Source organism: Xiphophorus couchianus, chromosome 13 (assembly GCF_001444195.1).
Source record: "Xiphophorus couchianus chromosome 13, X_couchianus-1.0, whole genome shotgun sequence".
Taxonomy (NCBI): domain Eukaryota; kingdom Metazoa; phylum Chordata; class Actinopteri; order Cyprinodontiformes; family Poeciliidae; genus Xiphophorus; species Xiphophorus couchianus.
Genome location: NC_040240.1, coordinates 9,283,008 through 9,419,325, shown reverse-complemented (window position 1 = coordinate 9,419,325; position 136,318 = coordinate 9,283,008). Strand labels below are relative to the sequence as shown.

The 136,318-nt window shown below is 39.9% G+C and overlaps 4 protein-coding genes across 14 annotated transcripts; 3 read left to right on the top strand and 1 right to left on the bottom strand.

Annotated features, from left to right (window-relative positions):
* Positions 1-32,129: 32,129 nt before the first annotated feature.
* col1a2 (collagen, type I, alpha 2) lies at positions 32,130-51,355 on the top strand. 2 transcript variants are annotated; one of them, XM_028035618.1, is made up of 50 exons: positions 32,130-32,332; positions 33,918-33,919; positions 35,087-35,122; positions 35,525-35,608; positions 36,071-36,127; positions 36,306-36,350; positions 36,520-36,573; positions 36,659-36,712; positions 36,834-36,887; positions 36,980-37,033; positions 37,450-37,503; positions 37,662-37,706; positions 37,807-37,905; positions 38,007-38,060; positions 38,311-38,409; positions 39,092-39,136; positions 39,566-39,664; positions 40,090-40,143; positions 40,222-40,329; positions 40,413-40,466; positions 40,552-40,650; positions 40,861-40,914; positions 41,010-41,108; positions 41,210-41,263; positions 41,366-41,419; positions 41,515-41,568; positions 41,983-42,036; positions 42,128-42,172; positions 42,249-42,347; positions 42,443-42,550; positions 42,648-42,701; positions 42,797-42,850; positions 43,835-43,888; positions 43,992-44,045; positions 44,168-44,275; positions 44,402-44,455; positions 44,804-44,857; positions 44,953-45,114; positions 45,247-45,354; positions 45,596-45,703; positions 47,341-47,394; positions 47,488-47,595; positions 47,685-47,738; positions 47,849-47,956; positions 48,045-48,098; positions 48,714-48,821; positions 48,955-49,198; positions 49,299-49,483; positions 49,575-49,817; positions 49,916-51,242. In XM_028035618.1, exons 1-50 carry the CDS (start codon positions 32,263-32,265, stop codon positions 50,060-50,062), a joined length of 4,056 nt encoding a protein of 1,351 aa, XP_027891419.1. In that variant the 5' UTR covers positions 32,130-32,262; the 3' UTR covers positions 50,063-51,242. The 2 variants fall into 2 exon arrangements, with proteins under 2 accessions (XP_027891419.1, XP_027891420.1); XM_028035619.1 differs by lacking the exon at positions 42,249-42,347 and having other exon boundaries at positions 49,916-51,355.
* A 3,185-nt stretch (positions 51,356-54,540) lies between these two features.
* Positions 54,541-68,268, top strand: casd1 (CAS1 domain sialic acid O acetyltransferase 1). Its single transcript, XM_028036614.1, has 18 exons — positions 54,541-55,118; positions 56,226-56,322; positions 57,105-57,225; positions 57,676-57,720; positions 57,820-57,882; positions 58,892-58,936; positions 59,053-59,176; positions 60,629-60,843; positions 60,944-61,363; positions 62,267-62,356; positions 62,457-62,576; positions 62,683-62,839; positions 63,195-63,274; positions 63,408-63,509; positions 63,595-63,735; positions 63,814-63,891; positions 65,313-65,405; positions 66,105-68,268. Exons 1-18 carry the CDS (start codon positions 54,878-54,880, stop codon positions 66,363-66,365), a joined length of 2,493 nt encoding a protein of 830 aa, XP_027892415.1. The 5' UTR covers positions 54,541-54,877; the 3' UTR covers positions 66,366-68,268.
* Positions 68,269-68,359: 91 nt separating this feature from the next.
* sgce (sarcoglycan, epsilon) lies at positions 68,360-88,215 on the bottom strand. Of its 4 annotated transcripts, XM_028036615.1 has the most exons (13): positions 87,914-88,214; positions 85,558-85,668; positions 75,515-75,637; positions 74,671-74,828; positions 74,350-74,422; positions 73,007-73,205; positions 72,406-72,568; positions 71,512-71,726; positions 71,032-71,058; positions 70,451-70,639; positions 70,096-70,139; positions 69,385-69,422; positions 68,360-68,961 (listed from the first exon to the last, which is right to left on the bottom strand). In XM_028036615.1, exons 1-13 carry the CDS (start codon positions 88,062-88,064, stop codon positions 68,911-68,913), a joined length of 1,542 nt encoding a protein of 513 aa, XP_027892416.1. In that variant the 5' UTR covers positions 88,065-88,214; the 3' UTR covers positions 68,360-68,910. The 4 variants fall into 4 exon arrangements, with proteins under 4 accessions (XP_027892416.1, XP_027892417.1, XP_027892418.1 ...); XM_028036616.1 differs by lacking the exon at positions 71,032-71,058 and having other exon boundaries at positions 87,914-88,215; XM_028036617.1 differs by lacking the exon at positions 69,385-69,422 and having other exon boundaries at positions 87,914-88,211.
* Positions 84,770-135,878, top strand: ppp1r9a (protein phosphatase 1, regulatory subunit 9A). Of its 7 annotated transcripts, none has more exons than XM_028036607.1 (20): positions 84,770-85,291; positions 94,416-95,909; positions 110,657-110,789; positions 111,399-111,519; positions 115,959-116,063; positions 120,205-120,340; positions 123,034-123,183; positions 124,271-124,324; positions 124,988-125,217; positions 126,305-126,401; positions 127,429-127,564; positions 129,110-129,189; positions 129,785-129,875; positions 129,966-130,023; positions 130,446-130,494; positions 130,737-130,781; positions 132,444-132,566; positions 132,746-132,769; positions 133,099-133,281; positions 134,475-135,878. In XM_028036607.1, the coding sequence occupies exons 2-20, from the start codon at positions 94,518-94,520 to the stop codon at positions 134,655-134,657; spliced, it is 3,390 nt and encodes a 1,129-aa protein (XP_027892408.1). In that variant the 5' UTR covers positions 84,770-85,291; positions 94,416-94,517; the 3' UTR covers positions 134,658-135,878. The 7 variants fall into 7 exon arrangements, with proteins under 7 accessions (XP_027892408.1, XP_027892412.1, XP_027892411.1 ...); XM_028036610.1 differs by lacking the exon at positions 84,770-85,291 and adding an exon at positions 92,162-92,732 and having other exon boundaries at positions 123,037-123,183; XM_028036606.1 differs by lacking the exon at positions 84,770-85,291 and adding an exon at positions 92,162-92,732.
* Positions 135,879-136,318: the final 440 nt, after the last annotated feature.

The window sequence follows — 136,318 nt, the reverse complement described above, 5'->3', positions numbered from 1 at the left end:
AAGCCTTGAACCAAATTTGTCTACCTAACTCCTTTGTTTTTGACGTCAGGCATGTGTAATCCTCCAACCAGCTATTTTTGTTTCTCATTCAGAAGCAACAAGTTCATAAGCTATGACTTTAATAAGCGGTGCCAGCAGAACATACAACTCCATGTGTCACACACAGACCGTGTCTGCTTCTTCTGCCGAAACCACGTATTTCATTTGGAGCTGTGGCATGAAGCACAATATGTAACTCACGGCTGCACGGCCACAGTGTGCCATCAGTAATATCAATTAGTTTGCTCTGGCTGTTGGTTCTCACATTGTGTTTGCACAGCCACAGGGAGCAGCCAAGGCCAACCGAAGAGAAGGAGTTATGGGGGAATTTGGCAATTAATATGATTCTTGTAACTCCGAAGTAACGACACTGACACGGCTTCCTTTAGACGGGCTGTTTATCGAATGCCGTGAAAACTAAAAAATAAAATACAAAGCTTTAGATATTTTACAGAGTGACGGGTAACATGTGCTTTAACAAAACGTTACCTCATGTCCACCTGCCACTTCGGAGGTCCTTAACAGATACTCCTTGTCCTGTCCACTCTAAATTAAAATTTGAAATAATTAAAACACCATAACTGATGAGTTTACAAAATAGTACAAACATAATTACAAAATACCTTTACAGCTACAGAAGTCTTGAGGCTGCTGCACGTAGCTTGGTTCCAGGCTTCTGTTCATTCTAAGTGTATTCAAGTCTCGCAGTATTTTATATTCACTCAAATCCGCGATAACTTACAACAAAAATAGTTCTCTGTGATGAAATAAAATACATTCATTTTACACAAAACTCAAAACGTGAACCAAACAACTTCAATCACAATATCTTAATTATTAGAAATAAACATAATTTTTTTTTTTGAAAAACATACATTTTTCGAAATCATTTTGGTGACACAATTCTTTTTGTTGTTTACAGAAACCTTTTTTGTCATTTAGCACATAACCACAAGATGGTGTGATGTTCTTACATTAACGTTTTAGAGATTTTAGTCAGGCCTGGACATTGTCTTTTAAAGAAAATAATTCTGCTGCAGGTTGTTGTCGCATATAAAACACAACCGGCACTTGTTGAAAAACTCCTGTTGGCACTAATAGAATCCCATATTTGTCAGCTTCTTGGCATCGATCTTGAGCAGTTAAGGTCTTGCCTTTTCCTTTTTAGGAGAAATTCCCAGTTCTTTTTTTTTCAGCATAATTGTTGTCCCATACTTTCTCTAATTCTTGTTGAGTACTTTTAGCGACATAATGGCAGAGTAATTGATGACACCTTTGTGTAATTAGGTGCTTTTCATCTTCTCTTCTCCATCATCTTATGTCCCATTGGACTACAGTCATTGAAAAGGATCCTGTCTTGCTAAAACTTCCTATACATGCATAGGGAGAATGTAGGAGACTGCTCTCACATGCACTTCACAGCTTGAAATTCCTGCAGCTCCATTAATGTTGCTGTAGGAATCTTAACGGATTTCCCCACCAGTTTTCTTCTCATCTCTCTATCAGTTTCAGAGGGGTATCCAGTTTTTGGTAATCTCACTGTTGAACCTTGTTCTCTCCACTTCATCATGGAAAATATTCCTTCGATATTCTTTGGTGCCCTTCTCCTGACGGATGCTTTTCCACAATCAGATTGCTCTGTTGCTTTGTAAATTCTTGACAGACTTTGGCTTTTCTGTAATATCTGGCTAAGGAAATATTAGGGAAAGCCTGCTACAAGAGCTGAACATTGCTTAAGACTCATCAAACAGACTTTTAATGATTGCAACTCTAATACTGACTAAAACTTAGAGTTTGAATGTGGTGGCTAATTTTGAGGTTATTTTCAGCTGCATCAGGTCATAAGTCATTTTAAAAATGTTTTGACATGATCTTTCATTGCCATAGTCTCATTTGAATGAAAAACTCCCTGCAGTAACAGTAACTTGGCCTAATTAGGCATTACTGTGTCACCACTTGAAGGAGAAACGTTCGCAAGTCAGGAAGACGCAATTTGGCTGAGTGAGTCATAAACCAACTGGGAGCGGATTGAACATGCTGCCTTTGATCACACACATAAAACATGTCTGTCGCCTCTTTGAATTCCTGCAGTCAACCAGGATACGTTCATATCAAGGTAGTCAGACTGGAGCATTTTCAAGTGCAAGCTGGTTTTCACTCTGTTCTCATTTTGTTTGGAGCCTCGCACTTTGAAATTTGACACCCTGCTCAATTATTTTCAGATTTAACAGGCCTGACAGCTCCATTAGCTGCCATGAGGGGAACCCGTTATTGATTCTAGCAAAATGGAGTAAACAAGAACAAGTTTGATGTGAATTCCAATCGAATTGCTTCAATAAACTGGGTCGCCATGTTAAGCACCGCTGTGGCATTTAAAATAAAGATTCGGTCCACTGCACATTTGTCCTCTGATTTCACTGCAGTTCATGACTGTTTCTCACTATAATTTGGTGTCACATGGGCTCATATACATGATGAGCTTTGATGAGTAATTCATAGTTTGCTGACTTGTATGATGACTTGTGTTACAATGACACCCTGAGGGACGGTGTAATGTCAAACATCCTGCCTTGTTGTGTGTGTGCGTGCGTGTGCACGTGTGTGTGTTGAATACTCATTGTGAATAAAGCGTTGTCTGTATTCTTGTCCAGCCAGGACAGATTTTGGGTGATATTTGGAGATTGAATTCCCACTGAAGCGGTGCAGTGTCAGACACTTTCTGTGTGACATAAAAAAAAGACAATTTCGTGGACACACGGAGGGTTGTTTCACTATTTCATTCTGAAATATTCTAGGTTTTCTTCTTTCAGTGGAGTGAGATTCTGCTCCATATACCAGAATACTTCCCTGAACATTGCTCTTGCTTTCCTGCTTTACAATGCAGGCGATCTTACTCCTTACCTTCAACAAACTCTTTGCGTTATTCTGGTTGGAATATTTGTTGATACTTTGTGTGTGGTTGTTTGTCCTGTGTGACTTTGTTGTCCAGTCTCGCTTTCCTGTCCAGAGTGAATCCCACCTCTGGCCCCAATGTCTGTTGGAGATAAGCACCACTGAAACCCCCCAAGATCCACATGATGGATCTGTTTGTTGGGCAGTCAGTGCACCTTAGCACAAACAAAAAAAACCCAAAAAAACAATACACATACTTTTTTTATTCTGCCTGAATACACACCAGCTTTTTCTGCATTTTATGTCTTTACCAAAACAAAGCTGCAGCTTTTCTTCTTGCCAGTTTTCTGAAGTTTCTCAGACATGACACTGCAATCCATCTTCTTTTAAAAATACAATTTTGCTGAACAAAGGCACAAACTCATGTGAGATGAGCAGTCAACTCCAGTTCAGCTTTTATTATTCTATATGCCGTCGTGACCCACTTTTCAGTCTTGGAAAGTAAAGTTTGACTGTGTGGATCACAATCATATTACAAAGACCCGCACAAGTCAAATTTCTGATGTATTTTCCACAGTAAATGGGAGCGAATAACTGACATTTACCAGGGCTTTCATATAGAAAGAAGCAGACCTGCAAATGGTATAAGTGAATCCTGATTATAGCACAACTCTTATTAAGCAGTACTGTACAGGATATTTCTTTTTGTTGCTTGTTGTTTACTGTGAAAATGGGATGATATACATTTTGTAGCCCTATTAGAGCTTCAACAATGTTTCCATATTAACATCTTAATCACTCTGGCATTGTTGGCATTTTGTTCTTGCTATTTAGATCCATTAAATCTGAAAGATGATTGATGCAAGCCTTTTTTTTCCGAACATCAGTGTAAAAGTTGGAAGCAGATCAACAGTGCCACCTAGTTTAGTGAACAAGAACACTCCTCTGTCTCTCTGGGAGAGAGAGCAACCATCTGCGTCTCAGGGAACATTTAGTCTTAGTGGGAAGCCTTTTGATCTAATAGTCTGTCTATTCAGACTGATTGGCATAATCAAAGTGATTGACAGAGTCAGGCTCTTTCTGGTGTGTTAGTATAATTAGAAAACAAACACAAAGTCCTGACAGGAATGTACAATAATACATGTAGAAGTAAGCACAATATTTTTGGTTTAATTTGACCAATTTTTTTTTTTTTTTTTTTGGCTTTTTGCTCAGTTCTGTATAATTAACTTTTTTTTCTTTTTTATCATGCAAATTATGTTTCCACAACTCCTGGTATTACTCACAGCCCATAAAGAAAACTATAACCTTTTAAAATACTGTACAGACAAATAAAAACTGATCTTTTTTTACCATTTCCTTTAGAAAGTCTCTAAGTCCATTCCGTGTTAGTTTACTTGAGTTCCAACTGTTTCGTAAAGTTTAGATCAGATGACTAAGTCCTGAATTAAAGTCACACACTTGGGATAGAGGATCAGGAATACAAAGTCCAGTCCAGAATCAAAACCAACAATTCTGGAGACAAATCCTGAATAAAAGAACATTGTGAAATACCCAATTCAAAAGCCTCAAATATCTGGTTTCTCAGTAATCCAAGACATGACAACCCAAACGGTTTAAACTGAAGACAAACAGACATTGTCTCTCGTTTTTTAAGATGTTATCTAAAGACTGGTTAGAAACACATGAGGCTTATAACACTGTAGTCAGAACAGCCACATTAATAGCAGAGTTAGGGTCACTAATGGGGAAAAGTCATATGAGTTACAGGCTCTACCCTCCATTCAGTTCAATCTAACAACGATGACGAGAGCCATTTCAGTCATGTTTTAATGTTAACATATTATATCTTAGCACTGTTAAAAACAAATTCACTTCACGGGATGTTTAAGGCAGAATCAGTCCTATTTAAAACCTTCACTGGCAGAGAAAAGTCTCTTTCATTTTCTTGCAAAAAATTCTCCAGAGAGGTTTTTAAAGTGGATCTGGGAGAATGAATAAAAAGATAAGAAGATCTCAAATTCACTTGTATGACACCCACTCACTGTGTTGGAAGGCTTTTACAAATGCCAGGAAGGACATTTTTCTGATGTGTTGTTTTAGCTAAGGACCATCATCTTTTATCATTATGCTTGATGTTTTTTTTGTCCTTTGTAACTTTACATTCACTTTCTTCTGCCTGTCTCGAGAAATGTTATGTATGCAGATTGGAGAGCTCTCACTGCTTACCTAGATAAAAGAAAAACCCAAAGGTAGATACACACGTCTCTTTTGGACTTCAGTCAGTATTGTAACTTTTCCTCAGTATGAGACTTAACAAATCCACTCTGATCTTTTCAGTTAAATTATTAATGTCATCTGTAGTTTTGAACCTCTTGTTTTGCTCTTCAGAAAATCATCTGTAAGAATATTTAGAGTAACTCAAGAAAAGCTGCGCTATAAAACTTTTTTTTTTTAAAGCTGTTAAATGGAGCAGTTTCATTTGAACACTAATCCAAACACATGATTAGTTGTTTTTCTGCTTCTTTTTCAATTGTTGGAATCAGTGCAGTTACTCAGGGCAGAATTAGATGGAGAGACATAAGCACCATGTAACTTTATGCTAGTGGTGCTGTAAACAAATTGTTTTATTTTTGTATTAAAAATGTTTTATTTTGTTGGTCTGAAGCGATGTCAAGTTTTCATTACTTGTAAGCGGAAAATAATCACAATTAACATACCTAAAGGTTTGAAAACACCGGTCTTTGTGTAATTAAGCTACATAATTTTGATTCATTTTATGAATTGAGTTACTGAAATCAACAAAAGGGAAAATTCACATTCAATTCTCATTTGTGGCGCTAATTATTACTTCTTGTATATTATGCCTCTCCTGCAAAAAGGTCGCGCAACGAGTTTTCAAAAAAAACATTAATTAGGGTATGAAGGACCACTAGAAATGGATTTCTGTGTTGAATGATTCTAAATTCTGATAAAGTGTCAGCAAGAAGTGGTGGCCTGCTGTGTCGCTGCTTGAAATTATACAATCCAATCTGACCATTATCCAGCACTTTAAATCAAATCTTTAGAGTCCTAAAAAAACACTTAAGTTCTCCAGAAGGGCATAGTTCAGGTTACGAAGCCAATTACCTCATGAATAATTATCTACGTGTCCTAGTGGTCCATCTGCTTTCGGTCCGCTGATCTGCGCATGTCTCCTCCCAGGAGCTTCACTGCGTAGCTCTGACACTTAAAAAAAAACTCATCTTTATGGATGGCTGCTCTGTCGTGAGCATCTGAAGCGATTTACAATTCTAATCTATGCAGATCAAGCTTTCCTTTTTTTTTTTTCTCCTCACCGAGACTCTCTGTGACTCTCAAGCGACTCAACAGGACCTCTAGTAAACACAGCCGAGCGGAGAGGGGAGAAGAAAACATCGCATTAAATGTTAAAACTACTCAGGGGAGGATCAGTTCAAGAGAAATGAATGAAAATGGGATTATCTGACATGGCTGGGCTTGGTTTTGAGAAGGATGTAACATCAAATCACATGTGACATCTTTTGTATATCAGCATCACTAAAGGAAATGCCTTTGCTCTTGCGCTTAGTCATGTTTTCAGAGCCAAAAGGAGATTAGAAAGATTCTGGGAGTTTGCTGGAGAAAAAAAAAAAAACGGCAGACGAATGTTGTAACTGTTAATGGAAAAAGCTATTAGAGACAGTAAAGCGCTTTTAGAGAAGACGCTCATGTATTGCTATGGTGAAAATGCCATTATGAGTTAATCAGTGTCATGTCACGCTGCAGAGGAGAAGAAAAGACGTGCAGTGTTCTAAGAAAAAGATTGAGACGACGAGTTAAGGTATGAATGAATATAACCCATCTGATTATGGATACCTTTTTTTAAATAACTTTTTTTGCAAAAGTGAATATACTTACAAAAAAATAATGTAAGCTGAAAACACCATCATGTTGCATGTTTCATCTATAAGGCATAACTCACACTTTCCAGAAAATCATGCTATGGTCTCGACACCTGAAGATAATCAGAGACCACCATTCAAACACACCTTTATATTTATGGAGATGCCTCTGCTTTGTGCATAGCCAAGTATGATAAAGACATAGAGGCTCTTTTTCTCACATGGTCCATGAATAATAGAAACCAATTTCAACTACGGTTAAAAACAAAAAAACATTGTGTTGGTTTATTAGTTATGCGCTCAGCTTAGCTCACTGTTCAGTACATTTGTTAGTTCCCAATTCAGTGAGCTCAAAATGCTGCTGCAAGGTTCCTAATGAGAAATAAAAGGAGAGAGCACATTTCACAAAGCAACATTTATTATCACCCTACAGAGAATGTACCCTACCCTGCGTTCAGTTATTCCTCCATAAACAGATCCTAACCCTAAAACATCTGGTTTACAAAGAAATATTAAGTAGAGTGTGATATTTATAGTTGTTTCCTGAAGCAGATGCGTGAAATCTTTCTAAATGACACTATGATGTTAGCCTTGGCAGATTTGGTTTTGAAAATGCTATGAAGAACTTTAAGGTCTTTGGTGGCTCCTACAGAGTGGGAGTAGAAGGGAGAAGATAAACCAACAAATGATAAAATATTAACTGTGATTAACCAGTAAAATGATTGGTTCGGTTTCACTACTTGATTTGGCTGTTTGTTGCCATACCAGTATGATCTTTGCTATCAACTATATAATATGACATTAAATAGGCCAAAACATCTCATATCTAGAGATAAATAAAACCAATAACAGATGAGAAACAAACACATTGATCCCTATTAGCCTGGAAAAGGATACAAAACTATTTTCAAGGTTTTGAGATTCCGCCATAGCACTACGAGTGTCAGTACCCACAAACAGAGAAGAAATGGAATAGTGGTGAACACTATACCCCAGTTTTAGCCAGTGTACCAAAATTAACACAAGAACACCTCATCCAGGAAGTAACCAACGGTCACCCTTGGCTCTGTTAAGGTCAGGTTCATGATTCAGGAATATTCAATAACTCCAAAGCTGGATCAAACCCATCACATGTGACTGACTCAAACAAAATACAGAATAGAATCAAATAAATTTTTGTTTTTGTTTTCAGGAGGAAAAACTTTGCAGTCACCGTGACCCGGAAAACTTGTATTTATCAAATTGAGTGCTTTTAAGAGCCCTTGATGCCATTAGAGGAGTATTTGGAAAGGATGTTAAATGGGCACTAAAAGCAAACATTGTCCATTAATCTGATAAATACAGGAAAAAGAGAACAGATACCTGTCAACACACCATTGACCAAAGAGGGAGAAATGTTTCTCTAGCAAAGGAGGTTTTTAAGACTTGTTTGGTTTAGGTTGTCCCCTGAGCAACTCAAAGCAGAGCCAGGAATACGCAAGAAGCATGAATGAATGCTTTAAATTCTAAACAATGAAGTTAGATGCAAAGACGACATCATCAATTTGCTCGGCAGCAGGCTGTAATTGTATCCTTTGGGGGAGAAGGGGAGATAATACTGCCCAAGAGGACATTGGATCTAAAAACCTCAGAGACAAGATTAAGTGAGCTGCTCTGTGTGAGAGCTTTCAATGTATTATGCATTGCAAAAATAAAAAAATAAAAAAAATGCAGCATGCAAGTGGATCCTGCTAATGGCATAAGTGGGTTCATTTAATTTAAGTCAAATTAAAGCAATTTTTCTGTTTAGGAAACACATTAACTAAAACAGACTTTGCTAAGATGCTAAAGGTACTTAATTTCTGTCTGGCCGTGAGAAGTCACTCTGAATAAATGCACTGCGTGCTTAAAGCAAAACTACCAAATTAGTTGAGATGCACATTTATTTGATGTAATAAGCTTTTAGAAACCAGCTTTTACTGGGGCATTTGCTGCTCCTCGCACACTGTGGTGCAGTGGCTCCCCCTGCTGGACAACGCAGTTATCTTAAAAGTTTTCAGCAAAAGTTTGGCTTAACTGTTCCTGACTGAGGATATACATTTCTTGGAAAAATGAAAAACAAAATGAGTGTAATGTTGAGTAAAAAGCATTAATTCCACAACATGTTAAGACCCCTGATAGCAGGATCTTTGAGAGTCTCACTACTGCAAAAAAAACAAGACTGGAAACTGGAGTTGAAAAGAGGATGTCCCTTCTCTTCAGAGTTGCTCGCTGAGCAGTTTAACCAGAAGAGGTTGCTGCTCTCTCACACATGAGAGAGCAGCAACAGAGCAAACTAGACCTGGTCTCAAGTGAAAACCAAAAAAAATAAAAGGATGGACAGTATATTTGGATGGAAACATTGGGAGAATAGCGGTGAATAACTCTTCTCTCACATCAAATACGTGATAATTCATATTCCTTTTAATACACTTCTGTAGGATAGTATTTAAAATGAATAATCCAAAATATATATATTTTTTATTTTACAGTAAGTTGAGCACCTTGTGTTTTTCTCAGTTTTCTTTCGACTGTGTTCTTGCGCTTATTTAGTGAGAAACCGTTAGCTGTTTTCCTCTGTTCTTCGCAGCAGATGGTCGGGGCGGGCGCTGGAAAAGGGTCTGTGGGAGGTGTTTTGACCCATCACGTTTTTCTCTTTGTAGCCAGAGGAACTTCTGCTGAAATGCTGCATTTGTATGACTATTTAAGACTGGAACATACGTTGCATTAAAAAGGCTGAAAGTGTTACTTCTGCAATACATTGTTAAGGACAGTCTGCACGCAGGAAGAAGGGTAGATGTGTGGTGGTAGAAGTGTTGTGACTGAGCAAACATGGCAGAAAACACAGAGGTTAAGAAAGCTTTTAAATGTTCATACGACAAAAATTTGAAATTTGAAACAAAAATGTTGGTTTTGTTTCCTGACAAACTGGAACACATGGAGCTCGATCCTAAAGGACATACAGTATATGTGATATATTAAATCATTCATTTAGTTTTGTCTTATTGTTTTTATGAATGCACTCATTTCTATGTTTACTTTTTGATCAAACAGTAAAATTTACGTTTTCATCTCAAAAACAGAGGAAAACTTTGTGTAATTTGTCCATTTCATTGTGCTGAGATGTCAGCCATATCTAAAAGTCAAATTTATTTTCTTTTGTCTTTCAAATTGTAAGGTACACTTTTCAGGAGACTCATGTTGTAATACTAGTTAAGTTTGATATTTGTTTAATCACAAAGGAGCATTTATTTAAATCTAATATTTGCATCATACTGTCTGAACTTTAATATTTCTACAGAACAATCTTCTACATGAACTAATCTACTGACCAAATCAAAGATTAAGAATTCCCACACTTTTCAACTTGAATGCATCAATCAGCAAGTTCTTTGCAGCACTTTTTGTTTTAAGGTTTTTTTGTTTAAAATTGGTTCAAATTTTAATTTAATTTTCACACAAAATTGCAATTCCTTCACCTTTTTGCCTGATTCAAAACATTCACCTTTATCAATGAACTTATAGAATGTTTTCACTTTTTTTACATGGTATTGCGATAAAAGTACAAGAAAATAAAACAGGTTAAAAATCAAAACCTGGAAGTCAGAACCTCAAAGAAACCATGAAATCAGAGTCACTCCAGAAACAACCTGATCTGCATCTGGACAGTCTTTAATGTGGTTCCGGATGTAATGACAAGACATTGAATAGTTTCATGCATTCACACCTTTGCTTATACAAACATCTTATTGGAGATTGCAAATGAAAAACAAACTGGATCATTTATGTCATCTGCTCAAAACAATAAAGCATTAGAGTTTTAGTAAACAGGTCCGATGTTGTTCAGAAGTCACTAATGTCTTGCCACATGATTTTTTTTTTGCAGTTATATAAAAAGATTAGTTGTCTGTCTGCTGTTAAACTGATAGTTCATTTCGACGTAGCACATATAATACATTCAGGTGTATAGCATGAAAATATCTATGTTAGGCATAAGCATTACATAAGCATTACTCTAGAGGGCAGCCAAGTTATTCCAATACTGTCTTTGTTGTGTGTTAAATATGCAACACCAGGGATTAATGGTAAGCACACACCACCTTGACTTTGTAGTGACAGGAGTCAAATTCTCAACAATATTTTTGCAAGGAGCTAAGTCCATTTTATTCTACTGATTTGTCACTGTTGTCACCTCTCCCCGACTCACCACTTCCCTTCCTCACCAACCCAAACCTTTCGTTTGTGCCTCTTTATCCTCGTCGTATTTGCCTCTTTATAATTGTTGTCTAATTTTCTGCCTAAACCAGACAAAAGGTTCATGCTTTAATAAAGTCAACTGTGCAACAAGGGGAATTTCCCCATTTTCTCTCTCTTTTGTGGAGCAAATCTGCCAGTGACACTGCTCAGCATTCATTCCCACCTTGCTGTTTGTACGAGTTGCCAGGACAGGACATAGACTAAAACAATAAGCAGAAAAGGGACTTTTGAATTTCCCAACTAATAATAATAATAACAATTTCCTTGCATTAAGCAATCAAGACTGTTCATGTGCAAACTGTACGTGACTTAACTCATCGTTATCAAGATTCGTTTGTCAAAACGCCACGATACTTGCGGGGCTGTGTCTCTGTCTCAGAGTTTAGATAAAATGAGAGACCTGAGCTCAGTGTAAAAGGGCCTCAGAAGAGCAGCTGAACCAACTCTGAGCTCTTTACGCACCGCTGTGTGGTCAGCAAGGTGGCATTTAGGGAGCGCAGGAAGCAAGCTGACTGCACTGAACCTCCCTTCTTCAGTGCTGCAACCACATCACACTACGAGAGAAAATGAAGAAGGAAAGCAAGAAAGAAAAAAGACAGAAAGAAGTAAGAAAATCTCAAGTAAGGAATTGAAAGGAAAAGTGGGAAAAGCACAGCGAGGGAATAAGGACAAGTCAAAGAGTTTGACAGAGATGAGAAGGGGGGCTGAACGCTAGCTAGAGACAACGTGGCAGGAGGTTTGCTCTGATGGGAGGCTGGGTTCATTTGAGGATGATCCCTGTGCCGCTCTTCATGAAGGTGCAGCAACTAAACACTCATTAACTTTTAAACCTCTAACTGGTGTTTGCGCTGAATCTGGTGCGATAATTATCAGTCTTTTAATGTAAATTTCACTGTCCAAATAAACTCTAATAACATGCATTTCAAGTAAATAAATTCTCCAACAAACGCAGACCTCGTCTCTTATTGAATGCTTGTACATAATGTGTCTCCCAAGTCTTCCTCTATATTTCTTTCCTCCCTGCAGACCTGAATCACAATAATGTGGTTGTCCTTTTAAAAGTGAGCATCCTGTTTACCTCCGAATAAAGACTGTTTGACTTGAATAAATCAGAGGCCTGTTTAAGGTCAGAGAAAATTGCTATACACATCAAACCCAGCAAAACAGTGGAGAACAGCTTGAATTAAGCAGCTTGACCTTTGTTCTACGACTTGCTTAGGAGCTTCTTCTTGTTCTTAATCCATACTGACCTTATGTCAAGCAGAAAACTCACACAGTGGATTTAAAAGGCCAGCAGGGATAAAATAGTACATGCTTAAGGTGAAGGATTCAAAAAATTTTTAAGTGTTATGTAAATTATGTGGTGATATTGCCACACATTTCAACAAAATGAACTCCGTATTTTTCACATCTGAACTGCAGAGCAGACAGCACATAATTGTAGGCTGCACTTCTCCCAGGCCCACCTTTCATTTTTCTCATTATTGCCTTGGAAATAAGGAGGGATTCACTCAACGTGCAATCATGGGCAATGTGTCGGTAACAAGCAGGTACTGTATAAGTGGCTCCCACGCACACTTTTTTACAGAGCAGACGTCGGATCTACAGCTTTAATTCTATGAACCACTGAAATCTTTGTTCTTTGTGCATTTGTAACATAGCTAAGCTTTTGTTTTATCCGTGGTGCATTGTTGCTTAACGGATAAAGAAATACAGAGTAAAAACATGTCTGTGAGCTTCAAGTTTCAGATTTGAATTGTGATTTCAAAGTTTTTCTCTTAACACTGAACATTATTCAATAATGTTCAAACATTTCATGGGTCTTACTGTAAAACATTTTGTATAATTCATGAGTATTGAGTTGAAGGATGAAACATTTACAGCATGCTTTTACATCAGGACACAAAAAGATTTTGCTGTTCAGTTTGTGGTTTTCTATCCATACATAATTACTGCCAAGCCATCTTTAACCGAAAGTACAATGTTCTATTTACAATGTACCACCGCCCCCAGTTGGTTGGATAATTATTAGCACAATTAATAAGAAAATAGGTTGGACAGCCCTGCTGTAGGAGCCACTTCAAACACTTAGCATGTCTAGGAGAGTGAATTTTCATCAGCGCAGACAGAGAACATGCATGGTGTAGTATGAGATCAATCAATGCTATTATTTCATCAACGTCTTCTATTGGTCAATGTTTCACAACATTGATCAATGTTGTGAAACATTGGTCAACATTGACCAATAGATTGATGTCTATTGCATGTAGTGTAAAGCTACATGCAGTGTAGCTTTACATTACACATGTAGTGTAATGTAAAGCTAGTGTAATGTAGTGTAGACATGTAGTGTAAAGCTACATGCAGTGTAATGCTACAAAATTTATTTGAAGTTGTTCCAAAATTTCATGGCAGGTTGGAGAATCACAGAAGTTGCTCTGCTGCTTTTGCTTTACTTTTCTTGGATAGTTGGGAATAGGTCCATGTTAAAATATACAACGTTAGGATGATTTAACTAAACAGTTAGCAAAAAATGTTAAACTCTAACAGCTCTGTGTGACAACTTAATAAATATCTTTGCAAGCGTAAAAGTATTTTATTTAAACAAACTCTCTAGTTGGTTTAGCAAGAACAAATTAACATAGTTGTAAACAATGTTATTAATAGCTCTTAATAAGAATGACAAACTTTAGTGCTTCAACACCCAGACGACGATGCGAACTGGTAAGCCAGTCAGAATCCAGAGAGAAAATGAGAAAATGACTCAGAAAAAACTGGTAGTGATGTTAGCACTGGAAGACGAGGCACGGGGAAGGGTGAGAATATGGCGGCGGCAAAGCAAAAGGTTCAACGAGGGAGGAGGATGAGGAGTGGCTGTAAATGCAGGTTTCTTTGTCTCCTCCTCATCTCCCCTCCCTTCAGTGAAAGTAATGGAGTCCACAAGAGAAGCCACCTGTCTTTTCCTCTGCCTGAAGGTGGGTTGTCATCTCTTCCACCAGTACCCAAGATCCACCTGAGAAGGTTGTTCCCACCTCCCACCCTTTGACCCCCAGATGAGCAGAGACAGACAGTAATGATCCGTCAGCTCTTTGACTATGCAGGATCCGACACCAGCTTCATGCCTTCTAAGTGTTTTGTTCCACTCTTCCTGACCAAACTGCAGGCTGAGACAATCCAGCAGTAGGAGCCTGAGCACAAGAAACCGGGTGGAAAGAGAGAGGGAAAAATAGAAAGGAGGGGGGGAAGGGAGACGTTTGGACCTTTTAAGTGTCTGTGGAAAATGAATCACGGGGGCCGGCATAAGGGGAGATCCAGAGAAGAAACACATCTGGCCAGGAAGAAAAAAACTAAATGAGAATAGGTCTGAGAATCCAGGAAAAGAAAGACTTGTTTTTTCATGACCTAAATATGACATTTGTGACTTTTAGACATCACAATGGCTCTTTAACGAAACAATTAATAAGAAGAAATCAGGGTGAAGATGAAGAAAGGAGACAAAAAGACATAAAGATTATAAAGGAAGCAGACAGTTTACAGAGTAAGACGGGATGAAGATGACAAAATGGAGACTTTGAATTGCCGACTTTGAGGTTAATTCCATGTTATTCTAAAGGGGAGATGCCCCGCCCTAAACACAGACCTGTCTCCATCATAGACGGGCAGAGGCAGGGAAATACGAGTCAAAGCTGCCAGCTCTCTGCTCTCTCTGGCCGCGAGGGCTTGTCATTATGATTTTTTTCTCCCGTTCCCTTTTAGACGAGGGTAAACGCCAAAAGTAGCAGAAAGTCTGAGTCAGCCACGTCACCTAAACAAAAGAGAAAAAAAGAAAGATCAATGTGCATGATATTGTTAATACTAAAAAAATCTCCATGTGAATTTTAAGCTAGTTGCATGCTTTTGTAACGTAGTTGTTTTTCTTTCTCTTAAAGGAACCTTAAGAAAATTTTTTCTACAACCCCACTCTGAAAAAAGATGCATCCTAGAATATAATCAAAGTTACTATTGTGTGTCTTTAGATTTGTCATCCAACAACATTTGTAATACATATTGACCCATTTGGCATTCAACAGGAAATGCATGTGGTTCTTTTCAAAGTTCAGAAGTAATTATTGCCACAAAGGGCGTGATCAAAAGACCTGGAAGAGGAAAGAAGAAGAGAAGATCCTGTTGGATTCCAGACATGTTGGAAAAAGTCCAGATCTCTGAGGCTGCAGGCAGCAGACTGCAATGCAACCAGTAGTCCAAGTCCTCTTTAAGGTTTTTAACCGGTATAAAATACAAATCTGAAACATAAGCTCTTAAAATACGAGAATCAGAAAGAAATTGTGTTTGTGAATATTTGCTCTACCTTCTTTCGTTCTCTTGTTTATTTTTTTTCAGGATTTCTATTTGAAAGTCGAAAGGAAAACAAAATGATTGATTTTAACTCTGCATTTCTACAGCACAACATAACACAGCTGAAACTTTCATGAAGCTTAGAGGTTACTCTGCCAAACCCACCAGGTCTTTTCTGCAGCTTTTCCAGAACTTACCGATTACTTTTTTTCTGAACTTACCTCGTACTTTTCCAGGAAGTTCACTAGCCCTAAGTAGCTAGTGAGTACCATGACAGTTCTAGTACTTAAAGATCACGTTCTAGAATTTACAAAGTACTTTCCAGAGCTCACCGGCTACTTTGATGAAACCTTTAATGAACTACGTGGTTATTTTTTTGAAAAGTACCACTTACTGTTCAAAATCTTGCCAGGTGCTTATCTGGGACTAACTGACCACTTTCCCAAAAGTTGCTGTGTATTTTTTGTTAGCACTTAATAGGTATTTTCTAAAACTTATCAAACACTTTATTGGGACTTTTATGTAACTTATATTACTTATTATTTCCCAGAACTTATCTCGTATTTCCTGGAACTCAGTTGTTGCTTTCTGTAACTTCCCAAATGCTAAATGGATTGTAGAGGTTACTTTCCAGAACTTTCATGATTTTTACCAATACAGTAAGCACGGTAAGACACAGTATGGATCTAACTAAATCCAATGTCCAAAAAAAAAAAAAAAAAAAACACAACTCTAACAAAATCAATAATGAGTTGAAAAAATAATCAAAAATGAAAATGTTTGCGATTTTGAAATTTGATTGGTATCGTTTCAGAAATACTTGCAAATATTTTACAATTCTTCGGCCTCACTGCTGCAATAACAGTCTCGGGGGTGCGAACTCCTCCCCCGCAGCCAAAAGGGGTGAGTTTGTATGTGTACATGTGCGAATCAGAGCATGTGCATTAACAGAACCAACCTCATGGGAGCAGTGAGAGGAAACACCAATGAGTCCTGCTCCCTGTGGTCTCCCTGTCTGACACAGACTGAGAAAACACAGTAACATGACCGCCTGAGGGGCAGACATGCTCACCTGTGAGTGTGTGTGTGTGTGTATTAGTAGGTATGTGAGCAGATATTCTTGTGTGAAAAGAAGAAAACCGAGCTTAGTTTAGCTTGAAGGTTCTGATAATGAATGCCTCTGCAGTTTCAAATGGTTTCTTAATTTCTGCAGTTCTTATGAAGCTCCTCGACAGACTGAACGTCTACAGACCACCCCTCAGTGTAAATGTGTTGACTGTATTTCACAATTTATTGGACAGTGCCGTCCTTTCTGGGGTTCTTCTCTTCTGTTTAAAACCGCGACAGCTTCAAAGTGACGACAAGAACAGACTAAATCAGAGCCTCGGGAGATTTGTGATTACAGACAGGCAGTGCTTCACTGAATCAAAAGGGGGGAAACGGGCTCGTTTTCAGAGGTTAATTCAGTCTTCTGTTTTCAATCTTACCCTTGAAGCTCAAAGTGGGGACTTCCTCAATGCAGCTCCATGTCCTTAAAATAGGGTGCAAATATTAAATTACACCGTCCAACAGTTTACGATAAACCATCTTTTTAATACATGTATCTTGATCTTGTACTAAAGGCGCAATCAGCTGTCCTGGCCCTGCTGAAGAAAAAAACGTCCCTCAGCATGAGGATGCCACTAATATATTTACAGTGGAGATGGCGTGTTGCTGTTAATTTGGAGTGTTTTGCTTAAATGCTGGGATTGACGTGACATCTGAGGCCAGGTGATTACAAAGGATTTTATTTAGGAGTTTTAAATTAAAGGGGACTGAGCGCAACACAACTTTCAGATTTTTTATCTGTTGAAAAGTATGAAAACAACTGAGCAATTTCTTAATTTATTTATTTTTTCATAATTCCATTGATACATTAATGATACTACATGTATTCTAGGCCTTGGGCTAGTGAAGACAGAACTTGGTAAAGTGAATGTTTATTCACTTTATTCTTTAAAAAATGTACACTGCCCTGAAGTGGAATATAAATGATTACTAAATTATTGAAAGCTGGAGAAAAAAATGATGTTTATTTTCTGCTTTGTCTGGTTCTCTTTCTCTTCATTTGAGTGTTCAGACACAAATGAAAGCAAAGTGAAAGACAAACAACATGTTAGGTTATAATTTCTAGAAATGAAAATCAAAATGAGAAGTTTGGTTTTGATTTTAACCTCCCAGGAAAAAAATGGGGGGTTAAATTTAGGCACAAGAAGAGCTTGAATTAAAAAAAAACAGACTTGTTTCTTCCTTTCTTTCTTCCCTCCTCCATCGTCCAGTTCCTGCAGAGGACACGTGGAAGAATTGTTGGGTCGTCATAAAGTTTTTGAGTCCAGCAGGGAGGGTGAAAAAAAAAAAAGAAAAAGACAAAAAGCAGAAATGAAAAAAAGCCAGACTCCGCCTCAGCATTATGACTGGCTGCAAGAGATCGTCTGGTCAACAAACTGAGCAGCAACTAGAGCAGACACTCCCTGAAGCAAAGAGAAAAACACCTATATGTGTGTTTATGCTGTGAGGAAAGATGGTAGGAATCCAGACAGACAGACAAGTTCTGAATATTTTTTACTATACAAAGTGCTGAATTTGAAGTTTATTCTGAAAATGTTTTAATTGAACTTCATTCTTGGTTGTGAAAGTTAGAACCCACTTAAGTCACATATGAAAGTGCTGGTGAGTCAGATTACAGGTGAATAAACCCTGAAAAAGAAGTGCTTTAATAATGTGGAACCATCACTATTGCAGCACATTGACTAAACTGCTCAACAAAATTGTTTTGGTGATTTGCCACAGGTGCAGGATGAAGCCTGATTTAGCATAATCAGACACTGGGAAATATGATTCACCTGCAGCACTCTGTGATTATTTGCATTTCTTTTGGTCACCATCTGGAGGCTGCAGCAAATATTTCTTCCAAGCTGTGCCGAAATGGTTCCGTGTTGTGTGTTGGGATAACTTTAGGGCTTAAATTTGATGAAACTTTGTAATACTGACATCGCTGCAAAGCTAACTCACTAAAATGCCAAACTGGAGCTAAGTGTGCGTTTCTGAAGGAAATAAAACTCCAACAGAATTAAAAATCAGTGTTTAGGCAATCTGACAATTATAATTTATGTCTTTAAAAATACCACCATCAAAAAGATTTTTAATCTCATAGTCAAACGAGGGGTTCTCTTGTTTGTACTGGAGAGCTATCAGACATTATAAAGCAATAATAGCAAAAATACTGGAAACCCCAGGATAAATATGTAAAAATTCTTATATTAAATTACTTTTTTATGGGAGTATCCTTATTTAACTGAAAACAATGTACAAACATCCAGCCTTTAATATGAGTACATCTAGTCAAAGGAGGAAAAACTCACACTTGTAAAAAACTTCTTACTATTTTTACAAAATTAGACTTACATTTCTTTGCTCAAATTAACTCTGGGAATGTGTCCATGATGTGACACAGAGGCACATTCATTTTTAATATTTCCATGAGTAAGTGTTCAAAATGGGGAAGACAAGTGAACATAACATTCGTGGAAGTCAGATGTGTTATACTGTTCTTAAATCGGGTCACGTGAAGTGAAGAACAAAAAGGCGTTTTGATCACAATCATTGTTATTTTTGAGAATTTATTTTTCCTGTTGATTTGAATTAATTTAAGTGTGACGTGGAGACAAAGTAGCACTAAATTCAGTCCAAAGTTAATGAAAGCATTTATTCAGGATTTTCTCCAAACTGAATGACTGAATATTGTGTGAAGCACTTTGTGGTCGTCTGAACTTGATAAAGCACTATACAAGCGCTTTACCAAGCTAGCTGGTCATTTACCAGTTAGCATGACGGTTCTGTGCAGAAAGCCTTGAACAACCTAAAATCTCTTTATAATTTGTCTCTTGGGAGCAAATATCTCTGATAAATGCATAATGTTCCTGAATAATAGTCTATTCAACCATTTTATTACATTTTTTTATTTGATAAAAAAAAAAAGGATAAACATCAGATATAAACCCAAGGACCCTGCAAAGTTGAATCAGCACATATTTCCTCTACCCTTTATCTGCTATCTTCTTTGAAACAGGTCATGTACACCACAGTTTGACAAAGTAGAGCAACACCAACACTTGAAATTCAAACCCAACTCTAAATTTCTTGCTCTCAATAAAACATCTTTAGCCTCCACTTTGCATTACGAGTGTAACTGATGTGTAATATAAACAGCACCGACCCTGTTATGGAGCCTTACGGGCTCTCACGGGATATTTTTTTTTAAAGGTTTTGTTGGCTCAAGTGGCCTTTATTTGAAAGTATTTTGACAGGAAATAAGGTATTGAGAGAGAGGGAAGACATGCGGCAAATGTCTCCAGGCCAGGAATCGAACCTGCGACCACCGCCACGATGACTAAAGCCTCAATACGTTTGAACACTTACTCATGGAAATATTAAATCATTCAAATGATTTTGAATGTATTAGTTGCACACGCAGGAATAAATTGATAATGTCGAAACAAGTTTTCTGATTGGGTACTGAAGTTTTTCCTCTGTTTCTGACATTGCGTTAGTTCATTTTCTTCCTCATGTCATTTATCTCTGAGCCTTGAATCATACAAGCAAAAACAAAATGTGTGCTCCTCTTTAAATCTGATTCAAACATTACAGAGAAAACTTTCTTGTCCCACCTGTTTGTCATTGTGAACTGAGAACAAAGACAACCACAAAGTTCAGTGAAGCAAAACATTAGAGATCAGTAATGAAACTGGTCTCAAAATGAAAAGATGCTAAGGTAAGTTGCAGTAAAGGTTGGCTGACAATGCAACACGAAGAGGAGGAATCAGAGAAGGGATCTGAAGGAAAGCAGAGGCAGTAACCAGACACAGAAATCTCTCAGTGGACGTCAGCCAACAGGCATGTACTAATGCTTTAGCTATGTCATGGGCTGCCTCCTCTACCTCCTCCCTTCTCTTTCTACCCTTTCTTTTTTCAACCTTCCTCTCTGACTTACCCACCCCCTCTCTGAGCTGAATCGTGCCCTGATTTCCATCACTTTCTTACTTTGCAGTCCCCCGGCAGCTCCTGACTCACACGGTCGAAACCGACGTCTGGCACACGCCTTGTACGTCATCACAAACAAAAGTTGGTTACATGTAAAGCTTCTCTCTAAGAGCTTCAGGATAAAATTACTGTTCTGGGATCATCCAACTTCTGCAAGGTGCCTCCAACGTTCGTCGAAGTCTCGGCAGAAAAACAGGCTAGCAAAAGCCATGATGGTGATTTTCCGTTAAAGCCCTGAGAAGCCAGTGGGAGAGTGGGAGGGGCCAGACAAAAGAAGCTGGAAAAAAATAATACAAGCATCTGTAATTCTCTGTAGGAATTTCTTCCATCACCAGCCAGACCTCTAAATGCAGGAAGCAGATGAGGGTAGCGCTTGCTACTAACTGGCCTTCAAACACAAGACAAACCTTACTTATGGGGGATTTAGAAGAGAAATATTTTAAAAATTACATTAGTAACACTCTGAAGATTAGTTTTATTCATGCAAACTGCAAGACCAACCCGAGCGATGCTGTAAATTAAATAGCTTTACTTTTAAAGTACATTTTTGCAGTCGAAATCAACTGTTTTTGGTTGCAGTGGCTACAGTTAAAAACTTTCATGTACTAGAAAAAACACATTTTTGTCACCCTTCTCACGCAGTGTGGGATGATATCATGGGGTCGCCGAAAAGCGACCAGGTTGGTAAGGGGTGCAGACTTTACTAATGAGTGTAATGTGGGAACGGCAGCCCCTGCCACTTTAAGACTCATGTGCCTACCACATGGCTCCACCGGGATGTAATCTGTTCCAGGTGCTCATTGAGACCGTTTTTTTTTTTTTTTTTTCAGAAATGTTGGGAACCTATAAACAAATGGTGATTGTCTTTCACATGCACAAAAGCACACATTTGCACATCTACGTGTGATGTGGGGACACAGAAATTTGATCAAGGATTTGTGCAAAGATGAAACCTTCCTACCACGGCAACGCATATCGTTGGTTTTCATGGACTATGCAGGAAACATAAAGCACTTCACGCTGAGCTACAAGCTCATGAGGGAACTAACTCTGAGAAAAAATATTCTGTCAGCAAGTTGCATTTATTTAACATTGCTGTTATTGTTACACTGGGAAATTACTATCTCCAGTAACAATTACTAAATTATAACAAAAAAATATATATTTTTTTTTTTCTTTTTTGGATCCTTGGATTACCAGTATCTGGTCCCGGCCTTCTCCACACAGCAGCAGCTCCAACCACACGCCACCCTCAGGCCTGAGTAGCTTTTAGGACTCTTATTAACACACTAACTCCCAAACAAACTACATGCATGTGGTTATTGTTGCTCAACAGGAACTCACCTGGGGTTTTCCTCCAGTAAACTGTACATTTACCTATTAGTGTACTTGACACTGCTAATTAAGTACCTAATCCCATTGCTCTAAATCTAATTGCTACCCAAGAACACTCATCTGTTACAGATTATATCCTCCTAATTAGAAGTTGAAGGTTTGAAATAACCATTAATCTTATAATTGAAAACCATTTGTTGTGGTAATGGATGTGCTTATGCAGACGTGGACACATTTGTTACCCCCGAGGTAGAGTTGTCTCAACAGAATAAAAATTAATTCATCCTTTATTGCGGTTGCATGATGATAAATTTAGGGGGGGAAAAATCAACAGATCACCTCAGAACATCAGAGGAGAGAAATCTACATGTTCAAAAATAACTGGCTTTAGTTAAGTCACAATTATTGCTACCTCTAAAAGTTATATTTTTCTAAGAAAAAGAGGCATATTTATGCTTTACCTTTTAAGTTGATCTGACTGTCTAAGAGCTTCAAGTAAGTGACTTTTGCTGGGCTATCAATATGATGTGACACAGAGGCAAGTTTTGCTCTTCAAAATGTAAAAGACATTCTCTGGATAATTTGAAACAAATCTCAGTTTGAATCTCAAGACCAGAATGTGCAACACTGCAATTAAAAGGAACTGCTTGGATACAATTTTTAGCACATTTCAAAGGCAACAACTTCATGCTTACACTCTAATATTTGATCTGTGGGATGGATTCTCACTGATGCCCACACATAATATAAATTTTAGGGTCTAAATATTACATGTTGATGAAAAAAAGGAAAGAAAAGTTTGAGAAAAATGTTGGTTAATTGTAATCAATATTGTCATCTCCATCTTCAACACATATATCTAAATTGCGTCTTTTCCCAATATGAGGCAATCCATGTTTCTTTTGCCACCATGTTTATAAGGAGGATGGTAAGAGGGGTAAATAAAAAAAAATCTCCTTAGCTCATTGTTGGATGCTGTGTAAATGGTTCTTTTTCAAAGACATGGAAAACTTATACAAGAAAGTTTTTAAAAAATACGGTATATGTATGAAAATAAGTAATTACTTTGTCTTAGAGAAGTTTGATGATCCAAAGCACATACCCAAGTCTCACCACCATCTCAGCCCTGGGACAGAGATCCCATAGAAAACCTAAGATATGCACTAAATTTATTAAATTTTGAATGTTTGAGATCTAATTTGTGTGTAATTTCGCATTCAAGTATTGTTATGTATGTAAGTATCCTTATCACTTACCAGAATATAAGTGTACAGTAGGTGTTTGGTTGGAGAACAATGCTGTCGTTATTTCATTTCAGTGTTGGTTAAAGACAAAGCAGATATTTTGAACCAGGTACTCAGTCATACATTAACACTCCAATAACAAAACAACAAAAATAAAACTCATTTCATTTAGTTCAAGTTCAGAAATAAAGCTTTTAGGAAGTGCCACAGGACATGACTGCTTCACGAATGAGCTTAAATGTCCCTTTTTGGGATCTCTGCATGTGTTTTCTCTGGATAGCAACCCTAACATTTGGATGCAGACAAACTGCAGTGCAGGCAGAAAGGAAAAGACAAATTGAAAAGAAGAACTGCTCAGAGAAACAGGAGGAAGAACAGGAGATTTGGTGAAGTAGATTTTGATGTGAAGAAAGTAGAACATAATCTGAGCAACCTTTAGGGATAGAGAAAAACTTCTATTTTCATTAATCACAGAAAGGAAAAGACCAAGTAAAAAAAAGTATTTATGCTTCATTTGATATTAATTTTATTATTGTAACACTCAAGATACCTTAGATATACCAAAGCGAGTCTGTTGACAATTGCTTTATCTCGCATTGGTCTTCCTTCGGTTGTGACGGTGTCTGTTTCTCTCAGCTGAGGCTTTCCCTTGCAGCTGCCTCCCAACCCCCTTTCATAGGTATGCGGGTGGAAAAAATGACACTGCTGCAGACTGAAATGAAAAAGATAACGGCGCTCCCAGACAGAGCAATCAAGTGCAGACAAAAGAGAAGATTTCCAAATCTGAGCTACATGCTACATAAAATACAGCACTGCTGCATTTGTTCCCTCATCAAACAAAATAAAATATTAGAAAAAGACACACAGATTGACCTGGTCTGTGTGTCGAATCAGTCTGGACTGTGTGTAAAAGGAACTGTCCCTCCAGCAACAAGTAATTCATTTGGTGGTAAGTGCTTTTTGGGGTTTTTTTCAGGCTGGTGTTTTAAGATGTTGCTTCATATTTCCACATAATGTTCTTTGTTCACGGTGCCATGCATTTTGTGAAATGCACCAGTCCTTCTTACACCAACGCACCCACACAACATGATTCTGCAACATATACATCACAGTTGGGATGATGCTCTCAGGGTTGCTATCTAACCCGTTTTTTCAGGAAATGAAATAATGGTAATTATGACCAAGACTTTGTTTTACTTTCATTGGACCACTGGATATATCTTTGGTGTTAATTCATAAAATGCAATCAAGCTTTTGTATGTTTGTCTTGAAACAATGACTTCTTCCTTGCTCAGTGGCCCTTCAACCTTTTTTGGTACAGAATCAGCCTCTGTTTTTGAGGTTAGATCTTCAACACAGGACCCGTCTTCTTTTTGAACTGTTTGACAACAGGACATCCCTGTGTGGTTTAAAATTGTTCAAACAAATAATTGTGGCACCTTCAGGCTTCTGGAAATTGCACCCAAGGACGAACCATCTGTGGACGACCACAATTATCTTCCCGTTTGATGTAGCACAAGGAAATAGTGTTTGAAGTGAACAGTTAATCCAAAGCTGTGCTTCAAACCAACCATTTTTTTTTATTAGTCTTTCAGCAGCTAACATGGCCATGCCATCATCATCTGGGGCTTTCACAAATTGTTTAAATGCACAGTAATCCTAATGCATGTGAACTTTAAGTTTGGAAAAAAGAACAAAAATCTTGCTTAATCTTTACATGCTTAACGAACAAAAATACATTTATTCTTTGCTTCAGTTTCTAGAAAAAAAAAATCTCAGCACCAGTTCACCATAACTGGGAATGGGTTTCAAAGGAAGAGGCCTGGCCTGGTTGTCTAGCTGCAGGTCATAGTTCGGATTTAGGTTTAAATTGTACATCATTTGTTTGAGGCCTGCCTCAAGGGCTCAAGTTTCAAACTGACCAAATTTCAGTGTTGACTTCCCATGTTCTGCCTCCTTCTGCATAGGTGGGGCCTGCTTTGGTTAAAAACCTAAGAAACAGAAATCATTGATGCAAAAAAAATATAATGAATTGTAATAAGTTAGTCATACAGCAGCGTGACATAGGTGGAAACCTCCACCACCCCACTTCTGCCCCTTGGTCTAGCTGTTTTCTTTTCTCCCATCTGTGAGGTCCTTCAGGTCTGGAGGAGTCATTTTACTTCCTTGATGTCAGACCAGCTGCAGCAGCCATAAAGTGAAACCAGGCGCTGAGATCCTCCTTGACAAAAAACCCACATATCTGAAGCACAGCATTAACACTGAAGCATATTTTTATCCAAAAACTTTCTATTAGACATTTTTCCAATCAGTTGTCTTAGTCATTGTTGAAGCTCATAGATTTTAGAAGACGTAGCAGCCATTGAGATGTTGACTCAGAAGAAACTATGGGAAACCTGTGAAAGATGGGGAGGACATTTGTTTCCTTGTCAGCATTTATTTAAATACCTCCCATTCTTTTGGAGAAGGTAAACATGAAGTCTGGCATGAAGGGGCTGTCATATGCTAATCTTCAAGAGCTCACAGAAAGTTTGTATCCCCTCCCCTCTAACTTTGACCTCTATTCTGCAGCTCATAGGAGTCATCCATCATTCTTCCTGCAGGAACCCCTCTGCTTTTCTGTGTCGCTATTGGGACAGAATCAGAGAGCAAGATAACTTAGAAAAAAAGATTTCAAACTCATTTCTTGGTGTCTATTAGAGCTGGCAAGCATCATAGAGACTGTAATACTGTGGTACGTAGAGGTAGAACTAAATGGAAAAAACACTCTTCATACTGAAAAACAAAAATAAAAAAAGGTTTTTTCCTCTCTTGGAAGCTCCACCTCTCGACATCCATTAAGCTAATATAAAAGAGCAGAAACCAGAGTAATCTGGAAGAGGTGGAGCTAAAGGAGCAAAGTAATAGGAGGAGCCATAAAACTCACAGCTGTAGCCTACTTATTAACGTATTTTATTCCCTTACTTGCCGCACTTTTACAATCCGTCGTTTGCTTTGCTGTACGTCTTGGTGAATTAAAAGGAGCATGTATGTTTTATTTTGGTTATGGGCGAAGTCTATTGTCTCCTCTCACTCTTGTGTGTCATCCTGTGCTTTTCCCCTCCAGATGTGTAATGATATACAGCTGTGTTGAACTTACCCCAAAACAACCAGTGAGAGAGAGAAAGAGAGAGAGACAGAGAAAGGTTGTTCAGACAGCTGAACTCATTTCATATGTGCTGTAATGTGGAAACGATTTCAGTCTTCTCCCCTCTCACCGTAACAGAGCTCAGCTTTAACTCCTGAAGAACCAGACCACAGTAAACTCACAGAACATGATCAAGGATGCTTGTTGGTTCCCTCCCGTCACAGCTGAACATATTTACATCGTAACACAATCTAAATAAGCATCTGTAATTCCCCTTTGACATTTTGTTTAAATGTGGGCAACCATTAGAACTAGTATGGTGTCGCACTCTCACATATTAATCAACATAAAAGGTTAAATATGTAGAATCACGATTCTTGTAATAGGAAGGCACAATTTTTAAAAGTTGGTGAAATGACATAGCATTTCAACCACAAACTTCAATGTATTTTATTCTAACTACACATGAATATTACAAAAAAAGCCTGTACCTAAGCAGACCAGTCTGTAAAACTCCTGAAGTTTGTAGATGACACCACTGTATTGGTTTGATCCAGGACAAGGAAGAGTCTGCATACAGATGAGAGGTAAATCTGCTGAAGTTCAACCTGCCACAGGAGCTGTTGGTCATCTTCCACAATAAAAGTACAAAGTAGGTTTACCTCTTTGTACTTTTACTTGAGCAGTACTATTAGGAAGTATCATTATTCATAGTTCAGTAAAATTTCTGGATCCTCTAACCACTGCGAGCAACTTCACTGAATGAATCAGATGCAAACACAGACCTACAGTTCATGTTCAAGTGAAAGTTCTTTGTGAAAATGCTTTGTTGTTCTACGACCAACTGTGAAGTCGGACAAGTGGCTGATCAGAGAAACTTTACGTTAGCTAATAAAGGTTAGCTAACTTCTGGCTAACTAACACATGCTTTACCTTTTGCTTAAAGCTACAACAAAGTCCATTACACAAATTTTAAAGGGAAAGTTAAGAAAGATTTCCACAGTCCAAACTTATTTTGTCACCTGGGGCTAATATTTTTACAAAATTGGACTTGTGTTCTTAAGACAGCCTGCAAGAATTGCCCTGTGCTATGAGTATCGCTCTTACACATTCATACAGTTTCAGACAGAAGAAACACTACACATACGAACGTTCACTCGTTTCCCAGTCTCACTGGATTTTTTTCCTTCTTTCTCAAACCACGGCCCAGCTCTACCTAGCAATTAACTGCCTGCCGTGGACTCTGGTGACATTGTGTGGGGATATTTCTGTCACGTTTATTATGCGTTTGCTGACCAGACTGTGAGTCATTTAGACATAGAAGCAAATCTACCAAGGAGCTGTTTCCCTTTAAGGGAGGTGCCTTGCTCTCATTTTTGTCCTCTTCCTTTCCTTTTTTTGAGAGAGGATTTTGCTTCTTCCCATGTCTTCAGTTCGCAAAATCCAGACTTTTAAAAATGTGCCTTTCATGTGAAAAGTAATTCAGTCAGATTCATGGGGTTTCAAAACTCCAGCTTGTCTTCACTGATACATATTTACACACCTCTCGCCATCCACTCCCTGCCTACAAGAAAATCCTATCAAGGAAGTAGCATGCAGACATTTACACGTCACAATCTTGGCCAAGATGTTGTATAATTTCAGGTACTTAGGCTGAATGACTCCTTCCTAAAATCCAAGCCTGTTTTTAACTGATTCCCCTTCATTTCTTCCAGTGTTGTGCAGACAGACAGCAGGGTGAACGTCACCAAAGGCCTCAGCATGCAGATATGCGCTCAGGCCTGTCTAGCCAACCAGTTATCCAAATTCTTTAACCCAGCCTGCGTTTTCCACATTAAGAGTGCCTGGAGTCCTATATAGAGCAGAGACGAAAGTTGCTGCACAACATGAATAAGATCAAAATGAAAAGTTACATTTCCAACAGAATCAGTTTGACGTACTAATGGTGTTTAAAAAAAAACAAACATGTACACTAAAACAAATTTCCTAAATAAATGTCATCTGTAGATACGATTACATCCTGGTAACTGAAAGATAATATTAGCACACTTAAGAAAATTTTACATTTTTTAGTACCTTCATCGGAAGCAGAAAGATATATTTTGTCTCTTCATAACATTAGAATCCAGATAGCAGTCAGATAGACGAAAATCCCCATCCCTGTTTTTGCTGATTTTAGCCAGCAAAATAACTCAAACTAAAATATTCAAATGGGCCACATTAGTTTTATAGAATTTAACCTTAAAACACCTGAACAATATTTAAGATGCCATTGAGATCATCAGACATAAACCAAGTCTGGAGATTTAACGATAACTGTCATTCTTCATCACTATCTTGTCACGTCCCATGCTGTGAAGGACCCAAATCTAGGGCAGCCAGGTGACTGCCTGAAAGATAATGCAGTGAAGGTAATTAACAGAGAATTAACTTTTTTAGGTGAGGAGATAAAACTATAGAATAAAAAAACATATCATAAAAGTTTAAAATAAGTATTTGTCTCCTTACAACAAGCCCAAATTCTGCCTCTCAAAGTTTGTCTCAACCTTTTAGATTTTCTTCTCTTTTCAATCCAGATTATTTTTAGGTAACGAGTCAATGTTATTTTAAATTTCACCTCGGCAATATGCAAGCTATGGGGTAAATGGGGCTTCAATATAAACTCGTGAAAGAATGTGAAAAATGGCTTATTTTAAACAAGAAATACCAGAATAAATTCCAGTTTCACTTTATCAAAGCCACTTTCTAAAACAGAGTGTTGCATTTTCTTTCCTATAAAGAAAGTCGATTTAAGGTTTTCATGGAGCAGCCTGAATTGAAAGAAGCGTTTGGAACATAGGCTGTAATTTGAAAACCTCATCCGCCCCTGCATGTCTGCCACTATGTGCACATGCAATGCCCTGTTTAATTAGGGCCTACCTCTGTATGAGAGCTTTTTATCTCACAATGTAAACACTGTGCATTTCTTTAAAGTTATCTTTCCTCCTCTACATAATGTTTTTTCTTTGCTTTTGTCCATTTTTCTCTTCCTGCTTCAGTTTTAAACAAAAACATGAGTTTTTCAACCCAGTGGAAGAAAGAGAACAGTTTCTGCTCTTTCAGACTCCTGTGAATAATTAATTTATTATTAAAACTTTCACAAAAGAAACTGAACAGAGGGGTTTGAATTTGCCTCCGCCCTCTTTCATAACCGACATTCACCAAATAAAACTTTTTAAGGACATCTAATTAGTAAATGGAGTCCATTTGTGTGCTTTAAGCTCAGAATAACTACAGATAATCTGAGGAGGCTCTTTGTTGGTGCACAAAAAGCATCAACATGACCAAGAAAGAACTCCGGTCCAATCAGACTTAAATACATTTCTTGACCTCTTCCTGACTTTATAATCTAAATGTAAAATGTCATGAATGGCGGAAAGCAAATTTATAGCAGCACCTCCACAGTGAAACAAGGTGGTGGCTGAATCATGCTGTGGGAGACCTTTTTCTTCTGGACAGGGAGGTTGAACAGTTGAAGGATGGAGCTAAGTGCAGGGCAATCCTGGATGTAAAGGATTGAAACTGCAAACAAGGTGAGACTGGGACCACTTTTCAGCCACTTTTTAAATGGAAGTGTTTTAGAACAAAGTAACTTAATTCCAGTTGACTTCTTTGACTTCAAAATGATGTTGGCAGTTACTGTCTCTTCAATTCAACTGGTGTTGAGCTACTTGCAAAGAATGGTTAGACGTTGTTTGTCTCCAAGTGTAACAGCGATGGAAGGAGGTTTGGCTAGATGAGTGCGTACAAATGGATACAGTTTTCAGATCATTAATAGCAAAGCATTTTGAAATCCAATAATGCATTACTTTGCATTACTCTATTGCTAATAAAACACATAAACGTCTGTAGTAGTGACGTGATAATTATCACGATTTACTTAAACTCTCTTGTCAATGTGGAAAACAAATATGAATACCTAAGCAGAAAACACAGGTAATATTTATTATATAATCTTTTATCTGTGGAAATGTGGCTCATTTTCAAAAGTGACTACCTAATATTGTATCTTCCCAAAGATAACAAGATAACATCGGACATTTTTTTTTTATGTCAGGGATGAAACTGCAATTGATGTTAACACTCCATGTATGATGGAAAGTTCTCAAACTTACTGATTTTAACATGTTGTATTGAAGCTGAATTATGGGACACACAGAGAGATTAAAGTGAGCGAGGGTGGAGTTTAAACAGTGAATCCTTAGCGATCTGCATGCAGGCTCAGCTTGCAGCACTGTGAAAGACAGCAGTGGTGAAGAGCTGAACATCTTAAGATTGAAAAGTTTATCATTTCTGGTGGGAGGTTGCATGTCAAAACTCGACTAAATCAAATTCTGTGTCCATATCTACAGATTTTTACACATTGCTACTTAAAACAATTTTAAGAGCAAATAGCCTCCTGTGATTATTTGAAAGTTACAGTGAAGCAGCGTTTTCCGACTGTAATCACACGGTAAAGAGCTCTTAAGGCTGATGATGTGGAGCTTTTCAGCCATCTTTAATTCCTTGCGCTGCCTGTCTGGTCTCTTCCACCCACTTCAGGGCTTCAGAGTAGCTCTGCAGCCAGTGGGAGCGCTGCCATCTTTAAATCACATTTCATCTCAATTGCTCCTCCTCTTCTTTTTTTACTGTGCTGTATCTCTCAGGGTTGACTCAGGTATGAGATTTGGGTGGAAATCTTGTAGACCGGTGTCCCTCAATGACTTTCCGTGGGTGCAAAAGTTGCAGGTAAATTTTAGTCAGCGAAAGGCTCTCTGTAAGGAGGAGGAGGGGATGTAAAAAAAAAAAAAAAGACCACAATCACGAGTTGTTTCTACATTTTAGGGCTGCATAAACAACACCACAGCACCGAAAGAGCACCCAAATCGTGCATCATCTAAGGAAAGGGTGTTTATTCTCATAAATATATAAATAAGCATTAGTCTATGGGATGGAATGAGTTGTGTCTATGTGATAAAATGCTGGATGTGGCCCTGGATGAATATTGTTGGAGTTGTGGTGGAGCAGATGACATGTCTGGTCATGTGGGCAGGTAAGAGCTGCACAAAGAGAGAGAGAGCAAAGGGAGGCGGAAAGTTAGATCTTCTCTCACACCTGCCTTTTTGACAGTCTGAAGGTTCCCCTAGTATTGTGCGTGAAACACTGCATTCCTCCGGTGGAGTTTTCCCAGAGAGAACGCTGCTGTGGTTCTGACTATCCTCTGAAACAGTAAAAGTTAAAGCTTGTACATAGGGACTTTATTAAAAATGCTTAGTGGATGAGTTCTGCATAATGTGTTAATGTGGGGGAGAAGTGAAGCTTTAATTTCAATCAAATCAACGCGAAAAATGAGAGATTCGCCAAATCCGCGCGCAAAGCTTTGACGCAAACGTCCAGTCCAAAATTATTTAACGCAGAATCTCAACATAAGTTGCAAAAATCCGAGTAGAGGTGAACTCAGATCTTCTCGGTGGTAAAATATCCCCACTGACGCTCATCTTCTTGTGCGCATTATACGCACAAATGTATCAGCGCGCAGGGCCAGACGCCCATCGCCCTGCGTGCTGACCTGATCTGCACCGACGCTCTGTAAAAAGACTCGAGTTAGGCCTTCATCTGCCTTATAAACCTCGACGCTGTCCACGTCCTCAAAAAGAATGGATCTAATTAAAACGTTGCACTCGTCATCATCGCCAGAGCCTCTGCCAAACTGTTGCTGGTGGAGAGGAAAAAGGCAGGGAGATGCCGGACCACATGACTGCCTCCAAGCTGCAGAGGGATGGGAGTCAGATTGGGTTTCTCCTCTCCCATTGGCTGACGGGCCGACTTTTGACACGCAGACCAGGGACCCTCCTGCCGTATAAATAGGCCTGATAGATCTTTATTATTCTAGCATCACGGCAGCAGGCATCTGCTAAGTTTGGAGTTATTCGTGTCACCACAACTGTATGCCTGCTTAAAGGTGGTTTAAAGACAGGGGCTCTGCGGCACAAGGAGTCTGCATGTCTGCTTAGACATGCTCAGCTTTGTGGATACTCGGATTCTGTTGCTGCTTGCAGTAACGTTATATCTAACATCATGCCAATGTAAGTTTTGATTGTCTACTCTTTCTCTGTGATGGATCTATACTTTTTCCCCCTTTGGGTCCCTACTTCTTGAGGATGTTTTCGCTTGGCTTTTGTTTGGGACCTACATGATGATGGTCAACCTGAACTCAACCGGACTGAGCTCATGCAGAGGATTCTTCACTTTATCAAAGGATACAATTATTATGTGATTAGTTTTCTTTTGCTTTTGTCTCTTTTTTAAGGGATAAGTAAGAAAAACATTTACGTGGGTGAGACCATCATAACAAGTCTCCCCCCATCGTTTAATGCATGTTGAATTAACATTGGCACTATCCTTTAGAAAAGTTGGATGGAAAGCTTTTGTGGGGCGTTGGACACATTGTTCCATCCACACAGCCAAGAAAGGCAGCTTTGCGTTTCACGTTGCAGTGTCTCCCCCTGGTGGCCATGGAGGCTAGTACCAATTTGGCAAGAATTTAGGCATTCTTTTGAATTAAATCAACAAGGTACAATTTGCCTAGTAAGAAATAGTACTAAATTAATAGAAAATTAAAATAAAAAACATTTTAGTCTTTAATTATTTTTTAAAAGTTGTCTCTCTCTCTTTAAAGTTCCTGTTTTTAAGGCTAAAAATAGCCCCCAAATAACAGAGAATTTCAAAGAAAATACCTCAAACAATTCACTTAACTTTGGTTTGAGGTGTGACCCTTTGAGGCTGAAAGGGATATGAGGCGACCAGTCTCACATTAACGCTCTAGTATGCCACCTGCTGGATCAATGTGGACATGACATGCCAGAGTTCACAGGGAGGTCCCAGCAGCTCCAATCCCAGCCATGACCACCTGATCCCAAAGCCATCCAGGGAGGAACTGGCGTTCACCTGCTTCAGAGAATGAACAAGAGAAGCAAAATGTCATCAAGACAAACTAAATACCACCTTTGTCTTTTTCAAGGACCTCAGCAACAGAATCAAAGCACATTGCAGTATACTGGAAGTATACAGATGTCATAGGAAATTACCTACATTTGGCCTTTCAGTGGCAGGCAAAAAATATTCTAGTCCCGAAGGCATACCCTGCTAGTTCGGACCTGTTAGCAATTTGCAGCTTTAATATCTGGAATGCTGCAGGTTCCCAAGAGATGAACTTCCATTACACGGTTAAAACATCTCAGAGTGGTTACAGTGAATCACTGAGTTTGTTGAGCCTGCAGCTCCTAGTTTTGTCTGAGCTGAGACGTGTTAGGCCGCACACAATTTGAGAGGAGACTTGCTTGTTTTATTATATACTTTATATTCTTTAAATGTCAAGGAGGGCATGAGTGAAGGAAAAGCAATCCTACTACATTCAGGCAACACAGAAAGCCAGGTTTTATGTTTCACCAGGCACAAAATATAACCAGTATATCTTTATTTTAATATCTTCAATCAGTACATCATGTTTTTTTAATAGATAATGTATTATCTAATTAAAATAAGGATGAATACATCAAGATTGTTTGCTCTGTACATTATGAAATTTTCTAACAGAGTATTCCCTTTTCTCCCCCTGCCCTCTCCTTTTCCTCCCTCCTCGCCCGCATCATCATCTCTACAATGCCACAGCGGTTAGTATGCATGCATGCTACCATCATAACAACATATCTAAAACATAGCTTTACCTCATCTAGTCCACCTTGTCATGTCTTCCGAATCCCTTGAAGCAAGTCAGGAAAAAGCCACTGTCAGCTACTGCTGACCTGTGTGAGCTGTCTCAGTCATGACAAGAGGATTTCTTTTAGACTGAGCTGAGCTGTTTCTCTCAGCAGTTTCTCTTTCTTCCTGTCCATCGTTAGGTAAGGGTCCTATTGGCTCTAGATCGTGTCAGTGAAAGCTAAAACCGTGGTGCAGAGGCACCCATGAGAGCCTGGCACAAAGGATCCTTTCTGAGGACAGCAGAGAAGGGGCCAGAGGGAGGTTTTTCACGACTAGCTGACTTTGAGTCAGTTTGGAGTCTATATTTGCCTCTCGTTTCAGATAGATGCAAAGACCAAGGTCTGATCTCAGGCCTGTGAGCTGGAGAATAGAAAGAAAAGGCCATTTCTGTCTGATGCGCTCTGCTTTGATGGAGATTGCCTAGCCTGAGGTTTGGCAGTTGGAGCTTTAGCAGCAGTAGCATCTTAAAGTGTACACTGCATGGTTTTGGTAGCATTTTAGAATATTACTTGCCTTTAGAGCAAGAAATAATGTGAATTGTTTCTTTATTCTCAAGAAACGATTGAGATCAACTTTGTTGTGCACTATGTTGAACACTTATATTATATACGCGTTACACTGTTGAGGCCTTATCTTATTCTGATATTTTTGAAAGCAGTATTCAGAGTTTGTCTTTCATTGACTGAGAATAATCACAGGTTCCCACAAAGTAAGACAACAGCATGCTGAAATATCAATACATGTATTTATTTCCATTATATACAAGATTGTGTTTAGATAACTGCATGGTATAGGACGGATCTATTGGCCTAGAACTTGGAATGTTAGACCCACAAAGCACAAGGTTGACTAGAATATAGATTTGCCATTTCCAGTAAGATCATTTAAGATGGCCTTTAGCTTGTGTCTACCCCCAACTAATGAATCAGATTGTTCAGTGCATGTTTAGCGTTTTGACAATATAGCTCTCACTCATGCAATGAGGCCTAAGTCTTCTACTTGATTCCTGGTAGGAATACTTGCATCTTAAAGCTGTCTAATCTGTGTTGTGGTCTAACCAAGTGATTTCTGCGCTCCAGGGTCCCAGAGGAGACAAAGGACCTCGAGGTGACAGGGTAAGCTGAATTAAAACTCTGCTAACTTTGATCTGCCAAGTGAATTCATATATGCATTATTTGATGTGCGCGTTCTTTATGAAGCGTGATTGGTGAAGTTTCTTGGTGCTGTCTGACCTGTCAGGCCCAGTTTGACACTCCCCTTTGTTTATCGTGCATATGATCCCCTTGATGGGAATTTTAATATAAAGGCTTACAGGACAAAAATTTTGGGTTTTTGCTTGTATCAGGCGTGTTTTGCTATGTTACAGTCACTGCAAATGTTTCACAATGACAATCATTTGGTTTTTTTTACAACAAATTTGCAGCATGTAATTTTGTAGTAGTTTTGTCCGATGGCAAACATGCTTTGTTTGTTAAATCCGTAACACGTCATCACTCGGATTGTCTTCTTTTCTCCAGGGTTTTCCTGGCCCTAATGGAAAAGATGGCAAACCCGGACTGCCTGGCCCCGCTGGCCCTCCAGGCCCCCCTGGACTCGGAGGAGTACGTCTCCCTTTTACACTCAAGAAATACGCAGTTTTTCGAAAAACTTTCATGTATCTTCGAAAATAGTCTCAAGAAACGTTGATGTCACAAAATCGTGTCTTCATTTGAGTTGTATGACAGACGCATGTATGATTTTAGTCATTGACTCCTGACCGTTGCCCTTTTGAACTTTTCTAAGACAAGACATGCATGCTGCCAAATTAGGTCACTGGTGGGCAACTGGAATGTAAAGTAGGTTTACAAATGCTAAAAAATGTCTTAGTCAGTAATATTTTAGGTAAAAACTAGTATTATTATTTTGTCAGAGAATTTCTTTATAATATTAGATTGTCTTTTATGTAAAGACTGAAATGACTGTGGCCCTGGTGAGGCCAATGTTAACCCTGGCAGTAGCATCGTAAGGTTTACTCATGAATTAAATTGAATTAATTATTGTTCTGTTTTTTACCTACTCAACAGAACTTTGCTGCTCAATATGATGGTTCGAAAGCCCCCGATCCTGGACCCGGACCCCCAGTAAGTTTCCTACTCTACCTCAATAAGTCCTATTTTGTCTCAAATCAATAATGCCAAATATTAATTTGTATAAATATCTAAAAGCAATCCAGATAAGCACAATTTATCTACATTGCTTTCAGATTAAATCCATCACAGCGTGACTTGAAATTAATAATTTCATATTTCTTCTTATCAGGGACTGATGGGACCCAGAGGTTCCCCTGGAATGCCTGGACCCCAGGTAAGGGCATAGTTCAAAATTTACCTTGAAATTCAAAATCTATTCAAATCCATAAAGACTTTAATAATCCGAAAAGACAATTAAAAAGACACATCGTTGAAAGAGCCCAGAGAGGCAAAGCAGAAATGTTCTTACATCAATTCTTAGCGATGTGTGTGTTATTCAACAGGGACCTCAAGGACAGACTGGACACGCTGGTGAACCCGGACAGCCTGGAAACGACGTAAGTGTACTCCCTCAAATCTTCCTACTAGCTTGAGTTGCCATTGCAATCTTTAAGTATTTAATGCTTGATTTCTGTTTTCCAGGGCCCTGTTGGAGCCCGTGGACCCCCTGGACCACCTGGCAAATCTGGAGAAGATGTATGTTTGTGACCTTTTTTCACCACTTCTTTCGATTTAATTTGAGTAGCTTCAGCAGTTGTTTTTTGGTTTTTTTTATCCATAAGCAGCTAATGGTGAGTTCTCTTCTATTGATTTATAGGGAAACAATGGCAGACCTGGCAAGCCCGGAGACAGAGGTGCCGCCGGCCCTCAGGTAAGTGGTTCTTACCGGGACACAGAGCTGTGACTTAAATTGAGATTCAGTATCTTTATTCCTTCTTAACCTTCTTTGCTATGGAATTGTAGGGTGCTCGTGGATTCCCAGGAACTCCTGGACTTCCAGGGATGAAGGGACACAGAGTGAGTGATTTACCTTCTTTTAACCTTTTCACCCTCGGCCTGTTTGCCGGAACTTGAACTTGGAATAGAAATTTATTGTGGCTCATCATTCATTATCTGACCCTTCTCTTTTTACCCCCCAAAAATTCCTGGATAATTTGAACATTTAAATTTTAATAGTGGTGCCTTTCATACTGACGCCTAGTGAAGGCCTCCTGTTAAAATTAATTGAGTTAAGTCTTCACTTGAACTTTGGCCATTGGGACAGAGAAATAAAGACACATTTTCACTTCACTCCATCTCCCTTCGAGGACTTTCCTATAACAGATCCTTAAAAAAATAACACCTACTATATTAGATTTTTTTTTCTTAAGTGTTGACCTTAAGTTTGTCCTCTTAGTAACAGCTTTAATCATCTCTACTCTTCTGTGTTGTAGGGTTACACTGGTATTGATGGACGTAAGGGAGAACCCGGTTCTGCTGGCGCCAAGGTACGGCACCATTCAACACGTAGATCGCTTTCTCACTTTCTGCTCATCTTTTTATTTTTATTTTAAGCCTGTCTCTTTATTTGTGCTTATCTACTTCATATGTTAGCATATAATTACATATATAATGGGGATTTTCTTTTTTCCTAACTCTCCCATAGGGTGAGTCTGGTGCCTCTGGATCTCCTGGAAGTTCTGGACTGGCTGTAAGTTCACAATAAAACTAAATGTTCTTCATCTTATATTCCTGTAAGTGTTTCCATCAGCTGTGGTCTTGACTAACTCTGTTGGATGTTCTGTCTTCAGGGACAACGTGGTCAGCCCGGTGAGAGAGGTCGCCCCGGCCCTGCTGGTCCTGCTGGTTCTCGTGGTTCTGATGGCAATGTTGGACCTTCTGGCCCAGCTGTGAGTAAACCCTCTTTATTTCCAATCAAAGGAACAAACGAGAGACACTGTGGATGTCAGAAAACTCCTTACACCATGATCCTTCTTCCTCTTTTATCCAGGGTCCTTTGGGTGCTGCTGGCCCCCCAGGCTTCCCAGGCGGTCCTGGACCCAAGGTGCATGTCTTGTCACTTCCTGTTAAACAGCCAAAAATCTTGTCACAAAAAAGTTAGAAAACAACATAGTCACACATATACCTTGCAGTCTTTTACTTTTTTTTTACTAAATCTCCAAATGAAAAGCACAAATATTGTATATTTTTAGCAATATATACATTTTTGAACACACACTTTTACACACACTAACATTTAATTCTTCTCTCTATCACTAATAAATGAAAAATAATTCAAATGTTGTCATTAACAGGGAGAACTTGGAGCAGCTGGAGGCACTGGCCCATCTGGACCTCAGGGATCTAGAGGAGAGCCCGGATCCAACGGTGTTGTTGGCCCAATTGGCCCCCCTGTAAGTAAAAAAAAAAAGAAATAGTCAACTGGCATATTTTTTAAAACTATTATTTGTCTGGGAGATGACTCCAAGTCCTTGATATACTATTGAACACTGGAAAGAGGCTTGTTTTGTAGTTTCTCTTTGAAAATAAGGGGTAACTTCTATTATATTTCAAAAAAAAAATTCTTGTTTTGGCATGTACATGTTCTAACATGTACTTCTGTGTACTGATTTTTATGATTCACTTGATATACAGAAATAATATTTAATATAATTTTTAAAACCGAGAGAGGAATAGTGTATCTATGTTATGTGATTATATTGTACTGTTAGGGGATTCAGGCACTTGTGTAAACATTTCATTTGAAAATATTCAAACATCATAAAGATTTATTAGACTTTTTAGATAATCTTCATGTGCTAATTAGGTTTTCATAGCACTGTATGTAATTAGACTGAAATCAACTGTATGACCACATTGTAGTAGAATTAAATTTGAAACTCACTGCATTCTATAGAGCTGTATTTTAACTGAGATTGCTTGTAAATTGCCTTTCGATAAGTTAGATTAGTTGTACAGTACAGACCAAAAGTTTGGACACACAGGTGTGTCCAAACTTTTGGTCTGTACTGTAATTTGGGGCTATATAAACATAAATAATTAAATGAAATTAAATTTTCTCTACTTTTCCCATAGGGCAACCCTGGTGCTAATGGTCTGAATGGAGCCAAGGGAGCTGCTGTGAGTATCCACTCTCTTACTGAATCAGTTTTTGGTGTGTTCTATGATTTGCATACATGGAAATCATTTTGCAGTAGGTTCTCACGCCTACCTTAAGAATGTAGAAAGGTTTATACACCAAATACACTCAGTCTATACAGTCCCTAAAAGAAAAGTGTGTACTTCCTTTAGTTGTTGAGCTGGACTGCACCCTATATAAGAGATTTTAGTTGCATACCTGTCAGCTTCTGTCTATGTATACCCAATAAGTTGGATGCATTAAAAAATAATCTCGCTTTGTAACACCTGACACACACAAACTCAACCGTTTTTGTATTCCTGTTGATGATCAGTTGGACGTCAAAACCAACAGAGGGCATTATGTTGAACTCTGGCTCTGAAAGATTTATCAAACGCCAATGCTGACCTGTCACCCTTCCTACTGTAAAGGGAACCCCCGGTTCTGGTGGAGCTCCTGGTTTCCCCGGACCAAGAGGAGGACCTGGACCTCAGGGACCTCAGGGTGCTGCTGGACCAAGAGGACTTTCTGTGAGTATAAAACTCTCTGGAAAGATGAATCCACTGGATCAACTGTTCCTTCATAACATCCATGTACATCAGCCTCGCACATCTCAGCTTTCGCTGATTCTGACTTCTTATTTCGACTGGTCTTAAGTTCCAACATGTTATCTCTTAACTTTTTTTTATTAATATAGGTATATATATTAATACACCTTTATAGCACTTTCCGTATGCACTACTACGATAATAATGGAGTAGAAGCAGTGCTTGTACTGCACAAGTTTTACAAAAGAAAGCCTTTTGCTTTGCAGGTCCAAATGCAGACACAATGCTACTGTTTAGCAATGCACACTAATCACAAAAGATGCTTTACTTGTAAATGTTAAGAAAACACTTATAACATATAATTTCTCTTTGGTTGAATTGCATTTCTATTTCTCTGTATGTTTTAGGGTGATCCTGGTCCTCAGGGTGTCAAGGGAGACACTGGTGGCAAAGGAGAGCCTGTAAGTTTAAAAGATGATTTATTCAAAATGCAAAGCAAATCTGTTCAAGACGCTAAACTTCATTACTGCCTCCCTCAGGGTAACGCTGGCCCTCAGGGACCTCCTGGAACTCAAGGTGAGGAGGGCAAGAGAGGACCCACTGGTGAGATTGGTGCTAATGGGCCTGCTGGCAGCCGTGGTGCTAGAGTAAGTGTCCTACCATAATCTGTTATGGTAATGTTTGACCTCTGACCTAGCTTCAGTAGCTGATAGCCATGTGTCACCCTCAGGGTGCTCCCGGAAGCCGTGGTCTGCCTGGTTCCGATGGAAGAACTGGCCCAATTGTGAGCATTACGCGAAAGACACTCAAACATCTGTCCATTCAGTGAGCTACTATTTCTAATTTTGACCACGTTTTGACCACAACAGGGTATGCCTGGTGCCCGTGGTGCTTCTGGTGCTGCTGGACCTCGTGGACCCCCTGGAGATGCCGGTCGTGCTGGCGAGCCTGGCCCTGCCGGTCTCAGAGTGAGTGTTTTTAATCATTTCTTCATGTAGAGGAGGAATAGACCATCCTAGAGTGACAATGAACTTGATTTATAAAGGGACAATGCACAACTCAAACATAAATGTCATCAACTGATGCACTGTACCAGATTATAGCAAAAGCTAATTCGCTTCTGCGGTCCCCCTGAAAATGTGGACTCTTCATAACTTCTCCATGTTTGTTTTCTAAAGGGTCTCCCAGGAAGCCCTGGAAGCTCTGGACCCCCAGGAAAGGAGGGACCTTCTGTGAGTAAACCTTAGTTCTACTCTCTCTAGAGAGTTGCTGCTGGTCTCATGACTGTTTCTCCAATGGATTGAGGTGACACTTCTTCATCTTCCAGGGTCCTGCTGGACAAGATGGCCGTTCTGGACCTCCCGGCCCAACTGGACCTAGAGGCCAGCCAGGAAACATTGGTTTCCCTGGACCCAAAGGACCCTCTGTGAGTGGGCATTATGCAGGACCTGAAGAAAAAAAAGAGCAGTTCAAATTGTACGCGTTTGTTTCAGCTCCGTCTTACCTATAAATCCTGTTTTCCCTCAGGGAGAGCCGGGCAAACCTGGAGAGAAGGGACCTAGTGGCCCCACTGGTCTGAGAGTATGTCAGAGAATATAATGTTATGAAAGCATAAACATTTGCATAATTTCTGTTTCAGCTGTTCAGTGTTGCTGTATGCTTAGTTGCTATCTCTGTTATCAGGGACCCCCTGGACCTGACGGCAACAACGGAGCCACTGGCCCCATGGGAGCTGCTGTAAGTGTCTCTGCATAAAAGGCTTACTGTAATATCCGTTCTTGCAAAATAGGATTTTAGCATCCATTTTCAAGAATGTTTTCTCCTTGATGTAGGGCGGTGCTGGTGAGAAGGGAGAGCAGGGACCAGCTGGAGCTCCTGGCTTCCAGGTTTGAACATTTCTCTTCTCTGATTACCAAAATGGAGGCAATACAAGGAGATAAAAGCATTTCTGATGGCTACATATTGTCTTAGCACTGAATGTTTATGGACATCTTTCTTCACGGCCACTTAAGACTGGCCTGTCCTGATCTTAATAGCTTCAATAATCTATAAGTTCCATCCAGATTTAGCAAGTTAACCTTTAGCATTTTCATGTTGTTTACACTGAGGGCAACATCACCATTTTTGTCTGGTTAGTGAGAAATATTCTGAGGGTTTGAGTTTTAGGTAATAATTTGACAGTAAAGAGCACTTTGATATTAATTTCTGTATTGTTTTTTGTTTTGTTTTTAAATTATACTCAATTTACTATTTTCTTGTTTGACGCTGTTGGATCTTGTGTTGACACTTGGTGTTTGTAGGGTCTGCCTGGACCTGCTGGATCTGTCGGTGAGGCTGGCAAGCCTGGAGAAAGAGTAAGTAAATGAACTCAAAACAAGTTTCGCGGATGAAACACAAATATTGGTGCAGTCTAACTAAATCTAACCAAACGATGTGGTGCTCTAGGGTATCCCAGGAGAGCAGGGAGCCGCTGGACCAGCTGGTGGCAAGGTGAGGTCACTTTGCTTTCACGTGCATGTACAAGAACCAGGAGATCAGAAATTAAATAAGCGTCTATACTCTGCAGGGAGAGCGTGGTAACCCAGGTGCTGCTGGCGCTTCTGGAGCTCAGGGACCAATTGGACCCCGTGGACCAGCTGGAGCCCCTGGACCTGATGGTGGCAAGGTAATCCAAAGGAAGAAAAAATTGTCAAAAACCTATTATGATTTTTAAAAAAATGTAAGGAAGATAAACAGATTTTTTTCCTTTTCTGCTGCTAGGGAGAGCCAGGAGCTGCTGGAGCTGCTGGGGCTGCCGGACATCAAGGATCTGCTGGCATCCCCGGTGAGCGTGGTGTAGCTGGTGGTCCAGGAGGCAAGGGAGAGAAGGTAAATTTAAGAGAAAAAAAAAATCTACCACATCCACATATTTTACTATATTCTGTTTGAAAGTTACAGCCCGTCTAACTACTGCTTTCATTCTCAGGGAGAGACCGGACACAGAGGCCCTGATGGAAATTCTGGCAGAGATGGCTCTCGTGTAGGTTAAACTCTCCTGTTCTTTTGAGATACACCTAAAAACAAAATATTGGAGCCTGTACCCCTTATTGACTATCCCCTTTAATCTCCTACCAGGGCCCTGCTGGACCTCCTGGCCCTCCTGGACCCACTGGAGCCAACGGTGATAAGGTCAGTTGGTGTATTAGTTGTGAGAAATAGATAACTGACAAATCTTGGCAAATGTCACCAGCGCAGGACTATTCCTGCCAAACAAACAAATATCAACAAAAATAAATGTAAGCTATGAATGACTCCTGCCAACACTTACCTGCCAACACTCAAGGTAGACTTCTTAAACCAAAGCTTTGCAACAATAAGCTATCAGGAGAAGCCGTTGGGATTACAGAAGTGTAAAAATATGAATTCTGAACAAATCTGTACTTCGTTTTCAAATCTTTTGCTTTTCTCTGCGGTAAAATCCAAATTAAACCTGTAGCAAATTGCTATATTTAAAGCAACAGTCGCACTGCTGCCATCTGGTGGCTGTTTTATAAACTGCAGCAACATTCCAGCTGCTAACCTAGCAAAAGATGGCAGTGGATATGATTCAATAAAACAACGTCCATACATATTTTTTTTTCTTCTTCCATTTCTGTAATTATTTTTAATTCGTTTTGTTAATTAAAAAAAAAAAACAACGTGGATATTTTAATATTCTCATACAGCATTTACATATATTACAGAACATATGCAAGGAACATATTTTCTGCTTGGTATCTATTCATATAAAAAGATTGTATAATTCAGGACTGTCAGACTCATTTTCACTTTGGGCCACATCAAGATCAGGAATATTCCCAGAGGGCCAGTTTTGACCAAATATACTGCTAAAAATCCATTAATAAGCTTTAAAAATATTATTGCAAAAGCTGTGTCTGCATTCGACAATACTTTTTCTTTTCACATTAATGTTATTTGGCAGAATATGGATAAAAAGTGCTTTGACTTTATTGATTAAAATAATATCTAAGCACACACCTGTTATCTTGAAGACTCTATTTATGTGGCCCTGTAGAGTTCAGACGGCCACATTAACAGGCATTGAGTCTAATGCATATGTTGTAGTTGATTAAGCGTTAGAGTAATTCTTATTCTGTCTTTTGTCTCTTCTAGGGTGAGGTTGGTTCCTTTGGACCCTCTGGCCCTGCTGGACCTCGTGGACCCTCTGTAAGATAGATTTCCTATTATTTACATACCTTAACTACATCATATGTCATCATAAAACAAGGTTTTAGGGAGCCTTTTTTGACAAAGTTCTTCTTATCTACAGGGTGAGCGTGGAGAGGTTGGACCTGCCGGATCCCCCGGATTTGCTGGACCCCCTGTAAGCCTGATTCTTTAATAGGTTAAAATTACAAAGAGATTTGGGTTAACGCATATACTGAAGATTTGCTTAACAAGCACAAAAGCTTGTCCGGACGTTTACATCCTTTGGTTCTCCCACAGGGTCTTGATGGTCAGGCCGGAGCCAGAGGAGAGCGTGGACCTGCCGGGGGAAAGGGAGAGTCTGGATCCGCTGGCCCTGCTGGACCCGCTGGACAGTCTGGACCTGCTGTAAGCACACTCACAATCTCGCTTTCTCACTCTTGTTACGATTGCAGTTCAAATAGTGTCATAGGGTATGGCGAGATTTGAAGAGATGAAGAGATTTTTCTTATTTCTTTTTTTTTTGCTATCTAGGGCCCAGCTGGCTCTGCTGGACCTCCTGGCGCTCGTGGAGAAACTGGTCCTCCAGTGAGTACTCGATTAAAAGCTCAAATGCAGTACCATATGTTGTATATCCACCTGCCACACACATGCTTTCTATCATCGCTTTTCAGTTCAGTTTTGTGGCGTACCTCCTTATTCCAAATAATAATTGTAATACAGCATCGATATCTGCTAAATTGAGGGATATAACACACGTTTAGCTTTTATAAATATCACACTCTTCTTCAAAAAATACACATAAAGCTTAAAGACTCTTACTGGATAAGATATATTGTATTAATTCCTTGAGTTTGGTTCAGTTTTTTTTATTTAAAAAGCACACGCACACCTATAAGACCTCTGTTTCTAACCTCTGTATGTGTTTTTGTTCAGGGTCTGACTGGTTTGCCTGGTGCTGCTGGCAGAGTTGGTGCTCCTGGCCCTGCTGTGAGTACTTTCATTGTGCAATTCTCCATAAAACCAAACACACACACAAATAAGCCACACATTACACAATGTACTCCTCTCTCCTTTTTCCCCAGGGTATTGTGGGACCTCCTGGCCCCTCCGGTAACGCTGGAAAAGACGGACCTCGTGGTCTCCGTGGTGACTCTGGTCCTGCTGGTCCTTCTGGTGAGCAAGGAATGGTTGGACCACCTGGTCCTCCTGGAGAGAAGGGACCCTCCGGAGAGTCTGGCCCCGCTGTAAGTACTACAAAATCACATAAAAGAAATATGGAGAGGGAAGAAAAAATGATGAGAATTTAATGAAATGTCTCTACACATCACCTCAAATTGTTATGGTGATTAATCATGAGTGTTTGTGCATATTGTCAGGGACTTTCTGGTGCTCCTGGACCCACTGGCCCTCTGGGAATTACAGGATTCGTTGGTCTGCCTGGTGCTAGAGGAGATCGTGGTACACCTGGTGGTGCTGGTGCTGTGGTAAGTGCAAGTTAGTACCTAGACACCCCCCTGCCTAAGGACAGTGTAAAAAGCCATCTTATCAATCCCATGTTATATCTCAGTAGCACAGAAATGTAATAAAACTGTTCAAACAAAGGATCACGGATCTTTAAACAGCCCCAGTGATAAACTGGAATATACTTCAATTGATAATTAGCATCATATCTGCTTCAACATGTGTTTTGGTCCATGTCTCATTTTCTGTTTTATAATATTCCAGGGAGAGCCTGGTAGACCTGGACCCGCTGGTCCATCTGGAGCCCGTGGTCCCCCTGGTAACATTGGCATGCCTGGTATGACCGGACCTCAAGGAGAGGCTGGACGCGAGGTAACACTTAGTCAGAAATTTAGCCAGTTAGCTAGTTAGTTCTTGTTCAAAATGTTGAAAGGAATGATTGCTTAAAAGAAAGAGCTGATAGCTCCTAGTGTAGTTATTTTGAAATATATTTAAACTCTATCAACTTATTTCTCAACCAATGCAGACTCATTTTACACAGAACAAGCAACACAACTAGCCTAAATGAAACAGAAAGTCAAGTAACTGTAACCAAACCAAATGGAAAAAAGTATGGAAAGTCGCTGGTATAAGGGAGCATCCTCTAATTTCCAGGTTCCACACAGCACCATTTTTGCTTTACCTGATGACATGTATTCATATTTTTAATAAAAACTACATTATTTGATCAACTAACAAGACAATGCAGACAAAAGTTTAAGAAGTCCATCATTCACAATAGTTCAAGCCCAGATTATCAATGGAAGCCGCAACATTCAACTCATCATTATAATTTTTCGTGTGTACTATGAGGCAGATTGATTTCTTCGTCAATAATTAAGTATGAATCCACTTTTAGAAGCAGCAGACTGACTAGTTCACCTCCTTAAGGGGTAGGTGAAATGTTTTCCCGTTTCCTGACAACTTCAACAAAGCTGCATGGTTAGCCTGGATATGTTACTAGGCTATTTCCTTGTCCTTAATCTCTGTATGCATTCCTGTCTCATAGGCAGATAAAACCTTGTTTTGCTTCTCCCAGATAAATCAGATTATGAGCACATTTTAGCAATGAGAATTTGAGTCTAACTATGATTTTTAAAAAGTCTGAATACAATCTAAAAGCACAAGACTTATGTTATTTAAAGATAGAAAATAGTTAAAAAGATTTCAGAATTGTAGAAAAAATATTTTCAACCCTACTTGCCAAATGTGGGTCATCTGTAAAAAAATCATTTTTAATGTAGGCTATTTGATTGGCTGAGCTAATGACAGATAACATCTTTGGTAACTTTTATTGTGGTTTGTGCTTAAATGTGTAACTATGCTGCAGTTTCTTCATTGTATCAAACACCAGCAGGAATATTCTGAATGAGAAATTTTAGAAGGCAAATTTCAGCTTTTAAAAGTTTACTTTGAGGTTTGAGACAGTCATATTACAGCTACTGTAAGATGAAGAAAAGTGGATAAAACTCTCAATGCTTCAATAAATTTCAAGTTAATACATCATTTATTGAATTGGCATACTTATTCACAAAATAGTTGTAGAAAGAAATGGGTTATATGTTGACCTAGATGCTACTTTTCTTCATTAGTCCATGACTTAACAAGTATAAATTATGTCCAAAATGCAGATAGTAAGCCTACCTGCCTATGGTCAAAATTAAGGAGATTATAAACTTCAAGCTTCCTTCAAATGATGCTATTGCATGTTTTGTCTCTGTATATACCGAATCAATATATTGGATATACTGATTTAATTCCTTTTTCTAACATGAAAAACAGAAATAATTACATTAGTAGTGGGTTTCATTATTGTAAAGTAGACCACTATAACTGTATACACAGAGAAACTGGAGCTAATCAAGAAGAGTTAAGGACAACATCACTTGCTTTAGCATCTCATATGTATATTTCACAAAGTTTGTTAATGAATGTTTTTTGCCTTTATACCCACTCTTTGTCCGAAACAGGGTAGCCCCGGTAACGACGGACCCCCTGGTCGTCCCGGTGCCTCTGGATTCAAGGTAACGTCCTGAGGGTACATTTAAACATGATTGTTCTCAGGAGAAAAACACAGTACGCTCTGAGCTGCCTGTTCTCTTGTTTGTCATGCTTAGGGAGATCGTGGTGAGCCTGGATCTCCTGGTGCCTTGGGACTTGCTGGTGCTCCCGGACCTGCCGGACCAACTGGAGCTGCTGGTAGACCTGGAAACCGTGGAGAGGCTGTAATTATTGTTCTTCCTTGTCTATTCAAATTGTTTACCTTTAAATATATCAGCTTGTCTCATTCATATATTTGTTGATGTGTCCCTAGGGCCCATCAGGTCCTTCTGGACCCGCTGGACCTGCTGGAGCCAGAGGCGCTCCAGTAAGTACAATAAATATGCCACACAATTTGGTTCCATGAAACATGACTTCAACACATTTCTATGACCTTGTGTGACGACTGAAATAAAGGCTGATATCTGTGTGTTGTAGGGACCTTCTGGACCCCGTGGTGAGAAGGGAGTTGCTGGAGAGAAGGGAGACAGAGGCATGAAGGGTCTTCGTGGACATCCTGGTCTCCAGGGAATGCCCGGACCTTCAGTGAGTATCATTTTATTGACTGGTGTTAATTTTGGAAGATGGAGGGCATAAAGAATGTGTATGATTTGGGACTTTTCTTTTCCCACAGGGACCTCCTGGTGAGAGCGGTCCTGCTGGAGCCCTTGGACATGCTGGACCCAGAGTGAGTTTAATCCTGAATTAGAGACTATTCTTTATTTGTTCTTGAGGTGATCATAAGTGTGAAGCCACTGTCTTACACAAAACGTAGTTCAAAGTTGTCCAACATAGTGGTGTGTTTTAATTAAAGGTGGATTTTTTAACTTCCCATTCATAAATGCAGCAATAATCTCCTTGAAACTCTTAGAGGGAAAGTCTCAAAGAACCCCCCACGTTAATGCAGGACAACCTCTATTTGCAATCATGGTGCTTTAGAAATAAAATGTTGCTATTAGCGTGCACTGCTGCTTGAGCTTAGCATCACAACAAGCAGCAACTACTACAGATTTTCTGGCTTGCAACTTGAAGGAGCTTATCTGGGGTATTGACTTCACTCCCAGGACTTTAGCTCTGGGAGTGAGCTACTGACTTTCTTGATAAATCAAATGCAGCATTTCTTCACATTAGCAGATTTCTTTCACACAACATTGCAAAAAAGAAAAAAGAAGAAATGAAGAAAAAAAGAAAGAAAAAAGAAATGAAAAGACTTCTTTGACACTGGGGCTCCAAGTTCTATGCATGCTGTAATTGTTAGCTGTACATTATTTTAAATGGCTGTAAACAATTATCTCTTCTTTAGGGACCTTCTGGACCCAATGGACCCCCTGGTAAAGATGGTAGAGCTGGCACACATGGTCCTATGGGTCCTCCTGGCTCCCGTGGACCTCCTGGATATGTTGGACCAGTTGTAAGTTTGACTTTCCTTCACCTATGTATCAGTATTTTAGACAGATTTGTGTGCTACGATTTGTGTTCTATGTCTAAAGTAGAAGATTCAGATAGGTTTGCAGCCTATTGATCAACTGTCATATCCATTGTAGGGCCCTGCTGGATCTCCTGGTCTGCCCGGACCTCCTGGCCCATCTGGTGGCGGATACGACGTCTCCGGATACGATGAATACAGAGCTGATCAGCCAGCTCTCAGAGCCAAGGACTACGAAGTTGATGCCACCATCAAGTCTCTCAACACTCAGATTGACAACCTGCTTACCCCCGAGGGATCCAGAAAGAACCCTGCCCGCACCTGCCGCGACATCAAGCTCAGTCACCCCGACTGGAGCAGCGGTAAGCAGCTTATAGGCCCTGATTTAGTATGATGCATTTATATTAGCTTTCCACCCTCCTCCAAACCCAAAACATTCGACTGATGCCTTCTCCTCCTCAGGATTCTACTGGATTGACCCCAACCAGGGCTGCATCAATGATGCCATCAAGGTCTTCTGCGACTTTACCACCCGCGAGACCTGCATCTATGCCCATCCAGAGAGCATTGCACGCAAGAACTGGTACAGAAGCACAGACAACAGGAAGCACGTGTGGTTCGGAGAGACCATCAACGGCGGTACCGAGGTGCAAGGGGGACGCAGTCAAATAAGAATGCCTACCCTGAATTTGGCAGTCCTTTGAAATCCTAACTTTTCTGCTTGGTTCTGTCCTGTAGTTTACCTACAACGACGAGACCCTCAGCCCACAGAGCATGGCCACGCAGCTGGCTTTCATGCGCCTGCTTTCCAACCAGGCTAGCCAGAACATCACCTACCACTGCAAGAACAGCGTTGCCTACATGGATGGTGAGAGCGGCAACCTGAAGAAGGCCGTTGTGCTCCAGGGCTCCAATGACGTGGAGCTCAGGGCCGAGGGCAACAGCCGCTTCACCTTCTCCGTGCTGGAGGATGGCTGCACTGTAAGTACAGTTTTTGCTTTTTTAGGCTCTTTGTAGACATTGAACTACACCGTTTTTCAATGTCTAATCTCCATTTTCCTTTCCTTCACCTTTTGCAGACACACACTGGTGAGTGGAGCAAGACAGTGATTGAGTACAGAACAAATAAACCAACTCGCCTCCCCATCCTCGACATTGCACCTTTGGACATTGGTGGACCTGATCAGGAGTTTGGTTTGGACATTGGCCCAGTCTGTTTCAAATAAATAGACTCATGATAAATTAACACCAAAAAGAGAGAAAGAACAAAAAAAAAGAAATCTCTGCCCTTCTCTGTTTTTTTTTTTTTGTACTGAATGCTGACTTCTCTGCACATCCACTTGCTTAAGATGGGCAACTATCGGAGAGGACCGAACGGACTGAACGGAGATTTTGTGCAATGCAAATTAATACAGCCAAACCCAAAGGGACGCGGGATAACACCTTGTTGTGGAACATCATGGCATCTTTTTTTGTAAAAAATAAAAGAAGTGTAATAAAAATGCTGAAAGTATGCATCACATTTTGTGGTCTTTGTATATCTTCCAAAGAAGAGGTTTAAAACCACAATTTCCAAGAACAAAAAAGGTTTGAACTACCTCATGCCTGTACTCAAAGAAAATAGTATTGACAAAAACCTGAGTCCACAACCGAGATGTTAAGACTTCTAATGCTTCAAGCTTTGTCCTGCTTGGAAGGTGCTCAGTTACTTGAAGCAGAGACCTATGGTGCTAAAATGCAGCTGTGGAACGAACCACTTTTTACTGTATTACTTTGTATTGACCTATGAGGAGTCTAACATCAATCCCGCTGATACTCCCCCACTTTAAGCAGGTGGAATGTTCCTAAACTCTTATGTCTAATGTCTGTTTTCTGTTTTTTTTTTTTTTTAATTTTCTGACTTTTCTTGTCCTTCTAAGTTTTTTCAGGCTTTTCTTTTGTACTGCCCCAGTTCCACTCGCAGTGTTCACATTGACAGCACACTTTTCCTCCAGTCCCAAATGGTTTTCAGGCGGCCTTTCTCTCTCTCTCTCAAACAATGACACCACAAAGTCTATTGTACCTATTTTGTATATGTGAGATGTTTAAATAAATTGTGAAAAGTTCTGAAATAAAGCATGTCCAATGTTCCAAAACCCACAAACCATGCAGTGACTTTTATGTTTTAATGACATCATTGAAGGTGTGTCACTGTAATGTATTATTATTATTTTTTATTTTTTAGTTTCTTTTATATATATATAATTTCATCTGGTCTTAGTTGTGCTGACGATTTATGTATCAGCATTGACTTAAACATCTTCCTATTGTGGAAGCAGAACACTATCATGAGTCACATCCCCCTTTATGTTGCCTCTCATCAGAACATCCAACTTTAATGTATAGTAAACTTCTGTTTACACTCTCCATGTCATTGTGTGATTTCTAATGTGCATTTTCTTGTAAATATGCATTCTCCAATGTAGCTTTTTTTCTTGCATAAAACAGCTTTTGCATCCAAATAAACCTCTGAGTTTGGATCAAGGCTTAAACTGTATTGATGCATGACTATAGACATTAGCTTCTTTATATGACCCAGCACTGCAGACATTTTAGTTGTTTAATTGACTTAGAAGCACTGGCGACAGGTATTTAATGACCCTTTGGAGACTTATTAGTGGTGCCAATACTGCTGAGATAGGCTTCAGTACCACAAACGGTACAGGAAATAGGCGGGGAAATGCCTTGAAAGAAGGGCGCGACGGATTTGTAAAAGCTGCAACTCACGTCACTGCTATATGTAGACAGCTGCAATACCAATTATAACCACAAGATGGAGGTGAGGTATAAATGTTTCTTACACTGCAAGCGCTGCCAAAAAGAAACGTTGAGCACTTAATTTTAATACAACTGGCATTAGATTTATAAGTGTCAGTAAGTCGGAGTAAAAGCTAATTTATATTTAGAAATGTAAAAAAATAGCAGTTGATGCAAAAACACAGACAATTATTGATAATACAAACATTGAAGGAAACATATGACAACAAATATCTGGGTGCAATGGTACCGCAGAATCTGCTTGAAAATTCAAGGAAGACATGCAAAAATGAAAATAATGCTACAGCTTTGGGGAAAATTCAGATAATAGATTAATGAATATTCTATATAATTCACTTGAAGTGTCATGTATTACTCAGTGTGTGGAGGTCTGGGGTAACACCTATTCAAAAATCTACGACCCTTACACATACCACAAAAATGAGAAATCACAAATTAACTGTATTTAATGTTACACGTGTTAAAACGTGCCAGTTTGATCAAATCCAAAGTTACAATAATTATGTCCAATTTACTGAAAAGCATAAAAAAGCATTACTTAAAAGCATTCATAGAAGTGTTTACAGAAAAGGCAGTTTATAATTTAAGGTGCAAAGAGAATGTGTGGGTACAACAAAAAGGAGTTTGTGCATTTCAATTTGGGTAATGGCTTAGAACAAAGTCAAAATATGAATGAATTTTAAAAAAATTACAATAAAAAGATATTTAGGAGAGACATAAAGCTGAGGATGGATGAGTTTTAGTCATCACTAAAACCCTTCAAATGTTGTACTTTGCAAAACCTTTTCATACAGAAATTGGATGTTTTAGATTTTATGTTTTGTTGGTATATGCAAAATATTTAGGCAGCTTGCAAAACTAGTTTGTGCAATTTTATGCACAACTAAATTGACCCTTGTATCTTCATCAAAATGGATGGCACACCCCAATGAATTTAGAACATATCACAGTTTCTATGGCAGTCTATATCCATAAAAAAGTCAGCCACACCTGTACAAAGTAACCATTGGAATCCTATTCCTGTAGGGCAGATTGCACAGTGACACTTGTATTGTGCGTTGTGCTGCCGACCATGAGTGTTTTGTTCTGTTCTAGTGGGGATTAGTGTTGATTTTGTCAAGGGTTTGTACAACCTTAGCCTTTTTTCTTTAGAGTATGACTATGTGGTCAGACCAGTATTTTCTGGGTTTTTTTGCAGGCATATGGGTGCAGTTGTTTTCCAGATTTTCTGGCTTTTTTAACATTGCCTCAGAAAAAAAAGAAACAGGCCAATTATTTTTCAATCTAATAGTACTAGTTTGCTTTTTCCTTACTATATCCTGAGCAACGATACAATGTAATTAGTTTAGCTTCTCTAAACTTTACTTTAATATGGATCTTAGTAGAGATCTATACAAAAATCTTTGTTAAGATCTTTGTATGATCTTAGTAGAGTATTTTCACTAGATGACCAATGGTTTTATTGCATATGGACATAGTGGTCAGGAGTTTACACACTGATCGTGGATACAGAAGGTTAAACATTACACTTTAACAAGATTTGAGTGCTGTTTGTTTGTTTAATGTATAAATACATCCACACTAATGTGCTTAATAAAAAATATCTTTAAGACACTTTTTGTAAATTCTTATTTTAAAGACCCTATCCTCCCTTGTTGACAGAAATTTTGTTAATCTAATCTGTTTGGTTTCACTGCTCTGGCTTGTAAGCATATGTAATGCATTGGTAACAGTGCTGAGGTTTGGATTTTGTATAAAAATGAACCAGTTAAAGCTTAGGACAATTTGTGGCAAACACCGCCTTGTTTGAGAACATCTGCCACGATGAGCTAAATCGATAAATAGCCAAGTAGAGGTCTGTTTGGCCAAATGAGCAGCAACACGGCCAAATGGCCCACACCCATGTTTTCACATTGGTTTTTAGCCCTTCCTCCAGGAGTGAAGGTGTGTGAGCGAACCAGCTGAAAAAGCAGAGTCAATGTTTGTCCTATTAAAATCACATGATCGTCAATGTGTTTGGTTAAGGTGGTTACAGCACACGGCACACAGAACTTGTAAAATACTGAGGCGTGTTCTTCTGTTCTCATCCAACCATAATGTTAATAGTGTTTCACTGGTAAAACCTCAGACTGTGTGCTATAATTTTACATGTGAGGAAAACAAGTAACTTATCAAAGAACTACAGACTGACAGAAAAGTCATACAGTCACCCACTTTAAAGTATGAAGCACTCAGAGGAAATATTCAAGTAGTGGAGTCCTAGCAGAGAAGCTGGGCTGTAGGGCGAGCAGATAGACTCTATCTGATAGAGCATCCATGGGAGCAGCCAAGAGTCTCATGGTAACTCTGGAGGAGACCCAGGTCACAGAATCTGTCAACGTGATTTTTGTGCTTTCCACTTATTTGCTGCCCATTGAACATTGGCATAAAGAAAGAAACAGAATGGACAAAAATATCAGCCTCTAGACATAATCCAAAACACTTGCAGCTGCAATTGCACTGAAAGATGGTTATTAATTTACTTGACATTACCTGACTATAACTCAAATTATTAAGTGTAAAAATAACATTTTAGCACTTTGTATAATTTTTCTTCCGTTTCAGAATGATCGACTACTTTGAGTTGGACTATTGTATGAAACTTATATAAAACACAGTAAAGTTTGTTTTTCTGAATCATTAAAATGTAAGGCTGAAGGGGGACAGAAACCTTTGCGAGGCAAATTTACCCAGACTTCACCTCTCAAGGTTTTAGTATTGGACTTTGCCCAGTAGGTTGTACGTGGTTTATAACAGACAAAAAGGTATGCTCCGCCCAACATAGCGTTTTCAAAAACTCTGAACAATCCTTTCTAGTACTATTAATAACAAGAACAACAATGTTTAGCCCTAGTCGTTACTAGCTCCAATCCCTATATTTTTGAAACCTAAAGATAGAAGGTATGCAAGACTCTGCACATTGTTCAGGACAATCCGGTCTATCCAGCTCGAACGCTAAAAAAGATTTATAGTATTTTTAAATGCCACTGTCCCCAAAAGGAGAAGGCGCGCTATGTTTACGTGAGACACAGGAGTTTTAAAAATTGCACTCGAGGCATTTGAAAACTTTTCTTGTTTTCAAGACTGAAAGAGGGCACGGTTTTACAGAAGCTTGGGAAAAAGTTAAATTGTTAGAAATATAAACAGCCATCCTGAACAGTCGCAGCGACTCTGCTGAGGCGGTGATGGAGACCGAAGAGGAGGCAGTGCTGCATGAGCCGAAGCGGACAGGTGGTGTTGCGCCGCCGCCGCTGCTGGACGACACAGCTGCCTGTTGTCATGGAGGAGCAAAGATGGCGGTCCTGGCCTATAGCCGGGGCAAACACGAAATAAATCAATATTTTACAATCAAGAATGCTAAATTGATATCACTGGCGGCGGTGCTTTTGCTGCTCTTGTTCCACACGGCTTTGCGGCATTACCGAGGTAAGTGGAGCGCCGCTATTTGAACTGACTGTTGATGCTCCCCACACTTGACACATGCTAACAGCAGCTAGCTCACTGTTTGGGTCTGGGAGCGCTTCGGCTCGCCGGTACAGCGCAGTGTTAGTTTCATGGTAGGTGGGTAAAAAGATTGGAAATGGCATAAAATGCATGTAATGTTGAAACTAAACCAGGCAAGGCTCGCAGCGGAAGCGTGGATGCTAGTTAAACGTGCTAGCTAAATATGAAGCTAGCATGCTATAAACTCTACTGACTTGTGTCAAAACCCGCTTTAACATTCGTAAGATTGAAATGTTCATGAAGCAAACGCCGGATAAATAGAACCAGCAAACTAGTTACTCGTAGTTTCGTGTTTTTCTTGTTGGCTTAGTGTTGGGCAAAGTCTTGTAAAACGCATAGAAAACTTGAGAAATGACCCTTAAATATTGTCATTACAAATGTAGAATTCTAAAGGTGCATTTCTTTTTCTGAATATTAATAATAATAAGAGGAATAAGAATAGTAAACAATTATTATTATTTAATTTTGTTAGTAAAGTGACTATTTAAAAAAATCTGAAACGACCAAGTGTAGTGTTTTTTTAATCATTGTCTTTAGCTAAGCTTTTTTTTCTCTTTTTTTTTAAATATAGATTTTTGAACCGGAACACAGCCTCTAAAATGTATTTGAATTACGTAATAGGTCGTGGGGAAATGTAAAACTATAAAGTGTAGTCATAGTGTAAAAAAATCCTTTTTAATATTTGTGTCCTGCTACCAGTCTAAAGAGACTTATACGCTAAGCAGCTGCTCTGAATAGGTGGTGACAGCAAAGCCTGTGTCAGTCACCAGCTTCTGTCAGTCTTTCATGTTTTGTCAGTTTCAGCAGACAGGGTCAGTTGCAGCTGCATTCATTTTGCACATAAATGAATAGCCAGAGTAAATTACACTCAAGCCAAATTGCTCATGGCTTTGTTTTGTACAAAGCCACCCAACCGGAGCTGTGTATTGTATTGTCCTGTGCTGAATGAAATGAGACAGTACTGTTTGCACATCAGTGAAAAGTGAGTTATTTGCTGTTCACACTTAGATTCTGTGTGTGTGTCTCTAGGTGGAGACTCATGTGAATGGCTGCTGTCCAAAGGACGCTACTTGGGGGAGAATGCATGGCAGCCTTATGGCTGTATGATGCACAAATACAAAAGCATGTGAGTAATACAAATAGCTGTTCCTCTGTGTGTTTGTTTGTCTGCAAGAATGGATGGGCAATAGTTACATTTAGTGAATTAAATGGAAATGTTTGCGTCGTTCCTACCTCAAAGGTTTGCACAATATGCAAAGATGAATGAAACATACAGTAAAATGTTCCGACATAATTGGAATCAACATGCAAGTGAATGAAATATTTCAAGCAACTGCGAATATGATCTATTTGTTTTAAATCAGATTTTTATCGTTGTGAAACAAAAACAAAAAAAAGCTTTGACTTCAACTTATTAAATGAAATTGACTAAATGTTTTGCACCACATTCTGTTTAGTTTCCTTCAGATTTCTTTGATATGAGTGCATGATGTTTAGGCCTGAATGCTGAAAATATGAGGATGATACTACCACTACCTTATTTCTCATTAGGATTACAGCCGCTACCATAATTTGGCTTTTTGCTCATCATTATTACATTTTTTTTATGGCTTTTAAGCTGATAAGACTATAATTTTCCACATTACCTCAATTTTTTCTGGTTGAAACATGTTGCATAGATCAGACTTTGGTGGAGATTCTTTACATAAACCCGGACGTTCAGTCACTCCTGATTGTCAAAGCAAAATATTAGCTCTGATTTAATCTTTTAAATTGAACTGATGTTCTTAAAATATTCACACAGTGTTGCCACTTACTGCTAATTTGGTAACATCCAGTTGCTACTAAGAGGTTTTCACATTTATACTTCTGATTTACACGTTCCTCACCGATGTTTTTGTCTTGCAGTGAAGCCAAAACATGCCTTTCCAAGAAACGGGTGGTCTTTGCCGGTGACTCACGAATCAGGCAGCTATTTTACTCCTTTGTCAAAATTATCGAACCTGAGAGGACAGAAGATGGAAACAAGGTATAATCGCTAGACATGGCATGTTTCACGCTCAGGGGCTATTAGAAATCTTTCCATTCCGGTTTAACAGGATATATTCTACCTGAATCCCCCTCGGCAAATATATGTTGGTTGTTTAGCTCTAAAGCCCTATAATTAGATCTCAGACTCTTCCTGAAAGATAAAAGGATTGTTTTCCCATACCCTACGAAGTTGAGCCGTTTCTGCTAGAAACTTAAAGCCTTCCTGCTTGCTTAAAAACGAGATTTCTATGATCTCTTGGAGCCTAAATGTTGATAAATTACTGTGCTTGTTCCATTTTTGGTAAATGACTCAAACTCCTGATATGTGCAGCAGAGTGACAGACTAGTTTTATTCTGAGCTGAAGCAAGCTGGTGAGAGGAGAGTGTGAAAGGAGAGGTCATTTTCCAACAGACCCTCTCTTTGTCTGCTTGCATGTAACGCCTGCAGCATGAGGACATCTTCTTTCAAGATGAGAAGTCCTCTCTTAATGTGGTGAGCTTTCTATAGAGTCACTGTTATCTTTCCTGTTAAGAAGAACCTTTGATAAAAAAAAAAAACAAAAACAACTTCTTTTCTTGTTTTTATTTCTAGAACTTCCTTTGGTATCCAGAGGCAAATAACTCGATGAAGGACCGCGTGGTGTCATGGACGCATGTGAGCACTGACAGCATCAAGTTCTATTTTTCAGCACCAATTGAACGATTTTATGATAGATCCATTTTCTATCCTCAAAGCAGATCACTTTGTCTCTGTCTTGATTGCTTGGAGCAGATTTTCCTCGATCCTCTTTATATGTCACGCAACACCATGCTGTGTCATATCTGACTGTAGATATTACTCAATCTTTACATCTGTATTTTCGTGTCATGAGCACAGCAGGCTGGTCAAGGAGGAAGTTGTTGAAATGTTTAAAACAGTGTTAAGTTATGAAGCAGTATTGCAAGTTTTGGATGTCTCATGGATGAGTTTTTCTTTTTGTTTGTTTTCTAAATACTACAAAGACATGGCCGTTCTCCTGAACTGACAAGCCGGAAAACAAGAAAAAGTCGCTAAGATGAGAGGATAATGAAACCTTTTGGCCAATGTCTGAAATCCTGTCTAGCAGTAAAGTTATACTGCATATTATCCTGAAAAGTCAATCCATATGGTGAAACAAGGTAGAGACAGGGTTTACAGTGGAAAATCTTTATTTTTTTATTGGGGGCCAGGAAGCTGTTTAGAATTGATAGGAAGATGGATGGAGCTAAGTATATGGCGGAGGAAAATATATTACAGGAACAAACACTTGACACTGTAAATTCAGTCACAGTCCAGGTCTAAAACATACATCTTTGGCAAGACTTGATAACTGTTTCTTGCAGTCATGCATCATTGCATCTGAAATTGAGTCATTTTGCAACAAACACTTGGCAAAAGTCTCTCTGCGGAGTTGGTAAATGTTTGCAGATATGATTGCAGCAACTGGTGGTTCTCCATATTGATTCAGTGGAGCTAAATGCAAATGTCTGAAACAATTTCTGGCTTTTTGTCAAGGAAAAACTCCCAATTAAAACAATGTATAAAACCTTCACATTTCCTTTTTATTGTTGACTTAATATGAAAACAAATGAGGTTGTCTTCCTCTCATGTAAATCTGTCAATACTCTTAACCTTTGTGTTGCAGGAGACCGCTGCGAAACCTGATGTTGTTATCCTCGGAGCGGCAACTGTAAGATGTCTAAAAGAATGCCTGTCAATATTTGCAGATCAAGTAGTGCATAGAGCAGCAAGGTGTTGGCCAAATACCGTCTGTCTTACTCTCACTTGTTTTGTCACTTATCACAGTGGTCCATCAAGTTGCACAGTGGCAGCAGCGAAACCCTGCAGCAGTACAAAGCAAATCTGACAGCAATTGCTGTGCATCTGAATAAACTGGCTGAGCATGCGGAGATCTACTGGGTCCTGCAAGGTGAGCTCCAAGCAGATTACCCGCTTGGAAACATGATGATGATTAACTTTTACGTCAGTCAGCCTGGTCACTATTACTGTCTGATGACTTCGCTGCAGCAATAAATCTCATGTGCATTCTTGTAAAATGAGATTACCGTACTTTAAGTGGGTGTAAACATCTGAACACTATTAGTGTTTCTGTTTTGTCCTTTGCTTTCTACATTGACCAACACTATCATTTGAAACCACATAGATAGCAAAACTAGGAACTAGACTATCAGTATTGTTCCTGGAAATTGCTGTTGAATTTTTTGACAAACCAACAAACAATATGCACTATATCAGTTGTGATTAAATGACATTTTCCTCAATACCTCATTTCCCTTCCAGAATTTGAGTATTCCTGTAGCTATTCAAAAGGAGGAAGAAAATAGTACAAACAACTCTAATGTAAAAGCATGGTTTTTACTTTAGAGTGAAAACTTAAAAACTGAGAGCTGGTTATTCCTGTTTGAATTAATGTAGCTCTACCTAACTTTTATGTTCTTGGTCATAAAGTCCTATATCAGCCAAGAGTTCAACAGTGAAAGTGTTTCTAAGTCCCTGAATTGGCCAGCAGAGTTTTGACGTGTTGCCAGGGGTGTAACTTTGTGTTGCAAGTTGGTGGGAATGTGTTGTGGGCCAGAGGAGGGCGTTGTTGTGCCCACAGTTATGCGATTGGAAGGCTTTCTTTAAATGTGAATGCCATACATTCTTATTCAATAAATGAGGATGTACGTCCTGATGAGGCTTGTCAAATGAATAGTACCTGTTTAAAATAAAAACCTTTTAGCAGCAATTAAACATACTAAAGGATATAAAGATGTTAAAACATTAGTTGTCTTATTAATCTATATAATGTCTTTCACTTGGTAACGGAATTACTAAAAAATTAACTTTTCAGTCATATTCCAAATTATGGAATGAGCCTGTATGCTTGCTCAGTTCTTGCCTACAGTTGAAAAGTTACAAAATTCACTAATATTTTCTGTAAAGAATGATCACAATGATGTAGTTGCGTATATCATTGTAGGCAACTACAATATAGTTGCCTACAATATCAGGCAACTATATTGTAGTTGTACAGGCAACTACAAAATCAGGTGCTGTTTTTGAGCACCTGATTTTATCAAGTGCTCAAAAACAGAAACAAGAGAGGACAGTTGGGGAGTAGAGTGACCATCGATATTACTGGATTGGACGACGTCTACTAGCCGCTACAGCTAGTGACGTTTACCTGCGGATGCCATTGCTATGCATTGAGTGATGTCCACAAAACCATACTGTTCTAATGCAAGAGGAGCAGGGATCTGTCACTTAAAATGGTGGGAGCCCCAATATTTCTTATCCACTTGATCAGTTTTACAACAGAAAGTGGTCAGTAGTCAAATGTGTACCATGTGACGTACTGCCATGCTGTTCTGTTTTGCAGATCCGGTATACGAGGACACGCTGAGTGAGAACAGGAAGATGATCACCAACCAACAGCTTGACCTGTACAATCAAGCGGCGACGGAGGTGCTCAACAGCAGCAAGTACAGCGGGAGGTCTCGGGTCAAGCTGCTGGCGGCGGCCCGTGAAGCTGCTCTGGAAACGATCATAAACTCAGACGATGGTTTACACCTACCAGAGGGCACCAGGAATGTGGTAGGCAGGGCATTTTTTGGGGGGGGTTTATTTTTAATGAGATTTTTTAATATTTCTCCTGTTAGTTTTTTTTTTTTGACGTGTGAAATCATCCCTCCAGGGAGCCATGGTCCTCATGAACTCCCTTTGCAACAAGCTGCTGAGGCCCATCGACGGCTCCTGCTGCCAGCCCATTTCCCCGCCAAACCTCATCCAGAAACTGTCAGCTTGTTTCTTCCTGGGAGCAGCCGTCGTCTTCGTGGTCCTCCACGTCCTCGGCTGCAACCGCCATCGCCGGCATGCCACTCCCGACGTGGAGAGCCTCGAGGAGAAGAAGCCTGCCACTGCAGCCGCGCCCCTCGGACCAAAGGCTCCTTTTCAGGCTCTCTGCAGGATGGGCGTCATAATGTTGTACTTCTACCTGTGCGACCGAGCTGATGTGTTCATGAAGGAGCAGAAGTTCTACACACACTCGGCGTTCTTCATCCCTCTCATCTACATATTTGTGCTGGGAGTGTTTTACAGTGAGAACACCAAGGAGGTGAGGAGACGCTTTACTGCAAAAAACACCCATTTTTAAGTATTTATAGTGCAAATATCTTAGTTTTATCTTATTTCAAGTGTACTAACAAGTAACTTTTCGGAGCTTGTCTTGAATCAATAGTTCCTTAATATCGATGGAGAAAAAAAAGTACTAATTATAGGTGAAATAATGTGCCACAAGACATATTGGCATATAATATGAGGGAAAATGTCTTGTTCCCCAGCCACTATATTTCACTTATAACTAGTACTTTTTCATCAATATTAATAAATTGACCCAAAACAAGCTCCTATGTTAAACTGAAAAGTTGCTTGCAAGTTAGTTTTTGTCTTATTTCAAGTGTACCAAGATATTTGCAATAGAGACTAGACCAAAAATACTTGGTAAGATTTTGTGTTTGCAGTGTTCACTGTAGAGGTTTTTTGTCTTAATTCTTTGAAATGCGTAAACACGGTTCCCACAGTCCGGAAAACTCTGGGGGGGAAAAAAAATCTAGCATAGAAAAATGTTTGTGCTTTCAGGCTTTAGAGTTTTTATAATTAAAAAGAAAAAGCCCACAAATCTATATAGGATGTTTACGAGCCTAAACGGCCTTTCAGACCTATGTTGAAGGGGAGCCTAGAACAGCCACATGGATGTGGTTTAAATGAGTAAATGTGTCAAACTTTACCAAAGACTGCTCCTTTTTCAGTTTGATATTTTTGTACTGATTACGAATCTCGTTAGTTGAAATGTAAACTTGCTCTGCAGCCGTCTGCTGTTGCGTCACTGGCTTAAAAGAAATGCACCCATTCAGGATTGTGATGATTCAGCACTTTTCATTCAAGTTTAGTGCCATATCTGACTGAAAGATCAATTTTTTTTTGTTTGTTTAATCATCTTTTTTTCTTTGGATTACAGGCCAAGTTGCTCAACCGAGAGCAAACGGATGAATGGAAAGGCTGGATGCAGTTGGTTATTCTTATCTACCATGTTTCTGGAGCAAGTGCTGTGAGTCCCAAATGTGTTCCCTTTACATGCATCGGCAACTGTTCTTTGAGTCTGATGTGAATGTTTAATAAATAACAAAAATGTTTGTCTTGTATTACAGTTTGTTCCTGTGTACATGCACGTGCGTGTATTGGTAGCAGCATACCTGTTTCAGACTGGCTATGGACACTTTTCCTTTTTCTGGCTCAAAGGAGACTTTGGACTTTATAGAGTGTGTCAGGTAAGATTACACTCAGTTATTCTTTAACCTTTTTTTTAGGAATCCCCAACTTGAATGACATGTGTGTGCTTATGAGTGTTTTTTCTTTTTATGTGTATGCTTACAGGTGTTGTTCCGGCTAAACTTCCTTGTGGTGGTACTTTGCATTGTAATGGACAGACCATACCAGTTCTACTACTTTGTCCCCTTGGTCACATTCTGGTTTGTTCTCATCTACGCCACAATGGCCATTTGGCCTCAGATCCTTCAAAAGAGGACTAACAGTAGGTGTCAAATATGAGATTATTATTCATTTCACCACCAAATTTGTATACTTTTTTTATCATTTTAAAAATTACAAGTTTTCAATGAAAAGTTTACATATGCCCGTAACCGGCATGACTGTTATTCATTTTGGGATTTCAAAGTAGGGTTTGGACCATTTTTCAACTTCAGTTTGCGTGAGCAAGGTTGAAATGATTTTCTTTAGACCTAAAAGTAATGACAATATTGCCCAAAACGAGTGCATGTAAACATTTCACCAAAACTCTATTTGCATTTGGTTAACAGTACAAATATTGCATTGTGTGTAGTTTTAGAGATGAGAGTCTTTTTAAAGAAATCATGTTGTCTGGACAGGTAGTGGTATCTGGCATCTTGGCATTCTGGCCAAGTTACTGGGCCTGTTGCTGATTATCTGCTTCTTTGCCTTCTCACAGGTGGGTTCATTTACTCAGCTTTACTTAATCTCACTAGTGGTATTTTATAGTTACAAATTGGTACAAGTCTTCTGTATTTTGGCATGATGTGCAGCACTTTTAGTTTGATCTTCATCTCAAATCTTGCCTCCAGAGTCTGTTCATGAGCGTGTTCTCAGTGTGGCCCGTCTCTAAGCTGTTTGAGCTGAACGGAAGTGTCCATGAGTGGTGGTTCAGATGGCAGCTGGACCGATTTGTAAGTCAAATGTGGCGACCAGCTTACTTTTAACCAGTTTCAGTTTTACTGTAATCTGAGACGGCTTCAACTTGTTGGCACGCAGGCTGTGATTCATGGCATGGTGTTTGCCTTCATCTACCTGGTGCTGCAGAAGCGTCAGGTGTTGTCTGAGGGGAAAGGAGAAGCTCTTTTCCCTGCAAAGATTTCCAACTTGCTCCTTTTCTTCTCGGTGGTTTCCTTCATAGTAAGACCTCTTCACATGTTGTTTCTCAGTCGACCTATGTTGCAGAAATGTGTCTAACCCCTCTTCCTCATTTTCAAGACATACTCAATATGGGCGAGCAACTGCAAAACCAAAACGGAGTGCAATGAGATGCACCCTTACATCTCTGTGGTCCAGGTACAGTCTTACATTGTTACATTTGGAATTTTCTTAAGTTACTTGTTGCAGAGGTATCAACTCAACATGGCAACCTTGTTCCCTATAAGAAAAAACGTCTTAAGCTGATGTTAAAAGCATCAGATTAACTTTTCTGGCGTGTGATTAATGCATCTGTGTACATAGGGTTATGTGACTTGGCAGGAGTTGTCTTGCTAACTGTTATAAACTCATTTAGCATTCCCTGTTCAGGCGAGCCACAGCAAACCTGCTCACATACTTGCCGGTAGCTTTGTGTTTCCTTTCAAAATACAAAATGATGAGATAATTTCAGTTGTATGGGGAGTTGTCTGTTTTTCAAGATAAAAGAGTTGCCTAAAACAAATGTAGACATAGAAACATACAAATAGCTACCAGCTGGATCTCATTCCTTTCAAAATGGCTTTCAGGTCTTTACACAATATGACAGTCATAACTTTGTAATGCGATAACTTATGTTTGAACATAATTATTTCAGGATAGAGTGATCAAATGTATTTTTAAAGCTATGAATTTGATGCTCAAGTTTGCTCTAAAACACACTGGGAACAGACTGGGATATGGAGTCAATCTAGCACATTGGAAAAGCCACCCTAAAAACCTGATGTTTGCCCAAACCGGTTATGTAGCAGCTAAACAGACCCATAACATGATATCACCACCACCATGCTTGGTGCAGTAGAGGTCAGGTGTAAAAACCTCATTTTGACTCCTCACAAACACTTCTTGTCAATTCTGTAATACCAGTTGGTTCAGTTCTCGTCTTGCCTGGACATAAATGTTTCCTCCAGGAACATGGGCTTCTCCACGGGGGCAGCTGCACTTTTCAATCGAGCTGTTTTGGAGCAAGGGGGTTTTTTTGGGTCAAGATCCTCTTAATCCACTATAAATGACACAATTTTTCACTTTGAAACAGCTTGTACACCAGTGCTGCAGGTCAATGTCATGGCACCCTTGAGCCTTGGTAGTCTTATCTCCATACCAAAGCAAGACACTTTCTCCAATCTGATTATTTTGAAGTTTCCTTTTTTAGAACCCTCAATGATTTCTTTGAACTTTCTTCTATCAATCAGATCATTTCTTGCTGGCAAGGAGAAACTACTAGAAGCCAAACAATCTTGATCATTGAGCAGTTATCATGCCTTGACCTTATCGACTGAAGACAGTTGTTTTGATTTTGCACCAAGTAACTCCCAGGCCAGCACCATTAGGAGAACTTTTTTTTTAATGTATTCAAATGTTAACTTACATTTGAAATAATGAATGTAATAAATTACATTTATGCCCATGCTGAATGTTTTTACTCTACCTAATACCTACTTCCAAAACTTGAAGTTTCATAAACAACACACCGGTGTTTTCCTGACTTGACTTAGAAATGTTTCCATTTTGTGTGTTAACAGATTTTGGCCTTCATTCTTATCAGGAACATTCCTGGTTATGCTCGCTCTGTTTACAGCTCGTTCTTTTCATGGTTCGGAAAGATCTCCCTGGAGGTAAGATGGTCCTGTCTGCACAGGCAGGTACATGTAATAATTCAGAATTGCATAATACATTGTAAATAGTGCATTAAAACAGTAAGTGATGGCAATCTTTAGGTGAGTCTCAATTCAGTAAGATGTAAATAACTGCAGTAGTTAAATATAAGTGTATCTTGTATAGACTTATAAGGTGCAGTGATGTATTTCAAATATTTTTAACTTTATTTGTTTTACCACTATTGCAAACTCCAAGTTTCTGATTGTCATATTAAAGAGAAAAAAATAAAACATCCAGTGTTTATTTCTTATATTCATACAGAACAATAGAAAGTAGTTTACATTAGGTAAGAGGAGTAGATAACATGACCAGTATAGTCCGTTTCTGGATTTAAACTATTTTTTATTTTCTTGCATAAATTTTACTTTCCAAAAAATATATATTTTGGGGTTTTCATTAGTAATGTCATAGCTGAATAAAATGAGCTGAAATGCTTAATATGTCCCTCTGTGTCTAACAAAACTGAATGTTTCACTTGTTGAATTTAAAATGTTCAGCGCTATTCAAATTTGAGTTTCTTTGTCAACTTGGTAAAAAAAAAAATACATACAGATCTTAACTAATTGAGTTGGACTTAAAGGTCTGCACTGGTTATGAACATGTTGTAAATCTTAAGATGGACCTGAAAATATGTGCTTTGACTTTGTCGCCCCCAGCTGTTCATATGTCAGTACCACATCTGGCTTGCGGCAGACACCAAGGGAATCCTGGTCCTGATCCCGGGCAACCCTTCGCTCAACATCTTGGTGAGCACCTTCATCTTCGTTTGTGTAGCTCATGAGGTTTCTGTCATCACCAACGACCTGGCTCAGGTGGTGATCCCCAAAGACAGCATGGCCCTGCTGAAGAGACTGGGAGCTATGGGGGTCCTGAGTTTATTTGTTCTGATGTCCCAGCTCCTCACACCTGGAACTTAAAGGATACTTTGAGAGGACTGGGTTACAGTCTGGGGGCCTACTATGACTGAAGTGGCAGATAAAAATCAAACTGAATTTTTTTCTTTCATGCTGCTGGTGGACAGATGAGACTGGTCAGAGTACTTCAGTAACGTTATTATTGGCTGCTGTAAAATGAGAAATCTCGGCAAGAGGAATATTTAAAAGGACAGAAACACTGAAATGTTTACATTACCTTCATGTTAGACTTGGAGACCCAAAACCACTTTCTCTGGGCTCAGGACCTCATGCTCGCGGTGAACTTCGCAGCACTTCTTCTGCTTACCCAAACTTGTTTGATATGAAGTTTGTTCCTCGTTTCCTCCGAGGATCTCTCCGTCCACGTGGCAGTAGGACCACCAGCATATTTGGAACTTTTTCTCTTTTTTTCTTTTCCAAATAAGCTGATCTGCATAACGTCTTGTCATTGACCTTCTATATTGCTGGTCTGAGATATTTACACAAGGAACGAAGTGGATCCATGTGGACTGATAACAAACCTGCCGAGTGTATAGTAAAAAAAAATTTCAGTGCAATTGTTAAAATTTTAGGGACTTTTTGTTTTTTTTTCATTTAAAGCAATGTTTGAGTTTATTGCGTTTGCAGAAAGTCGCTGTCACCTGCTGTAGCTCAGAAATGACATGTGACATGTACAGTATTTAATGACTTAAATTAAGCTTATATTTTATACAGTTTTGGCTTTGTTTTGTACTTTGCGTCCATAACTGCTGTTTGTGAAGTATCGCATTAAGAATTTTGTACCCAAAATACCCTTGTAGACAAGGTTGAGCCTTTCAGTCAAGTAGTTGTGTCCTATTAGCACCACATGCTGTGTAAATATATGTATATTTGTATGATACAACAGATTTATTTTGTACAGCTGTTCATGTCCTGTCCTTTAAAACATGCCTCATACTAGCTGTGGTGGAAAATGCACAATATTGCACATATTGTTCTACTATAGAAGAAACAAACGTCCTTCCTCAGACCGACCCGCCCCCCCCCCAAAAAAAGATTTTTTTTTTTTTTTTTAATAATAAGGTGAAGGCTTTTTGATATTTTTTTCTTTTTTAACTCCAGATGGTTCTGTAAGCAGCACATATTCAAGTGTGTTGTTTAAAGCACTTGAAATCAGGGCCACTTCGGCATTATAACCACTTTGTAATGCACTGACAGACCTAAAAGGATACTTTTATGCCGCATAGATGAAAATATTGTTTAATATGTCTGTTGCCAGGTGGATAATTGGTTCTTTGCCTGTTTCTACTCATTTGAGAGGAAGCACTTTTATTTTGAACCTGCTTTTTATTTTCCACTTTCATCTTTAAGATGAAACCCAGATTTTAGTACATTCTTGTTTGGCATATTTATTTCTTTTTTTTGCTTAAAGAAAACGGTTATATTAAACTTGGTGTTTAATTGCATCTACCATTGGGTAGTAAAACATTGCGTGTCAATCATTTTGTATTTGTTTGTTTTGGGGGTTTTTTTCCCAGGAAAATTAGGGGACACATTTCTGTTTTTGTTACAATCTGCAACTTTTGAGGTTGTTCACACTCTCAAAGTGAAACAAAGCCAAGTTGACCTCAAAATTTCTACTAATAATCAGAACCTTGTATAATTATCAATAATATGGTATTTACCTGCTATCATTTTCCTTTGATATATGTATAAAGTTACTGACCTCTTTTATTGATCAACAGCAAAGCAGTACATTTGGCAGTTGTTTCATGCCTTAATTGATCTGTGTGATCACGTAAAAGCAACAAATATTACACCCGTTTTTGGGGCCTAGTCAAATATTTACATGTTTGTTTGTGGTGTCTGACAATGTGTGGACTTGTCTTCATATTTATAAATGCCTTTATCCTGTTGTACATTGTTTAAAAAAAAAAAAAAAACCCTTGATTAAAAAAAATGTTTTGGGGTTTGTTTTTCTTTTTTTTTGGACATGTGTATTGGTCAAAACCATAAAATATTTTATAAAGAATTTATTACCAACTTATACATTACATAAAATTGACACATTACAAACTTCTTTTTCTCTGAGGTCCATGTTTAACATATACACATCTTATGGATCTGCTACTCCTCTGTTACAGATTCTCACCAACCAGGAATGATATGTGACTGAAACCTTCCATGTGAGACATGCAGGTTGATGACCGGGAATGCAAAATAGTTCAAATATTGTGTGCGATGTTCTCACAATGCCCATGTGTCATGAATTAACACTTTGCATGCCAGTAACCCACTCATCTGTTGGATGGAGTGTCGCTGAAGTAGACATCGACACCTGACATAGAGGCTCGTGCCTAAGATGCTAAAGGTTACACAGTTGGAAGCATCATGAGTGGAAAAAGAGATGCATTAACCGCCACTGACATCATTGTTGCAGTATTCGGCAATAATATGGCAGATACATGACTTGTTAATATCATGCAGCCCTAGTTTGGCACAAATGTTAGAAAACACACACAAAAAAAACCAGACAGATTGAAGGCAGTTCCTACACTGGCGGTTCTGGTCATAGGTTAAGGGCTTCAGCCACCTTCCTTTCCTCAGGGATACCATTTACCTGGGATAGATATCAGAAAAATGTTGTTACATCCTGCTGCACTCTTAAGAGATCAATCAGATTATGTATGAGTGGGTTATCACAGTATGGCCCAGGTTAAACAGTTTTTAAAAATGCTAAAATTCACATTTCTGTAATTTTAAATCCTTTCAGTGAAATGTCAGAAAAAGTATAAATTTTCTCTTAATTAAAAGCATACTGTTCCACTTCTCTAAAGAGAAGAACAGCTCAATTCTGCATTATAGGTAAACTATCTACGACTATAAAATTTGGTACATTTTGTGCAAAATCTTACCGGTGATATATCAGGTTATCATACCATGACAATTTCATACTGGCCCATAACTAGGTGGAAAAAAAATCCTGTACAATCCAAGGAAAACTATTAAAATGACACAATCATCTCAACATAATTGCACCTACCTCCAGTCTTCGAAATGTTGACATGACATAATTATCTCCTTTGTTAGCAGTAAACAGAGAGCAGTTGGTTAGTGCATCATGCAGCTGATTGTCATGCTCACTAGAGGGCGCTCACACACCGTCATCATAAGGGTGACAAACAGGATTCTTCTCCAAAATGCGTTTTGTTTCTTTGTTTAGGAAATATTCTAAGTACATCCACTGACCCAGACGTATCTAGGAAGCAGATATAACGTGATTATTTAAATAATCTTAAGGAAATCAAATGAAGTGGCTTTTATTTGCTGCTAAAGAGAAACACTGTGGCAGTGTGTGTGTAAGATTAAATTTGAATGCTTAGATTTGTCTAGTCAGAATTCAGAAAAATCTTTTACTGTTTCAGTTTTCCTCATTTTATTTTTAGCTACTTTTTACACCTTAAACATTTGATGTCTTACTCGATATAAGTACATTCAAAAAGTGCCACTTTTGCTAGAGATGTTTGGTAAAACCCTCAATTTGGGACATTAGTTATTTGTAAAGTTTCTGGTAGAGTGTTGTCACTTCTGTTACATTTTCAAATAAGGTTGACGAGTTTTGACATGGTGTGATTAGGGAAGCTCAAACAGCACAACAAACATGCAGTTGCACGCAGAATGAGCCGTGTGTAGTTTGCTGTTATGTCTGTCTGAGTAACAGACAGCATTTTATGACGCCTATGAGCATACTAACCTGATGGCCTCTGCTGTGGTATTGTAATCTGATTCTGCAGATTTCTGAAGACAAAAACAGACAATAGGGTAAATCATGCAATTTTTTCCGGTAATTATGTTTTTTTGTTTTTTTTTCACACTTTATACTATTGTCTACAAAATGCATCACAGCCTTTTCTCTTTTTGTAAGATTACAAAGACAAATTTAAGTAGTGCATAATTATGAATTGGAAAGAAAAGGACTTTGTGCTTCACAATTGCATAAAATTGCCCAACAATACATCTAAGCATGTAAAAATATGTATGACTCCTATAAACTTGACGTCTGTGTAGTGACCGAACAAGCAAGACTACAAGCACATCCCTTCACTCACGCCTGTGTCTGCATGAGAGGCATGCTGGTGGTCTCGTAGTTGTCGGGGTGAATGGGGGGCACCACCTCCCCGCTGACCGGGTTGAAGACGGGCAGGGTGGACAGAGGCCAGGAGATCTCACGGTTCTTGGACATCCCCCGCAGCTCCTTGGTGGACTTCTGGATGGAGCTGTGGTGAACCAGCTGGATGCTGGAGAACAGAGAAGCGGTGAATATTTGTTGCAGTGTGTTACTTTATGTATGGCATTGTGAAAGTTTTCTCATCCTGCACTTCATTTGTGTTCATGCACAAAATAAACAGAACCCCCACCCTAATCTGGAGAATGCAGAGGAGGATTTTATTTTGTTTGACAAAATTACTCATGTTGAATTATTGAAGTCTTATTACCCCTAACTCCCTACAGCGGGTCATTAATTTTCAGCAGCCCATTAAATGAATGGATGGCAACACACAGATGAGCATATGAATGGAAATGAACAGCCATAAGTGACAACAGAAATAAAACAATAACTAAAGAGAGGGAACAGAAACAGCCCAAAAACATAAAGGAAAAAAAAACACAGGAGAGGTAAAACACTTACGCTGGTGTTTGCATGTTTCTTTTTTCCCTAGAAACAAAACAAAATGGATGAATTAAATACTAATATTAATAGTTGAAGCAACATCTAGACACAAGTGAATGAAGTGTTGCATTAAGTCAGAGTGGAAGTGGAAATGGAGTGGAACACTGAGTGGACAAAGGGGGCGCTTCTCTTCCAGCCTGTAAATGATGGAACAACACGAATAAATGACTTTTAATGGATTGAGAAGCAACAACAACAAAAATCACATAAAGTAATGAGAAACATAATATAAATGAATCACAATATCAGATGGTAATGACAAGCTGCAGCTTTCAGTCAAGATTTGATTTTTGTCTAATCAACCTGCCCCTATCTGGACCCTTCATTCCCATTTCTCATTTGACTCTAGGATTTTTCAGAAACCCGATCGCGACTTTTTGTTGGACGTCTTTGGGACGGTATTAGTGCAAAAACAAATGCAAGGCCGTGCACACTTACACCCCCTCCCGCCTGCAGCACATAGTGTAGCCGAGGATGAAGAAGAGGACGAGGGCCACGGCGGATGGAACGGCCAGCGTCACCAGGAAGTCGAAGAAGTAGTCTGGGCTCCTCAGAGACTCCGACGGGGGGTTGTACTCTCCGAACTCGGGCAGGATTCCTGTGCCCGGATCTGGGCGGGAAACGTACACTGGAACCACTTTGTTGATATCGACCTAGAACAGAAACTCAGCGGTAAGTTTTAGTTGATACAGTGTGGCTGATGTGAAGAATTACAGCGGTTTCCACAGATACTGGAATGTCTGAACACATATTTTTCTGTTATTCAAACAGCATTTTGAAAAGTCAAACTTTTTAATTTGAGTGTATATATTCAGTGGGGGAAAAAAAATTAAACATGACAAACAACCAGTCCAGACATCTTTGGTAACACATTCTTACCAAAGATGTGGCAAGTGGCAAAACACTGCAAAAACACAACATCCTGCCAAGTATTTTTGATCTAGTTTCTAGTAAAAATATCTTTTTATATTTTAAACAACAATAAAACAAACTTACAAATAACTTTTAAGCAAGAAATAAGAGCTTGTTGTAAGTCATTAATTCCTTAATATTGATGAAAAAGTACTTGTTTATTTATAATAGGGGAAAATGCCTTGTTCCATTTATAATTAGTACTTTTTATCAATATTAAGTAATCATTGACTTAAAACATTAAGTCCTATATCCTGCTGAAAAATTACTTGTAAGTTAGTTTTGTCTTATTTCAAGTGTAATAACATATTTGCACTAGAAACTAAGCCAAAAATATTTAGTAGGATATTTTGCAGCCTGTTATCGTTTTGTTAGGTGGCATTTTGGTGTCATGGCAGATTAACGCCGGGGTGTCCTCACCAGGGAGATCTTACACCAGTCGATGTGAAACTGAGCTCTGAATTTCTTGTCACAGCTGATGACAGGCTCCATCTCCTGGCTACAGCGCAGCTGGTTATGTGGGTTCTCCACCTCCCGCAGGCACGACGAGAAGGGAACGTCAGCGCCGACCATCACATACACACTGAGGAGGGGAGGAGAGAAGAAAGGAGAAGGGAAGAAACGAGAAGACAAGACTTATTTTCTATGTTTATAAGGAGGCTTGTAATAAAGCACTCCTGCTCCTCTGAGTTTTCTCCTACATGCTTTCATCTTCCGACACATTAGCATCAATCTTTGATGTACAGCTCACAGCAGGTCATGTGGGCTTCCCTCCCAACTTAACAAGCTGAGTGTCTTGACAGTGCAGATGGTGAGGTGTTTTTATCTGATTCACAGGGAACTGAGCGATCCTCAAAGCCCCAATTAAATAAAATGTCAAAGAGGAGCGAGTGGGCTGAGAATTTGTTGGCTTAGACAGGATAAGAGGCTGCTGGGGAAAAGTATCTTCTGAAGAATTAAACCTCGTAGACATGGAGCGCATCTCAAAGTTAATGATGCAAATCCAAGTCCAGATCCTCACCCTTCTTTTAGGTTGTTGATAGGCAGGGGCACCCGGCCGCCGCGGTCCAGCGCCGACGTGATGTTGATAGCGTTGAGCCGCTCGGGCTGCCACACGTTCTTCACGGCGCCCAGAAAGTCTCCCAGCACCTCGCTGGCCAGCATCTCCTCCACGTTCATGTTTTTGATGTAAAACTCAGCCTGGTAAGGCAGCGGGAACTCTGAACACAAACACAGGGAGGAGGACAAGCAAGAGGCGGGCAAAATGAAACGCCGGCGATGCAGATTAGACCCTGGAGCTCCTGGTGAGTTTTCAGGTTTTGGACTCCTTCTGGCGCCAGATGCCAGATGACATCACGCTGCACAAAGAGTGATGTCACACCAAGGCAGCAAACAGCTGCTGAATGTAACCCCCTTCATTGGTTTACAATTTAATGCATGCGCCGCGGCCGGGCAACAAGCCGGGAAACACACAGATGTGCTCCCAGAGGAGCATCTGCTGCCTTCCAATGCACCGCATTTCGCTTGAAACCGAACGTTATTATTCCTTTGCATAATGAGCTGCACAGTAAGAAGCAAATAGCATCACTTTTGTAGACCTTTGGATTGAAAACCATTCAGTTATAAAATGATCTTTGCAAGTCATTTGTATTTCCTATTAAAACTACTACTAAAATAAATGGGACAAGCATCATTACAGGAAGTTATTGCATCATTTCAGGCGAATTAGAAGATCCAGCAGAGCAGAAAAATATGTTGTACTACCTGCATAAGTAAAACAAGTTTCTGGACAATAAGCAATAACAGAACAGTTAGTCCCAGAAATGTAACTGTCAGACCAAGAGAACTGAAACAATAAATCACGATTGATCGATTGAAATAATCGCCAACCAGTAATCATTTAATCATTAGCTGGAATATACAGACTCGAAAAACAGCCATTTGTTGAAGGAACAACAACCTCAGAAAAGTAATTAAGCCAAAACTGTTCAAAAATATACACACATTTTGCATCTAAGATAAAAAAAAAACAACCTTCTTTGTCTATAAATATGTTCTACACAGAACTTCTCGAGTGGCATAGATTTAGCTTTTTATGGTTCAAATTCTGAAAAGAAGGAAAAAAATCCTCTCAGAAGCACCTTTTGCTCTCCGATTATTAAAACAAAAAATAAAATAAGATTCCTATTCTTTAACGAGAGATTTGATATCTGTAGGCAATGAAAATATTCAAAGGCCTTCTTTTTCATCCTGTTTTATAATACCAAATGTGCCAAATGTGCTGTAAATACCAAATTAATTCATTAGCAAAACTTTTAAGTTTCACCTCTACTAGCTCTAATCATTCATAGTGGCGCCTCTTACCTTCTGTTGCCATGATGTTGATGACCAGGTTGTGCCGCGCCGTCTCAAACGTGCGTCTGTTATAGGCGGTAATCTGCAACACAGAGGTGAAAGTTTAAGCCCAGATCAGTGTAGCTTAGATGGCTGGAGCTCCCAGGACGGAGCTGAGCTCGATGCAGGATGTAAGGCGCCGTATAGAGACGTACATGAGCCGTGCTCGACACGCTAGGGAATGGAAATTCAACGTTAGCTTATGGGCCGACAGACAGATCAGAAAACACATAAAAGAATTCAGGTCTGAAAACGGCACGCGTAGTATTAGAGGAACTCTGAGTCGCTCACCTCTATCACAGTAGGCTTGCCAACGTGCTCTGCAGTGGGGGAACCATAGAGCACGCCGTCGCCGTGAGGAGTCCTCTGGATGTAGCGCAGCCAGCCGGGTCTGTCGGGGAAGCCCTTCAGGTTGGTGTTGAAGGTGATCGGATCATTGCTGGCATCACCTGGGAAGAAGTCTGTTTAATGATGACTGCTGCTGCTGGGATTTGCTTTGGGTCAGAGCCAATTCCATAATGAGCATTTAGACCGACCAGACGAATAGCAGACATGTGGCTGAAGCCAGCAGAGAATCCCTCTCTAGTGAAACTGGACGCACAGATAAAAACCCAAACATTTTAGCTGTAATCAGCTGTTGTACCAATTGGAATACAAAAAGAAATAAAAACAGTACTCGTGATTCTCTTTTCGACGCCATCTGTCATTAGCGGTTGTTGGAATCACGTTTGTCTGAGCAAGTAGTCGCTACAAAACAAGGTTTCGCTAATATATTAAAGCAACCACAAAATAAGGAGCTCATATTTTAGTTTTGGTAAAATATGATGCAGATAAAATGGCAAACCTTGAGTCTTCTTCGCTTAGTAACAGCATCTACATCAAAGAGTGTTGCTGCTGTGTTCATTGATTGGGAATTTGGGTTATAGCTGGGTTATTAGTGCTCTACACAGTTTGGGGTTCAATTCCCAACCTTAGGTGCTTCTGCATCATATTTCCCCGTCTTTTTTCTCTATCAGTGTGCTGTCTGATTACTGTGTTCACAACCGTTTGTTCCGATCAAGATGAAAATCAACAGATTCTCATCACTGGCTGATATTTTTGGTGCATCTCTAGTTTGTGAATGTTTGTGTTGTACCTGATTTGGGGTAAGGAGGAAACTCTCCTTTGAAGTGCTCTCTCTCCAGCACGTGGACAAACAACACTCCAGCTGATGGATAGACATTACGGTCTGCGTGGGATCTTGACAAGATGGTGACGACTGAAAAACACATTTCAAAGAACATGGAGGTTAGTTCCTCTTAGCCAAGCATCTTGTTAACGCTTCTTCTCTGCATGCATACTAGGGAATTCATAGAGAAGGAAAGTAAGTGAAGAAAACTACTAAAAAGAAGCAATAAGAATCCATCCAGAATGCACTGGATCATTTTATGCTTTGAGATTAGACCCACAAAACTTAAAAAAAAACTACTTATTAGTCAGCACATTAAAAAAAAGTATTGCATTTGAAGGATTTCTGAGTATGCTAATTGTTGTTTTTCTCCTCAGCAGCCTTCCTTTTGGCTCAACCTTTTAACCTTTTGCCGCATAATTTTCATAATCTCACTTTTTTTTCTTCTCCTCTGTACCACAGCAAGTGGAAACTCAATTTTTAATCACCATGGGAGACTGAGTGGAGAGCTAAGAAGAGGAGGAGGATGAGGAAGGAGCTGGGGGACCGGAGAAATGTGTTGTAAAGTGAAGGTTAGGGGCCACAAACCAGATTTGAGCTTCTCTAGCTTCCAGACAGACAAATTCAAGATGCACTACACAGCTGGAAAAAAGCTCCTTATTATTCCCACTGGCGAAATGCTGCATATTTAAATTTTTTTAGGCTCTTATTTAAGAAATCCTTTTGTAGATTCAAACCACAACTTGCATTTTGAAGTGATCAGTGTAGCAACCAGGCACGTGTAGAGGGAGGGGGGCAAAGGGAGGTTTAGGGCCTGCCCTTTTTATCCTTGATGCCCTAGTGCCCTTTTTGAGTTTTGGGGGGTTTTTTCAAAAAATATTTTTTTAAAATTTTTTATTTTTAATCTGTATGTCAGATGGCCTGTTTGTGCCCCTCAGCAATAATATTTAGCTAAATATAATAATTTAGTAAAAATAAACTAGTCTGGCTGCCCTCAGTCTAATAATGACTCTCAGAGCCTCCATGTTGTTCCGACTCCGGGTCCATGGTGAGGAGGAGGAGGGCGGATCTGTGTCCTCTAACTATCAAATTATGGGCAAGAATATTTTTTCATACACTGGTTTGTGAGTAAAAACGTAGGTCTGATGCTGACGTTAGAAAAACTGTTTCTATTTATATTTTGATAATTGTCCTTGCAATAGCGGGACAACCCTCACCTCACCCCTAAACACAGAAATGTTTCAGCTGCAGAGAAACTTCTGACTTTAACTTCATTATTCTGCTAGAAGACCGGTTCGCTACAGGCAGCTTGAGTCGGTCCACCGACAGATATAAAGAATATCTGTCTTTATATCAGACATCCTGATATAAGACACGGTACCTACTGTCACCGCGAGTCGCAACACAGCTCAAAGCTGTGGTACCACCTACTGACTGTTCGCTCTGCTTCTCCTTAACGTTTCTACCAGGCAGGTTAAAGTCGCTGCTGACAGGATCTGGGCTGGAAATAAATATATATATATAAATCTATATCAATCTATCTAGATAGATAGATCTAGATTGATAAATCTATATCTATCTATCTAGATAGATTGATATAGATTTATATATACATATATACAATATATATAAATCTATGTATCTATCTATAGCTAGATAGACAGATCTATAGATCTCTATCTATCTATCTATCTATCTAGATATATGGTGAACAATTTACATAAATTGTTCTTAAAAGCCATACATACGTATATATATATATATATATATATATATATATATATATATAAATCTATCTATCTAGATACATAGATTTATATATATATATATGAATATATAAATCTATCTATCTAGATAGGTAGATTTATATAGACTTATATATATATATATATTTATTTATTTATATATGTATGGCTTATAAGAACAATTTACAATTTATGTAAATTGTTCACCATATATCTAGATAGATAGATAGATAGATAGATAGATAGATAGATAGATAGATATCTACAGATATCTACACATCTGTAGATATCTATATATCTATATAGATGGATAGATCAGAGGAAACAATCCTTTGGATCCTCTTCGAGCTTCCTAGTGCCCCTAGTGACCCTTTGTCGCTCCCTAGTGACCCTTTGTCGCCACCTAGTGTTCCCTCGTCCCCTAGTGGTCCCTGTGTTCCTTTGTCGTCTCCTAGGGCTTCCTCCGAGTCCCCTAGTGCTCCCAGTGTTCCTTCGTCGCATTCTAGTGATTCTTAGTTTCCCCCCAGTGTTGCCTCATCTCCTTCTAGTGTTCTCAGTGTTTCTAAAGAGTTTCTTCCCCCTCGTGGTCCCCGTGTTCCCTCGTCATCCCCTAGAAGTCCCAGTGATCCCTCTGAGTCTTCCCCTAGAGCTCCTCCCGAATCCTCGCCTGTGGTTGCTCCTCCCTAGTCCCTGCCTCCGGGCGGCACCAGAGACTCCTCTCCGCCGCCTCTGTCCGGCACCAGACTCCTCGCCGCCACCTCCCAGCGGCACCAGAGATTCCTCGCCGCCGCCTCCGGGCAGCACCAGAGACTAATCGCCGCCGTCTCCTGGCGGCACCAGAGACTCCTTGCCGCCTCCAGGCGGAAACCAGAGACTCCTCTCCGCTGCCTCCGGGCGGTACCAGGGACTCCTCGCCGCCGCCTCCGGGCAGCACTAGGGACTCCTTGCCACCTCTGGGCGGCACCAGAGACTCCTCGCCACCGCCTCCGGGCGGCATCAGAGACTAATCGCCGCCATCTCCCGGCGGCACTAGGGACTCCTCGCCACCTCTGGGCGGCACCACAGACTCCTCGCCGCCGCCTCCAGGCGGAAACCAGAGACTCCTCTCCGCTGCCTCCGGGCGGCACCAGGGACTCCTCACCACCTCCGGGCAGCACCAGAGACTCCTCTCCGCCGCCTCCGTCCGGCACCAGAGACTCCTCTCCGCCGCCTCCGTCCGGCACCAGAGACTCCTCTCCGCCGCCTCCGTCCGGCACCAGACTCCTCGCCGCCACCTCCTAGCGGCACCAGAGATTCCTCACCACCGCCTCCGGGCAGCACCAGAGACTAATCGCCGCCGTCTCCCGGCGGCACCAGAGACTCCTCGCTGGCTGCCGCATCGGGGCAGCACCAGAGACTCCTTGCCGTCTCCAGGCGGAAACCAGAGACTCCTCTCCGCTGCCTCCGGGCGGCACCAGGGAATCCTCGCCACCTCTGGGCGGCACCAGAGACTCCTCGCCATCGCCTCCGGGTGGCACCAGGGACTCCTCTCCACTGCCTCCAAGCGACCGGCCTCAGCGCAGCGAACGGCCGCTGGATCTCCTCCGTGGGTCCCGCCTTCAGAGCCGCCGGACCTCCTACGACGGCCCTCCTCCTGCATCTCCGCCCACACTGTTGGGTTGCTTTCTGGTTTTGTGTTTGGACTCTTGCCTCCGCCCACTCTGGTGGGTCGTTTTGTGTTGATTTTTGGATTCTGCCCCCCCCATCCAGCGCCCCTCCTCCCACCATTGTTGTGCTTTTCGATTCAGATTTGTTTTGGGCGTCTGGTAGCCACCCTTGAAGGGGGTGGTACTGTTGTGATTTGAGTTCTTTGTGTGTTTATGTTGTGTTTCTGTGTCTTTGAGTGGCTGTGCTGTCCTGTCCTCAATTTGATTGTTCCCAGGTGTGTCTCGTTCCCTGATTAACTCTGGTGTATTTAGTGTCACCTGTGTCTCTGTCGGGTCCTTGTCAGATGTGTTCCTGACACAGAGGGACTCAGATACAGGTCCCGACTCAGAGGACAGTCACGAGTCAGAGGCAGGTCCAGACTCGGCGGTTGGTCCTGACTCAGAAGTCGGCCCTGACTCTGAGGCCAGTCCTGACTCTGAGGCCGGTCCTGACTCTGAGGCCGGTCCTGACTCGGAGGTCGGTCCTGACTCGGAGGTCGGTCCTGACTCTGAGGCCGGTCCTGACTCAGAGCTCGGTCCTGACTCAGAGCTCGGTCCTGACTCAGAGGTCGGTAGTGACTCTGAGGCAGGTCCTGACTCTGAGGCCGGTCCTGACTCTGAGGCCGGTCCTGACTCTGAGATCGTTCCTGACTCTGAGATCGGTCCTGACTCTGAGGCCGGTACAGACTCTGAGGTCGGTACAGACTCAGAGGCAGGTCCTGACTCTGAGGCCGGTCCTGACTCTGAGCTCGGTCCTGACTCTGAGCTCGGTCCTGACTCAGAGGTCGGTAGTGACTCTGAGGCAGGTCCTGACTCTGAGGCCGGTCCTGACTCTGAGGCCGGTCCTGACTCTGAGGTCGGCCCTGACTCTGAGGTCGGTCTTGACTCTGAGGCCGGTCCTGACTCAGAGGCCGGTCCTGACTCAGAGGCCGGTCCTGACTCTGAGGCCGGTCCTGACTCTGAGGCCGGTCCTGACTCTGAGGTTGGTCCTGACTCTGAGGCCGGTCCTGACTCTGAGGTTGGTCCTGACTCTGAGGCCGGTCCTGATTCTGAGGTTGGTCCTGACTCTGATGCCGGTCCTGACTCTGATGCCGGTCCTGACTCTGAGGTCGGTACAGACTCAGAGGCCGGTCCTGACTCTGAGGTTTTCTCTACGTCTGGTCCACTGTAAAAGGGTTCTTGAGTTTGAACAATGTCCGAATCGTCTCCACAGCAGACAGCATGTTGAATCCATTTCCAAGCCTTTCTGAGATAGTCTTTCTGAAAATGAATTTTTCTAGGAGTGGCCAGGGTGCTTCTAAAACACTGTATAAGTTTGTAAATAACTATCGGGTTGTCACTTTTGATCATCTTGAACAGCAGTTCTTTAACCACATCGTCATTGCCGCTGAGAAGTTGAATGATGTCTCTGCAGATTTTTCTTTCCATGTCATCAAAAAAGACAAAATCTATATCCTTTACTTCTTCCCAGAGTCTAGGGGCAAGCCTTCTGTGGACAGGCTCGGTGTGCTTCTTTTTGTAAGCCCCATAAGTAGATCTGTAACTCGTCTTATAAATCAATCGCCAAAGAATTAAATACACCATATGTCTCCTTTCATCTTCGGTTCCCCGTTTGAAACCCATCTCGTTCGCGTCCCTCAAAAATCGTTCAGGATCCATGCCTGCCTGACTATAATCCTCACTCAGGCAATTTTCAGCAGAATACAAGTCCTCATTAGGAAAAAATGTCTTTCTGATCTTTTGTTTTGTAGATGCAAACATTTTCTTTGGAGGAACAGGATTCTCCAGGTGGCGTTTGAATTTTTCCACAATAAATTCGTGTCCTTCTGGGTAATCAAGAAGCGCAATCAAATTGAGTTCAGAAGCGAAGTGGAATGCATCTCTCGCAATGCTCTGGAAAATTCTCTCACTTAGTTCCTCTGACACTTCTGAAAGAACATCCACATTTACTTTTCCTGTTCTTCTATAAACTAAAAGCAAAAGTTTGCGATGTTGTTCGCAAAACGTTTCTCTGACAAGATGCATTGTTGGACCATCTGCTACTTTCTCAATGATTTGCCACAGAAGTTCACTAAGGAATTTTCTCTTTTGGTAATCTGGCGTTGTATGGCCAGGATGAACTTTATTGGAGCAAGTCTTCTTAACTTTATTCCAAAAGGAGACCTTGGGTCTCACGAAAACGTCACTCTCTGAGCTTTGGTCAGCCATCTTTATCGGTCCAAAATGTCCAAATGAATTTTGTTTTGACTGACCAGAGAATTAACTGATCAGTTGGTCATGATATGGACTTTATGACATCACAGAGGCATCCTTAGAAGGGGCCTCATGACAGACATAATTTGAAGTCATGCTGCTAACAATGATGTCATCAGCATGACAACCGTTGCTAGGAGTAATAATAGCACACAGTGAGCATGCGCTATGAAAAAAAAAGAGAATCTGTGGGCACTATATACATTTTTCCCACAAGTCTGAACTGGAAGTGACCTGCGCAGCTTCGCCGGAACAGGGGGAGCCAGGGAACCATTGGTCCCTCCACTTTACCTCCCTACACATTTTTTTTTTATATTAAGTTCCACTTTTCTGGTTGCTCCGTAAATTTCGCCGCGCTTCTTCTCCTGCATACTTTGCGCTATTTTCACCATTCAACTTTTATATTATTCAGCTTGCTCTCCTAATCCCAGCTACATCTCTTGGTATTCATAACCTTCATACATTTTATAATATTCAGCTTTTTATTAATTTTTCGCCCTGGGGGGGAAACCGCTCCATCCTGTGGCAGAATTGAGAATTACAATATAAAATGTCCGTTGTGTTTCACAGTGGATGTTTTAGGTCCTGCCCATCAATGGCAATCAATCATTGATTGATTGCAGTGGCAATCAATCAATGAAACTGTCACTCCATGACAGTTTCAGGGTTGTCATGGAGGAAACAAGGCAGCGGCCATTTTGAAGTTGGGCAGTCTAACAGCTTTTTTACTGTTTAACACCTGGGAATAATTTGAGCTTTTGATATTGGTTTTTTCGTGCTGCATGTGGCATGTTTTTTGTAGTCACCGTGCTAAACAATGCCTCCAAATAAATGTTGATATCTCAGGAACCATAAAAGGTATGGATTTCATTCACCCACTGTTTTTATCAGAGGGAATAGGGGAACGGTTCTGTCTTTTTCTAATTCTAGGTTTTACATGAGTTTTTTTTACATTGCATAGAATATATTACTGTAACTCTACATGCAAGTGGAAGCCTAGATGCAACCATTAGTATTTTAGCTACTTTTAGCCTTTTGTATAATTTTACCTAATAAACTGCAGTGACCCTACGGTTTAGGTTATGAACCACTGTTCTTTAGCAATTTCTAATACTGTTTAGGTGGACTTTTTCCTTTATTCAAAAGCTTTTACTCCTCTTCAACAGTTTTTCTGTTATAATAATCCCATTTAGCACCTGTAGCATCATTCTCTATAAATGATGCGACAGGTTTAGATCTATGGTCTGTGTTACAATTAAACCATTTCTAGGGGCCCCTGAGTGTCTGGAGGCCCCTGAATGTCTGGAGACCCCTGAGTGTCTGGAGGCCCCTGAATGTTTGGAGGCCCGTGAATGGCCCCTACCAGCAGCTATTGAGTTTTCTTTGCCTTGATATCTCAGTCTTATAATTCTAGGTCTCAGAGCTTCTAACATCAAACTATTATATAGAGTTAACCCCTTTGAGCTTTTTGGATCTATAAATCAGTCTGCAGCCAGGTTGTTCTAGAAGTTAAATAGATATTATTAGGGCTTAATTAGTAAAATGGCAGCAATTTTACTTATTTCATAACTTTATAACCAGAGACCTTCTCTCCTCTGATCTGTTTAACAGCTACAGTCTCAGATCAGCTCAGCCCTCCAGGACTGTCAGCAGCAGAAACAGAAACTTTATACGTGTTGGGGAAAATATAGACTATATTTGCTTTGCATTTCCCCACATGATGGCAATGATATAGTAGGATCCAATTAGATTCTTGATTAATATGGGTTGTTGCTATGTTGTAGTATGGAGTTTTTGTTCAATGTGCCCCTTTTTTAAATTTGAGCCTCTGCCCCTCCATAGGTCTCTGCACGGCCCTGGTAGCAACAGTCATTGTTCTGCCTTTGAACCGAGATGCTGCTTTTTGATTAGGAATTAATTTTCACACACAAAAAGCAAGCAAACAGGGTAACCTTTATGATACTCTTAACAAGTATCATAATGCTAATGATGTGTTAAAATCTTTACACAAATGTATTTCTTATTGCAACAGCCTCATCTCACAATGAAAAATTTTCTCATTTTTAGTTGATTTTTTTCTTCAGCTCACACCTTTAGCTTTTTAGACTGAAGGTGGTGATGAATGTTGATTCAGTGTCTGGTGAATTATTTCTTTTGAGTTAGCCATAATTATTTAGTTTTTGGTCATTATTCTGCTGAAACAGCCAAACATGACATGTTTTCAATTTCCTGGCAGAATATATTAAATATTATATATATATTTTTTTTTTAAACTGTTCATAATCCCCCTACAGTCCCATAGAGGCTGGAAGCCAAATAAGACCCACAGCATCATTTGTGTGAATTGTTACAGAATTACTCTGAGTAATTCAGGCACTGCTAATTTGTAAAAGCAATTATTTGTTGACGTGGGATATCCCCCCGTCCCCTCAATTAGTAAATGTACTCAGCTTTTTTTAATTCCTTTTTTAAAAGGATTTTATCAAAATTCATTTTTACCAGGTATCCCACTGACTTAGAAGGCCGCTGTCCATTTTGATCTGTCTCTATGAAAATAGTACTGAGCCAAAAAAAGAAAAAGAAAACATTGATGCACACAGAATGGGACATTTACAATTCAAAATCACAGCAACACAGACGCTGACCCAGCCATATGTCTGGGGTCCCGAGGGGCACAGTCACAGCTTGATACAATCAATAGCGTTTAGCGGCCTCTAAATCTAAACCTGAGGTTCTGTCCACCACATCTCTTTTGAAGCAATCACCTGAGCATGACTAATCCACACAATAGCTCATCTGGCTGCAGCTATTGCGCCCAGGCCAGCAGGATCTGGGTTAGCTGAAGACCAAAAACAAAACCTCATTTAATTTCATCAGACCGGTTCCTAAGTAAGAATCCAGTATGAATGGGCGCGATTTATTTCTATTACCTGACCATGTGGGCCACGGCAACTCTCCCAACATACAAAGAACCTCTTTCCAACACTCCGGAAAGAGTACTGGCTATGCTCCTGGAGGCTGGATGGATGTGGTGTAAACATTTGTGAAAGGCAGAGAACATAAGTGAAAATTTAGCAAACCCATATCACCTCTCAATAGGATTAAAAGATAACCAAACATAAATCTTTCACTATACAGGAATGACTAAGGAGAAAATACACTCCTACCAAACCAATGGTAATGAGTCGAACGCATTGTCTCCTTTGGATTGTGTTTCACCTCCTTTCTTAAGCCAGCATAAATAAAGATCAGTGACTTTAGCCTCACTGGGGATCTGCTTATAGCGCTCAATCTGCTTATTTGTGGCCGGGGTGAGCCTGCCAAGCGTTCTCGAGATGATGAATCTCAGCGCGTCACCCAGGTGTATAATACATCACCAATTAAAGTTAATGCTAAACTGTACACTGAAATCTGTACCTGCTGGCTTCAATTCTGGGAAGAAAAAAAATGAGAGAAAGAACAAGTTGGACATTACTTTTAATACGGCACAGATTCCAAAAAACTCTGTCCCCAAAAATAATAATGAAAAATGTTCAAAAAATGTGAACAGAAGGTTAAAAAAAAAAGGCGTATTTGACAGTAATATAACCTGGTAGATCACTTACAGACCTCGAGAGTGGTGGAAATAGGTAACCAGATTTAATGCATTTCTTAGCCAACCTTGCACCAGCTCATAGCATGCCTCTCAGGAACTCTGAGCTTCCATGACGGTTTTAGCCAGCAGAGCTCTCTAACTAGCTGAGGGCTGAGGTAGAGGAAAGGAAAAGCGTGCCTGTCCTTCTGTCCTGCTGAAATGAGCCTCATATGCACACGTCTTCCGAATCAGGAGGAGTTCATGTGCTTCTTTGGTGCTTAGCAAGAAAGCAGAACCAACAAGGATTGCCACTGTTTGCGACTGACGCCCTGGCATGCCCCTGACGACCAGTTTGAACTTGTTATTCTGAAGTCACCCATGGAAGTGAAACTTGCTGCTTTCGCAACAAGCAGAAGGACAGGGCTGTGGACAACAGTGGACACGAAGCAAAAAGACCAGTCCTCTAGAACGCTAAAAAAAAAAGAAGGTAAAAGCAGATTTTTTTCTAAAATTATTCGTTTTAGATTATTTAAAGCAACGAGTAAATGTAGGTATATTTTTAATCACAATTAGAATGAAATTTCTAGCAAGGACAACATTTAAAAAGAACAAAGGTTGCGTGTAAGAAGAAGCAGGAAGGTAAAAACAATGATGCAGCTATTAGGGGAGCCGGCTGAACTTGTCACTGTGTTATGACAGGGAGGGATGAGACAGCGGCTCAAGTGAAGTGCACCACCGCACAAACCCACTCACCGTCTTTGTACAAGGTTCGTCTTTGCAGCAAAGCCGCGGCCTGCTCCGAATGGACATTTCCTTCATGAAACTCTCTGAGTGTCACTTCTTGGGCATGCACAATGTAAGCTACTGGATCAATAAAATAGAAGCACGTATAAAACAAAGGGGCTTTTCTCAGCAGATTCTGGAATAATGTTCCTCCCACCTACACATAACAGCTTGTAAGATACAAGAAGAAAAAGCAGTTTCGCAAGAAATCCTAAATTTAGTGTTTTGTTATTGTTTCCCCTGCTTAAGTTATGGATGGAATGAGCCCGGCTTAACTGCGGATACATTTACGTTTTTCTGTACTTATAATGTAAATCGCGCACAAAATGAAAAAGTCCCTCCAGAAAAGCAGCACGAAGCTATTAAATTGCTGCAGTTTGCATCTGAACACTGTTTTCATGTAGAACAATGGTTTTATTGTTACAGCACTATTATAAGTCAACACAGACACAGCCAATGTTTACAATCTGTGCCTTAGACTATCGCAACAAGTAATCATCTTTTAATGAGACCTTCTGCTTGACAGCCTTTACATTAAATTTTCCTTTATGTTTATCCACTGTGGTTTTGATCTGAGATCTCACTGCTTTTGCAAGAATTGATTAACTTTTTATGTATTGGTTTCTATATTATACGACTGGACGGAAGTAAAAGGGGAACAGACGCTCACCAGGCTAACTTCTATTAGCAATACAAGTTAATAACAATGGATTTACCTGCATTTTGTACTTAGAACTGTAACATACTCACAAAATGTGTGTGAAAGACCTACTGGAGCACAGACAATCAGAAAGAAAAACGTTTCTTATGTCGCTTTCGTTAAGTATAAGCACCCATATTGAATTTTGAGGTCAAAGGTGGTGGGAAACCACTCACTTTTCCATTCAAAATTGCACATTTTAGCACCTTTATATGCATTTTGCAACTTTGAACAAGAAACTTTCACCTCTTGGACACATATTTAAACCATATGATTCAACTAATCAGTGCCAGTCAATATACAGTACAGACCAAAAGTTTGGACACACCTTTTAATTAAATGAGTTTTCTTTATTTTCATGACTATTGACATTGTAGATTCACACTGAAGGCATCAAAACTATGAATAACACATGTGGAAATATGTACTAAACAAAAAAGTGTAAAACAACTGAAAATACCCATTATATTCTAGTTTCTTCAAAGTAGCAACCTTTTGCTGTGATTACTGCTTTGCACACACTCTGCATTTTCTTGATGAGCTTCAAGAGGTAGTCACCTGAAATGGTTTTCACTTCATAGGTGTGCCCTGTCAGGTTAATAAGTGGGATTTCTTGCCTTATAAATAGTCATGAAAATAAAGAAAACCCATTGAATTAGAAAGGTGTGTCCAAACTTTTGATCTGTACTGTATATGTTTACATATTTCTTTATTGTGCCTGTTTCTTTTTTCCTGTCAAAATTGTGATACTGGAAAATCTTTGTATTTACCTAAGCAGTACCAGTATAAAAAGTACAAGCGATCATGACTAATTTTAAGCCAGGTGCATCTCAGAAAATACTGGTTCTAATTTAATTTCAGCATAAGACATTAACCTCATATATGGATTCAATATACACATGGTATTATATTGGCTTTATATTGCCTGTCTTTTGTCTCTCACCTTCCTCTCAAGACTTTGATTATTCTTGTTTAAACACCTGTATCCAACATATTTGTTCCTTCCACTTAACTTTCCATCAAAATGCTAAGCACTCTGTGAGCAGCCACCATTAGCAATTACCTTTTATGGCTTGTGGACGGTGTCAAGCAACTTTCCCCGTGATTTCGTAGAACTTCAATGGCCATAAGAAAAGCCATTTTTGTTTGCCAATATTCTACCCAATATTCGGTGTTAATGAGCCGTAAGCCAAAATAAAAAACGAATGTGTCAATATACGTCATGTGAGTTTCATATTTTAATAGAGAAACTAAATAACTCTCGTCTGATAATTTACCTGTAAGTATAACTCGAGGAGCTCAACTACTATTAATCAAAAACATGTACATTTAGAATTATTGGTTAAGCAACTGAAACGATGTAACAGCATTATTATCGACTTCATAAAAAATGTCCTGCATATTACTTAATATTTTCTGGTTCTGTTTGTGTTGTGATGCATAAGAGCCCTGCTTTAACGGTCTAGCTGTCAGCTGGTAGCCATTTTTCCACGTCTCCTCCTCAGTCAGCCTTTTTGGAAAAAATGACCGAAGCAGCTAAAACGGGAGCGGGCTAACTAGCCAGCTAACTAGCATCGACGACGAAACGTGAACGACACATGATTGTCGGGTTAAATCGATACCTACCCGTTCCGAGCAACACCGTGGCAGCTGCAGCGAGCATGGTGTCAGTCCTCCACGTCAACCTCGCATGGAAAGATATGCTTGTTTTTTTTGTTTTTTTTAATCCTGTGGTCACTGAGGTTTGACAGCCATGATAATGTGCATCCTGCAGCATTCCTCCCTCCGCCTCCTTCCTTCGCTGGAATCAGCGCCGCTTCTTATTGGCTGAACATCTGGATGGAAATAGATGGTTGTCGCGTTAGTAGTGGACTAACAACGTGTTGTGCATAGCAAAAAGAAACGCCACGCCTTTACTTAAAAGACCCTTAGGAAGAGTTTCAGTTTGAGCTGCTGTTGCATTATGCCTGCTCGTTCTACTCTGTTGTATAAAGCACATCTCGTGAGACACACCCTCACTTTTAAATGCACTGAGTTTTTCCTCCAAATTCACAAAAGGTCATTTGAAGGCAGAGCCAGCCAGTCTCCAACACCTCCGCACAGCTTGACCCCCTGAGCACAGCTGAGGGCAAAAGGTTGTTTTGAAAGTCTGCTTCAATCTGTCCCAGCCTCCTGCAGCAGCCGCCTTAGCAGACAGATGGTCGTGTTTTGGGCCGTGCTGGATCCCAGTCATGGTTTCCTAATGTGCTTTGGGACCCTTAATTTACCCCACATGCTCCCCTGTTGTCAGTCACCTCTAAGACTGCTCTTTGAAAGCAGTGATAAACATCTTCTGTTTGATAAATTCTTATTTGATACTAAATCGTTGGCTTTCGCAGCGAAAGCTCTGTGGTGATTTGCTGTTTTCTCCCATCTATCCCCTTAAGATTATTTTTAGGTTGCTTAGCAACATCTTACACAGCCGGTGTTTATACAAGTATGAATGCATCACAAGAATCATTGTATTTGTAAAGGAGGCGTTACACAACCACCCAATCAAGGGGAGTGAGCCTACCGCATGTTTGGGCTGGAAAAAAGCTTGATTTGGGATTTTAATGTATAAATTCAACTTTCCTACACATAGGGGAAAAATGTATCTACTGTATCTTTCTATCTATCTATGGGATAAATTTACACTGCTGTGCTTATTATGCTGTCTGTTAATCCAGATGACTCAAGTCAGTTAGTCTAGACACTAGAGGCAGACTTTTATCTGTTTTTGAAAAGATAAAAATCTGGATGATTTTACATTTTGTGCTTTTAAATTCGGACTGGATAGAAGTTGTCATCTTAGGATCTTGATCTTTGAAAAAGAAACTATTTAGTCTGTCACTTACACAGGGCGGAATTATATTGTTCTTTGGTAATAAAGCAGAAAAAAAACCCTTGGTCTCATATTTGATGAGGATGTGTCATTAAAATTTTATAATAGAAATTTAGTTCTAATTTCAGATCCAAAATACTTCCAAAATAAACCTATCCTGTCCAAGAATGATGTAGAAAAACTAATCTAATGCTGGGTTATTTATATTTTTTATATAATTCTTTATTGTCAAAAAGTCTCTGCCTGATCCAAGATGCTACATACATCAGAAATCTGACTATCCATCTGTTCCCAACAGAGCACTTCCCTCTCATACTGAAGGTTTAATGGTCTAAAAGTATAATGAGAGACAGATCTTTAACTGATCAGGATCCTCTCAAGTGGAACCAGCTCTCAGCATATGTGCAGGCAAGTGGGTTAAATTATCCTGAGCTTTCTCTGTGTTTCTGCTGTCATAGGCTTAGGCTGGTGGAGGACATACTTCTCCTAACTCTACTACACTTTCCTACTACTCTCAATTTTTTTATTATCTGACATTGTTTCTCCTAATAACTTTATTTTCTGTTTTTTTTCCCCCTTGGCTGGCATTCTGTATTGTTGTCATACTTTTCTAGAACAACATCTGAAGTGTTGCTGTTAAGTTCATGTTCTCATTCTAGAGATGATGCACTGGATCCTGGCGTTCTTTCTTTAACTGCTTCACTCTTCTAGAGAAAGAAACTGAATGAACTATTTCTGTGACTAACTGTGTGTACTGTCTTACATCCTATAAATTTTACAGCTGGATTACAGTTGTGTTTCTCACCTAAAGGAAGCCAATAAATGTAATGGGCTTTGCATAATGGGACTGAATTATGTGGTTGCTTTTCACAAAGTAACTTGTGATGACATTTGCTGCGATTTGATGCTGTATAAATAAACCGAACTGGATTGAATTTAAATGGTGAAAGCTATTTCAAAAACATAAAACATAACGTCAATGTTTTTTGTTTTTTTTAAATTCGTATCCAATGTGATAGACCGGCACTGTTAACGGAAAATATCTAATTGTCTAAATTGTTTAGAGTAAAACCTAAAATCAGTGATAAGCACTTGTTACGTTGTTAGATTTTCTGTACATGTGAAATTAACAGTGGTCTCTATTTTATCACAGCAGAATCACTGAAGTAAATCTGGACCGTCTGTAAAAGTAATCACACATTTCAGTGTTGACAAAGCTTCCCTGTTTCCTCGTGATTAATCACATGATTTTCTGCGTTAGGTGGTGTGTCTGTGAACTGCTGTGTGACCCAACCAGCTGGAATGTCTGACTTGCATAGATCCCGCTAAGCATGAATGAGGAAAAACAATATTCATATTCCTAAATTATTTGGAAACTAAATTCTTAAACATTGCTTGTTAGAGTTAAGAAATCTAGACCTAGTGAAATAATGAGATTTGAGTGAATTAATGTCGGAGATTACTTTATATTTAGTTTTTATCCCAAACAAATTTGAACTGTCTAGTCATTTCCAATACAATCAGGGCATATATAGGCAGATGTTTGTTGTTAGTTCAGGACTAAACTCTAACTATATGTAATCATGTCACAGTGGGCGTATACGGTTTCATTTTACAGTTAGTGACCCAAAAATATATGAAAATTTCATGGGCATAAACAAAAAAGCAGCTTGTTAGCTATATTGGACTTTAATTGTTGACTCATGTCAATAAAACATACTTTTAAATCCTAAAAATGCAGAATTTATGATTATCTCAACTCAAAACACGCCTCTTTTAAATCTTAGAGTTTAGAGTCAGTTATTTAAAAGACTAGTTAAAACAAAAACAATTTGATATTTTATGAGTTTATTAATATGTGGCTATTGAAGGAGCAAATTAAGAGCTGCGAAGGTATTTTTAAAACTGAACAATGTTTGTCTCTAAAACATGACGTTGTAGTGGAAGAAACTAGTAATATGATGTGAACGTGCAACAGTTTTGAGCATTTGAAGTAAGTTCGTGTAAAGTTGTTATTTTGCAAGTAATAACCTTATGTGGGTTCTGCAGGTATCTAAATCTGGATAAAGAGAAAGACGTTTTGACTGAAGATTCAAGCTAATGACAAATCAGACCAGGGATAGTTTTAGAGTAAGGTTATGCCTAGGATCTCTTCAATAAATTAAACACACCTTGGTATACAACACAAGAACATTCATTCATTTCTTTATGTCAGCCATAGCAACCCTTTAGGGGTGTCTGCCCCCGCCTGTTGCTAGAGGCTGCGGCCCAGAAATGTCTTTTTCCACCGTTCTATTTTCAAGCATTATCAATCCTGCTAAAACTTTCTACGGCTGATTCAGATCACTGAATCAGCAATTAGTGCAACACTTGTGTTTGTTACGTCTGTCAAATGACTCACAATTCAGAGCATTTCCATCACCAAAGTTCAAAATCTTTGGTGATTTTGAAAAGTAAAATTCTGCTGGAATTTTACTTTTAGTAACGAGAACAAGCGGGACTGATCACATTCAGTCTGACTTAAACAAAATATGCCCTTCTTTGTGACAGAAATGCCTCATGACGAAAAAAAAATACACACTCGTGTTTGCTGGGATAACGTTGAACACAACGGTCATTTTTCATATCGCACGTTTTGTTCTTTTACCCTCGCAATGTGAGATTGTTTTGCGAAACAAATTGTGCTCATTTCAGTATGGCAGAAAAACTGATCCAGTCTAGTTGACAATTAAACTTGTGTGTTTCTTTGAACTATCAAAAACACACACTGTAATGTACTGCAGGTAAGACCCTGACTACTTAACACAACCCCTTAGAACCCACATAATAATAATAATAATAATAATAATAATAATAATAATAATAATAATAATAATAATAATCCAAACTATCCCTTTAAGTTTAAATTTAAAGTTCTGGCAGTTGAACTGCAGCATGACATAACAGCTGTGAACTTCCCCGGGACCACTTCCTGGCCCCGGCACCGCCATTTGGGAACCCTCTCATATGGACCACCAGCATCAGTGTGGTCCTTGACCCCACGCCACCCAGAGCGTCTACCGAGCACTCATCCTCCAGCGAAGTTACAGTCGCTGTGTGTTGGTATTTATGCCAGACTGCAGGCTCACTGAACTCCCCCCCACCCCCTAGATTATCGGACCGAACCATTGCCGCAGTTTAGGTTTGAGCACCTGTCACATGACGCTTTCTATTTCCACGCCGCTCTTCATCGGCGCGGCGAGTTCGTGCGCTTGGACGCGACGTGGATGTGGATCGGACGCTGCCCTCCGGCGAATGCTGCGAGAGAGCAAGCTCTGAGTGAGATGGGCTGCCAAATTGCCCCGACACCCCTATTGTGCAACTGGCAGCATCACCCACTGCCTGCAATGGCGTTGAAGCGGCTTCAGTGTGTCTAAGCGGTTTCTGTAGTGGCGATTCCGTCCTGGACCACTTACGAGCGTGGGAGAGAAATGTTATTTTTGGGAAGCTTTTCCAGCGAGAGCATCCATATTTCCCCCCGCATTTGCCCTCTGGATTACATTTCGTGCCTGTTAGGAGCCCGACGAAGCTGGAGCGTTGAATGTAAGTCTTTTGTTTTTTTTTTGTTTGTTTGTTTTTTTTCTTCTTCTTCCTTGCAGTGGAGCCAGTGGTTTTGTGGCGAACAGTTAGAACTTCGCCGTCTTGAAAACACCGAGAACATTTGACCGCATGTGTTCCGCCTGTTTTCAGAAAGGTAGATAAATGTAAGTAAATGCACGTTAAAGGGCTCCGGGGAGGGGGGAAGCCTGAGCTGTCATGTTCTGCGCCGTGTGGCTGATGTGCGCTTGTTTGTCTGATTCAACCGAGTCAGTGCTAAAGCCTCACTTTTTTTTCCTCCTCCCAAACAACATTATGATCTTCTTTTCCCCCTCCACGGTGGTGCTGGAGATCAAGCCAATCAATATATTGCTTTATATTGCAAGCCAATCAATTCACAGAAGTGAATTTCTAAAGAGTCCAGCTTGGTGAATAATGAATAGTGAACCAGGACATGTAGGTTTCAGTCCCTGCTTCTGTTACTCTTACATCTATACCATTCAGGCTGTGGGTTAATGGATTTTTCATGTACCGGATGGTTGCTCCTGTGTTCTTTTTTTTTATTTCAGTATTTCCTGATGTTTCACCTCTCACAGTGTGGTATGCATTTCCGAACCAGATTAAATATTAATGGCTGTAGATATGGAATATTTGTCTGCTTTAATCCAGTATTACGGCGTCTGGAAGCAAAGAAATATTGCCAAAAGTGCCACATGTCTGCAGCAAAACGTTAAAGCTCATAGTAAAGATTATACAGTCAGTGAGTGATGGCTGACATTTTGGAAAAAAACAACAAACAAACAAGCAAACAAAAAACATAAGGCATGTGATGGCTTGAGAAGATAAAAGTGTTACTGTTCTTAATAGAGGCGGTTATCAAATGAAAAGAAAAAATTAGAAACTAAAACAAGTATATTTTGTACAGCTTTGAACACAAATGTAAGATTCTTAACATGAAGTATAGATTTGTAAATATCAAAGGGTGTGACCTAAAGACACTAACAGTGTAATCGAGGTAAAACCGCACAAAATTGTACGTCAAAACATTCCTGCAATTAAAGCTTTTTAAATTAGAAGCACCGATGTTGACCTTCCCCCACATATTGCTGTTATTGCCGGTTGGCTGGCTGAATCAAGGCTAATGCATGTTTTACTTAATTATTTTTAAAAAATTGTTAGTTTTTTTTTCCTGGTAAAAAATGATGGTTGCTTATCAGTGCGCTCATGTACCCTTTTTAAAACATTTTTATATATACCATGAATCTGTGGTATTCTTATGCTTGCTTATACCTTGCATACAATAACATCAAGCAGTATATTTGTTCTACTTGTCCTTTGAAGAGTATGTAAATATGTAATTGATAACATAATGTATATGTTCTAGATTTTATCTATAATTGTTAACAAAGTTAAAAGTTAGCTACGTATGATTGTTTATGTGTCTGGAAGTACATCATGAAGTGTCAGGAGGAAGAGTGAGTTGGGCAGTACACAGAAAGATACAATACCTGCTTTTTCATTCAACATCCTCAGGCAGGACTCTTCATCCCAAAGTTGCCTCTGGTGCTTTTACTGATGTGTGTTTATCTCTGAGAAAACACTGTGGGTAGAATAAAGAAGTTCTGCATTGACTGCTGTTAAGATCAGAATATAAATTCAGTCTACTTACATCTCTTTTCCTCTCTGCAGGTGTGACTAGGCTTAAAGCACTGGAGTAGGCCCAACTAGACTTTGGACTCTTAATGAGGTCACAGCAATGCTGACATTGCCTCTAAACCCAAAGACATCATCATGCTGAAGACAGAGGCTTCGGGGGAGAGGACCAGCCTCCGCAGTGCCTCCCCCCACCGTAATGCCTACCGGGCTGAGTTTCAGGCACTTAAGAGGGCCTTTGACCAGCCTCGGATTGATGGGGACTCGAAGCCCAAAGACCCCGAGCGGGTGAAACAACCGAGGGGTCGCCAGTATGGCGCTCACGTCAGTCGCATTAAGGACATGTTCATGCAGATGGGCTCAGAAAATACAACCAGTAAAGCCAGGGGTCGGGATGAATCGTCGCCGCAAAAACTAGTGAAGCCAACCAACTTTATCAACAAAACTGATGGATCAGTCATCAAACTTCAACATTCTTCATCTGCTGAGAGGATTGGGAGTGCGGGGGCAAAGTTTTCCGAAACCAGGAAACTATTTGAACAACAGTCACGTGACCAATCCCAATCACCAGTCTTTCCCTACGGACGCGATAAGAGGGGCTCTCATGAACACCTTGACGACTGGAGAGGAGCGAGGTCCAACAGAGGCAGCACAGACTCTCTGGACTCTCTGTGCTCCAGAACCGAGGCATCATCGCCAACCGTTAGTCAGCTCAGTGCTGTTTTTGAAAATACTGACCAACACAATCAAGGGGGGTCCTATAGAGGAGTAAGTAGGCGAGCCCTCTACTCACCTGATGGATCCTACCGCCAAGGAGGAGATCTCAGCGAGGTTGAGTCAAGACAATCTCCAATTCGCGGAAACTACCGGAACAAAACCGGGGGCAAGTTTCCTGCGTCTTCATCCACTGAGGACTTCCTGAGCCCCAGTCCTGGAGCAGATACTTCTGAAGCCAAAAAAGAGAGTTCACGAGATAAAGAGATCCAGGACAAAACCGGGGAAGCTTCTAGAAGAGACAGGCAAAATTTGTACAATGCCACCACCAATGGAAGCCAAGTTAATGGCTCTTGTGAAGAAGAAGAAAACCCCTCAGACTCACTGACATTTTTTGAGGACCAAGAAGTCATCAAAGCCTCAAAATTTACACATAGTACTGTGATTACTAATAAAATTTTTGAAGATGTTACTCATGAGCTGCTGCCCTCCACAACCCCGCAAACTGGAGAAAGCAGAGATGACGTGGATGCTTTGAAGCAGGAAACATCCCCTGAACCACCCAAGGACCAAATTGAAGTACCAGAGGAGGAATATACAGGAAATGAGAGGGTGATTTTCAACGCAGATGGGGACGCCTGTTACCAGGGATGGGGAGAAAGCTGCACCGATCCCGATGATGACCTGTATGGTGATGACGAGGATATTGTCTACGACCCAGGCTCCGATGTGACGGAGATCCCTGGTCTGCCGGAAGAAAACAAGGAGGACATCCCACCAAAGAGGAAGATTTGCTTCAGCACGTCTCCCATCACAGTAAGCTGGATGTAGTTTAAAAATTTTGTGCTAATGCACTGAGCTCAATTACACCCACAAACAGTAGACTGTACAGTAGACAAACAAATAGTGGAATAAAACAACAATATACTCCATTCAAGAGTTTTTAAAAAAACAATCTATTATTTCAGCTTGAAACCTAAACCACAGTGAATTATTGCAAGTTCTTCATTGTGTTCCTTTCTTACATGTTTGTATAGTTTAATATCTTACGTGCTAATATGGTGGCAGATGAAACATTGCTCTCGGGGACTTTGACGTGTTTATGAGCACATCTGTGCATGTGTTAGTCATGCTGGTTCAACTCCCACGCAATTATAACACAAGACACTGTGTTTGTGTTTTCTCCTGCAGTGTTTTGTTTCATTTATTCAAATGGCAAATTCATCATGATATTGTTTGCATCACCCAGGCAGAATCCATGTAAACATTTTTCTGCATTTTGGCATTTGGCATTAAAGGGCATTTGGGGGCCCTTTAATACAAGTATTTGGTAGAGGCTTACACTAGCTTTGGAAAGGTGGTAATTACACGGCAGTGGTGCTTGTTCCGTCTGTCTTTTACTTTATTTCAATACTGTATTTAACGCTCCACTTCACATAATGCAGCAAGTGTTTCAAGAGATGGATTTGGAAGATTATGCAAAATATTTGCCCGCTTTTGTCCTCCAAGTACTCAGCTTAACATTTGTAGGAGCAAACAACATGCCCTTTTCTTCTCTATTTTTGGTTATGCGGTCTGTCTGTGAAATCTAGTTTCTCTGCCTGAGACTTTCAACCGGTGCTTGGCAATGGGGTGAGATACTGCTTATGATGTGAAGCAGAATCTTGAGAAATGTAGGTTATTGTAGAAGAGCTGTAAGTGGAGCTGTAACAAACGACCAGGGTGGTTGTCACCAAACCCTTTTAACACATAGTATTGAAGCAGAACAATTAGCCCAGTTATGCTGAGGCAAAAACCTTCACGTTGGCTAACTAATTACCCTGAGCTTTCTCTGCAAAGTGTCATTTTGCCCTGTTTTTCTTCTCCTTTAGAAAAACACACAGAGAAAAGCAGGTTTAGAGTCAATGTTGCCTAGTACTTATGTTTTGCTGTTTTATAAATAAAATAATATTGAATATTTTTGTACATCACTTATAAAACCATCTTAAATACATGTATCTATATTATAAAAATGCATGTACAGTACATTAATTAAGAAAGTTAGAATACCTCATTAAATATTTGGTTTTTCTAAAAGAAAAGTTCCCATATTAATGGTTTATCTTTTTAATTTAAGGTTAATGGAACTTTCATTGCATGCAAAGACCAAACAGGCCCATTGTTTTATGCATTGTTCATAAAAGTTTACAAAAATGTGTCTATTACGGTAACTGGTTCAGGGGTGTACCCTAATAGCTAGTGGACCTCCTTTGGTTAAAAAAAAATATATTTTGTGAGACAATTCTTGTAGTCAGTAACCTTTCTTTGATATCAATTTAAGGAAAGTTTGTCACTTTCAGCTGTGAGATGTTTATCTTATTCATCTGTCTGACTTTAGAGAAGTCCTTGTCTTTGCCTTTTGTCCCCTTCGGCTAAAGTCCTGCCTTCACATTTTTCTTGGAGAGTAACGGTTTTCTCCATCCATGAAAGTTAAATGTGAGCAGTCTCTTTCTGATAGCTCAGGTATGCACCTCTTGTTGACAATGTAGTGACATTTTTGGATTTTTTGATGCTACATTTAGCAGTCTGCTTTCAGGGTGAACATGCCTTCATAGGTAAGTTGTTTTGAGCATCTTCCACACGTAGACTATTTTGTGTGCAGTGTAATGATTAATATCAGATTCATTTGAGACCTTTTTTAATAATTTTCCAGGCTCAGAAGCTGCTTCCGATGGCCTCAGACAGCTCTTTCGATGTCCCTGTGGTTTTCACTCTCACCTCCAACACTTGCACATTACAGCAAGTTTCTAAAGTTTACGGCAGCTCAAACCTCTATCAAAATGCTGAGTTGTGAATTGCGATGCTTTTCACCTGATGTGAAATGCCCGTTTGATTTCACGTTTGTCTTCAGTTTTTGTTGTTTATTTGCTTGATTTTTTTCAAGATGTCAGAAAAACATCCAGACTGTGCCTTTTGGGAGAGTATTAACACAGTGAATCTGAATACTACAGCTCTTGTCGCCCCATTTAGCGTGCAGTTTTTTGTTGTGGTGTTGCGTTTCAAGGCTTCTGTTTTCTATGAAAAGCCCTGACGCTCATTCATCATATTGAATATTCAGTAGGGTTGCTGCCCCATCCCCACTCGCAAACTCACAACCAATTAGACATGCACCCCTCCCACCTCTTCATTACACTCCCCCTCTGCTCTCAGCACATGAGGAACAAACAGGGTTCTGTCTTTTGTTCATCTTTATGGTGAAAGACACAAAGCTATTTTCTCAGCCCCCAGCACGAGTCCAGCTTGACCCCAGTGGGTAGAGACTGTAGATGGTTTCGAAATTCTGTTACATAATTCTGATGAAGTCTTAGTACTTATGCAATGTATTTCTCCTCCTTTGTAAAATGATGAAATTATTGGAAACTCAATTAATCACAAAGCTTTTAAGTTAGGTGTAGGAAGAAGGTGATCACATTTGAGAACGCCTACTTTGTTTTCTCTTTTCTAAGATTATCTGCTATCAAGAAGAAGATTTTCTGTAGTAGGTTTTTTTGTCTTCTTGAGTCTGGCAACACTGTTTAAGCAGAAACTGAATCTATTCGCTCTAACCCCTCCATTTACACAGTGCTGTTCATTAGTGAAACAACAATGTTTTTTTTTTGTTGCGGTCCAGCTGCTTGTTTACATCTCACCAGTTATCATAGTCTCCAACGGCGGCACTTTCTCAAGCCAGGTCTTATGGTGAAGCAGTTCAGGAACACGAATGCAGAACGCTCACCTGCATGCACGGGCAGAGAACAACAAAAACAGTGGCGGATAGCATTGTGCTGTCTGTGCTTAACACATCTTCTGATAAAAATACATTGTATGTGTCACATGAGATCTTGGTACATTGAAGACAAAGACGGGCTACTGTTTTCTTAAATTAGGTCAAAGCTAAGGGTCAAAAGCTCATGTGTGTTTCCACACCATAATAAGATCACAGTGCCACACAGTGGCTGGGCATGACAATTACAGTGGATTCAAGGAGTCTTCGCTGTTTCATCTAAATGTGGAACTTTTCCCCAATCAGCATCCGAAAATAGTTTCCAAACAGCCTTCTTGCCCAAACTTGGCCTAAAATAAAATACCACAGATGTTCCTTTGACTTAACTCTCCACGGGGGCAAATTCTGTCCAGCTGCTTCAACATCAGATTTTCTGAGCTCTTGACAGACACGTCACTTTGAACATGACAAATACCATATCTGCTAAACATCAGACTATTTGCACCATCTGGGTCAAAGTTGGCCTCGTTCTCTGTAAATACAGGCTCGCTGAGCTGCTTTGTTGGATGTAAATCACAGCTTTTAGCGTCCTCGCTGACCCACTAAGAAGTGACCGCTTTGAGCCAGCAGACGCAGCGGTTGTCTGCCATACCAAGCGGCACCAACCAACGGAGAAGAGTCGGGTCTCATACTAATTGAAACTGCAGGGTTTATCCCCGACATCCGTTTACTTGTTCAGTGTGTGGCCAACAGATTAAAGCGCGGGCATTAAAGTCGATTTGGTCCTCTATCACACATTTGATGTGCTGTTGTCAGGGCGCGTTGTGTTCAGCTTATCCGATGCAGAGAACCTAATGTGTGATCTGAATTTATCACGCACATCTCTTCCAGTTTGGATTTCCCGACCTCGGTTGTGTCTATAACCTAAAAGCTGCAACCGTCACTTGTTGCTGCCTTGCCTCTTGTCTTTTGCTGTACATCAGACGGACATCTTGGGTCTCTGCCTCTCTGCTGCGTCAATCAACTGTTGGGTTCTCTCCTTCTGCACGAGTGGTTTTCACTTTTTTCATAACTGTTTTGTGCCTGTAGAGCCACTGTGGTTTCATTAGTTGCGATACTGCAGCATCTTAATAGCATTAAATAGATGTGATGAGTGGAGCAGCAGCTAAATGGCCGCTGAAGTGGGTCTGTAATCGCCCCGCTCCACTCTGATGTCAATGATCATGTACACAGAGGCCGACGTCCATTAGTTTCTGCTGCTGCATCGTCACTGCAATCCTGAGTCGGATGGATCTGAGGTCAGAGCAGTGATCAAAGTGATATTTAACCGTCACCCCTACATAGCAAAGGTTTCCTGAATGCAGACAGGTGTTTGTTCTGCCAAATGGATTTGAGGCATAAAAGGGTTTTGTTGACTATCCATATTTATTCATCTATCTATTGTTTTCCACTTCTCTTTGGGTGTAACAGGACCATGAGGGAAACACAAAAAGTTATAACGACTGTATTTGGTAAAGGATGAAAGAGAGTTGCTCATGCCAACACAACAGACACAATCCCAGCTCACATTCACTCAGTCCCACTCCACAGACTTGTCAGGCATTAAGAGGCGGTTATTTCTCTTGAGGATTTGGAAACTCTTTTATGTGCCTTCGGTTCAGGACGTGGCAGAGAAGCCCCCTGGCTGAACCAGTGTCTGTTCTTCCTTTTGCTCTTGTGTACAACAGTTCATTCTACAGATTTTTATTTTTTATTTTTTTTTGATGTGCAATCATGTGGGACTCCAAAGCATCCTTATGTGGAGCGTGACTTAATACAGTCATATAAAGGCCAACTCAGATTAGATGAGCTGTGGCCAGCAACTTTGGCCTCCAACTTTGTTTTCTGGTGGACGGGATTACTCCACTTTAGGACAGCCTGCGTTTCTGGATGCAGATATATGGAATTACACACGACGTGGATTACAAACTATGAAATATTTTGAAATATCTTCTGGAGGAAACAAAATCAATGGACCCTTAGCTGGTTGCAGTGTTTGTGGAGCCTGTGAGCCAGAACCTATCAGTCAGTTCTGTCAGCAAGTCTGCATGTTTTCCCTCTGGGCCTGGGGTCTGTCTCCACTAGTCTTTAGGTGACAGGCAATGTACAATCTGGATAGGTCACCAGTCTATTGCAGGGCAGTACATACACACACAAAACAAGCACCCCTACACACACATCTGGGCACTTTAGAGTAACCAATTAACCATAACATTTTGACCTGAGTAGAATGAATAGAATAGAAACAACCTTTACATGTGTAAAGGTTCACACAAAAAAGTTATTTTATTAGTATATAATAACAATAATAATAATAACAATATACTCTATAAGACTGTAACAGAAAATATTGTGCAGTTGTTAATGTTGTGAATGTTTTTATTAGTATTAATCATCACCTTCATTGGATCATTGGTCTGCTTTAATAAGTGCTGGACTCTTATCGCTAAATTAATTTTAATGTTGATATCCTGCACATTTACAGTAATTGGTATCTTATGTCTTAGTTATTTTCTATTAATTTAAAGTAATACTGTTTTTACAGTGCTATAAAGTTGCCTATGTGAAAAATTGAAAAATCTTTGGCTGAGAAATATTTTATTATCCAGCAGTAAAACTCAGCGGTGATGAAAGGTTTATTAAAAACAATCTATTAGATATTGGGTTTTTTTTCTATAACGATCCTGCTTTCAGATGCAGGAAAAGGAAGAGCTACAGCTCCGAAGCATTTTTTTTTCCTTTATTTTTTCTCTGATGGATACAACGTTTGACTCAGATATTAATGACTGTGTTTGTACATGTATCCTGCTCACTCTAATTTTAATGCAGTTGTGTTTTTGTTTTCTTGTTTGGGGCCACCCGATCCTCCACGGGACATACATTTTTAATCACCCAGGAAAGACGAGATGGACCTTGTGCTTTTTGTGGCTGGTCAGGTGTTGTACAGCAGCCTCTGACATGACCAATCTTCCAGTGTCCACCTACCCAAATACCTAGTGGTCCTACCTATGGTGAATAACATAAAAAAGCACACTAGGCTTCTGCTGTTCTGTCATTTTTAACAGTGAATCAAAAATAAAATAATTTGGAATTTAAGATTTTGTTAGAATTCAACAAGTTTTCCTTGGATATAAAGAGAATTGAATAATAATAAAAAAAAGAATTCACTAAAACATACAAATATTTGTAGAATAGTTCCAATCAGACAAAGTTGTTAAGCTTTTTGGGGTAGGCCTCTACCAGGCAGTGCTGCATTGCATATAAAAGGCCAAAATTTCTTTCGTATTCCTACTAAAATGGGAAAGAAATTCTCATTTTCTGGCAAAAAAATGGCTCAGTCAGACCGAACTGAATGATTTTAATTCTTGGCAGATTCTCAGTTTTATGGACTTTCACTGCTCCATTCTAATCCATGACTATCCTGCGATCTAAGCCATTCCCATGTAGCTTTGACTGTACGAAACCTCTGACCCAGTCTCAAGTCATCAGAACCCTCTAACACGATTCCATCCAGGATTGCCCTCTATTTAGCTTAATCCGTCTTCCCATCGGCTGTACTGAATTTCCCTGTCCCCGCTGGAAGAAGAAGATCCCCACAGCATGATGATTCCATTTGCCACGTTCCATACCGGAGGTGCATTTTTTAGGGCAATGTGCATTGTTATATTTCCTCCACACCTCTCTTTCTATACCAGATTACTTTTTTTCCAGTCTTCGTTTAAGGATCACCGGGAGATCCCGATTAAAAAAAATGTTTGCCACACTTTTCAGATGTGAATTCCTGATTAATTTTGAAAACCTTGTATCCTTTTACTTCCACTTGAACTATGCTGTGTGAGGTTATCACATAAACACACAGACGTTTGTAGTTGTAGCTTGAGAAAATGTGAAAGAGTTCATGGGGTGTGTGAATACTCTTGCAAGAAAAAATAAGAAGTGGTCCTCTGCTGCAACTTAAATATTATTTTACTTCTTATCCCAACATATATATTTCCTTTTGACCATTTGATTTAGGACAGTTCATGTATCTCGCTTGCCATTGGCTAGTAGATTGGTTGTTAGTGGGAACCATGGCACCCAGTCGAATTGTGCAATAGCTAGAAATCAGCTTTCAGGTAAAAAAAAAAAAAAAAAGAAATAGGATAAGATAAAAAAAAAAACAAGCCTGTCACAAAAGCACCAATAAATTAAACAGCCTTTGCTCATTTTTTTTTGATGAAACAGATCAGACACATTGAGTTTTAATTACATTTCCGCCAGCACTTTTTGTTCATTTTAAAACATCGACTTACATAAAAAATCTATCTGCGCTGAATGAAAATCAATCTGACGTGGTAAAAAAAAATCTTCAGATGAGGATAGAGAAATGATGTGTCTCAAGATGACAGACGAGCTGACCTTGATGGGACTCTAAATTCCCCTGTTCTCACATTCGTCCCAATGCAGGGGACGTTTCGCTCGGTTTCTCTCTTTTCTCACGTTCTCCTCCTCCCATCTGAGCATCTTCATAGCTGTCAATCTCTGTCTGTTATTGCCGTCATCAGCAAATGCCTCCTTCCCTCAGAATCCAGACACTCTCTTCAGCACCTGTCAGCTCCCAAGCTTGTGTGTGCGTGTTTGTGTGGGGGGGTGAGTGTGTGTGGGTGGTCACAGGTAGAGGTAATGAAATGCAAATGTGCTGAGCAGTTGCACCAGAACGGACCCTGTTTGCGTGTGTGTGTTTGTGGGGAACGGGGAAGTAGTTAATCCACTGTGAGCGTTTGTTGGGCTCGTGCTGCAGCACCATTTCTCCTGGGTTTTCCTGCCTCCCGTTGCCCCCGGCCGCGTCCCACTGTCTGGAAGGCGACAGCCTTGGCACCAATACAGCAAAGACCCAGTTTAATACCATCAGAGGCTATTTGCAGGGAACGGGCGCCATGCCGTGTCTTCTTAGGCAGGGACTCAGACAACCCTGGAGCAAATTACTCCTGGCCTCATCCAGTCCTGAGCCGCTCTCTCTGTTATTTTTTTTCTTTTCATTTTCTTTATTTTCTCTCTTATTGCTCGTTTCACTCTTCAATAGCCTCACTGTCTCCTGCTCCTCCAGTTCATGAGTCGAATGAGTCATTTTTTTCTCTGCCTGTCCCTCTGGATTTTGCCTGCCCCTTATTTACTGCTGCTCTGTTTTGTTTTTTTTTTATTCGTAGTCCACCTTCTCTCCATCTCATCTCTTATCTCTTTTGCGTATTTGTTTCTCTTGCTGTTTCTCTCTCTGCTGAACAACTTTATCCTCCGGCTCATCGTCGTCCATCAGAGGAACCCTGCCGCCGCATCACTTCACGGCTGAGCAGAGATGCTCGTCAGCACAGCTTCGACCTCTGTCATGATTCAGCATGTATAAATAGTTAATAAAATGAAAAATGTAGCACTTTGAACCATCAGAACAACATTTTAAACTCAAATCAGACTGTATTTCCTTCAGAAGACATGCACGGTTCACAATTCCCCTTTTATTAATGACATTTACATAAATGTAAATACTCTCCTTCAAGAATGGAGTTTCCTGTATGTGTGTAAAGATGTAGAGCGGCTCTTCTCTGAAATCAAGCTGCCCAGGACTCTGCTGCAGCAACATCCACAGGCACCAATAAACCGGTGCCTCATGACTAAAATCAATCTCTTCTAGACTGTGAAGCCTTGAGATAAAATAAAGAAGCCGGTCTGTTCAAGAGCAACTGCATTCAACATTTTTGCTGTTGGAAGCTTTGTTAACTGGGAATATTGTGTATTTTGGAATTGAAGTGTGTTGCAGTCCTATTATTTTTTACAAAGACCTGTTGCCATGAGACCATTTCTCCCATTTTGTCACATTTCAACCTCAACGTTTCACCTATTCTTATTGTAATTGTGTGTGACAGAGCAACACAAATTGGCACATAATTGTGTATTGTCATTCAATCTGAAAAAGTGTCACGTTTGTGTTCAGCCCCCTTTTACTCTGATGCTCTATATAAAATCCAGTGCAACACGCCTTGCGAAGTAAATCATAAGCAGAAGTTCTGTTTGAAGTTTGCCGCAGGTTATCCAGAGGGAACCTCGAAGAAATTTGTTAAAGGCTGCAAAAAATGAGACTGAGGACAACAACATTAAGCCTACAATCAGAGCTACAATAGAACAGGTTAAATCAAACCATGAAGTGCAGACAGACCTAACTCCATCAGAGAGTGGTAACTCTTAAAAAGTGATGGTCTCTTTTTGGTCCGACTGAATTCAGCTTCTTCCTGTGAAGATTTGGCAACAATTTTGGTGTTTTGATGTGCAAAGCCAGTAGGAACGAACCGCAAAAGGATTTCTAGTTGTAATCGTAACAAAGATGGTCCTCCAAAAGATTGACCTGCAGGACCTGAGAACATAAACACGCTTTTCTGATTTTTATGTGTCATTTCTTTGAAAGCATTTTTCCATTTTAATGTGAAAAATGTCAAGTTGTATGAGTACTGTTGTTAGGTACTGTACATGTGTATTCAAACAAAGGAACAGAAAGAGGTGCCGGGCTAAAATTGTAGCTTTCTAGATGTCTGCCGTGCCACAGCAGCTCCAGTAACAAGCTGGTCTGTTCAAGTGGAACTGCTGAGCCCTGCTGCCATATTTGCAGCTGAAGCTTTTCAACAGCTATAAACAGCATATGGATTTTCGAGGATTTTTGGAGTTGGGAGCGTTGATCCATGTGTTGTGTATAAAAATAATGTAAACCTTGTCAAATAGAAAGGGGAGGCGGAAATTTCTCGATAAAATGTTTTGGTTCCAATGAGATGCAAAGTGTAACATATGATTTTTATTATTTTATTTCTGGAATAAAGATATGAAGAACAATAATAAAATAATATAATAGTAATACAAAAAGAAGTTCACTTTATAGTTACAATAAATTAAAATACAAAACACAAAAATGAGCATACATTAAGATGTACTTTGTCCCCTGTAAGGGTGATCATCTTAAGCCACAAACATATGAAGTTTCCTCACAGCCAGAAGGTTGCAGGTCTAGTTTCAGATTGAGCCTTACCATGTTTTGAGCTGCTGACTTAGAAGTCAGATCGGCCTGTGCAAAAGTAAGTTGACCATGCAGTTCCTTGGAAAGGTATTTACACTTAAATGTGACAATTCTGTCCCAAACTCGCCTGGATTTCCTTGGGATTTAACGTGGAGTGGAATTAAACAGATATGTGTGAAGTGTGGTGGCAGCGTCATATTTTGGGAATTCCTTTTTAGGTAGCCTGTGCAGACTGGATGGTAAGAAAGATGGAATTAAATGTAGGAGAATCAATCAAAAAATCCTTATCGGTGCTTTAAAAGTCGGAACTAAACTGGAGTGGTTTACATCGAAGCATATTCAAGAGTTATAATGGTCAAGTGCAAGTCCAGACTTAAATTCAATTGAGAAGCTGAGCTGAGACAAATATTGATGTTTATTGTTCTCCCACAAACAATCTGAATGAGCTTCAGTGGACAAAGTCACTAGATATACAACACTAGTAGAGACATATCATTTTACAGCTGTAATCCTGAATTACTGGCCCAGTAGGCTAACGTCGAATCATTTCCGCTTTTCAGACTTTTATGTATTATGTATAAAATATTGTTAAAACTATATGAGCTACTTAATTTATAATCAGTACTTTGTGTTGTTTGTGGTTGTAATGTGGCAAAATGTGGAAAACCTAAAGGGGCATGAAGACTTTTGCAATGGAATATATGTCAATCTTTGGGTAGTCATAAAAGCTAAGCTGAACAAGAACTAATAGAACTATACTGCACAAATAATTACCTTCTGAAAATGGGTTAGTGTTTGGATACAAAGTCACTTCCATAGCTTGAAGGATTGCAGCAAGAGGACACGAATACATTAACATGTAAATGACTTTGTGTTGTGGTAAACCCTCCAAGAGACTTTTTCGGTTCAGCGGTAGAGCGGCGCGTTTAGTCGACTAAAGCCTCTTCACTAGAAACTGGATTACAGTCGAGAATTCCCAGGGTACACCCAGCTGTGCCTGAAAGTAAATGAAGCTGTGTAGATGTTTGTGGTCATCATTTCACTCGGTTAATAACAGATACCAGTGTTTAATTATACTTGCCATTATACTCCCCTCACTGTGGTAATAAAGGCAGCGGGCAGCAGCATCCCCTCATACCGCCAAGGTTAAGTACCGTCACACTGAAGCATCTCCCAAGTCAAAGTGTTGCTTCCGTATTTTTTAAACCAAAAGCACTCTTTCGCTAGATTAATTTGCTGGTCAGATATCATACATGACCTGTTAAATTTGCTCCTTTTGATAGATGGATGTCATTGTGTAATAGACAACCAACTTATATGGTATCTTAAATATGCAAAATCCTAATATATGCACACTCACACACACAGTTAAACAGTTTTATGTCACACTTTAGTCAATGGTGTCTCACCGATGGTGTTTACTTGCTGGTATATATCTGAGAATGTGCACTATGGGTTTATATGTGTATTTTGATTTTATTGTGGTGCATGTGTTTTTACTGTTTGTAGTGTATTTATTTATGGTAGTAGCTTTTATCTATCTGTCTGCCTACTGATCTATTGATCTATCGAGCTAGTTTTAATGCAGTTAAGTGCAACACTATTATTACAGATAACAATTCTTGGGTCTTATGGGTTTCTAGATGGTCTGTTTTCAATAAAATGTAAATGAGGTCATCAGTGGTTCTATTAGACCGGTATGGTAATTGGCCCAGCTCAAGGTGAGGAAGAGAGTGTCCTTTAAAACAAAGCAGCTCCAGTCCCTCAAAACAACCAGCAGGTTCTTGTTCATTCTTGTGAGGCCGGATGTTAGTATTACGGTCGTGGCTTCTAGACAGATGGACAGTGGATTTGTTTTTTTAGGAAGTGTTTTAAATCCTGTTTTAGATTTTTGGAGTTGTGATTTTTACAGCATCGACTGACCACACTGACCATGCTGGGTCGGCTATTTCTAGGAAATTGGTCTGCGTTCGGCAGGATGGAGACGTGCTGCTAGTTACACTATCAGACGTCGTTGTCTCGTGGGTAAATACTTCCTCTTTGTTGGCACAGTCCGAATCCCTTTCCACTTTTCAATTCTTTATTTCCCTTGCGCGTACAGTTTCATTTATCTTATCGCTCTCCGAGTCATCAGCACTTTTCTTCTTCATCCTTAGCCTTTTCTCCACATCTGTTTCTGAATGTTTTGTACTTCCCCTCTCCCCATTTTTCTCCATCACTGCACCCCAAACCACTTAATCTCTCCTTGCCTTCCCTCACAGATCCACCCTCCTCTGTCCTTATCTTCCTTCATGACCTCCTCTTGTCTCTCAAGTGGCCTATCCACATGGTAATGTGTTTGCAGACAGCACACAGTGACTTAGGGAGGCCATTAGGGAATGCCCTGACTGCCTATAGCGGCGATGGATGTCTATGACAGTACAAGTGCTGGTGTTAGCATTTGTCAGCAGCCTGCTTGCGTGTGCGTGTCCGCGCGTGTGTCGATGTTCATTTTAAGGTTATGGTGAGGACTGAGACCTGATGCGACACCTGTTTATGGTGACTTCTCTCCGTTAGAAGCAAATATGTGCAAATTGCTTGCTGGGCGTTTTGCTTACAGCCACCATTAGCAAGGATGTCATATTGGGATTTTAAAACATTTATTTTAACATTGTTTTAAAGAGTGGATTGATTATACAACAAATGACTTTAAATTCTAACTCCTACCCCTAACCCTTTAAAACAAGAATTGGGAGGACAAGATTAAATATTTTTTTGTTTTCTTCAATCCAAATATGTTCAATATTATACACAGAGACTCAAATATGTGCAGAAAACCCCACTAATACTGGTTAAATGTCCTTAATCAAGTTTCATCTCTGACACTGCCTGGATGTTTGATCTCTCTTTTGACATAATTGTTGGTTTCCTTCCAGAGACTTGATTTTGAAAGTACAGAATATTTCAAAAGTGTTGAAATCATTGTCTTTCCAGAAGCCTAATCTTAGTCTACTTTACCAATTCTAGTTCCAGTTTGGATTAGTTTTTACCCATTTTTGTGCACGTTTTAACAATATAGATGTAAAGTTGAAGAAGTTGGAGGTAAACCTCTGTCTTTACTGTCTTATTTATTTTGTAACGAGTTGCTTTAAAAGTATGCACCAGTAGCACGTCATTAAAAAGACCCTACACACGATGCTGCCCTCACCATGCTTAACAGCTGTTAAAAGGAAATATTTTATTGACCTTTCCAAATACTTCAAAATAAATTAATCACTCTAATGTCAGCAATGATTGTATGTAAACTTAATACTTTCTGCTTGTTTTTAGGTGCATTTGATACCTTCTTTTGGCCTAGTATTATGTGTTGGATTGTGCTGGTGACTGCGTGTGAGACTTCATTTACATGCATGCATCTTGCTTGCATGGAAGTGTTTGTGAATGCAGGGCTGTTGATCCCATTGAATTATTGATGGCAGGGAGGTCAAGGATGTCGCTCACTCTGGATCACACAAAGGACGGAATAGAAACCAACGCTGGGAGCAGCACACCAAGCCACTCTACTCACTGGCTGCATGCACAAGATGTTGCAGTTTGTTGCGTGTTTGCTTTGTAGTAATATTAGCCATAGATCTGCTAAAGAAAAGACATGTGGAAACATAATGTCTCGAGCCCTGCTATTTGTCAATGTTTCAGAAAACAGGCGCTCGCTTGGGCTGCTTTGCCGAGCTCGCACTCCATCCTTCCTCACACATCCCAAGTAGATAAGTCAAAATTTGGCCTTCGGGTCTAATCAATGCATGTGCTGCAACATGGTGCCTTATTGATCCCCTCAGCAGCGTTCTAAACAACTCTTAATGATTGACGTCACGAAGCCGTGAACGGTTGGTTAGCTCTTTGTAAAAATCCTTGTTTACATGGAGATGGCACCGTAGGGCGGTTGCCACCAATTTTAATAAAAGCGGCCACAGTTTGTTTGGGTGCAGGCTGCTATTCGCGTCATGAACACGATCAATGACATCGGGCGATGACATGCAAACATCGCCTGGCATGTTTATCTGTCTGCTCGAACAATTTGCACAGCCATTTACTTCGATTTTCAGAATTAGGAGTCAGCTTGCTGCAAAGCACCCTGACACGCTCGAGTCAGCCGGTGCACAGCTTGGCCCCCTCTGCATCTCATCCTTCCTGTGAGCTGCGCTCCGCAACAAGCAGGAAGGATGAGATGTGAAGTGACAGCTGACTGGGGGAGAAGGACAAGCGGGATCCATCGCCCTACCATGTTCCTCTACACTTTAGCTTGTTTTTTTATGTTTGGTTTTTTTTGTAGCTGGTTAATGTTGCTGCAATGTTTCAGTGTGTTAAGAAGTTGAAGTATTACAACTTTAATACAGGGTTCCTGTGAAGTCTAGGAAAGTGTGTATAAATATTAACATAATTCCAGAGATCAATCCATTTGTCTTTTAAGCTATTTTGCAGTTTAAAATTTGGCTAAGAAGTCTATTAAACAGTCATTTTTGGTCTGGAAAAGTCTGACATTTTGACATGAAAAATGTATAGCAACTCTTTCAGTTGCATTGTTTTATTGTTCAAGCTGAAGAGATTTGTTGTGATATTCTCAACCATATATACATATATATATTTATATTCCACATGTTACATATAAAAATGCAAAAAAAACACTGATACATATTTGCGTGACCGGTATAAATTGCCATAAGTTTAACCCATGATCTGCTGCTCCCGTTCTTTCTTTCTTTTTTTTTTTAGGTGTTCAACACCTACTCCAACGAGGACTATGACCGACGTAACGAGGAAGTGGATCCTGTGGCCTCCTCGGCGGAGTACGAGCTGGAGAAGAGGGTGGAGAAACTGGAACTCTTCCCTGTGGAACTGGAGAAAGGTGGGAAAGAATGTCTTAATGAGGAAACCGGTCTGTCAGTTACTCATTACACCTGAGAGACGGAAGCACCCACACACACGGGTTGTCATCGGGATGCTTTCTATTATTAACAATATTCACGTTGCTAACATAGTGCACTAGAAATATTCCTAGTTGTTCAAGAAAAGCACGGAGATACCCCTGCATGCATGCATTTATAAAGAATGCGTCACCGGCTCCCCAGCTTCTTTTTCCACTTGTCTTGTTCTGCTGATGCATTTCCCCACGATGCAGATCATAATTGCCCAGAAACTGAGAACGTTGTAGGATTCCTCCATCGACTAACTGTTATGCAACCTGAACAGCTTGTAACTAATTCATTAAAGAAGGGGGTTGGAAGAAGTTCCAGCCAATTTCTTATTTTCCGTGAAGACGTTTGAACGTAAATGTCTCTTTCGACTCCTAACCAATTAATTATTGATGTTTAAATGCCTTCATTGAACAATATTTTCCACATATCCTCCTAAATATTTCCGGATTAGTTCCAAGCTGATTCTGTTGATGAAAAAAAATGAAAACTTTTTGCTGAATTCCACATGAATGCATATCGAAATGAACACGTGTGTCCAGATGAAGACGGCCTTGGGATCAGTATCATCGGGATGGGTGTCGGCGCTGATGCTGGCTTGGAGAAACTGGGCATCTTCGTGAAGACCGTCATCGAGGGTGGAGCTGCCGAGAGAGACAGCAGGTGAGAGCTGTGCTCATGTTGCTAACTTTGGTGCATTGCTAAAGTATCCGTGCCCCTTCAACATGTTCAGATTTTGTTCGTACTGCAAACACAAATTTCAATATATTTATTGAGACTCTATGATAGACAAGCACAGAGTGGCACATAGAAACAATTCTAGCTGTGGCCTGTTTCTACCAGTGTTGCATGTCTGTAGACGTTTTGCATAATATCACAGTTTGTATCACCGTTTTAAGTCTTACAGATATTCTCATTTGGATAAAAGTCTACATGACTTTTATCCAAATATATATGTGAGCTAAATCATTCCATTGTAGCTCTGGCTTTACATTTAGCGTCCTCCACCTCAGTTTCTTGTCTTTTGCAGCCTCTTACAGGTTTATTCTGATTTCCCTTCATTTAGCTCCATTCAGCTTTCTGTTCCCATCCATCCATCCATCCATCCATTTTCTGTTCACCCTTGTCCCTAATGGGGTCGGGAGGGTTGCTGGTGCCCATCTCCAGCTGCGAGAGGCGGGGTACACCCTGGACAGGTCGCCAGTCTGTCGCAGGGCGCTTTCTGTTCCCTGCTAATATAAAACATCTCAACAGCATGATGCTGCCACCACTGTGTTTTGTTGTGGGACGTGCTGAACAGCAATGTTTTTCTTTTTTCCTTTTTTTTTCCTTTTCTTTTTGGTACATCAAGAGTTTTGCATGTTTTCTGAGATGTTCAGTTGCGGTCTCATCTGAAACTTAAAGCTGGACTCCTTGTCGCTTTTTGTTTGACAATCGCATTTCTCTACTGCCACCGTGATTTTACTCATGGATGTCGAAGTAAAGGGGGTCGGAAAACAAAAATTTTAAAAACGAAGCATATTTTTCCCCCATCACACAAATTCCAGATAACGCGTCCAAAATATTGTGGTTGCAACCCAACAAATCGTGACAAATTTCAAGCAAAAACTCTACTGAAGATCCAATTCTTGGAGAAAAAAAATCTCCCAGCTGTTGAAGAGGGTTTTTTTTGTTGTTGTTGTTTCTGCCAGCCCACCTCCACACTCGGTCTCTCTCTCCTGTGCACTCGGTCGCGCTCTGTCCTTGTCAGATTTATCAGCAGGGGTTCGGATTAGATCTACTGAGACACAAGGTTCTTATACGGGGATGTAGGTGTGTTTGTGCTGTAGGTGTATCATTTGACAGAGATATTGCATTAGGGCGTACAGTTCCTCTTTATGAGTTTTAAACAGAATCCCCGTTCTCCCATCTTCACAGTGTGTTTCTCTTTCTATCTCTGGATGGTGCATCTGAGCGTGAACAGTGGAGAGCAAGCACTGAGCCAGGAATACAGGATATGACAGCCTCTCAGCAGGGAGGCTGTGATTTCTGCCTACAAACCGCAAGCTTCCATCCATCAGTGTGTTGATGTGGTTCCTGTTCCCTCTAAACCGATTAAAACATTGATAGGCTGGACCGCTCGCTGCTGCACGAGAGCGTGGAACGCGCCGACGTCTGGATTCTGACGCTCTGAAGGTGTTAGTGGTGGGCGTGTTGTGTTCTGGGATTGATGTAACCCTTTAAGCAGCAGCCTCACTTGCAGTTTTCCAGAACACGACAGTGAGATTAGCTCAAAGTGCAGCAAGCAGAGGAGAAGCTGCTTTTTTGGCGGGGAGGAAAATTTGATTTACCCCAACCTGACAGTTCAGGCGACTCGGAGAAAAGAGAAAAGTGGAAAGAAAAAGTGGAAAAGACAACGGGAAGGCTGTGTTCGTGCACGAATGCATTTTTGTGTTCTTGTAGATCGGAGCCTTCTTCTGACTTGACTGTGAAATCAACCGTTCGCCACTGTTTATTCGATTGAGATAACGTTGCGTTAATGTTCACTGAAAATATTTGGAACCGTTGGGAGTTTTTCTGTTTGATTACTCCTATTTTTCCATTGTGCCTGCATTGTCCATTGCTCATCAAAATGCCTACATTTGCTTATGTGAAATACTGCATTCTCAAATTGTGCAGGTTCTTTGGAAAACAATCAGTTCTGTTGACTTTCTCTCATAGTCTGTATTTGGTAACTGGCCCATAGATTTACCTCAATGGATGGGCGGTGGTGAGTCTTGCAAACTCCTTGAACAAAAACATCTCGACCACCATTTTCAATTCACGACAAGGCCATGGTTTTTGGTGAGATGCCAAGCTTCAAATCAAAAATTTCAAGGTCAAACTTTGACACTTATCGCAAGCAGGGATGATTTTCTGTCACCCAATCATTGGAGTGTGTTGTGTGATGCCACTAGCTCTCCTAATCACACCCTACCACTGCCCTAAGTATCGACAACTGAAGAGGGTCCAGGATTGGTGTGATAAGGGCCACTTTTATAGTGGAAACAGACAAAATTGCACCGACCTGTGCCGTACCGCTCAGGAAAGGAGGTGCAATATTGCTCAAGACCTGTTCAGTTTCTCAGAAGTGTAAAGAAAGGGATTTTACGGACTGGTTCTGACTCCTGCTGCCTCCTTAAATCTACCAGGGGAAAGTGAAAAATGGAGGATGAATCCAACAATGAGCATGTCTCAGCTTTCAGAACCAGAACCGTCACAATCGAACTGGAAAAGAGGTCCTCACTTTGATCTAACAGGTTCGTCCTTCAGACGACATCTGCATAAAATGAAAATGTTATTTTGATTAGCAGTGTAGTCTGGCGAGGTGATTTTGAAGGAGAGTGGAAAAAAGATAAGTTGTGTTTTGTGCACTGCATTAGAATACACATGTTTAAATCACAGTAAGATTCAGAGCATATCAGTAGTTTGGCCTCATTAATTGGAGGGGACTGACGTCACAATTTATCTGATAATTAGCATTTTGCCTCAACTCAGAATAATGATTTATTATGCCTTTTTTTTTTTACCCCTCCAGGGGGTCTTTTTGTGGGCTATAGTGTCCCTAATATGACAGTGGGCTGACAGAAAACGGGGAAGGAGAGGGGGGAAGACATGCGGCAAATGTCGTTGGGTCCGGGAGTCAAACCTGCGACGGCCGTGTCGAGGACTCAAGGCCTCCAAATACGGGTCGCGCTAACCACTACGCCACCACGCACGCCCCTTATTATGCCTTTTTTGATTAAAATTCGTTATTTCAAAAATACTAGACAGTATCACAGTCATGCATGTACATCATTTTAGCATGAGCATGAAAGAGGGCTCATGATCCAAAATATCTATCAACAACGTATGATCTTGCTTTTATTACAATTAACTGACATTTTTTTTACTGTCACTTTATTTACCGTCTTACGTTTTTTTTTTTTTTACTGCTGTATTTTTTTGACAGTTCGATACAAAGCAGCCTCAGCTGCAACAAAGTCACAGAGATATTTCTTTAGAACAGGAAAGTAAAAAAAAAAAAGGGAATAAAAGTGTCTGAGCCTCTCACAGACACGTCTGCCTGCAGAACCGTTGGGTTTCTTTACCTCCATATGACACGGCTCAGCTGGACACTGTAGCTGTCACAGTCATACTAAATCCTTGTCGTTAGCTGCTGAATTCTTGGTGGACTTATGTCACATACTTGGAGAGAAACTGAAAACCCACAGTAGTGGACATATGCCAAAGAAAATATTTCCTTGTTTTTATCTTATTATTATTGTTGAATGAACTTGCAGCAAAACTTTAAAGGAGTTTGCTGTGTTTTAGTTTGAAAGGACATCTCCAAATTACTCTAAAATTAATATTTCATGACTTTATGATGTCATGAAATACTTTAACCAATTGGCATAATTGGTTAAAGTACACATTATAGCACTACATATAATGTTTGGCTCCATTTCTGTTGGTAGATTAAAAGAAATCAAATCAAGAAGCCCTTAGTAACTATTTAATAAAACAAACAAAACACACTGGGATTGATATGATAATGAGGACCCATTCAGTAAGAGTTTCTTTGTTGCATAAGAAAAAATTATGTTCAGTATCTTTCAGGCACTGAGGATTTCTAATAATAGTTTTCAAAAAAGAAATACTTTGAAGTAAACTGAATAGTTACCAAGACTATTCATTACAATGACTTTCCTTGCAACTTCCCTGGCACTAGATTCTTTTTTTTTTTTAAATCTATAGTTCAGTTTCAGGTCAAGGAATTTTGTAAGCTTTAATTTTTATTTTTTTTATGTACTATGTAGCCCGAAGCGATAGACTGCCTGGCCTCTTCATCCTTGTTAGCCTCCGTAGTTTGCTTTTTTTTCCTTTTTTTTTGCCTCATCTTTTCCGTCTCCTGATTTTGCGGGAATCAGAAGTTCCCTTTGTGAACGTTTTCTGAAGCAGCCGTGTTGCACTTTATAAAATGATTTGAACATGTATGACATGGGTCAGTGAACATGAAATTAATGAGAGAAAATTAGGTAAACTTCTCAGGCTCATTTCATCGTAGCCCGGTGTTGCCTGATGCCTCTGCTTGTGCCTGTCAGGATCAAGGTGAATGACCAGATTGTGGAAGTGGATGGGACCAGTCTGGTGGGTGTGACCCAAAGCTTTGCTGCTTCAGTCCTGAGGAACACGTCAGGAGTCGTTCGGTAAGAAAAACCCACTTCCAAATAAATTTGGTTCTTGTGAATTTATGTTAAGTCTAAAACATAAATTTCAGACTTAACATAATACAACATACAATCCATGCTTTAACTATGGGGGAAAAAATGCAACATATAAACAACAAAAAAATCAATTCATGTAATGCCTGAATACCCCTAAAACAAATAGGAGAATGAGCTCTTATAAACATTAACAGGGAGTCCAAATTTAAATTTGTTGTGCATTTTCTCTTTTCCAAACTGTCAAAGTTATACTCACGGGCTCATGAACTTGCATACACCCTTACCGATTGTTGGTAAGGGTGCTCTCTTTTCATAATGAGAGCAATATCCTAGAATACTTCTGGTTCAGAATCTGGCCAATCTTATTGCTAAAACTTCACAAACCGATTGGTTTCCTGGCAGCTGTTAAGCATATTTCAGAAATTGGCTGAGGTCAGATTTGATTCAAAATCTTATGGTGTGCCTCATTGCTCATTATGTACATGCCTTAAATCCTGAATCAACCATAGCTACCTTAGAAAACACGTGTTTTTCAGAAGCATAAAAAAAATCTGAAAAATAAAAATTACTATCTATCCAAAAGCACTTTTTCTGTTGTTGTGCAAGCAAAATTCAATGATGAAGAGACTACGGGAAAACTTCACTTAATGATATATCTGTGACTATTCTATTTTCATGTTTAATAAAAGAAAATGGCAGCCTGCTTTGATTCAACAAGACACATTTAGATTTGAAATGTTTTAAAATTGCCCTCGACCAGCAGGCGTCTGAACGCTGCAGCTCTGAATTCCTTTAGCCCTGCTGTCATGGTGCAGAAATCACAAAGCCGCCCCTCAAGTCGCCATACTCACTGTGAAAAACACACACACACACGCACACACACCCCAACACTCAAAGCATGGCAGGAAGGCTTTGATTTGAAAAGCTCAAGCTGTCCTTGGCAACAGCCTGCCATACCAGCCTCCATCTGATTCTTGTTTTTTATTCTCCTTTGGTTTGCTAAGTGTTTTTTCAACATTCGCTGTGGTTTCTAACCTCCTCTCCTCTCATTTCTTTTGTCTCTTTGACTCAAACGTCCAAAGAAAAGTCCGACACACTGTTTTTGCAGGTCATAGTTGAAGACTTCTAGGATGCTTTATGATTCATACAAAGATTTTTCTCACTTGAAACTGTAGATGCACTAACATCTGGAGAGCTGTCTGTGTTGCGGTCAAATAACCAATAAATTGATCGGGTTTTGACCTCTATTTATGTTCTAATAAGGCAGAAATGTCAAAAGATGGATTATGTTGTGGAAATGCAGCCCTGATAGAAAACCTGAAGACATGTCCACTAGTGTCACAACACACTGCTGTCCCAGCAGATGCTGTTTGCTGAACTAATATTGACAGTGGAGTTTTTCCACACAGCAGGATGTGTGGGGGGTGTGTGTGGGCGTGTGTCGGTGATGCAGCCTTGAAAAGGTTAACATCTATCATCTGCCCGTCTATCCTGGCCACACAAATGAAGAGATTAATAAGTGAAGAACTAAAAAGCATGCAAATGTTCAAACTGTAACTCAGAGTTCCTCCGTCACTCAAGCAGCAAATTGTGATATTTAAAACCAGAATGTAGATGTTACGTTGACAAGTTAGAGCAGGTTATTTCTGTCTCTCACTCCCCTGTGTTATTTCTGACCAGATTCGACTCTTGCTGCCACCTCCTCACTCGCACTCAATATTCAATCTTCCTCCATCACATCTCACTCACTCCTCCTCCTCCTCGGTAATGCTTCCCTCACGTTGTCTGATCACCAGAGGTTTCGTGGCCAACTGTCCCAGATTTTCCTTTTCAGCTAAATGTAACCCAGATTTTCAGCAGCGAATCATCCAGGTATTAGACAGAGCCTCTCCTTGCTTCATTGATTACAACTAAAATGTAGTTTAAATGTGGTTGCAAAACAGGTGCAAAACAACAGAAAGTGGTTGTAATAAAATGCACAACTGCACACTGCAGAGGAAGAAACTTTTTCTGGTTTTGTTTTTTTGAAACTGTTTTCAATCCTGATTTTTTTATGTATTTATTTATTTTTCCAGATTTAGCTCAATGAAAAAAAACAAAACTGGTTTCTATTAAGTATTACAAAGACCTCATGGCCTAATTGTCAATCTGGGAAAAACACATTTTTGCCAAGTTGACGTATTTTACTATATTTTGGATAATATTGAAGGAGTGCTAGACATTTATTTGAAGGAACACATCTACAGCATCTTCTACTCAGCCAACACCATGATATTCTTTATGTTAGAGCCATCCTTGTTTTAATTGGAGTGCAGAAATAAATCATTTCTGGCAGTGTGTGCGGTTCAGCTAATCCAGCACCCTGTCTGGCTGTGTCAGAGCAGGAGGAGGCAGCTACAAACCGAGACAAACTCCACTCGCACGTGGAGAGAGGCTGTTTCCAGGTCATCTACTCCTCAGACGTCCCCTCGCTGTCCATGAAGGACCTCACTGTTCCAGTGCCCTTTCAATCACTGTAGATTTTTCTCTTTCTTCTCCATGCCCTGTCCTTCAGTTGTTCCTTCACATGTAGCTCAAGTGTGCCTCTCTGCTCTCTACCAGCCCTTAGAAATATCTGAACAAGCTCGGGGGAAAGGAATTCACTTGATTGGGTCCTATCTTGAATCCACTTTCCTTTCTCCCTCTCTCACGCGCACAGATTGGACCTCGCTCACACATGCACACGGACACTTGGACCCTGCTGTCTTCAACATTTGCTTTAATTATTGGCCTATTATGTTAGCTGCAAGGAGAGAAAAGAAAATTGGAGATAATGACATTTTTCGCCTGATTTGCAGAAACAACGCATGCGGTGAATCAAAAGGTTTAAGCTGAGGAACATGCGACTTCCTACAATCTGGGAGCCAAAACCCAAACTTTAGAAGGGTCGCTCTTTTTCATATTGAAGATTTGAGTAGGATATTTTTTGTGTCCCTACAGAGGCACAGTCTGTTTTTTTTTCTTCTTCCTTTGGTTTAAATCCCTGCCAGGCTAATAGCTGGCTGCACTGCTGTGCTGACTGGCTTTGCACATTATTATGCACATCCAGTCCCCTAGCCTTGCCCTGATACGTCAGCAAATATCGCTGTCATTGCTATTCGGCTTTGGGCCTCTGTTTCTCTCTCGCTGACTGCTGTTGTTGCCTTGCCTCCCTGTACAAAAACACCGCACGATCCAGGTCACCGGCACTCGACATGCGCGTCTCCTTACATATTCACGGGAAACACTATCAGAAATTGTCGAATGTATCTCTAGTGTTTCCTTGTTTAGCTAAAAGGAGCTGAGTTACAGCTACTGATCAGGTAGATCAAACTCAACTTAGATAATATTTATCCCCTATACGACAGTATTTCAAGATCACATTTTCCATTTTGTTTTGCTTTTATTTTTTGCTCTAAATTCTTACATAATCAAGATAAAATCTAAAACAATAATCCACACCTGCCTATCGTGACATCACGCAAGGTATATGGTATGGTTATTTTGAAATGTATAATTTTCTTGTCTGTTCTTTTTAGAGAACCAACATTATATTATATTATATTATATTATATTATATTATATTATATTATATTATATTATATTATATTGGTGGGTGTTTGTTGTATTGTTTATCAATTATTGTGATAAATTTCTTTCTTATATGAAAATGTAGCTTTATTATCACAATAAATAATAAAAGTAATGACATCTAACCCCCCAAAACTGTCCATATTGTCAGAATGGTCAATGAAAACATCAATAAATATTAATTAATTTGAAAATAGGGTTAAATACAGTTACCGTGGGCATTCTGGTGATACCAATCAAACTGCGTTTTGTGATTGCTGTCCTAAAGAAGCCTGTTGCAAATTTTTGAAGAGCAATGTCTAACTTTGCGGCGCTATGATTGCTGTGTCGTGTTGTCACTGCCATACATTTAACAACAAGAGAAGTACTAAGTAGTTCTTATCGTCACTTTTACCGTTATCACAACATTATCACAAAATAATCTGGTAAAACTTTAAGTCCATATCTCCCATTCCATATTATATTGTATCGTATCATATTCTATTATGTTATTTAACAATGCTTGTCCATGCAGCTTTGTGATTGGCCGAGAGCGCCCAGGTCAGCAGAGTGAGGTGGCCACGCTCATCCAGCAGACCTTGGAGCAGGAGAGGAGGCAGAGAGAACTCCTGGAGCAGCAGTATGCCCACTATGACGCAGACGACGACGAGGTAATTACACATATCCTTACCCCATTGGTGTAATGTTGGCATCACATGCACACAGGACTGGGAATCCTAGTTTGGGTCCTGAAAGGCCATTTATTTTAAGTTCACACGCTCCCAACAATTCATGCAAGTGACAGTGTAATGAAAAATGAGGCTTCTGGTTGTCACTCTATGCTAATCAGCTTCTTTCCCGTGACAGCTGGCTTGAAGTATCAGCTTATTAACTCTATAAAACTGACTGACAGTGTAGGCTTTTGATGCTAACATTGAAAAACATGCTCTCTCACAGCCATGCAGACTAAGAGGATGCCCTGAGAGCTGCATCACTCAGCATTTCCCTCTGGTTCTGATGCGTAGTCACAGCACATTTTAATCCTCCAGACACTGAGCTCCTGGCATTGCAACTCATGTTATCTTTGGTTTTGAGCTAAATAGAGACAGTTACACTTTGCATCTGCATGAAATAGATCACTGGAAGAAGCAAAGATCAGTGCAAATGTAAAATGCATGCAGAAGAAAGGCTGTTGTCTAGTCGTGTTTCTGCGTAGTGTTTTATCCATGCAGTGTGAAATCTTTCATTCCCTGGTGGTCGTTGCGTATAAAATGGTTTTGCTTTAAAAATCTCCTTTTCAGGCTGTTGATACTGAATTCAGCACTTCTGTAACTATAGCAAGATATAAATACAAGACTGCCAAGTGTCATTAAAGCTTCATCAATTTGGCTATTAGCAGAAGGCTCACCAAGCTGTGCAGAGTCAGACTTTTGCACCTAGATTACCTCTCTTTACATGTATTTCCCCCTCTCGATATTTCATGATGTTGATGCACAATGGCTTTTAATAAAACAAGTTCAGATTTGTATTAAAGATTTCAATCATTCCTGGCATGAAAAGATGCAGTTCCTTGCGAAAGCATTCATGGTAAAGCTTCTTCGTCGTAAAATGATGAACTTCATTTTGTTTTATTGGAATTTTATGTGATACAAAATAAAACTACAAACAGTACATTATGTATTTTTGATAGCTTTTGGCTAAGGAATAACTTACCCTCTTAACTATCATCCCTAAATAACATATAAGTTGATGATTTCAAGACGAAACCAGTGTCCTTGTGACAATTAAGAGGTTTTTAAAAGGTTAGAATAAATTGTACCTTTTACTGTATATTTACGTCACATTTACTTAAACAAAAACAATCAAAGTCAGAACCAATTGAAAAGCTCCTTCTTCACTTAAAGTATCAGTGTCCAGAGTTTAATTCCATCGTTAGTACGGTATATGGGAATGTAATGTAGGACGATGGCCCTGTAGCCACAAACCAATCAGACTGAGCTCTGTTTATATGAATAGAGGGGATAGGTGCAGGGAAGAGCAGGAAAAGAGACGAGGAGGCAATGTAGGCCAATATAATGAGATCACGAACCGTGCCTGTACAAGAGAAGGACAATCAGAAGGAAAATTTAGCCAACTGTGCACTACTGAGTGTACTATGTCAAGGTTTTTTAAGATTTAGGGTAGCATCACTGGAAAGATTAGTCTCTGTTGGTCATCAGCCAAAAACTGAATCGACCCCTACATTTAGGTTTAATGCACAACAGTCAATGCCAATGTTCATTCATTTACAGGGTATTTTGAGAGGGACACGAAGAAACACAGTAATGGCTTACGTAAATGTCAAATCCAGAGATGCATTTTAGCCATTTGAAAACATGCCCCTCCAGACGTCACTAGTTTTACCTTCTTAGAATCTCTGCACTTGATGTAATATAAAAATCTGACATCCGTATGTGTCAAGAATAACATATCACCACTGCTGACTCATGAAATGTTATTTCATGATTCTTTCACATTATTTTTCAAGCTTCTTTTTTTTACACCAAAGCACACTTCTAAACCATTATGTAACAGGCATTGCAAGCGTAGCTTGTGTGAAACTGAAACAGAGCTGAGTGTAGATTTAGGAAAAACCCTTTTCCATTAGCCCTCAATAAAAAAAAAATAAAAACTCTGGGCACATCACTGTAATGTGATGTGCTGCCCTATGGAGTTCAAAGACTAGCTACATTTATTTCTATGTCTGAAGCAGATTGCAGTTTGTAGATAATGGCAGGTTTAACCTGCAACCTGAATTTAATTTTTGCTTATTTATAGACAAGAACCGTCCATAGCAATGTTCCTTCTTTTAGCTATCAAGTCAAGTCACAATATGGGTCACATTGTTTAGCTTTAACTATGTTACTATTTCAGTGGTTTGTTTAGTGGGGTAGAGTATTGTACCCATATTGTAGGTCAACATCACTTTAGAGTTCCTTTGAAAGTTCCTAATATTCAAAAAAACAAATAATTTCCATTTAGCTTTATATGAAATTTCCCAGTCTTTTATTGATAACAAGGGTTATGAATACATATAATAAATATAATTGGCAAAACTCAGCATCTTAAGTTGTACTTTTCACAAATTTCATTCATGGGATGGAAATCAAAAAAGACTCTTTGAACTTTAAAGGTTGCTAGCTTCTATTTTAGACTAAACGTACAAACCAGGATGCTGTGTGCTCTCCAACAAGTTCTTTGCTTAAAGCTCAATCAATCTTCTGTCAAAGGGCCAAAGAGAGAATTGGGGTTAGTCCTATTTATGTTTGTTGTGTGTAAAGTATTTGACAGATTTTTTTTCTTCTTCTTTTCATTTCTTCTAAAGCAGACGGGGGAGTATGCCACCGATGACGAGGAAACGGGAACAACGGCGGGTGGCGAGAAGAGCATAGAGGTGTTTGATCTGCCGGAAACGGAAGAGATCTTGTCTCCTTCAGAGTTGGACGCCACTAAGCTGTACCAGAAGTTCAGAGAGGTAAACTCGCTTTATACAGTTAAATAAACATCTCTGAAGGCAGTTTGAAGAAGTGACAGGAAGCCATTAATTTTAATTCTTGTTATTGCTTTGTGGATAAATGTTAAGCCAAAGTGAATTGGTTATCGGAAGATTGAATTCAATTAAGCCACAAAAGTTAATAACACGATGCTATTCAGCACCTATTTTTTACTCGGCAGTTTTGTGCTCTTGCCAAGAGAGGCGATCTGCTTACCTTCTCAAATTTCCAGGTGGTTCATGAGTGATTATAGGTGTGAATACAATGATCGCTACTAATGAGCACGTTTAGTTGGCTCTCCCAGGAAAGAACGACGTTGCTCCTCTGCACACTTTCTATCCGAGATCCAAAGACACTAGCGCTACCTCCGAAATGTAAGCTCAACTGAAAAAACTACGGCGATAAAACGGAACATTAATTTATTGTCAGGTAGCGCGTTCGCACTCTTTAGGCTGCTGAGTGGCTGGTAATTTTGATTGATCACTGCACTGCTGTGGCACATTTTCCCCTTTGTGAAGTTCCACAGTGGTTATATAACACGTTTTACAAATGGCTTCAACTGCACGGCAGGCGCTGCTGAGGAGACCGAGAGGAAATAAAATAAAAACCTGCTCTCAGGGTTTTTTGCTTGTTCTTTTGAACCCCTTTACTGTATCTTTGCCCAATTCCTGCAGTGCATTGGTAATTACTTTAATCTTTTTCTGCTGAGCTTAAGTTGCAACATTTTTATTGCAGCGCCATACTTTACACCACCATTTACAAATGCTCCATCTTTACTCCCAATTCTGCTTTCACCCAAATATGCAACTCTGTGCCCATCCAATGTGTTAAAGATTTATATTTTAAGATCTCCCTGCTTTTAATGTTTCACCAGCTTTTTTTTCTCCCCCCGTTCTTTCCTCTGGGATGAAACGTCAAAGTGGGAGCTGGGAGGACAGGGTCGGCCGCCTCTGCCACTCAAACCGGATCGACAGCAGAGAGCCTGCGCAGCCATGCATTTGATTTTCTGACCGCCATCTCTCTCCTCTCTGACGTTTCTCACTTTTGCCCTGCTTGGACTCTCTGCAGCTCCAGATCAAGCACACAGTGACAGAGGCCGAGATCCAGAAGCTCAAAAACAAGGTAGGAGACCGAAACGTTTGTGGGCTCTGTGGAGTAAGATGCTGAGGTTTGTCAAAGTTTTGCTATTTAGATGTGTGAGAAACACACAAATGCAGTTTACTGTGCAGGTCTTTCTCATTCTACACTTTGTTTTTGGTACATTATCTCTTTATTTATTGCTACCAAGCATCCCTTTGGTAAAACTGCGGAAACACAACGTAGTTATTTGGGATTCTCTTCTCTCCCTAAATGCTGAAGTGTGCCGTTATTTCTGCTTTTGCTACTCCACTGAAGGCTTTAGCCCATGCATGTACGCAAATTGATTTCAGTAATTCTTGAATTAATGAGTTGGCAGCTGAAGTGATCGAATAAAGTGGTGCCTGAAAAGCCTATTAAAGTGTAACGATGCTCCATTTTACCATTAAAAGTAAAGTGGTGCTATTTGAGCTTTCAGGTCAGATTTTCTTCCAACTTTGTCTCATTGGTATCGCCTCTCGTAACATTCTGCACATTTTAAATGGCATTTTGCACCATTTTCTTAAACATACCTGTCTTTACTGTGGCAGGAACTTTGATATCCCCTATTCAAGTCACCAACTGTTTCATTATCCTCACAAAATCATTTCAACAGAGAGACTGTTTTGAGTAAATAATGTAAATAATGCTGTTTTTGCCTGCCATCAGTTGGCGTCCGTTGAGAAGGAGAAGCAGCGCTGGGAGAAGGAGAAGAGCCAGCTGAAGGCCAGCATTGAGGAGAACAAGGAGAGGATGCTGAAGCTGGAGAGCTACTGGATCGAGGCGCAGACGCTCTGCCACACCGTCAACGAGCATCTGAAGGAGGCCCAGGCCCAGTACCAGGCTCTGGAGAAGAAATACAACAAGGCCAAGAAACTCATTAAGGACTTCCAGCAGAAGTGAGAGAACACTGAGGAAACTGTTTCTAGATTTAAAACGAGCCGTTTACGGCATCTTTTTGCATCGAGTGAGAATTTTATATAGTTTTTTTTATTCACAATTATTTATTTTGAGTAAATCAGACATGTCTAAATGTACTTAAAGTATTGAAATCTTTCAAAGTGTTTACATTATGGAAAGAAACAAAAATTAGCTTAATGGGACGTTGTTTCATCCCTTTAAAGCAGTCGAAAGGCACAGATTTCCAGCTTCGCCTTATTCATCCATCGTCTTTTGAGAAGCTTAACCTTTGATGAATTTTGAAATGCAACTGGTCTTAGTGAGCTCAGATGTACTAAAGTACTAAAAGCGTTGCATTAATTGATGTTTTGTGGAGCAAAGGGGAATGAAATCCTGACTTAATGTTCGAGCATTTTCAAGGACGTTTTTTTTGTGCTCGGTTATCCGAAACTGTCTCAAACAAATTGAAATTGGAGTCTGAAATCATGCCGGTTTTTGAAATTGGAAATGTGAAGAATCCAGAAAATGGAAAGACGTGTCTAAATCTAAGTACATAAAGTAAGTTTAAAATGAGTACCTCCAGACTTTAAAGGTGCACGGCAAATTTCTAGTTGCATCCCATTTTTGCTGTGAGAACCGCGAGCCCTAGACTACTCGGGCTCGCGGTCTAGTGCACTCAGACCTTCCTGCGCTTCTGTTCCATAATTCTTTCAGTCAGTACCATCAGAACCTCTACTGCTCAGAGCCACCCTGATGGACTCTAATTGGCTCGGCCCCTCCAGGCCAAATGGAAACAAATTGATGAAACAAAACCCTCTGTGCTCGTCTGTGGTGGAAGAAAGCACTGCACAGCAGAGGCACAGAGTTGTCAGAACAACGGCAAAGCAAGCGGAGGGGGAGAAAGACGCCATTCTTCCCTTCGAGAGGCGCACCTCGTTTGTTGTGTGTGATTGTATAATGCCTTGCTGTATTGCTAGTTGCTCTGAAAGCATAATTTGTGTAAAAAGAAAAAAAAAAACAGTTCCTGTTTTCACTTGTTAATACACAGCTCCCGGGCGCTCTGCCATTTGCTTCTTGTACTTTCAGAGAGGTGGAGTTCATCCAGAAGGAGGATGCAGAGAGGAGGCGGCTGGAGGAGGCTGAGAAAGCTCACCTGGCTGAGATCCAGGGACTGCAAGTTAGGGTAACAGGACTATCTTCATCCGTCTTCTCTCATCTCTGTCGCAGAAAATGTCTTCATTTCGATAGAACAAAGCGGTGCGGTATGAAAGTTTGTGTGCATAAATAATTAACAAGCGATGAGTCTCGGTTCCTTTTCATCGTTGCTGTGTGGGTATTTAAAAATGTTTTGTGTAAAACTGATGGAAGGTTCTGTATCAATATATCTGATCAGGTTGCCCACCATGCGATTTTATCACAGTAATAAATACATAACTACTCCAGCTATTCCTATTATGTGTGTGTTGTTTCCTCTTTTCCTGCCCTTGTTTTCTGTCTTTTTTATTTTCTCCACGGCTGAATGGACAGTCACCCTGAATGCCCCCTGTCATTACTCTGCACACTGAATCCATGTCCCTACTGTCCTGCTGCGGCGCATTGTAAATGATGAATATTGAGGATTAGGCCGAGAACAAAAGCTGTTAATCTGTTCAGTGTTTCTAAGCAGTCTGGGGGGGGAAACAAAGTCTGGAATTTATTTAAATTATTTTCAACTCTTGAGTGTGGAAAAGTCTTTGCGTTTCCAGGCTATTTTTACTCTCCCGCTTTCTAAAAGTTCAGTCCATCCATTCATGTCTGTAGGTCCGTCCATAAAACCAATTTTTTTTTCTGTTGGTTTGTCCGTCTATCTGTCCTCACAGCCACCCAACTATTTTTTTCATCTATTTTATCTGTCTGTTTATCCTTCCCTCTTGTGTTTTTTGCACGTTCACCACTTTACAGACATGTCAAAAATATATCCAGAGTGAACTTCTTAGTGAATTCTTGAAAATCTGACTAAAAATAGAAGAACGGGTGAAATGTAGGTCTTGTAATGTGGAATTCTGGAAGAAAAAGGAGTTTAAGATAAAACGTGAGCCCAGCTTATCCTCTGCAACCAATTTCAAACCAATAAAAACCCGAGTAACGTTTATTTCGGAGCTCCAAGGACGCTATTTTGACTGGTAAATGCCCGCAGATTACTAACATTGATCGGTGCCTCTCTCCTACAGATTGCAGCATTGGAGTCTGAGTTAATGCAGCTGATGAAGCAGAATGGCATCCAGGTCAACAACAACAACAGCAACAGTTCTGAGAGGCTCAGCGCTCAGCAGCACAGCCCGAGCGGAGCTGCAGCTCAACCTAGAGGTCTTTATGGGAGGGCACTGGTTTCCACTACATTTTACTGCTTTTTTTCCCTCTCTGTGCACCACTTCTGTCTTTGAGTGCACAACGTAAGCATTTCAAGCTACTCCAGTGTTCTCAGAACAGTGTTCTGCTGTGAAGGAGCGATACTTTCTTCCTGTTTTTGTCAGTAGTAATGGAGGATTTTAGAATGTATTTTAGACAGGGATGTCTAAAATAACTTTTAAGTTCCTGCATCCTTAAAATGCAGCTTCAGCGTGAGTTTAGCTAGCTTAAAAAAGATATCAAATTTCTGACGAGTCATCTGGAACATGCATAGTTTTATCAATTGTTTGTTAGGATGTGTCTGTGTGTTTGATTTGACAGATTCAGCTACAGGGTTCAGTAATCCTGCTTTTTTTTTTACCCCAACTTATTGTGTTTTCATGTTAGCTAAAGCATTTGGCTAACGTGTTTATTCTCTATTTTGATGTAATTCTGTTCACTATATAACTCTGTCTGAACACCAGGTTTTTGCAATGTAAAAAAACAATATATATAAAAGGATTACTATTGTCTAACTTTTTCCACCTTTAGCACAAACTAATTCATGCTCCTGGCAAATGAAGACTTTAAATTCTTTACGTTAAACCAAGAGGTTTGTCTTTAGCAGAATGAGGCACATTTCTCCACAGATAAGGCCACTCCAAAAAATTTATATTATGTTCAGTTGGGAAAAAAAACAGTTGATAAAAGAAAAAGATATTTTACTGAACTAAAATCCTCTTAAATCTCGTAGAAGCATATTTTGATGTGACGACGACACATTTAAACTATTGGCCACAATTTGTGACTGTAAATTTAAAATAGGCAAGACAGAATATCTAGTTAGTTGTTTCTCAGTGAAATGGAAAGTGATTTTTTTTCTGTTATCCTGTAACACATCCGCTGTAACTCCAGTGTAGCAACTCGACGTTGCACGTTTTAGCAGACCAGATATCCGCCTTCGGTACTCAGACGGCGCACGGCGGGCATTTGGTGCCGGCCTTATACCAAACGCGAACACACGTCCAACCCCTGACCTAAATCTCACTTTAAAACTTCCCGCCAACCAAAACTATGGTGTAATCCACGTTTAAGCACATCTGTCCGACTTTGTTCTCCTCGAGTCTCTTTAAGCTCCGCTGGCTTTGTTTCAGTGGTTACATCTGTCATAACAGAGTCGGCTCTAAGAAGTGCCACGTCTGATGGTGTTAGAGCGATTGGATCTGAGCCGATACGAACCATGCAGCATTCTGCAGCGTTAAAACAAAGGAGGATAGAGCCGGAATGTGACAAAAAGAAAAAGACGGCCTCTGTTGGCACGTGTGCTAGCACTTAGGGGATCAGTAGACTAAAGAATTATTTGAAACTTTGTTAATAATTCCAATGAAGGTTTTGCGGCTTAACTAAGCTGACATGTTCTTTAGTGACATGAAAGTTTCCCGCTTCAATAATGCATCAACCTGGTGGGCAGAAGCCTTTCATAAGAAAATCACTGTTTTCACTCTGTTTTTGTTGCTACTCTAGAAGTTGACGAAGGATCCTCCCACTCACCCAGCATAAAGACAGGCTGCACCGGAGACGGCATCAGTTTCCAAGAGGGACAGGTTTGTATAAGCAAACGCTGTCATTTGTCCTCACCATCGTCGCAAGAGAATTGATCCACCAAATGATCCACAGCAATTCTCTCTGCTGAATTGCTGCACGTCTGTGTCTGTTGTCTCTTATTAGAATAATTTCTGTGTATGAATTTGCTGCTTTAATGAAGTGTCTGATGCTGTCGCAGCTTACTGCCCTGCCCAGCGGGATAATAACATCAGCAGTGAGGGTTTTTATTTATTTATTTATTTTTTCTGGATGCTGGCCACTCATGTGGCTAAAGCTGTCACTTAACTCAGCTAGACCAGGAAGGAGTCCAGATTAAGGGAACAAGTGGAGATGAAAACTGGCAGAAACAGAAAAGCAAAGGCGCCTACATAGAGAAAAAAAAAGAGAGGACAAGAAATTGGACTTGGGAGGGGGAAAGTATGTCAAGGGACTTCTGTCAGATTAGTGTGCAGCCCTAGTTGTTTGGATCAGATGGTGCATATTTACACTTTTCTTTCCATGTGTTTTTTGTACCAACCATCACTATTTTCTCCATTTAGCCTTATTTCATTATTCTTAAGTGACCTACTTCTGTCTTTATTGGTGTGTCTTCAGATTTCTGAGGCTCTTGGTAGTCCAGCACGTAGTTGCTTTGGATCGGTTCGCTGCGATTCGAAAGACGGTTCCCCCAGAAAAACACAACATGGTCGGTACATCTGCTGTACATTTACTGGCATACTTCTCTTGGGTGTCCCAATATTTGTTTTTTTCTCATTTCAATATACATTTTTTGCAGGTTCTCAGTCAGTTGGAGAGTCAAGCCTGGACGAACACAGACAAGCTCCAGACCCTGGGTAAAACAAACAATAAGACTGCTTCATAATTTTCCTATTACCCTTTATTATCGCAGAAAACAAAATAATCAATCAGGTTAGTGTTTTTAGGAAAGTCAAAGCAAGCAAAAAGTGCAGTTGGAAAATCTGGTTCAGGAGAGAGTTGGGGAGAAAAACATCGACCAAGGAGATGTTTGGTCTCCTTGATGTTTGATCAGCAGCAGAGACCTGAAACTTCATGAGGACTCATGTTGAACATATATGGCAACTAAGAAATTAGCAAATAAAAAACAACTGCTGAGGGACAACAGGAAATTAAACAGAAAGCAGATTGAGCAGAGTAAAAACTATGAAGAAATGTATACAAACCCTGAGGTGATTTGCATTGTGGCAGCTGTTTAATATTTCTGTAAATCCATCTAGTATTGTTGTTTCTCTTCCAGTTCCACAGAACCGTCAGCAGATGGCAGTGTGCCGAAACCAAAGGATAAGGTAAATTAGCTTTCCTCTGTGCTACGGAAACGATGAATCGCTTTCAAGCAGCCGTGCAAAAAGGACATTACAAAACTATTTTTATTTGTGATATTATTAATTTAACAAAAAGAGGCCTCTTTAGTTTTTCTAAAACTACCTTAGTCTATATTTGTAAGCCAAAATTACAGCAGCTCTGCACACGTATGGTGAAAAATCATTTTATTTTTGCACTAATGCACTGTTTTATGTCTGTTAAATAGGGCTCACTTACATGGCCCCAGTTCTTCTCCTACTCATATTATGTGGTATTGTATAGGATCATGATTTGTTATTTATATCCCTGTCCACTTAAAACGGGAATAAGATGTTTCTCTGTGGGGTAAATCAGAGACGAATCATTGCATAACCTTAAACGAATCATTATCTACAAACAGAATCAGTTATTAACTCTTTGATTTTGCTCATTGTATTTTTATTTTATTTTTTTGCATGTGGGACTTTGCAACAAAACGATTTCTATCGGATCTGAATAATATAATATTAATGAAGGAGATTACGTTTTTGATCCTGAACAACCACTGTCCTTTTCTCTCTCTTTCTGTCTCTCTGAGGACGAGCTCATCTGAAGATGAGTGTAAATCAGAAGATAAATCAAAGCAGAACTTATGTGCACATGAGAAGCTTTTAGGTGAAGATTTAACTTTCAGAGCTGAGAGTCTTAGCCCGGGAGATTAGTCTGACTTTTAGCTCAAACACTGCCAGGGCTCAAATAATCCTTCTAAGCTGCTGAAGACAAAATCATTTTATTACATTTGATCATGACAGACTTTGAAATCTGCTCTCAGTTCAGGACTAATATCAATCCCAGGATTGAACAAAACCATTAAAATTTTCAGGCTTTGTCTAATGATATGATGATGTGTCATTTTTCTTTATAATAGTTTGCTTTCTCTCCTAAAAAAAACCCCAACATATAATCATGTTTATTTTCAGGGCCTTGCGAATACCCATAGTTCTTGAGCTTTTCCACATTTTGTCAGGTGGCAAACTCGATATTGTTTAAATAAATTGTGTGCTATAGATGTACACAAAGTAATGCTAAACTAGGAATTGGAATGAAAATAAGAACTGGTTCACATTTTTTGTGTGTGGGTGTTATACATACACTTTTTGAGGCGTGTCTCTGTCAGCTTTGCAGCTCTGGAGACTGAATGTTCTGTCAGTTCTTTAAAAAAAGAGGAAAAGTTCAACCTGCGTCAGGTGGGATAAAGAAAGTCTGTAAACAGTCTTGCCACACATTTTCAGTTGGATTTAGGTCTAGACTTTGACTGGGCCATTCAATCGGGATCATTTTTTTGCAGGAAGGCAAACCTTGTCTCCTTTCCAGCCTCTCACAGCCATCAGCTTGTATTTGTAATGCATAAGGTTAAAAATCCCTACATAAATAAACTATTCAACGACAATGAAATAGAATATTTAGAAGCATAAACAAACAAAGAAGTTATTTTTCTTCTCCTTTGCAAATGATGCCCTATTTTGTGATGGTCTATAAAGCAAAATAAAATATACTTTGTGGTTTATTTGCTGTTGTGATGTGACCAACTGTTCAATGGGATGTGAATATTTTAGCAGAGCACTGTGGCGACACATGCAACAATCTGAATTTATTTGTACTTTCAGTTCATTTAAGAACCTTTCATCAGAAGACAATTGTATATCACCTGATATGCAGTTATTGCACTGATTTACTCACTCCTCATTTCCTCTCTTTACTCAAGAAATACACCCAGCTGCTCACCCTTGATTTGACTATCCACTCACTAATGATACATTGAGTTACTTTACACCAACAGCACTGCACCGAACCATCAGTAAAGCTAAAGTACTCCAGTTAATCAGCTAAATTCTGTCTCAAAGCCAGTTGGCTCCCATTGCAAAACTCACTAAGTGCAATTCTGACTATACAGGCGCCAACCGTTGGCGACGGCCTGAGCGCCAGCAGCAGCAGCAGCTCGGTGGAGATCAGTGGTCTGCTCAGCGCCACCAGGGTGTCGGGGCGCTCACACACCCCAGTGCTGTCCTCGGAAGAGGTAAAAAAAAAAATACACTAGGAAAATACTCTCTTCCTCTTAGGAGGGAGATTGTGATTGTGTTTTTTGTTTTTTTTTTTAGATATTCTACTGTTTTTGCAGTTTAAGCTAACTCGTTTCTGCTCTGTTAACAATATGAGTCATCTTTTTTTTCTTTTTTTTTCTGCTGCAATGTTCAGAGTCTGGATATGATAGATGATGAGGTGAGACTAAAGCTGCCGGCCTGTAGAGCTCGTGTGTGTATTGTGTCCATATTGTGCTTGAACTACTTTTTTTGTGCGTGCGTGTTGTGTTTTGTGTTTTGCTGTCGTCGGAAAACGAGGACCTTTTATGCATGTTTCTGACAGATTTCCACTTTAAAGAAATCTTATACTTGAAAAATCCATTGTTTCACAGAGCATGACAACAATTAGTCAGTCAGTTCACTGTTAATTTAACTGCTGCTTATTTCATCTGGACTCATTTTGAAACCCATTTTGGTAAATGTATCTTTTTGCATCTAATGTGCTTCTATATCATGTGAAATGTTAAGATTTTAGATGAAGCGCAGCCTTTGAAGCAGCACCAGTGGCAGAGCCGCAGCATTACGGACTGGACCTCGCAGCAAGTGGCGCGCTGGCTCACAGGCCTCAATTTAGAACACCATATCCCAGAATTCACTGCCAAAAACATAGACGGGGAGCAGCTGCTGCAGCTGGATAGTGCTGAACTCAAGGTGACTTTGTGTTTCTGGCCTAAAAGAAAATGTTGACAGGAAATGTAAATGCATCAGTAGTATGAGAATAATAAAATATCAAATGAGTTCATGTCCATTTCAGTCCCAAAGCAGTTTTATTCCAGAAAGAAGTTTACATGCACTCATTATAGGTAGGATTATTATTCAGGTTTGGTGCATTTATTGTAAATTTGTCTAATAGGGACAAGGGTCAACATGACACACATGAAGCCTGACAAATATTTTGATCGATATGTAACACATTCCAAGGCAGATAATTGTATCCATCAATAAACTTTTGGCATATTTCTGGAGGAATTGATATTCGTCCCTAAACTATCTGTAATGTATGTTTGGCATAAAAATGTTGGAGTGTGTTCAAATATAACCTCTGATTTGAATTCAAATGGAAGAAGTTGGGGAATCTGTGTCATATTTGTATCTGGAATTTTAGTTTAATTTCTGTTTATGTTTTGATCATTTCATTATTTCCATATTTTTTTGTCATTTAGTAGTTTATTCCTTGTGCGCGTTAATTTATTCTTATTGTTTATGCTTTGGATTTATTTCCGTAGAATGGTACCTCTTTTTGTTTACTGTTCATATTAGTTTCAGGTTTTCCCCTAATGTTCCCCCTTCCCCAGCTGCATCCACTCACCTGTAATTAGCTCTTTTGTTCCCTTTTATCATTTCCACCTCTCTATATTTAAGCTCCTCTCCCCCATTTGAAGACACATTTGAATTCTTCGACATAACTTTCTTCTTTTTTCTTTTTTTAAAATTGATGAACAATGCTAAAAGGTTTCTGGAACAGTCTCTCCAAAGCCCCAAAATTAACACTAATAAAAATTTATAAACCATGCATAACTGTTGGGTCCATGCCTGGAAACCAACCAGTTTAAATAAGCTCTACTAATTCTCTCCAGAGCAGTAACAAAGTTATGCCCAAACTTTATTGATGCCACATTTCTTTCGATCGCTGTGCTCTAATAAATAGTTTATGGGGGACAATATATTTATACCCATGTTGGGTGCCTGGAAGCTTCTCAGTACTTATAAACAGGACTTCTCCACAAACAAAATTTAAAAAAAAAAAACATTTTGATTAAGCTGTATTAAAAGAACTGACAATCTCAGGCTAAAACAAAATAAAACAATGTGTTTTTTTTTGTTTTGTTTTGGGTTTTTTTTAGACTCTTGGTGTGACTTCTTCCCAGGACCGCTCCCTGATCAAGAAAAAGATCAAAGACCTCAAAGTTCTGATGGAGAAGGCCCGGCGCAACCAGGAGAAAGTGGAGAAACAACGCGAGAAGAAACGGAAGAAAGAGCTGGAGCAGCAGCAGAAAGATGCATGCAAAGAAACCTCCACGGAGTGAAAAGAACCCGACCTCCTGTTGTTGAACTGTAGCGCCACACGGAGTAGCATCTCGCGGAGCAGAAGGTCAGCAGGTCCCTCGTTGAAACCCAGCGGGACGCCTGCTCTGTAGTTCTCAAAGTTGGAACTCCACAGCTGACCGTCAGAAGGGGCTGAGTGACCTATTCCCCTGGCATACCAAAACTAAAACTAGCTTTTGGTTGGTGGAATCCTGTTCATCATTTTCCCAGTCCCCCCCCCCATCTCCTGTCCATCCTGTAATTTTACCCTTTTTGACGAGTTATTAAGTTCTATTTATTTTGCTGTTTATAGCTGTAAATTGGGTTTTATTTATTCATATCCAGAGTCAATCTGTGATGAAGTTCATCTCATCTTCCTCCCATATCATCATAGACAAAACACATGCTCATGTACAGTGATAAACACAAATACAGATACGTCTAACGTGCCATTTTAATAGACTTGTGAAAACCTAAATGAGCAGAATCTACTGTTTTTGTGAAGCGGGTCAGGTCTGCGAGGTAGATTTTAAAAGGACATCCCTCATCTCCCCCCACTGGGTGTCTCCATGACGCTTATTTCTTCCACCCAAGGAAGCAGAACAGAGAGAGAAGAAGATCTGTTGGAGAACACTGGAAGTGCAAACACTGAAAATGTTGACTTTATACATCAAAAAGCAGCTTGACTGATAAAAGACGTACTGTATTCACCGGGCTGCGTTTGTAAGTGATTTTCAGGTACTGTGCAAGCAGTGAATTTGTAACCTAACCTAATCCTCAAGAAGCTCATTTACTGAAACGTCCTACTCATATGCATAATGTTGCTCCGACTCCACTAATAACTTGCTTTTGACCTCCTTTTGTAAGTCGGTAATAAAGTTAAACCCCGCTGCTGCCTTTAGACATGCTAGAGTAGTTGAATACTTCCTGAGCTCTACCTGCTTCTGTGTGCGTGTCGAAACAAATGCTAAGCTAATTCTCTTATATTCTTTCTTGTTGTTCTTTTTGATAATTCACATGCAAACATCATGCCTGACGCTGTAATGTTACACTGGAAATCCACATTGATTAGAGATGTACCGATTAGACTTGTTGGCCAATTTCAGATGTCCAGTTTTTCTAAAGCTTGATCAATCAATACCAAATTTAGCTGTATTAAAATCTGAAAATGTAACAGCATTTTAAAATGTTTGATAAAGCTTCGATAATGTTAGCCACCATAAGAGCTGTTCTATTATTTTAAAACAGAAATAAAATGGTTACAAAGTTCACGTTTTATGCCATAGTTAGCATCAGGATTAACACAGCTAGCATGTGTCATATTACAAAAATCAATCAATCAATCAATCAATTAAATTTTATTTGTATAGCACATTTTAGCAGCAAGGCATTTCAAAGTGCTTTACATCATTACAAACACAGAAACACAATGAAACATAGAATCAATAATCAAAGCGCAGCATTAAGTCAAGTTACATCAATAAATTTGTAATTGATTACGTTTCAAATACAATTCTAAACAGGTGGGTTTTTAGTTGAGATTTAAAAGAAGTCAGTGTTTCAGCTGTTTTACAGTTTTCTGGAAGTTTGTTCCAAATTTGTGGTGCATAGATGCTGAAAGCTGCTTCTCCTCGTTTGGTTCTGGTTCTGGGGATGCAGAGCA

Bases quoted from the DNA above. Each gene is read 5' to 3' on its own strand.
- col1a2 (XM_028035618.1), top strand. From the start codon at position 32,263: ATGCTCAGCTTTGTGGATACTCGGATTCTGTTGCTGCTTGCAGTAACG. The intron at 36,888-36,979 runs GTAAGTGGTTCT...ATGGAATTGTAG, and splicing joins GAGGTGCCGCCGGCCCTCAG to GGTGCTCGTGGATTCCCAGG. The intron at 40,330-40,412 runs GTAAGTGTCCTA...TGTCACCCTCAG, and splicing joins CTGGCAGCCGTGGTGCTAGA to GGTGCTCCCGGAAGCCGTGG.
- casd1 (XM_028036614.1), top strand. From the start codon at position 54,878: ATGGAGACCGAAGAGGAGGCAGTGCTGCATGAGCCGAAGCGGACAGGT. The intron at 58,937-59,052 runs GTAAGATGTCTA...CACTTATCACAG, and splicing joins TTATCCTCGGAGCGGCAACT to TGGTCCATCAAGTTGCACAG. The intron at 62,577-62,682 runs GTAAGATTACAC...GTATGCTTACAG, and splicing joins GACTTTATAGAGTGTGTCAG to GTGTTGTTCCGGCTAAACTT.
- sgce (XM_028036615.1), bottom strand. From the start codon at position 88,064: ATGCTGCAGGATGCACATTATCATGGCTGTCAAACCTCAGTGACCACA. The intron at 71,727-72,405 runs GTGAGGACACCC...TTTCTGTTCTAG, and splicing joins ACTGGTGTAAGATCTCCCTG to GTCGATATCAACAAAGTGGT. The intron at 70,140-70,450 runs GTGAGTGAAGGG...TTTTGTCTTCAG, and splicing joins CCTCTCATGCAGACACAGGC to AAATCTGCAGAATCAGATTA.
- ppp1r9a (XM_028036607.1), top strand. From the start codon at position 94,518: ATGCTGAAGACAGAGGCTTCGGGGGAGAGGACCAGCCTCCGCAGTGCC. The intron at 124,325-124,987 runs GTAGGAGACCGA...GCCTGCCATCAG, and splicing joins TCCAGAAGCTCAAAAACAAG to TTGGCGTCCGTTGAGAAGGA. The intron at 130,495-130,736 runs GTAAATTAGCTT...TCTGTTAAATAG, and splicing joins TGCCGAAACCAAAGGATAAG to GGCTCACTTACATGGCCCCA.